Below are 144,179 nucleotides of genomic sequence, written 5' to 3'. Positions count from 1 at the left end.
TGTGCGGGAGAATCCAGTGAAGATGGTAAGCAGGGAGGGGGGGGAGCGGCCCGCCGGTCTGGCAGACCGGTCGGTGGAGGGAGGAAGCAATGAAATGCTGCCGGCTAGCAGCCGAGCTAGGCCGGAGCCACGGAATATCCTGTGCGGCCGGCCGGCTGGCTGAAGGCGGCGTCAGGAGAGGATAAGTGCGGGTAGGGGGGGAGGGGGGTCCCGATGAGTAGTGCAAGGGGGCCTGGCAGCCGGCCGGCTAACTGACAGAGCGAGGGGTCCGAATGGAGGACAGTCAAGAGCGGAGGAGGGGGAGGGGGGTCCCGGAAGCTGCTGCAGGGGGAGCCGGTCGGAGCCGCAGAGAGCCCCGAGCGGCCGGCCTGCTGGCTAATGCGGCGTGAGGATGTGGGTCGGTGGCGGATGGAGGGGAGGGGGTCTGGTGTGCTACTTCAGGGGGAGTCGGGGAAGAGTCAGGATCCCAAGGATGGGTGGCCGGGTGGCCGGAGCTACAGCAGAGGTCTGTTCTCCACAGTGTCAGCACTCAGACTGAATTGTGCAGTGGTTTTACACAGAGCAGCCCACATGCTCCTCTTGTGTGTCCCTCGCCATTGTTCCCGGCCCCTCCCTCCTGCCGAGAGCTATGGGGCACCCAAGCAGGGTCCTTCCCGAGCCGCAGCTCTCTGTGTCAATTCACATACAGAGCCTCTGCTCGGCCCCACCCCTATCTCTCCTCATTGGCTCACTGGATCATTTGAATCCCCAGCTAGTTCACTTAGAAGCATAATACTTTTCAGTATAGGTTTTTCAATGGGAGAATTTCTATTTTTTTATTCCATTCAGACTCAGTGTAGCTTGGCTCTGTCGCCTGCTCTCTCCTCATTGGCTCACTGGCTGTGATTGACATCAGGGGGAGCCAATGAGGAGAGAGAGTCCCCGGAGAGCCGAGGCTCTCGTGCATATTGCTGGATCGAGATAGGGCTCAGGTAAGTATTAGGGGGGCTGGGGGGGGGGAATCTGCACACAGAAGGTTTTTCATCTTCAAGAATAGAATGCACGAAGGTAAAAAACCTTGAGCCTTTAAAACCACTTTAAGGATCAGGCCAATTCTGACACTTCCCTCCTACATGCAAAAATTATTTTTTTTTCTAGAAAATTACGTGGAACCCCCATATATATATATATTTTAGCAGAGGCCCTAGAGATTAAAATGGCGGTTGTTGCAATTTTTATGTCACACTGGATTTGTGCAGCGGTTTTTCCCAGAAAAATGTTGCCACTGTAAATGAACAATTTCCCATCTGACATCTTTTTAATTTATCTGCAATATTTAGAATAAATATTAAGGTAAGTTCAATTAGGTTCAATGCATAAACATAACAAGCCTTGAGCCTTTAAAACCACTTTAAAAACATAATATTTGTTTTTACAGTCAGCTACATTTTAAAGTATATGTGACCCCTCACCTGTGCAAAACCACCACACAGAGCAGGGAAGTATAACATGCTTGTTATTTTTAACAGATTCCCGACCAGCTCAGGTCTATATACTGCATCAGAACGGCACCGCTGGGCAAAACCCCATATTGGTACGTCGTATCCTTTAGGAGTCGATAGAGGGTGCACGCGCAAAGCCTATTAAGTAGGAACAGCGATATGTCTCCTCCCCCAGTCAGTCCTATCCCCATACAGTTAGAAATACTAACGAGGGAACACATTTAGCCCCTTGATCGCCCCCTAGTGTTAACTCCTTCCCTGCTAGTGACATTTACACAATAATCTGTGCATTTTTATAGCACTGATCGCTGTATAAATGTCACTGGTCCCAAAAATGTGCCAAAAGTGTCCGATCTGTCCGCTGCAATGTCGCAGTCCCAATAAAAATTGCAGATCGCTGCCATTACTAGTAAAAAAATAAAAATAATAAAAATGCCATAAATCTATCCCCTATTTTGTAGACGCTATAGCATTTGCGCAAACCAGTAAATATACGCTTATTGCTATTTGTTTTACCAAAAATATGTGGAAGAATACATATTGGCCTAAACTGATGAATACATTTTTTTTTCATTATAGCAAAAAGTACAAAATATTGTGTTTTTTTTCAAAATTGTCGCTCTTTTTTTGGTTTATAGCGCAAAAAATTAAAAACACAGAAGTGATCAAATACCACCAATAGAAAGCTCTATTTGTGGAAAAAAGGACATAAATTTTGTTTGGGTACAACATCGCACGACCGCGCAATTGTCAGTTAAAGGGACGCAGTGCCATATAACAAAAAATGGCCTGGTCAGGAAGGATGTAATTTGACCAGATGTGCTACCGGCACAAAACTAAAAATATACTAGTTTGCTGCAATCATGTAAGCCTACACAAAAATGGTAGAGTATCAATATAATATAAAAGTGGATTGCGCTAACTTCTGTGTGTGATACCACTGCTGAAATATGCAAAAATAGGATATCTATCCCATGTAGCGTGCTTTTCTATATCTATTAATATTGTGTCAAAAATATACTGTCCACATAGTGTTTACTAGTGACAAAATAATATTCCAAAAAACTGTTTAAAGCGCTAGTGCTAAATATAAATTATGACAAATATTACAAAATGTGCAATGTGCCAATATTACTTAGTGACCATCAAATATCACATATCACCATGCATATATACTACCTGCTGCAAAAAATGTCCTCAACATGTGCATAAACATTACAGCCCACTAGATGTCCTCAGTGGGTGATTACTTCTGTGCAATGACGTTAGGTGCTACCAAAAACTATTTTAAAAAATATTAATACCAAACAATGTGCCAATATTACTAACAAAATATCACATATCAACATGCATATGTACTACATAGTGCAATAAAAATAAATAAATGTCCTTGACATTTTCAGAAACACCACAGTACACTGGATGTCTTCAGTGAGTGATCACTTCTGTGCAATGACATTCCTTTTCAGTATATTGTGCTCCTAATTCACCACTTATCGTGACTTCACCACCACCTCATGCAATGGCCACTCTCCAGATGTAATAAGAATAAATGCCTTTGGTTACATAGTAGGTGAGGTTGAAAAAAGACACAAGTCCATCAAGTCCAACCTATGTGTGTGATTATGTGTCAGTATTACATTACATATCCCTGTATATTGCGGTCATTCAGGTGATTATCTAATAGTTTCTTGAAGCTAACAATGCTCCCCGCTGAGACCACCGCCTGTGGAAGGGAATTCCACATCCTTGCTGCTCTTACAGTAAAGAAGTCCGTCCCTTCTATAGTACCGGTTACCGACTGAGAAGTCGGCCCAGTCCTCCAGAAACCCAAACCCCTCCTTACTACACCAGCTCTTCAGCCACTTGTTTACTTCCCTAATCTCCCTCTGCCTCTCTGGTGTGGCTCGATGTACTGGTAGTATTCCTGAGAACACTACCTTGGAGGTCCTTTTCCTCAATTTAGCTCCTAAGTCCCTAAAATCGTTCTTTAGGACACTCCATCTGCCTCTGACTTTGTCATTGGTGCCAACGTGCACCATGACAGCCGGGTCTTCCCCACCCCCTCCCAGTAATCTGTCCACAAGATCCGTAATGTGCCGAACCCGAGCGCCCGGTAGACAACATACTGTTCGGCGCTTCAGGTCTTGGTTACAGATTGCCCTCTCTGTCCTTCTAAGAATTGAGTCCCCTACCACCAGAATCTGACTTTCCTTTCCCTTTGCTGCCCCCCCACTCTCACTGGAGGAGTTCTTCCCCTGGCAGCTAGGAGAGTCCCTCATCTCCAGCAGTGCTGGTCCGTGACTGGTTTCACCAATGTCACTCAATGGAGCGTACTTATTGGGATGCTCCAGTCCTGGATCGGCCTCCCTGGCACTTCCCCCTCTACCCCTCCTGACTGTCACCCATCTACTCTTTGCTAGTGCCTGCACCTCTTTGTCTCCACCCGCCTCTGTGCTGGCCCCTGCCGGCACCTGCCGTGTACGTTCCTGGCTCACCTTTAGTATGGAGGGACTTCTCAGTGCTGACAGTTGCTTCCCCAGATTCAGAACCTGGGCTTCCAGGGAAACAATGTGCTTACATTTTGCACAGCAGTATTCGCCCTCGATCGGATGATCAAGGAACGCATACATGCGGCAAGATGTACAAAGAGTCGCCTCTCCACACCCGCCGGGCATCGTACCTATTTAAATTTAGTGAGGATTTGGGGATTTTACCCTGTCCAAATTACCTAACAGCTAGCTTCCTGGCACTAATACTCAAGACAATACACAGGTACACGACAATACACAGGTACACAATACACAAGTACTAACAATCCACACACAACACTCAGATACTCACACTACACAGGTACTATGACCCCTGTTATAACCTCCTGTTTTAAACTCTTGTTTTTAACTCCCACTTAATCCAGCTCCACTTACACCAAGCTCCACAGCTTCAAACTGAGCACGCTCAGACTGAGTCCTACAACAAGTTAAATAGGCACCTGTGAGCAATTAACCACACCCCTTAATTGATATACTGATGAAACCAAGAAAAAAAAAAAAGCTATTTAAAAAGTGACAGCAAAAGGCAAATTAAAAACTAAAAGGAAAAGTCCCCAAAATGCAACCCAGCAAACACCAACAGACAGCAAACACCAAACAAACACCAAGACTTGTATACTCTAACTCTTGTTTTTAACTCCCACTTAATCCAGCTCCACTTACACCAAGCTCCACAGCTTCAAACTGAGCACGCTCAGACTGAGTCCTACAACAAGTTAAATAGGCACCTGTGAGCAATTAACCACACCCCTTAATTGATATACTGATGAAACCAAGAAAAAAAAAAAAGCTATTTAAAAAGTGACAGCAAAAGGCAAATTAAAAACTAAAAGGAAAAGTCCCCAAAATGCAACCCAGCAAACACCAACAGACAGCAAACACCAAACAAACACCAAGACTTGTATACTCTAACTCTTGTTTTTAACTCCCACTTAATCCAGCTCCACTTACACCAAGCTCCACAGCTTCAAACTGAGCACGCTCAGACTGAGTCCTACAACAAGTTAAATAGGCACCTGTGAGCAATTAACCACACCCCTTAATTGATATACTGATGAAACCAAGAAAAAAAAAAAAAAGCTATTTAAAAAGTGACAGTAAAAGGCAAATTAAAAACTAAAAGGAAAAGTCCCCAAAATGCAACCCAGCAAACACCAACAGACAGCAAACACCAAACAAACACCAAGACTTGTATACTCTAACTCTTGTTTTTAACTCCCACTTAATCCAGCTCCACTTACACCAAGCTCCACAGCTTCAAACTGAGCACGCTCAGACTGAGTCCTACAACAAGTTAAATAGGCACCTGTGAGCAATTAACCACACCCCTTAATTGATATACTGATGAAACCAAGAAAAAAAAAAAAGCTATTTAAAAAGTGACAGCAAAAGGCAAATTAAAAACTAAAAGGAAAAGTCCCCAAAATGCAACCCAGCAAACACCAACAGACAGCAAACACCAAACAAACACCAAGACTTGTATACTCTAACTCTTGTTTTTAACTCCCACTTAATCCAGCTCCACTTACACCAAGCTCCACAGCTTCAAACTGAGCACGCTCAGAATGAGTCCTACAACAAGTTAAATAGGCACCTGTGAGCAATTAACCACACCCCTTAATTGATATACTGATGAAACCAAGAAAAAAAAAAAGCTATTTAAAAAGTGACAGCAAAAGGCAAATTAAAAACTAAAAGGAAAAGTCCCCAAAATGCAACCCAGCAAACACCAACCGACAGCAAACACCAACAGACAGCAAACACCAAACAAACACCAAGACTTGTATACTCTAACTCTTGTTTTTAACTCCCACTTAATCCAGCTCCACTTACACCAAGCTCCACAGCTTCAAACTGAGCACGCTCAGACTGAGTCCTACAACAAGTTAAATAGGCACCTGTGAGCAATTAACCACACCCCTTAATTGATATACTGATGAAACCAAGAAAAAAAAAAAGCTATTTAAAAAGTGACAGCAAAAGGCAAATTAAAAACTAAAAGGAAAAGTCCCCAAAATGCAACCCAGCAAACACCAACAGACAGCAAACACCAAACAAACACCAAGACTTGTATACTCTAACTCTTGTTTTTAACTCCCACTTAATCCAGCTCCACTTACACCAAGCTCCACAGCTTCAAACTGAGCACGCTCAGACTGAGTCCTACAACAAGTTAAATAGGCACCTGTGAGCAATTAACCACACCCCTTAATTGATATACTGATGAAACCAAGAAAAAAAAAAAAGCTATTTAAAAAGTGACAGCAAAAGGCAAATTAAAAACTAAAAGGAAAAGTCCCCAAAATGCAACCCAGCAAACACCAACAGACAGCAAACACCAAACAAACACCAAGACTTGTATACTCTAACTCTTGTTTTTAACTCCCACTTAATCCAGCTCCACTTACACCAAGCTCCACAGCTTCAAACTGAGCACGCTCAGACTGAGTCCTACAACAAGTTAAATAGGCACCTGTGAGCAATTAACCACACCCCTTAATTGATATACTGATGAAACCAAGAAAAAAAAAAAAGCTATTTAAAAAGTGACAGCAAAAGGCAAATTAAAAACTAAAAGGAAAAGTCCCCAAAATGCAACCCAGCAAACACCAACAGACAGCAAACACCAAACAAACACCAAGACTTGTATACTCTAACTCTTGTTTTTAACTCCCACTTAATCCAGCTCCACTTACACCAAGCTCCACAGCTTCAAACTGAGCACGCTCAGACTGAGTCCTACAACAAGTTAAATAGGCACCTGTGAGCAATTAACCACACCCCTTAATTGATATACTGATGAAACCAAGAAAAAAAAAAAAGCTATTTAAAAAGTGACAGCAAAAGGCAAATTAAAAACTAAAAGGAAAAGTCCCCAAAATGCAACCCAGCAAACACCAACCGACAGCAAACACCAACAGACAGCAAACACCAACAGACAGCAAACACCAAACAAACACCAAGACTTGTATACTCTAACTCTTGTTTCTAACTCCCCCTTAATCCAGCTCCACTTACACCAAGCTCCACAGCTTCAAACTGAGCACGCTCAGACTGAGTCCTACAACAAGTTAAATAGGCACCTGTGAGCAATTAACCACACCCCTTAATTGATATACTGATGAAACCAAGAAAAAAAAAAAAGCTATTTAAAAAGTGACAGCAAAAGGCAAATTAAAAACTAAAAGGAAAAGTCCCCAAAATGCAACCCAGCAAACACCAACAGACAGCAAACACCAAACAAACACCAAGACTTGTATACTCTAACTCTTGTTTTTAACTCCCACTTAATCCAGCTCCACTTACACCAAGCTCCACAGCTTCAAACTGAGCACGCTCAGAATGAGTCCTACAACAAGTTAAATAGGCACCTGTGAGCAATTAACCACACCCCTTAATTGATATACTGATGAAACCAAGAAAAAAAAAAAGCTATTTAAAAAGTGACAGCAAAAGGCAAATTAAAAACTAAAAGGAAAAGTCCCCAAAATGCAACCCAGCAAACACCAACCGACAGCAAACACCAACAGACAGCAAACACCAAACAAACACCAAGACTTGTATACTCTAACTCTTGTTTTTAACTCCCACTTAATCCAGCTCCACTTACACCAAGCTCCACAGCTTCAAACTGAGCACGCTCAGACTGAGTCCTACAACAAGTTAAATAGGCACCTGTGAGCAATTAACCACACCCCTTAATTGATATACTGATGAAACCAAGAAAAAAAAAAAGCTATTTAAAAAGTGACAGCAAAAGGCAAATTAAAAACTAAAAGGAAAAGTCCCCAAAATGCAACCCAGCAAACACCAACAGACAGCAAACACCAAACAAACACCAAGACTTGTATACTCTAACTCTTGTTTTTAACTCCCACTTAATCCAGCTCCACTTACACCAAGCTCCACAGCTTCAAACTGAGCACGCTCAGACTGAGTCCTACAACAAGTTAAATAGGCACCTGTGAGCAATTAACCACACCCCTTAATTGATATACTGATGAAACCAAGAAAAAAAAAAAAGCTATTTAAAAAGTGACAGCAAAAGGCAAATTAAAAACTAAAAGGAAAAGTCCCCAAAATGCAACCCAGCAAACACCAACAGACAGCAAACACCAAACAAACACCAAGACTTGTATACTCTAACTCTTGTTTTTAACTCCCACTTAATCCAGCTCCACTTACACCAAGCTCCACAGCTTCAAACTGAGCACGCTCAGACTGAGTCCTACAACAAGTTAAATAGGCACCTGTGAGCAATTAACCACACCCCTTAATTGATATACTGATGAAACCAAGAAAAAAAAAAGCTATTTAAAAAGTGACAGCAAAAGGCAAATTAAAAACTAAAAGGAAAAGTCCCCAAAATGCAACCCAGCAAACACCAACCGACAGCAAACACCAACAGACAGCAAACACCAAACAAACACCAAGACTTGTATACTCTAACTCTTGTTTTTAACTCCCACTTAATCCAGCTCCACTTACACCAAGCTCCACAGCTTCAAACTGAGCAAGCTCAGACTGAGTCCTACAACAAGTTAAATAGGCACCTGTGAGCAATTAACCACACCCCTTCATTGATATACTGATGAAACCAAGAAAAAAAAAAAGCTATTTAAAAAGTGACAGCAAAAGGCAAATTAAAAACTAAAAGGAAAAGTCCCCAAAATGCAACCCAGCAAACACCAACAGACAGCAAACACCAAACAAACACCAAGACTTGTATACTCTAACTCTTGTTTTTAACTCCCACTTAATCCAGCTCCACTTACACCAAGCTCCACAGCTTCAAACTGAGCACGCTCAGACTGAGTCCTACAACAAGTTAAATAGGCACCTGTGAGCAATTAACCACACCCCTTAATTGATATACTGATGAAACCAAGAAAAAAAAAAAGCTATTTAAAAAGTGACAGCAAAAGGCAAATTAAAAACTAAAAGGAAAAGTCCCCAAAATGCAACCCAGCAAACACCAACAGACAGCAAACACCAAACAAACACCAAGACTTGTATACTCTAACTCTTGTTTTTAACTCCCACTTAATCCAGCTCCACTTACACCAAGCTCCACAGCTTCAAACTGAGCACGCTCAGACTGAGTCCTACAACAAGTTAAATAGGCACCTGTGAGCAATTAACCACACCCCTTAATTGATATACTGATGAAACCAAGAAAAAAAAAAAAGCTATTTAAAAAGTGACAGCAAAAGGCAAATTAAAAACTAAAAGGAAAAGTCCCCAAAATGCAACCCAGCAAACACCAACCGACAGCAAACACCAACAGACAGCAAACACCAAACAAACACCAAGACTTGTATACTCTAACTCTTGTTTTTAACTCCCACTTAATCCAGCTCCACTTACACCAAGCTCCACAGCTTCAAACTGAGCACGCTCAGACTGAGTCCTACAACAAGTTAAATAGGCACCTGTGAGCAATTAACCACACCCCTTAATTGATATACTGATGAAACCAAGAAAAAAAAAAAAGCTACTTAAAAAGTGACAGCAAAAGGCAAATTAAAAACTAAAAGGAAAAGTCCCCAAAATGCAACCCAGCAAACACCAACCGACAGCAAACACCAACAGACAGCAAACACCAAACAAACACCAAGACTTGTATACTCTAACTCTTGTTTTTAACTCCCACTTAATCCAGCTCCACTTACACCAAGCTCCACAGCTTCAAACTGAGCACGCTCAGACTGAGTCCTACAACAAGTTAAATAGGCACCTGTGAGCAATTAACCACACCCCTTAATTGATATACTGATGAAACCAAGAAAAAAAAAAAGCTATTTAAAAAGTGACAGCAAAAGACAAATTAAAAACTAAAAGGAAAAGTCCCCAAAATGCTACCCAGCAAACACCAACCGACAGCAAACACCAACAGACAGCAAACACCAAACAAACACCAAGACTTGTATACTCTAACTCTTGTTTTTAACCCCCACTTAATCCAGCTCCACTTACACCAAGCTCCACAGCTTCAAACTGAGCACGCTCAGACTGAGTCCTACAACAAGTTAAATAGGCACCTGTGAGCAATTAACCACACCCCTTAATTGATATACTGATGAAACCAAGAAAAAAAAAAAGCTATTTAAAAAGTGACAGCAAAAGGCAAATTAAAAACTAAAAGGAAAAGTCCCCAAAATGCAACCCAGCAAACACCAACAGACAGCAAACACCAAACAAACACCAAGACTTGTATACTCTAACTCTTGTTTTTAACTCCCACTTAATCCAGCTCCACTTACACCAAGCTCCACAGCTTCAAACTGAGCACGCTCAGACTGAGTCCTACAACAAGTTAAATAGGCACCTGTGAGCAATTAACCACACCCCTTAATTGATATACTGATGAAACCAAGAAAAAAAAAAGCTATTTAAAAAGTGACAGCAAAAGGCAAATTAAAAACTAAAAGGAAAAGTCCCCAAAATGCAACCCAGCAAACACCAACCGACAGCAAACACCAACAGACAGCAAACACCAAACAAACACCAAGACTTGTATACTCTAACTCTTGTTTTTAACTCCCACTTAATCCAGCTCCACTTACACCAAGCTCCACAGCTTCAAACTGAGCACGCTCAGACTGAGTCCTACAACAAGTTAAATAGGCACCTGTGAGCAATTAACCACACCCCTTAATTGATATACTGATGAAACCAAGAAAAAAAAAAAAGCTATTTAAAAAGTGACAGGAAAAGGCAAATTAAAAACTAAAAGGAAAAGTCCCCAAAATGCAACCCAGCAAACACCAACAGACAGCAAACACCAACAGACAGCAAACACCAAACAAACACCAAGACTTGTATACTCTAACTCTCGTTTTTAACTCCCACTTAATCCAGCTCCACTTACACCAAGCTCCACAGCTTCAAACTGAGCACGCTCAGACTGAGTCCTACAACAAATTAAATAGGCACCTGTGAGCAATTAACCACACCCCTTAATTGATATACTGATGAAACCAAGAAAAAAAAAAAAAAAGCTATTTAAAAAGTGACAGCAAAAGGCAAATTAAAAACTAAAAGGAAAAGTCCCCAAAATGCAACCCAGCAAACACCAACAGACAGCAAACACCAACAGACAGCAAACACCAAACAAACACCAAGACTTGTATACTCTAACTCTTGTTTTTAACTCCCACTTAATCCAGCTCCACTTACACCAAGCTCCACAGCTTCAAACTGAGCCAAGGTTCATTAAGGATAACCAATCCGTTTGTGATGGGTCCAATAGCAGCCTTTCCAAGCAATGTGTTAGTATCTCTTGCTCTGTTCAGTGCTCATAAAGATATATGAATAGCCATCATGGTGTAGTATGTAATTTCATTTTATTAAAAAAGTTAAAAACATAGTTAAACTCACATGTTATGGTGCCCTTAAGCCGGCACCAAGCAAATCCAGCAGTGTATATGGAAAACGGTGTCTCAGTTTGTTTCCCCTCTATCACTGTGTCTCCTCACAGCGGCATGCGTTCCAGGCCTCACTCTCGTTCAACCAGAAGTGATGAGAAAGTTCCCAGCAGCCTCTATGCGTTTCGCAATGTAATTTGCGTAATCAGGAAGCTGCTGTGTCTATACCCATGTCCCCATTTATACCCCCTATAATTTTGAGTGTCAATCAGTCAAAAATGGCCGTGACACAAAACCAGAAGTGGTTTGGCCGCCATCTTGGTTTCCTAGTGTGATACCAGAAGTGGTCAAATCGCCATTTTAATTACTGGAACCTATGCCCACTTTCCCTTAGTGTGTGTTTTAATGCTGTTAATTACCGTTCGTATCCCCACTGGTCACAATCTTTACTTTCCTGCTATGTGTCACGCATTTAATATACTATACCCATCACTATCTGTGTGTCAGTCAGTCAAAAACGGCTGTGATATGAAACCAGAAGTGGTTTGGCCGCCATCTTGGTTTCCTAGTGTGATACCGGAAGTGGTCAAATTGCCATTTTAATTACTGGAACCTGGTCAAATCGCCATTTTAAGGGAAAGTGGGCATAGGTTCCACTAATTAAAATGGCGATTTGACCACTTCCGGTATCGCATTAGGAAACCAAGATGCCGGCCAAACCACTTCGGGTTTCGTGTCACGGCCGCTTTTGACTGATTGACACACAAAATCATAGGGGGTATAAATGGGGACATGGGTATAGACATAGCAGCTTCCTGATGATGCAAATGACATTGCGAAATGCGTAGAGGCTGCTGGGAACTTTCTCATTACTTCCAGTTGAACGAGAGTGAGGCCTGGAACGCATGCCGCTGTGAGGCGATACAGTGATAGAGGGGAAACAAACTGAGACACCGCTCTCCATATACACTGCTGAATTTGCTTTGTCCCGGCTTAAGGGCACCATAACATGTGAGTTTAACTATGTTTTTAACTTTTTTAATAAAATGAAATTACATACTATACCATGATGGCTATTCATATGTCTTTATGAGCACTGAACAGAGCAAGAGGTACTAAGGAGCCTACATTGGCTAACCGTAAAGAATCGGATCACATTCAAGACCCTCTGCCTTACCCACAAATGCATACAAGGTAACGCTCCTCAATACCTTCGAGAAAAAATAAAACACTACACACCCAATCACAACACTATGTGGACAGCATATTTTTTACACAATATTAATTGATATAGAAAAGCACGCTACATAGAATAGATATCCTATTTTTGCATATTTCAGCAGTGGTATCATACACAGAAGTTAGCGCAATCCACTTTTATATTATACTGATCAGGAAGGGGGCAAATCCTTCCGGCGCTGAAGTGTTTAACCCCTTCCCGACCAGCGCACGACGATGGACGTCGGCAAAATGGCACGGCTGGGCAAATGGGCGTTTAGGTACGTCCATTTGAATTTCCCGCCATGTCATTGCGTGCACGCTAGCCGGGAGCTCCGTGAGTCGGGTCGCGGGTCCCGCGGACTCGATCACCGCGGGGATACCCGCGATCGTCTCATGGTGAGCATGTACAGGGAGATGCTGATGTAAAAAGCATAGATCAGTGTACTGACACACACAGCCCAACCCCCCTACAGTTAGAAACACCTCCCTAGTACTGACTTAACCCCTCCCCGCCCCCTAGTGGTTAACCCCTTTACTGCCAGTGTCATTTACACAGGAATCAGTGCGTTTTTATAGCACTGATTGCTGTATAAATGACAATGCTCCCAAAAATGTGTCAAAAATGTCTGACGTGTCCGCCATAATGTCACAGTCACAATAAAAATCGCTGATCGCCGCCATTACTAGTAAAAAAAAAAATAATAATAAAATGCCATAAAACTATCCCCTATTTTGTAAACGCTATAACTTTTGCGCAAACCAATTAATAAACGCTTATTGCAATTTTTTTTTTTTACCAAAGATATGTAGAAGAATATGTATCGGCCTAAACTGAGGAAAAAAAATGTTTTTTTATATATTTTTGGGGGATATTTATTAAAGCAAAAAGTAAAAAATAATGCGTTTTTTTCAAAATTGTCGCTCTAATTTTGTTTATAGTGCAAAAAATAAAAATCGCAGAGGTGATCAAATACCACCAAAAGAAAGCTCTATTTGTGGGAAAAAAAGGACGTCAATTTTGTTTGAGAGCCATGTCGTACGACCGCGCAATTGTCAATTAAAGCGACGCAGTGCCGAATCGCAAAAAGTGCTCTGGTCAGGAAGGGGGTGAATTTTTCCGGGGCTAAAGCGGTTAAACAAAAAACAAGACTTTAATCTCACTTTAACTCTGCAAGACTGATGGATGCATATATATTGAAAGCACATTGATAATAATTTTTTCCATCAAATCGGTTGCTTTTTTTGGCTGTAAATAAATAACTTCAACCTGCGATATGTTATCTCCAAAAACAATGATCGAATGAAAATGGAATTTAAAGAAAATCTTAAGATTGACATCTATGTCTCTCTCTATATTATATTGTACCAGCAGAAATAACCTCCCTGTTATCTGCTCTCTACACAGACTACTTTCTATGGGGAAAATCACATTGAGTGTGTAGGAAGGCTGTTGTCTCCATGTGCTGTATATAACAAAATCTTTGCATAGAAATAATTTTACCATGATCTTCACAAATATTTAATCATTTCACTGTTTTACAGTTTCAGATGACAACCTTGTTGCCGCCTTCAACAACCAGCACATCTGAGTCTTCATAATGGCATATTATAGGTGGAACATTACAAAATTACAAGAGGAAAAAGGTGTTCTTTTCCAAGTAGATACCACCTATTCCACCATTCTTATGTAGGATTTTATTTAATATAACTTGTGCATGGCTGGCACCCTAGTGAGGACACTAAGAACCAGTGCTTATTAACTAGTGTTAATTTTCACCTCACATTTCAATTTAGTTTTAGTTATAGTCTTTTGACTAAAATGGCATTTTAGTTTTAGTTGTATTTTAGCCATCTGAGTTGTTTTAATTTTAGTCATATTTTGAAACGTAACAAGTTAATAATAATATATATTAATAATAGTAATAATAATAATAAAACCTTTTTATTATTATTTATTATTATTCATTTGTTACGTTCCATTTGTTTAGAAGCGGCATTCGTTATTTTGGATAATTTGTAACTTCGGATAAATTCATATTAGTTACAATCACAAACAGCAAATTTGTCTGTAAATTCCAATACCTATAATTTAATAGTTATTTATTATTAGTTATTTGGATTTTCAAATTTTCTGATTTTCTTCTTATTTTCGAACTTCCTTATTTCCGAATTTTCGGATTTCAAATTTTTCCGAAGTTACGAATTTATTCGAAATAACAAATTTCGATCATAATGAATCACACGAAAAAAACAAAACGAAAACTAACATATTTTTCGACGTTGCACATGTCCACTTCCAAACATTATATACTCCTGGAGTAAAAATCCAATAACATGTTTATTATTTATGGTATTAAGGTTTGAACATGCATTACAGACACAGATTTAGCCATTGTGATATAAGTTCAGTTTAGGTTTAGTCATAGTCTTTTGACTAAAATGCCGTTTTAGTTATATTTTAGTCATCTGAATTGTTTTAGTTTTAGTCATATTTTAGTCACCTGAATTGATTTAATCGTATTTTAGTTGACTAAAATAGTATTATTTTAGTAGACTAAAATAGTATTAATTTAGTAGACAAAAATATTTTAGTCGATGAAATTAACACCACTAAGAACTACACTTGCTAATTGTCTAAACACTAGCTAGGAGTTTGCGGTCATGCATTAAGGCACAAAAAGCGGGCAACAGCTAACGCAGTTAACCCTTTTGTAACCCATGTCTAACTTGTTGCACTGTTGTAAGCACTCAAGACACTACAGTTGTAAAGCACCACTTCCCAGGTGTGCAGCATATAGGAACTGGTACCACAAAGCCTGTACCGGCATCCACCAGCCCAGCAATTCCTGCTACCTCACTCCCAGTAACATGTCCACTGTTGCTACTGGATACAGGGAATGCACTTCACTCACTACATGCTTGTTCTCTCCCAGGGGACCCTCTACATCTCCCCCTCTCTCCTGTGACTTCCATGCTAGGTCCCTAGGTACCCAGTATATTAGGAACTGGTTGCTAGTGAAAGGGCCAAGCATAACACCCCTTCACTACCAGAGTAACCATCACCCTTTGCCAGTCACCCATTCCCTGGCTGGTTGGGTGCTTTTAGCAATGATACATACATGGTCGTCACTAGCAACGGAAATTTAGCCTTCACTAGACCGCAAACTACATGCTGGACTAAAGTGTTTTGTATCTATTCTAACCTACAGTCCACTGATGTAAGCCCTGTTCTTTAGATACATTGTGTATGCATGTCTTTTGAGAGACTTCAAACCAGGCATTTAAAGGAACAATGAACAGTCTTTACTGAAATTGTGCAAAACATACAGGAACAGTTCTTCCAAAGCAACATAACATAAATTCCTGTACAGAGGTTCTCTAGTGTCCATAGGGTAATCATACCTGAGTTAGCAGCAAGTTCATAAGCAATCCGTTAAGGCAAGAGTCCATTCAGGCAAATAATCCACAAAAGGTAGCAAGTAATCCTTAAAGTTCGTAATTGACTGTAAGTCAAAGGCCTGGCAGCTAAGAGTCCATAAAGTTCTCATGTTCCCAGCCACTCAGGAAACCCCAACAAGCCCCCCCCCCCCCCAATTTCCTGATGGGGCACAGTCCTGCAGAGTAACAGCCTACAACTTGGCAGTGGTTCAGCAAGAGCGGTCTCTGGATATTTCAGTGAGCTCTTTTTATGTGGATCTCTAGAAAATTGGTGGGACAATCTAGCCAATCCATTCCTCAGATCCACTGCAAATCTGTAATAATTCAGTTGAGAAGCAGCACAGAGAACTCAGATAGCTGTAGAACATGAGTCAGCACAGAAAAAAACATTAAGCTTTTGCAAGCACCTGCTTACAAGTGCCCGCTAAGCTTAAGAGATCCTGCTATTAACTTAAATCCATTTGTTAGGAACGGTATAGTCTTGAACTAGAGAAGTCCATAATTGTAAAGATAAGTGCACTTTTAAGCAAAGCACATAACCTTTTTGCATCCCCACTGTGCTAACCTATTCCTTTTCCCATAAGCATAATTATCTTGAAATTGTGCCTAAGGTCTGCAGAATTTATTGATATGCCATTGCTGATCTTGCATGTTCTAGCCCTGCTTGCAGGTTAGTTTCCCGTTGGGCTATATAGGGGCCAACTCCTGAGGCAAGCTGGTGCACCCCAGAGGCCATGGGCATGACTGCATGGTAAGTTTGTCTAATTGCAAGCAGGGCTAGGCTAGTGCTATAGAGGGAAGAAAGGATAAGCGCATTTTGTTTGAAAGTGCACTTATCATTTTTTTCATGTGCTTGGGATCCCCAGGCACAGCTTAAATACTTATAGACATTTAAAGAAAATGTATCTTTTAAACAGGCTGTGAAAATACATATCTGTTTGGGGTTTTGTAGACCATACAGGACTTGCCAAGGTATTTAACCACTTGCCCACTGGGCACTTTTACCTCCTTCCTGCCCATGCCAATTTTCAGCTTTCAGCGCTGTCACACTTCGTTCAAATGACAATTGTGCGGAACCCATATGAAATTTGTACATTTTTCTTTCACACAAATAGAGCTTTCTTTTGGTGGTATTTAATCACCACTGGGTTTTTTTATTTTTGTTAAACACACGAAAAAAGACTGACAATTTTTAAAAGAAAAAAAAAATCATTTTTCATAGTTTGTTATAAAAGTTTGCAAACAGGTAATTTTATGCCTTCACTGATGGCCACTGATGAGGCAACACTGATGGACACTGATAGATAGGACTGATAGGCTGCACTGATGGGCACTGATGAGGCAACACCGATGGCCACTAATAGGTAGCACTGATGATTCGGCACTGGTGGGCACTGATGAGGAGACACTGATGACCGCTTTTAGTTACCTGTTCTAACAGGTAGTTTGGTTTAGAATGTATAAAAGGCTTAAAGGGAATATATAGTGTTTTCCGTATATTTTATTTAATTATGAATTATGTCCAGAAGCATCATTTTGTATTTATTGAGATTGCATGTAAATTTTCATGTTCTTATTATTTTATTTCATTTTTTTCATTTCAGTTACTTATATAGCGCTGTCAATTTACGCAGCGCTTTACATATACATTGTACATTCACATCAGTCTTATCCAACCTAAAACACATATGATGGGGGAGTTGGTCTTAATACATTGTATTAGACCCATCCTGTTAGCGTGACTTTAACCACGGACCGGAAGGATTTGCTCTAATGACCAGGCCATTTTTTGCGATATGGCACTGCGTCGATTTAACTGACAATTGCGCGGTCGTGCGACGTTGCACCCAAACAAAATTGATGTCCTTTTTCTTCCTACAAACAGAACTTTATTTTGGTGGTATTTGATCACCGTTGCGGTCTTTCATTTTTGCACTAAAAACAAAAAGACCAACAATTTTGAAAACATTTAAAAAAATTTTTACTTTCTGCTATAAAACATATAAAAAATATAAAAAAACGAATTTATTCATAGGTTTAGGCCGATATTTATTCTTCTACATATTTTAGGTAAAAACCCCCTGCAATAGGCGTATATTGATTGGTTTGCGCAAAAGTTATCGTGCCTATAAACTATGGGATAGATTTAGGGACTTTTATTTTTTTATTGTTTTTACTGGTAATAGCGGCGATCTGCAATTTTTAGGAGGACTGCGACATTGCGGCGGACAAATCTGACCCCAAATGACACTTTTTGGGGACCAGTGGCATTATTACATTGATCAGTGCTATAAAAATGCATTGATCAATGTATAAATGACACTGGCAGGGAAGGAGTTAACAGTAGGGGCGATCAAGGGGTTAAATGTGTTCCCTCAGCGTGTTCTAACTGTAGGAGGGATGGGTTACCTAGGACATGACAGAGATTGCGATTCCGATCACTGGGAACAGCAGATCTCTGACATGATTCCTGTCAGAACGGGGACTGCCTTGTTTACAAAAGCAGATACCCGTTCTGCCTCTGTGTACAGCGATCGCGGGCAGCCAGTGGACATCGAGTCTGCTGGACCCGCGGGTGTTTTACCGCAGCGCACCCGCAATCTCACATACACAGACTGACGAACAGGAATGTTGGTTCGCGCAGGAGAGCCGACCTGCCGCAGTATAAGTAGGGTGGCTGGTCAGCAAGTGGTTAAATAGAGATCCCGAACAGTTAGGAGAAAAATAATAAGTTTATTGGCCCTGATTCATCATGTTCAAAATTACATTAAAGACAAAACTTTTTTTTTACTTTTGGATAGAAAGGAGAAGGATTAGAAGGCTTGTCAGGGGTTTTTTTTGCTATCTGTGCCCCCATTAATTAGATTCCCCCTCTCTATTTGTCCTGTTTACCATTCTCATTGAAAGTGAAAGCAAAAGAAAATCCCAAAATTTGGGTTGTCCCCAGAAAAGTAATGGAGGGGAAATCTTCCAATGGGGATAATAATTCTGCTGACCTGGGAGTCCCCACAAAATTTTCTTAATTTGCAGGTATTTCCTATGACTTCCTCTTTGGCTATGGGGCAGGAAGTTAAGGGAAATCTCCTCAATGGGACACAGGTAGTGAACAAAAAAACTGACAGGGGTTATAACCCTCTCTCTATCCAAAATAAAAAAAAGTTTTGACTATAGTTCTATTTTGAGGCTGGGTTCACACTTCCGTACAGAGTGTGAACCCAGCCTAAAGCCAGTCCACAAAACAATTTATACTTCTCTACCCTTCATTGTCCCACCACTTCATTCCCTGGAAGGAGAGAAATGAAGTATTCCTGTATAAGTTACAACTCTTTCTTAGTCAGAGCTTACAATGACACTTCCTTTCTGCACCTATGTGGTGGTATTGGTGCCAGCGCTAATCACGTGGGAGGAAAGAAAGTGAGTCACATGCTCCCACGAGAAGTTCTGGAACTTCAATCTCAACAGGGAATAGAACAGGGAGGAATCAAAGGGAAGGCGAGTATATTCAAAAAGTGAGACTGGGCATTAAAGTGGACCTGTTACTTTGCCCTTCTTGGGCATGGCACAGACCCATGTAAAGTGTGCTAAAATTAGCTCTTACTTACTTTTATTTGTAATATCTTAGTGGGCTAAAAGGAATTAAAAAAAAGTAACACAAAAAAAAAAATACAAAAACATGTATGAATTTAAAAAAATGGCCAGACTCGATGGACCATTTGGTCTTTTTTCTGTTATCACTTTTCCGTTTCTAAAAAGCTCTCCACTAAACCTATTTTTGATTTTGTGAAGGATATGAGAAATGCAAATACCTTCTGTTTTAAGAAGGCTCTATGGTGCATAAAGAAAAAGTCTAAATTGCCCTTAGTATGTGTGTATATATATATATATATATAAATATATATATATATATATATATAGGGGCCTTAGATTTTAAGCTCCTAACTGATGTGAATGTACAATATAGATCAATAGCGCTACATAAATTGATGGCGTTATATAAATACCTGTAATAAATAAATTATATATATCATAGGCGTGCGCAAGGGGTGAGCCAGGTGTGCCTGGGCACACCCTAATCCTGGGGCTGGCAACCTGTGCAATGGTGGGCAGGTGACAGGTAAATCACAATCCTTCCTTGCCGACCCTCAGAACCTGGACAGGAGAGGTGGCAGGGTGGAATTTAGTTTTCCAATCTGTATTTTCCTCCTGCAGCACCTGAAAGTAGGCTTCTCCTCCTCTCCCTTTTGTAAACATTCAGCTGCCACAGGAGAAAAATATAAGGGATCGGTACTAAGATATGGCACCCCTTCTTTCCCTGTTCCTCTTCCTTCTGTTGCCTGGGCCCCCCATGTGCTCCCTTGCTCCCCCTTCCTCCCATTGTTTCAGGATGGAGAGCGGGTAAGAGGCCGGTAAATATGTCAAACGCAAATGTGTTGGAGCTTTGGGGTGCACACCCTAATGCAATAGGCTGCGCACACCTATGATATATATATATATATATATATATATATATATATATATATAATTTATTTATGTACATTTTTCAGTAGAAACCTGGTAAATTAATGTTAATGAAGATTCTGGCTAAGGCAGGCCATACAAAAGTACAAAAACGAATGATCTGTCGAACAAAAATCTAAATTGTCATTCGCTTTTCCATAACATTGTGCCATGATTGTTTTGGAAATTAAATTTGATGGAAGTGACGCAATGTAGTTTGACCTTACAGACACTCCCTTACTGTACACTCCCTCTGTACACTCCAACTTTGTCTTTAAAGTGTTTGTAAAGTCTCTTTTTTTCCATAAAAATGACAAACATGTTATACTTACCTGCTCTGTTGCAGTTAGTTTTGCACAGAGCAGCCCTGATCCTCCTCTTCTCGGGTCCCTCTTCGCTGCTCCTGGCCCCTCCCTTCTGTTCAGTGCCCCCACAGCAAGCAGCTTGCTATAGGGGAACCCGAGCTGACTCTGCAGCTCCCTGTGTCCATTCAGACATGGAGCCCCAACCCGGCCCCGCCCCCTGTTTCCCATGATTGGTTAGCTGAGTTTGATTGACAGCAGAGACAGCCAATGGCACGGCTGCTGTGTCTCAACCAATCAGGAGGGAGAATATGGGATGGCTAAGACACTTGTGCACATTGCTGGACAGAGAGGGACCTCAGGCAAGTGTTAGGGGGCTGAGGGGGGCTGCTGCACGCAGAAGGCTTTTTATCTTAATGCATAGATCACATTAAGATAAAAAAACCTTCTGCTTTTACATCCCCTTTAAATCAGATGAGATGGTTAAGACCAAATTAGATGAGGTGACTACATCTGGAAAAAGGAATGCGTTCTTTTTAATGACATTTTAAAGCAAAGCATCATATTCATAAATGTATAATGTATATTGCAATACATTATATATTTTCATTGCAATGAGACTGTATGATGGTGAACTTTCTTGTCATTACAGATCACACACGTTCCTGGCTCATGCACATTTAATTTTCACATTTTTTTCTCAAACAAGCCCCCCATTAACAATTAGAAAATCGTTTGTTCTTAGAAAAAGATTCAAACATGTTTGCCCATTTTTTATAGCTGCGCACAAATCAGCTGTCACTGTGAGCACAATAATTATTCAAAAATAGAACAATCACTCTTTCAACTTGAATTTTTGTTTGTTTTCTGCTCGTGTATGGCCTGCCTAACTTCTTATTGGCCACACAAGGACTTCATTCAGTAAGCTAACAATATTATGAGAAGGAGCAGTAAAGGAGAACTATTGTGTTGCACAGCAAAAAAAGAAACAGAGCTAGAATATGTAACATATGAGTAAATATGGCTTCCCCTGTGTGCCTATATAATTATATTTATAATAATTTATTACAAACTATACAGAGACACAAGGTATTTTAGAAGTTTAAAATAACATTATACTCTGGTTTAAAAATTTTTTTATTCAAGTATGTATTCTTAACTCCAAATCTGTGGATTCTTTTTTTGTTGTTGCTGTGATATGTTTCTTCCTGTTAGAGGGTGGCTACGTCCCGTCTCCGTGGTCCGGCTGTGAACTATGAACTATGGAATTTGTAGTGTGCATAGAGTAGGATGTTACAGAGAGACAGAAAAACACAGAAACAATTTCATGAAAAAGAGATTACATGGCCATTAAGTAATAGATGTTAATGGATTATTTTTGGAGAATAAAGATATTGGGATTATTTATTTAAACTGGAGATTGCAAAATCTGGTGCAGCTCTGCATAGAAACCAATCATCTTCCAGGTTTTATTGCCAAAGCTTAATTGAACAATCTGAAGTTAGAAGCTGTACCAGATTCTTAATGCACAAGTTTTAGTACATCTACCCCATTGTTTAGTATCACTTTAAGGGACACTGATAATGTTATTTATGTCACATTGGTCTCCTGTACATGTATAGCATTAGATGTGCAATATCTTTGCCTGGAGATGGACTTTAAGGAGCATACTGATTTCTAGACTGTAAGCATGTATATGCAGGGCTGTTTCTTGTATCTGTTTATTAATGTGTATTGTTCATTATACAGGTGATGCACTTTTTATTTAAAATATATTTTTACATATTTGTATTATCTATATTTGCTGTGTTTGTACTTAAAAAATAAAGAAGAATTAAAATGTCACTCCACTGTTCAACAGTCCACTACCAGGATCCAATAATGATGTTGATAGATCCACTTTTTCCAACTTTTTTCTTCTTTTTTTTGGATCCCACTACTGATAATAGCTTGGCAAATCAGACACACAAATGGTAACCCTAATGCAAAAGCACTATGAGTGTGGCGATCCCTGCTATTTTAGTATGCCCTTAACCACTTTAGCATCGGAAGGTTTTAAACCTTCATGACCAGGGCATTTTTTTCTATTCAGCACAATTAAGTGATCATGCAACGCTGTACCCAGATTAAATGTATATACTTTTTGTACACAAATAGAGCTTTCTTTTTGTGATATTTGATTACCCTGGGTTTTTTATTACATAAATGAAAAACAACCGAAAATTTGGAAAACACATTTTTTTTACTTTCTGTAAAAACATGTCCAATAAAAAAATCTAATTTCTTCATAAATTTAGGCCAAATCGTATTCTGCTACACTGTAGAATAAAAAAAAGGAATACACTTGCCAATGGGACATTTAACTTATTTAATATTTCATTTAGAATCAAACAAATTTCGACATAGTATATGTTGTCATAAAAACATATCACAGTATTCATATATTGCTTGTAATGGTGTATACACATAATTACAGAAGTGCTAAAATTGTTATGTTCCTAAAGTCTCTATGCATTTCGTGGAGCAACACCCATTTCCTCATGTGACAGCCAAGATTTGGTTTGTGTGTATACATCAATTGGAACAACAAAAATATAGAGGCACTGTGTGCACCATCAATTATGTAGGTGTATCAGGGGTCCCAGCAATGTGGAGATACCTCCACAAAGTAGGTTCTAACCGGGAGCTAATGGTGGCGGGCAAGTCCAGAGCCGGGACATACAACAAGGGCAAAGAGAGGAAAAAACCCTTATAAAAAGCAGTCACAGTGGGAGACCACAGTGAAGACCACACCATCAGTGTGGTCACTGGAGTAGCAGGAAATAGAGTAATTTGCTACATGTCTTTGGTAAAAAAAAAATCCCAATAAGGGCATATAGATTGGTTTACGTGAACATTATTGAGTCTACAAATGATGGTATATATAGTGGAAATTGTATTTATTCATTTTTTTATACTAGTAATAAGCCATTTATAGTGAGACTGTGATAGTGTGGCAAACCATCTGACACTAACTGACATTGGATGGGAACTGACTAACTGACATCCCCAGTGACAATAATGCTGTGATCAATGAAAATACTATACACTGTCACTGTACATGACAATGGCTGGGAAGGGGTTAACATCTAAGGTTATTTGATGGGTTGACTGTGTGTCGAACAATGTGTAATGTGTGCTGCTCCATGTACAGAGCCCCGTGTTGTTAGTAAACATAGGGCTCTGTACTGTGATTTGCTAAGCCAATAGTATGGCCAAAGCTCTTTTGCAGGCTAAAATCCACTGACAGCTGATGTCCCGGAGCTGGTCCAGGCTCCAGATATAGAAAACAATGGTGTTCTTCCTACGGAAATTATGGTTCTTGTCTGTCCTGACACATTTGATTCCCCCACAGCTCCAGTAATACTGTATAGCAGTGCTTTCCAGAAATTTCTTGTAGGAGGTTGGACTGTTTCCTCTGATCAAGTTGATATCTCTCTTAATGATGTCATTGGACTGAGCGGTGGCAGAAGACAAGATGATCTCAGTCAGACAACATTGAATCCACTGGGTGGGTGAGTATTTGAACTTTGCAGAAAATACCAACGGGTAAGCAAAGGTAAAAGGAGAAATGTGAAGTGAAGATTCAATTTTACAGGTTTTCTACAAATCAAGATGCATTGCAAACGTGATTGCTCCAAATAATCTTAATTTTATTTACCTCCCAATCATTTTCTAACATGTGGGTCATTTAAATGTGGCAAGTTTTTGTGTGGAACATGTAAATTTATGGTACGAAAAATGAAAAACTGCATTTAACAATAAAATGGGAAAAAAAATTGAACAGTTTATTGCCTTTTATCCTAATCCTTCCCAACGTAGAAGTGGTTTGGCTTACCTAATTTCTGGCTATATTATCTGGCTGCTGGATTCTCCCAAATTGCCCAGTAGCACATTGAACATTTCAAGGTTCCTTGAATTAAATTTGAAGCCTCACTTATTTCCTCTCTTTTCCATCCTACTGATCTAACAAGTGCATCTCTCCGATTGGCTTCACATTACACTCAGGGCCTAAATTCTCCAATTTAAAGACGCAAAGCATTTCAACACCTTAATTCACAGGGACTTGATGTCCTCCTTTTACAGGAGACTAATTTACCTAAACAGCCCTTTATTCATCATAAGTACCCAAATTTTTTCTTGGCTAACGGTGAGGACAATAACCAGGGGGGGGTGGCTACCCTTTTCTCACCCTACCCAGATAATCAAGGATCAGGAAGGGCGCTACATCCTTGTCAGGGACAGATTGACGGCCATTTATTTACTTTCGCTTCCTACTAGGCCCTGAACCGAGGCCAAGCTGTTTTCTTTTCCTCTATGCTGCACACTTTAGCCCCTCACTTTGAGGGTCGGGTCATACTGTGAGGTGACTCTAATATCGCCTTCAATCAGCTCCTTGACAAATCGGACAATGGCAAACCCCTCCTTAAGAGACCCCCAAACACAGCCTTCGCATCCCCAAACTCCTACACTCGCTGGGGCTTATTGATATCTGGAGGGAACTAAACCTGTCCACTAGAGAATATATACACTTCTCTTCCCCCCCATCAGACTCAAGCAAGTATTGATCATATTTTTATCCCATCCCTGAATTCACCCACTGCTTTACAAGCTTCCATTAGAGACATTTCGTAGTCAGACCACTCTTTACTTTTCCTTAACTACTTAAGAACGAGCCTCTTTTTTAGATGTGGTGTTTACAAGTTAAAAACTTTTTTTGCTAAAAAAATTACTTAGAACTGCCAAACATTATACATTTTTTTCTAACACCCTAGAGAATAAAATGACGGTCATTGTAATACTTTCTGTCACACCGTATTTGCGCAGCGGTCTTACAAGCACATTTTTTTTTTTAAATACACTTTTTTGAATTAAGAAATAAGACAACAGTAAAGTTAGCCCAATTTTTTTATAATGTGAAAGATAATATTACGCTAAGTAAATTGATACCCAACATGTCACGCTTCAAAATTGCGCCCGCTCGTGGAATGGCAACAAACTTTTACACTTAAAAATCTCCATAAGCGACATTTAAAAACTTCTACCGGTTGCATGTTTTGCGTTACATTACATTTGTGGTTTGAACACTGTTTTCATATGCAGGCGCTACTCACATATGCGTTCGCTTCTGTGGGGCGCGTTTAAAATTAAAAAAAAAAATTCTTATTTATTTTACCTTTTGTTTTTTATTTTTACACTGTTTTAAAAAAAAATTGTGTCACTTTTATTCCTAGTAAACAGAATGTAAACATCACTTGTAATAGAAAAAAGCATGACAGGACCTCTTAAATATGAGATCTGGGGTCAAAAAGACCTCAGATCTCAGATTTACACTAAAATGCAATAAAAAAAAATTGTCATTTATAAAAATAAAAAAATAAAATGGCCCTTTAAGAGCTTTGAGGGGAAGTGACATTTTGACGTCGCTTCCGCCCTGCAGTGTCATGGAGATGGGTGGGGGCCATCTTCCCCTAACTCGTCTCCATGTCAGCCCAGGGAACAGACCCGATCACCTCCGCCGCTGCCAAAGGCTCCGGTAAGCGGCGGAGGGCACCGGATCGCGGCGGGAGGGGGGCCTCTCCTGCCACCGATAAAAGTTATCTTGCGGCGAATCTGCCGCAGAGACCACTTTTAACTTGTAGCGGGTCGCCGGCCGAACATGGGAATACCAGGGTTATGGCAGCTAGCTGCTGCCCTAACAACAATATCCTCTTTCAAAATAGGGACGTACATCGGCGTGCGGCGGTCCGGAAGTGGTTAAACTGGCAAGGACTCCATCCCTATCTGGCCCTCACCCATGGCGCCTAAATTAATCACTGCTGAGTGATTCTGTGAGATGTAATATTTTGGAAAAGGACCTGAAGGATTTTTTTCACCTTAACGATGTAGAAGACATTGTGCCAGCGCCGTTATGGGCAGCCCATAGGGCAGTCATAAGGGGGAAATTTATCCAGTTAGCCTCCCAACTCAAAAGAGAATGTCTGGTCAACATAGAGAGGCTGGATAAGGAGTTTCAATCACTTAGCAAACTTCACAAAAACGAAAACCCCACACCAGCTTCCTTAGCCAAACTTGACTCGGCAAGACTAGCACTAAATCTAGCCTTAACTTCAACAGCTCAAAAAATCTTACGATGGACAGGAGCCCGTTATTGCCTCCAGAGGGATAAGATTGGACCTAAGCTTGCAGACAAAGTCCCAAAGTCCCAAATTCCGTGCCATTTCAATGCCCAAAATTTGTTCTCCTTTGGGGTCTATCACTCAAAACCCCAAGCGCATCATGGAGATGATTCATTCCTTTCATCCCAAACTATGCCGGGATGAGAACTCTATTGATCCTCCCTGCTTAGAAGCCTTACTGGAGGAGATTCCCCTCCCTAAATTGATGAATAGTCACCATTCTATCTTTGACTCTCCCATCCTGCCTTCGCAATGGTTCGGCTCTGGGGCCTGATGGCTTCTCGGCCGGCTTTTATAAAATCTTTGTGACCACCCTTTCTTCTTACCTGGTCCACTTCTTCAATTCTATCCGGAGTGGTACATCACTTGACCCAGTTTCCAACCTGGCATATATCTCTCTGATCCTCAAGCCAGCGAAGGACTCCAGCGATGTTGTGGGGATTATAGACCTATCTCATTGATCAATAATGATTTAAAAAATACATCTAAGATATTGGCAAATTGCCTAGCTTCCTTTATTGGAGTATATGTCCAATTTATGCCGGGTAGGCAGGGCCCGGTCCAGATAAGAAGGGCAATTGATGTGATCTCTCTTATGAAATCGGACTGGGATGGGGGTCCCCCCCAGGAAGGCTTTACTATCAATAGATCTCGAAAAAGCATTTAACACGATATCCTGGCCCTACCTTTTTTCTATTCTAGAAAGATGGGGCTTTGGCCCAAACTTCATGAGTGTTCTGGAGGCTTTCTACTCAAACCCCACAACGTGAATTTGGATTCAAGGCTTCTATTCAGACTCCTTCCCTATTGCCAGAGGTACAAGACAGGGGTGTCCCCTATCTCCATTGATTTTTGCGATCGCCATAGAGACTCTCGCTATCGCAATTAGGCAACACTCTGACATTAATGGAGTTTGCTGCGGTCCCCTTACTCACAAGTCTGCTCTCTTTGCAGATGACCTACTCCTCTTCGTAACATCTCTCCTTATCTCGACTCCTAATATCTTTAAATTGCTACAAGACTTTGGCCTCCAAATTAACATGGCCAAGTCCATGGCCCTAAACATATCGACCCCCCTACCCTTAGTGGATCGCCTCCAGGACCATTTCTCCTTTTCATGGAATCATTTGTCTATTCCCTATTTGGATCTATCTCCCTATTTACAAAAACTTAGAGGCTGATCTGTCACAGTGGTCCATCCTTGGGCTCTCTTGGTTGGGGAGGGTTAATGCGGTCAAAATGACCCTCCTTCCACGTATCCTTTACCAATTTCGTTCACTCCCTATCCCCATAATTAAATCTCACCTAAGTTACCATCCTCAATTGATCAGTTTGTCTGGGGAAAAACAGGACACTGCTTCTCCAAATCAATCCTCTACAGAACCTGCCATCAAGGGGGTTTGGGACTTCCAAATTTTTGGTGGTACTATCAAGCGGCACATCTATCTCAGTCAAGCCTGATTGGGTCTTTATGGAAAGACAAGCGGTACCTAATAACAGCTTAGATTACATCCTGTGGTGCACCCCGAAATCCCGCCCCCTCCATATTATCTCCCACCACCCCACCATTTCGCACTCAATAGCTCTGTGTGATGTCTTGCAAAATCTTCTAAAATTAACTCAGAATTATGCCCCCTGATGCATATGCTTCACAATCCCCTCTTTCCTCCGGGATTAGATATTAGAGCCTTCCAATGGTGACTAAATAAAGGCCTTTTCAGAATCGGGCATTTCTACAATTCCAACGGCCCTTTTACTTATAGCTTTTGTGTTAGCAAATTGGAGATGCCTCTTTCAGAGAGATTCTGGTTCTCCCAAATTTCACACTTCTTGCACTCAATTTGGGCCAACAAACCAAATTCTCCCAAGTTCACTATTTATGAACAGTGGTGTTCTAGGATCACGGACCAGAGAGGAGGTATTTCCATGATCTATTCTGCTCCAGCTGACTCCAAGAATAAAGCTTCCTATATGCTAAACTGGGAAAATGACCTGGAGATGGACTGGGACCTAGATACCTGGCATCATTGCTTCTTTCTCTCATTAAAGAGGATCAATAATGCTACCTTGATCAAAGCCAACTTGAAAGTTATCTCCCGCTGGTATCTGGTACCAATCCGCCTTACTAGACTATATCCCCTGATACCTCCCCTTTATGCTTCTGAGACTGTGGACATACGGGCTCCCTGCTCCATACCCTATGGTCATGTCCCAGGCTTAGGGGTTTGTGGAACAAGACATTTCATTTGATTCGCAATATAATGGGGATTGCGCTCTCTCAATCCCCTCAGGTAGTTCTCCTCAACCAACGGGTAGATAAAATTCCTAAATATTCTCAAGCACTGATCTTTTTTATCCTATTGGGAGCCAAAATTACAGTTGCTCATGTATGGAATTGCCCTTCGGTCTCCATCGCCCTGGCGAAACAAAAAAATTCCTGGATAATGATGCAAGAAAAAACTGCTAGTACTCTCCTTAATACCAGCAAAAAATTTGACTCGATTTGGGCACCTTAGATTCGCTATATGAAAGTCCACCTCATTCCCTAATGATCTTTCCTAACTAAGTACTTTCCAACATGTTTGCCTTCTGCACTGGTATTCTCTCTCTTCTCTCTCTACTCTCCCTCTCTTCTCCTTACTCTCACTCTGGATTCTTCTGCTGCTTCCCCAGTGATCTCTCTCTGTTCCTTCTTTCATTCAGATGAGATCTAGGTTGAGCGATAGATAGTTGCACACAATAAAAAATATCGATTTGGGGAATAGAAACTATAAAACAAGAGGGGGGAGATGGATATGCCTCCTCCCGATCTCAGCTTGTTCCCAATAGGGGAGGTCGGGTATTCAGGAGGCATGTCCAGCATCTCTCTCAGTCGGTTACAGAACCCCCGACCAACATTGTTGTTCCTATTGTTCGGCCTTATTTGTTCTTTAATGATCTCAATATATATGTTTAACCGTGCACCTTTGTTCTTTCTATTGCTGTAAAAGACAAAAGATTTTGCCTCATCTCAATGTTTGTACATTTTTTTTTAATTCTAAAAAACCTTAATAAAAAACACTGAAACATAAATTTGAAGCCTGTTCAATATTCCCATTTAATCTGAAAGGTATTTTATGGTCTTCCTCTATCTCTTACAAGGTTATGGCCCCTTTTACCGCTCTGGTCTCAATCAAGTCTGCTTATGGTCCACTTATAAATTTAAATTTGGCTTGGCCTCCCCAGTTTCTCCTCTGACCTCATTTCTTGGAGACCCACCATTCACTGCAGCCTTTCCTGTTGATCATCATTTTTCTTGGTGGAAGTCTAATAACATTGTCCAGTTATCTGCATCTATAGATGGTACCTCTTTGATCACTTTTGAAAAGCTTTGCTGATCCAAAGATATTCTGCAATAGGAATGTATGCATTATCTTCAAATTACACATTATTATGCTAGTTGCCCTAAAGCCTGGTACACACTAATGCCGCGTACACACGATTAACACCTACCTTATCTAAATCTTTTATGAACAAATCTCCAGTGCCTCTCCGAGAGGGAGTAGTTTGATTTCTGTGATTTATAGCACCCTTGTTGGCTGTTTTTGTCCTGAATCTTTCCTTTATATGCATAAATGGGAAGCGAATTGTGACCTTCAATGCATCCCACAGGATTGGGATGAAATGATAGGTTATCTCTTGTTTTGCATTAGGTCCATTATTGTTAGGGAGACCGCTCTCAAACTTTTAACAAAGTGGTAATATATCTCTGTTAGAATTCATGCTATTTTTACAAATTTCTCAGCCCTCTGCTTTTTGGGTTGTCCCTCCTGGGTCCACTATATCATATGTTTTGGTCTTGTGAGGTGTCAACCAATGTGGCGCAAGGTTAATGAGGTCGCTTCTAGAATCTCTAGTCAAACACTTTAACTTCTTCTATGTGTTTGCTATTCATCTCTGTTCTGGGTGTTTCTTGTCAGCAGGAAAGATTTATGCTTACACTTGCAGCAATTGGGGCCATTACCCTTCAGTGGAAGTCTACTGTGGTTCCATTTTCCCTCATCATTGATAGTCGATTCTGTAATGCTGATGGAAAGAATACATCATTTGCTGTTTGATACTATGCACCTCTTTAATGTCAAATGGAGTGCTTGGAATGAGACAAGTGTTTGGCCTAAACATAAGTCTGTACATAACACTTGCTGTTCAGCAATGCAATGCACGGGGTTAAAGCAGGTGGTGAGGAGGTGATACAACACTTTCTTACCGCCTGTCAAATACTCTCTGAAGAGCAATCTGTATGCTGATTGCTCTTCAGAGGCCAAAGTGTGAGCAACCCTTAATTATTATTTTTTTATTTTTATTTATTTACATTTAAACAGCCCTGTTGGGGTTTTTCAGTGAAATATCAGGGGTCTGAACAGTTAGCAGAAAACCACATCAATCACCATGCCCAAAGCCCTCTAATCCGTTGAGAGAAAAAGAAAATGCTGCCCATTGAGACACATTTATTTCTTTAGCTTACTTCCAGCTGAATGACAGGGTGAGCAGATGACAGCTGTTATATACAAGGAGTAGGGTCCCCCGGGTGTCACCATTGTCCATACATGCGCACAACCATATATGGTTAATGATGTCACTGGGACCACTTTAAGAAATTGCCTTTAAATCTGCAACCCCAATTCCAAAACAATTGGGATGCTGTGTAAAATCTACATGAAAACGGAATGCAAATCTCATAAACCCATATCTCATTTACACTAGAACATATAAAATGTTTTAACTGAGAAAATGCACAATTTTAAGAAGAAATAAGGTTATTTTGAAATTGATGGCAGTAACATGTCTCAAAAAAGTTGGGATGGAGCCATGTTTACCACAGTGTAGCATCCCTTCTTCTTTTAACAACACTGGGAACTGAGGGGAACAGTTGCTAGACTTTTGGGAGAGGAATGTTGTGCCATTCTTGCCTGCTCAACTGTTCTGGGTCTTCTTTGTCATATTATCAATTCAAGATGCGCCAAATATTTTCAATTCGTGAAAGGTCTGGACTGCAGACAGGCCCGTTAAGCACCCGGATTCTTCTACTATGAAGCCATGCTGTTGTCATAGATGGTGGCCACAAATTATGGTGGATTGATAATATTATTCCTAAAATGTTTTTATTGTAATGTTAGCATTCTGACTGTGTAATCATAGTGGGCAATCTGACAATAACAAGTCAAACTTCTATAAATATTTTCTGTTTATCATTTAAATAAAATTATCAGGATTAGTATATACTAGGGTATTAATGTGAAGAGGTGCAGTTTGTGCATCTAGCTTGCTTTGCAAAGAGTTGTTTCTTATGAATTGAGCTTGATATAAATACACTTCACAAAACAAAAACTGTAACTGACAAAATACCCAAGTATCACATGATAAAATACGAAGGTTCTTTAAAAGGTTTCCACACTTTTTAAAAGTGCGAAAACATTTTAAAGACCCCTCATAATTGCTGTTCAAGTAGGAGAAAGCAGAACATAACATGATATGAGTTAGCTGAATAAATTAAAGGCCAACTCTAACCAAAATGTTTCTGTAGTTTTGTGTAGAGTAGAAAAAAGTTTGAAGAGTTTGAACTGTCAAGTTTTTTTTTTTACTTTAACATGACCTCATACAAAATTATACTGGACTTTAAAGGTGCCAGAAATGACTACTTCATATTTATAAAGAGTTAATATAATATCAATTTATTACATATACAATAGTTAAAATATCATTGAAAATATAAAAAACCACCACAAACAATTATGCTGCTTTCGAACAGCAGTGCAGCAGGTTCCGCTGTACAGGTTTCACCGTATAGGCTTCCTTAGGAGTCTTATGAATGCTGCATATTGCTGGTACAGAATGCTCATGGCATAAAATGTATTGGCTCAATCGTGCGTCAGGTTCCCAAAGGAGGAGGGTCAAACCCATTAGATATTGGTGACCATACTGATGCACTTCATGAGAAAGCCTTTGAGATACTTGATCTTATTAATTGCTCAACATCATGAGTGATCTACTTAATAACCTTTCCCTGCCCCAAGATATATATAGGCAAAACAAAAAGACCATTGAAAATACATATTGGCGAGCATCTACGTGAAATTAACTCCAAAGGAAAGATACCAGAGAAACCCCTGGCCAAACATTTTTCTTTATGCCATGGTAGCTCCTCTGAGGGATTAACTGTAAAGGAATCTATGCCCTGAAGCTACCCACCAGACGAGGTGACTTTGAACGCATACTTCTCTAAAAGGAGAAGTGGTGGGTCTACAAGTTAAAGTCCTTCGTGCCGGTGGGGTTGAACACAGAGTTGAACCTACAAGTGTTTCTGGAGACTTAAATACGATGCACTGATCATTCAGTTATAATCTTTACATCCTTACCATCTAAGTACTAATGCTATTCTTATTACTTGCTACAAAACTTTTAGCAACATTTATCCTTAGACAAATCTACTTCCTTGATAGGTATGTAACAGTTTGCACATGCTGATATATATGTCTAGGATAGACACCAACAATGACATGTTGATGCCTCTTGGAGAAAGATCCCATAACAAAGGGTTGACAAATGAAAATAATATTAATGCAATTCGTGACTTTTTCTTTTCCTTCCTAAAATGTTCAACTTAGGTTATGGGTGAATTGGCCCCCGCATATACTTTATCCAATTATATGTCTATTTGCCTATTTGTATACATGTCACCGATGTGCATATCACACTGCCCGCTTGGCGTTTCACTCCTCTTTACTAGTCTTACTTGGTGAAGTCTCTATATCCTCTTCTCTTGCTTTTTTCACTCACTCCCAACTGCCATCTTCTCCCCGTATACATATACCTACAATACAAAAGCCTATACTATAAGCTTGTGAATAATCTATTCACTAATGCTTTTGGCTTTTTATGAATCAATATAACAACAAACGGTTATACTTTACGATTGGCCGTACGGACAAACTGGCCATAACCGATTGGACTATGTCCCTTCAACTTTCAACAAAACATCTCATTGGTGGCTACCACCAGTAAACACACTATAAGAAGGGTGTGTGGGAGCCTGACCAATGAATGTCCGAGATGAAGCTACGCCACTAGCCATGGCAAAACGCGTTGACGTCACAACGCTGCTCAGTTCGCGGACGTTACGGGCATGGTGGAGAGTGTCAGGCGCTCAAACACACGCCGGGAGTTCATGATCAGTATGCACGATGTGACGTCACATCGGTTCTCACCGATTGGTGACTACAGGCGGGGCGTGTGTACAAGAGACGCTCCCTGCGTCTCCCGTCTCACGCTCTACACGGCCAGTCGCTCCACACCCGAGCGGTGGTGTGGTTGTTACCTGCTGCTTACAGTGTCTGCCTTCAATCCTGAATCACCAAGGTATATGACAGCCTGATTTCAGATACTCAGTACACAGTGGGTAGATTACCTGCACCACTGTGTTACATTGACAAAATCCTCACTTATTTATGTTCATATCTTTTTTCTTTTCTGTGGGTCTGATTGTCTGACTTAGTCACATGACCTGGCTACGGATCAACCCCTTTAAGCTTTATCAGAGGCTTGATACAAATATATCTCTATCTCCTGCCATCAACTGAGACATCACCCGTTCTTGTCATTTGTCTACTGTGATCTATCCTTACACCATTGGGCTGAAGGTCTAGAACCCAGTGGAGACACTTTTTACTTCTATGTACATATATGTCACTCAACCCATCAAATTCTCTCATGGTAAGTGCAATTTTTACTGTATAATACCATGTATACTCAGTGGCCGCAGCATGGAAAAAATAACTAAAAAAAGTATAAAATAAATACTATTACTTACAATTAAATTTCCCTTTGATTAGGATGCATATCTCTTACTAGATAAATAAACCAGGAACTTATAAATACTATTATTAGCCAATTCAATACCCCTTATCACTGGTAGAAATATTTATATATGGTTACTGGCAATGTGTTGCCTTACTACACTAGGTTACTGGTGGGTTATTGGCAACACACTGCCTTAGTGTACCAGGCTACCAATAGGTTTCTCTAACTGGCATATGTTAATATACCTTAATGGGCATCACCCCCATTCCCCATACTTACTAAGAACCAAGTGTTCCCCTTTAAGGGACAACTGTGAGACACATATATATGTACAATTAGTTATTCACATCTATATATAGTCAGAGTCATCAGCCCCTCAGACTGAGCTTTCAAGTCTTTTTCTTACTTTCCTACTCGCCTCCCTCCCCCTTCTCCCATCCTTCCCTCTTTTTAAACTCTACGTTTCCTCCCCTCCTGTGTTCCCTCTTCCTCCTGCCCATCCCTTTCCCTTTTCCTCCCTTCCCTTTGCTCTATCTTCACTTTTTCCTCTTTAACTTTCTCCCCTCCCCTGGCAGTCGTATTCGCCATGATTCAAAATAGACTAAATTAGACATATATGCTATGTACCAATATCACTATCATGTTACATATGTCCCCATGGTATTTGAATATTACCCTGATTATGTTCTAGCGCCATCCTTTGGGCTTTAGTGACGGTGATACCAAACCTGCAATATTTTGACTATTTTGTTTCTTTTTTATTATGAATTTTTATCTTCATTGTATTCATGGGATGTTTTGTTATATTCCAGTAATTTGTTCTGTGCTTCTGAAGAAGCGCTTTGGCGTGCAACATGTTGAGCGAGTTCTCACCATCGATTACTATCTCTGCATAGCTCTTCTTTAATCTCTATACTATGGTATGTATATTGGTAACCTTGAATACTGCATAAATGATTTCTATACTATAGAGCTTTGTATGGAGTGTATAAATTGTAAATGTATGGGTATGAACTTATTTCTGTCTTTGTCCCTTTTATATTTTTAAATAATCTTCAATAAATTGGATTTTTAATCATATTACTATAGTTTTTATTGTGCCAAGAAAGTCCAAAGCCCAATTTTTTCTTCCTCTTTTCCATTATTAACACGAGCCTTGGTTACTTTATAATACCATCCAAGCAGTACACTTAGTTAATGATATCCTGCTTCTTTATCAGCACACGCGCCTCTGCTCTCTCCCTCTCTCCACCCCTTCATTGCTTTGGACCACAGCTGACCGTTTAACCACTACTAACTGAGAACTAATATTTTATGGTTCATTCATTTAGATTATTACTATTTGGCTAATTGGCAGCCCCCTAGGGTCTCTGAGGCACAAAGCAATACGCTCTGACTGGGCTAGCTCCACTTCTTTTATAATTGTTTGTCCTGTCTGTCTAGTTGTTGTCCGTGGTCAAGAATAGGACCAGTATCTGCTGCAGCTGCGGGGGTCTCTGTCCCAAACCATGCGGGCGTAGCAATAGACACTGAGCCAGGGAGTGGATACTGGTCCTATTTTGGAGGGTTCCCTGGGGAGTTCCAACGGACCTGGATAAGATACGGACATTCCCCAGTTGCCCCTAAATCTTTCCCAGTATCCACTTTGGAAAAGAACACACTCTCCCTCAGTGAACTACAAGTGACAGATGTTGCTTTAAGCCCATAAAAGGTAATGAATATATGTCACCCTTATGGTCACCAATATCTCATAGGTTTGTCCCTCATCCTTTGGGAACCTAACGCACAATTGATCTAGTACATTTTATTCCATGAGAATTCTGTACCAGCAATATGCAGCTTATACAAGACTCCTGAGGAAGCCTATACGGTGAAACCTGTAGAGCGGAACCTGTTGCACTGTTGTTTGAATACCGCATAACTGTTTGTGGTGGTTTTTATATTTTCAATCTGTGGGGTCGCTGAGGTCGCCATGGTGACTGGGCCCCATGCTGCAGGGGGCCCTTGAGGGCCTCCCTGTTTATCTTGATAGGAGGAGCGGCTGAGATCGATCTCCCTGATCATCGGCCGAACTGTAATCGGCACTGTGCAGGGAGCTGTCACACTGTTCTAAAGTGAAAGCAGTGTGTGCTGTGCTCTTTGTCTCCCCCTACAGTGCAGTACCCGGCAGGAAGAGGTAAGGTAAAGCACTGCCGTTTTTGAAAAGGCTTTCTGTAAGTGTGTTCATGTATGTTTATATGTGTGTTCATGTATGTGTATGTGTTTGCATGTGTTTATGTGTGTATTTATATATGTATATGTGTTTGTGTGTGTATATACAGTATATGTGTGTGTGTATATTATGTGTGTGTTTATCTATGTGTATGTGTGTGTGTGTGTGTTTAGATGCAGTGGTGGCCCATGCATTAAGGGCGCATGGGCGCCGCCCCCTCTCTCCAGTTACCCCTCTATCACCAATAGATAGATTCTTGCATTGCATGAATCTATCTATGGCCACCGCTGCCACCCCCTATTCAGGCGCCCAGCCCCTTTTTGGGTGCAGGGAACCTGAATTACAGCGGCGGGGGGTGTTTTTGAAGCACCGGATTAGAGCCATAGGCTCTAATAGGCATCAAAAAAGGTGACCTCACAGGCCACTCAGCTGTGTTAGAAAAGCAAATGACTATTCGCTTTCCTAACACTAAACTGCCTCTCCACCAATCAGGTGCTCGGGTCTGTTACCCGTCACCTGATTGGCTGAAACGACAGGCTCTGCTATTGGACGCCTCTCAGGAGGAGAGGACGTAAGATGTGGACAGCAGGAGATGCATGGAGGACCCCACTCGTCGCAGTCACCCGCTGCCCCACCAAGACAGGGTAAGTGCCGATGAGCAGTAGGGGGTCACACAGGGGGCATTCAAGGGCACACTGGCAGCATTTAATGGGCACACGGGCAGCATTTGATGGGCACACTGGCTGCGTTTGATGGGCACAGTGGCAGCGTTTGGCACAGTGGCTGCGTTTGATGGAACACTGGCAGCATTTAATGGGCACAGTGGCAGCGTTTGATGGGCACACTGGCAGCGTTTGATGGGCATAGTGGCAGCATTTGATGGGCATAGTGGCAGAGTTTGGCACAGTGGCTGCAATTGATGGCACAGTGGCTGCGTTTGATGGCACACTGGCAGCATTTAAGTGTCACAGTGGCAGCGTTTGATGGGCACAGTGGCAGCGTTTGATGGGCACACTGGCTGCGTTTGATGGGCACAGTGGCTGCGTTTGATGGGCACAGTGGCAGTGTTTGGCACAGTGGCTGCGTTTGATGGCACACTGGCAGCATTTAAGTGGCACAGTGGCTGCAATTGATGGCACAGTGGCTGCAATTGATGGCACAGTGGCTGCAATTGATGGGCACAGTGGCTGCATTTGATGGGCACAGTGGCTGCATTTGATGATTTTTTTTCAAAAAATGTTTGCGCCCCCCAAAAAATTTTGAGCACCAGCCGCCACTGTTTAGATGTATGTATGCACATTTTATGTATGCACGTTTAATCCTGACACCCTATATGTGTACAATCAGAACTGATTTTTTTTTTCTTGCTCGTTCAAAGTACCAGCAACTAAATGCTGTTCCTCTGAAAAGCGATCCATGCTCAGATCACTTTTCAGAGGCATTTCACAGCTGGTAAAGAGGCAATATGTTGCCTCCTGACCACCTGTTTTAACCCCTTAAAGTGATTGTAAAGGTTTTTTTTTTAAATAACAAACATGTCATACCTTCATTGTGCAGTTAGTTTTGCACAGAGTGGCCCCGAATACCGACTTCTGGGGTCCCTCGGCGGCTCTTGCGGCTCCTCCTCTTATCAGACATCCCCCTAGGAAAAGCGCTGTCCAGGGGTCAGGGGGGCCCTTCATGATTTCTTGCATCGGGACCCTGAAGGTTTTAGTTACGCCACTGTTTTCAATGATATTTAACTATTGTAAATGTAATAAATTGTTGATGTATTAAATCTATATAATTGTAAAGTAGTAGTTTATGGCACCTTTAAAGTCCCATTGTGTTTGAATTATTGATTTCAATAATATTTGGGATGTGGTGCCTTTTGGCTCTAGAGGAAGGGAACTACATGTAATAAGTTGACTTTGATTTTGACATTTTTCCAGAGATTTTAGGAATATGATGGAGCCCAGAAGTTACATGGAGATTTGGTCCATTTTCCTGCAAGTTTGGTAGGAGAAGGGAAGACAGACAGAACCAAAGGCATGGTTTAGGATAAATGAGGATCAAATTCTGTTTCTACAAGAAAGCACAGTCTGGGCATAGGATCCATGAATAACATTTCCATTTCCACATTTCTTCTAACTCCACTTTCTTTGACAAATTGTTCCTTTCCACAGTTCACCAAGCGATGGATGTGTACATCCTAAGGAAAAAAACAGATTTAGCAGCCTTTATAGTAGCTGTCATTATGTATCTAGTCTTGAATCTGGCAGGAGGTCTGTGCAGAGCTGTCAGTGCTCAGGACCAGGGATTTAAATGTTATATTCCGAGCTTCATCATAAAATCATGAACAAGGTCCACACAGTATTCATAACAACCACCAGACCTACAAATATTACCCCAGAAAACACTTGTCATTGTAAAACATTTTCTTCTAGCCAATAAGCCCACCATACTCAGTGGTACCTTAAGAAATACATATAGATATAGAAATCAAAGCTCCTATGTGCACATTGCAGTAAGCAGAACAACATCAAAATCGAGGATGCACTTTTACACCAAAAAAACATATTCCTTATTAAGCCTGGCTGACTTGTTGAACATTTCTTGGCTTTGCCCCCCAACTAACGCTATTCACCCCAGTTGGGCTTAGTCAAAGAGGTAGACCTCCATGAATACAGCTACAACTAAGCCCAATTGGGGTGACTTGGCCACAGACCAGAACTGTTCAGAAAGCCAGCTCAGATGAAAACTTGATGTATTCATAAATCAGGGCCCAGCCTCAATTGCCATGGGGCAATTGGATGTTGTTGCCTATATCACTCTACCTGTGTTGCTACAGCATTGCTGAAAATGAATGTCACCTTACTTTACCATCTTTCTGCCAAAATTGAAGCAAGAAATTGTACAGACCAGTAGATAATGTATCTAAACTATATACAGAGTAAATCTGAGACTTTTTTCAATCAAACCTGTGCTTTGCCCATGCATAGCAAAGTAAAAGAAAGTTCCATTTAAAGGAGGAGTATGAGATTTAAAAAAATAAACATATATACTAATCTCCATGTTAAAGCATGTTTTTTTTTATTTTTAATAAAAACTTATCATACATCCCTCCACTGTGCAGCTAGTTTTGCACAGAGTGGCCAGGAACATCCTCTTCTGTGGTCCCCCGGCAGCTCTCGCGGCTCCTCCCCGCATCAGATAACCCCCTAGGAGAAGTGCTCTCCCCGGGGAATACCTTGCGGGCGAGCTCCCGAACCAATAATTCGGTGTCCATAGCCGCCGAATGTATGACTTGGCCCCGTCCCCGGTGCCCGCGTCATTGCATTTGATTAACAGCAGCGGGAGCCAATGGCTGCACTGCTATCAATCTATCCAATCAGGACACGAGACACTGGCCGGAGCTGGTGTGCTCATTCCCATCATGCAAATTTCAGGGCTCAGGTAAGTATAAGGGGGGCTCGGGGGCGCTGCTGCATTAAAAAATATTTTTTACCTTAATGCATAGAATGCATTAAGGTGAAAAACGGCAAGGGTTTACAACCCCTTTATGTCACTGCTTCGAAGATTTTGGCACGCATTTGCACATGGGTAGTGTAGGGATAGGTCTCCCGTCTGTCAGGTACAGTATAAGCGGCAAGGAAAGGTTCCAGATGAGAAGGGAAAGCTTAGTGCTTGCAAATTCCTTGGACATCTTCCTGTTTGAGTACAAGACGGCCAGGCTGCATTCTGCCCCTCCGGACAGGCACTGTCAGTTCGGCTGATATCTGCTCCACTACACGCTGTTGGCATTTGTGAGTGCTTCGAGTTGGGTTCTCTCCCACCAGGTTTGTTGTCAACTGTTCTGGCATTACTGCAATACAAGTTCTGCCTTTGCCACAATACAAGTTCTACTGATTGCACCTGAACAGTGTGTGAGTTATTACAGCCACACCACTGTTCACCCACCCAAAAGCTGTCAATTAGGCAGTGGGGTGGATCCCAGCAATATTGTCGGGATGCTTCCTGAGCCTAAAGCGGCTTGATTTGGGGGCATGTTGCTCACTCCCACTGGTGCTTGGTGATTGACTCAATGCTGTCATGGGGGTAGACACAATCCTCAGCCTTGTGTAAGCTCCATCTTGAGTGACATGAAAATATTAGTGAATCTGGAATGGGTTAGTAGAAGACTTGGAGTGGAGCTGGGAACAGACTTCAGAGCCAAATAAGTGTAAGTGCACTAAAAAAGTAGTTACGCTTTAAAGAAAAACTTCATGGAAAAAATATAGTAAACAAAAAATTGTATACCATATGCAATTACTTGGAAAACTATATTGTAATTTAATGTAATTAAAAATGATCTTTACTTTTCTGCATCCAGTGTAATTTTCTGTAAAATTCAAAGCAATATGGCAACCTGTAGGTGTTCTGTACAGAACAGAACAGAACAGAACACTGCTAGAAATGTAATTTCCTGCTCATATGATTGGCTCACTGATTTGCTCGGAAGTCCTCACTAAGATAAAATCAAATTTTAGGCACCCCAGCAATAGAAATTTCAGTTTTGGTGAGATATTCCTTCGAGATTAAATACTTTGAAAGGGATGCAGATCCTGAAACTTTCCTCACCAGAGCACTGAAACTGTATTAGGTGATTATTCTGAGCCACATCCTCCCATTCAGAATAAGTCTGCAAAGAACCTGGAGACGCAAACAGCTAGTTCTTCCGAGCTGAAAAAGGTACAAATCTGCTTTAAAGTTTGTTAAAATCCTTTCAATCTGCATAGATGACCCAGAGGGGATTGTTTTTTTTTTCCTCAACAAAAGTGGAGTTACACTTTAAAAAAACATTTGCAGAAATGAATCACACAGCCTAACCCACAAACCTGCACTTGTACTTTTTGTTTGCTCTGTGATCTTACCTGTGCCTCTTACATCGGATCACCAACCAAGACAAGCCAGCAGTGAGGAGAAAGAGTCCAATTAAGATACCTATGATCGCACCTGTTGGAGTTTTTGTTTCCCCTGTGCACAAGAAAACAAAAGAACATGATCTTTAACTGGATTAATTCAGCAGAAGAAATACACAATAAATAATAAAAATAAATACATAGAAAAATATATTTACATTCCTGTATTAGAGATGGGCCAAACACCCCCTGGTTTGTGCCAGAGCTCTCAATAATCGCAAAAGGAGATGAATATTGAGCCCTAGTGAAGTCTATGGGACCCAAACTGGAAAAATCAAAAGTGCGTAGGGCTTAGATGCAAGTTATTGGGCATACAAAGGGTATAGGGGTCCGGGTATGGCCCTGGGAGACATGTACCAATGAAAAAATTTTTGTAAAAAACATTATTTTTAAACGAGCAGTGATTTATTGATGCTTAAAATTAAAGATTAAAAATGAAAAAATCCTTTAAATATAGTGCCTGGGTTGTCCCCTTAGTCTGCCTGTAAAGTGGTACATCTGTGCTGTGTATATAACCTGCTGCAGCAACTTTGACATTTATAAAGGCAAAAAAATGACAAGCTTTCTTTATTTTATAAACAATGCCTTTGGGAGCCAGTCTGTATGATGAAGCCACAATTTTTTGCATTCGGATCAAGATTAGAGATTTTTTTGGTTAAATTCTGGTGTCTGTTTTGCAGACTTTAGAAGTAACATGTGCGGAAAAATTGGGCTTTGGGTGTTGGTGGTGCCTTCACACCCTATAGAGGAACTGTTGATGAATCAAGTAATGCCTGTGCATTGTCAAGGAGCAAGTGGCTGACGCTGTGTTCAAATAACTCAGCTGGCTCCTCCATGTATGATGCTGGGGCTTTGGCAGGAATAGCTGTGGTCAAGGAGGCAGGTTTTGCCACCCTGGCAGCTGCGATGGACTGCGCAGTAGTCTCTGCTTGGGTGACAGAGGATGAGGAGGATGAGGATGGTTTAGTAAGCCAGTCCATTCCCTCCTCTGCATGCTGTGGCTGGATAGCACGAGGAACATCACTAAAGAGAGAAAATTATGCCCTGCCCGAGGACAGACCATGTCCACCCTTGCCTTTGGACACATACTCATACAGTGCCATGGGAATATATGCCTCTCCTTAATGGCCTCCCAGACATGATGGGGGGCTTATTATCAAAATGTAATAGAGACAGGGAAATGTGTACTTGGATTGACTTTATTCAATGGAAAGTGGTGTTTGGTGCACTTTAACTTGAGTACTCACTACACAGACACACTCCACTGACACACTTTAATATACTGCAGTAAAAGTGCACTAACGCACTTCAATTTACTGCAGTAAACATGCACTAAAGCACTTCATTTTACTGCAGTAAACGTGCACTAACGCACTTCAATATACTGGAGTAAACGTGCACCAACGCACTTTAATATACTGCAGTAACAGTGCAATAATGCACCTCAATATACTGCAGTAAATGTGCACTAACGCACTTCAATATACTGCAGTAAACGTGCACTAATGCACTTCAATATACTGTAGCAACAGTGTAATAATGCAGGGCGTGGCCAAGACAGGCATGTGAGAAGATGTGTGTCTCACAGCTCCTCCACAGCACAGTAAATTGATCCTCTCCCAGCAGTAATTTGAAGCTGAGAAACGGCTTTCCAGCTGGCTACCGATCGGGGCAACACTCCGGACCACCCGCCGGCCCTTTGTACCCGGGGTAAAACAAAGAAAAAAGAGGATTTCATGCAGTCGGAAATCCAAGATGGCACCGCCGCGGCCCAGGCACAGTGCACGCCGAGAGGAGCGGAGACTTTTAAGGGGGATCACAACAAAAAGCTGCAGAAGACACAGGGTAAGGAGCAACAATGGGACATGCTTTATTATGCCCAAAAACTGGGGGGCCCCCATGATCAGGAGGCTAGAGGAAGCCCTGCTCAGCACCGCATGATAGCACAGGGCTCAGCTATACAGGGCCCACAGTGCCATGAGGCAGGAGAGAAGGAGGGACATGGAGAGCAGAATCATGCAGCTATGCACTCTCTTACACAGTTTACAGACACTGACGCTGAGGAAGCTGAGATTTTAAGAACGGTGCATGTCTGCACAGCCTCTGTAAACACTCTCAAGGAGCAGTTTGGGGGATTGAGAGAAGATGTCTCCTTGCTGCGACAGGATTTGCAAAAAATCCGGGAACGTACAACCGCAGTTGAAAGCAGGGTGAGCGAGGTTGAAGAAAACTACCCCCAGTTGCTCGGGAGGCCCACGCAGCACATCAGCTCGCTGAGGATACTAACAATAGAGCAGATGACATCGAAAACCGTCTGAGATGGAATAATGTCCGCATTGTTGGATTACCGGAGAAAACAGAGGGGAGAGACCCCACCACCTTTATTGAGGGATGGCTGCAAGAGATATTTGGGAAGGAGGCCTTTTCCCCGTTCTTTACTGTTGAGAGGGCTCATCGCACACCGGGTCGTCCGCCACAACCAGGCGCCCCCCCAGACCAATCCTGGCCCGTCTCCTACACTACTGAGACAGGGAGGCGGTGCTGAGACAAGCCAGGCAGAAAGCTAATGTGCAGGTGAATGGAGTTCGTGTATCCTTCTACCCGGACTTTTCTGCGGAGGTACAGCGACGCCGGGCCAAGTTCTCTGATGTGAAAAGGCGTTTACGATCATTGCAGCTCCCTTATGCCATGCTGTACCCTGCTAAGCTGAGGGTTACTGCCAATCGTCAAACCCACTTTTTTTAATCTGCTCAGGATGCTGCTCTTTGGCTGGATCGCAATGAGCAGGCTCTACGCCACAGAGGTGGAGAGGAAGATGGAGATTAGTTTGGTCGTAGCTGCAGCAAGTCGCTATGTTGATCAATGGATATATTAGATGTGCCGGCTGGTTCTATTTGGAAGGCTCACATTATGTTCACTTTTTGCCCCCTTTTGTTACCCCCCCCCCTTCCTTTCCCCTTTTTTTTGTTGCCTTTTTATCTGCCAATTGTTCAGTTTTTTGGCATACAGTGCTAACGTCTGTTTTGATCCTGGCAGATAAACATTAGGACTGAAGGGGTAACATGCGCTTTGTTCTGCTGGGAGGCGTAATATTACCATGTGAACTTTGAGATATCTTGTAAAGCTGCAAAAATGCGATTTTTTTCATGAGAAATGTGGAAACAAAATGCTTGATCAGTTTTTGATCCACGTTGGATCATCGGGGCTTGTCCTGTTGACAGCCTGGACAAATGTTTGGTTTATATGTTTAACCCTTTACACCCACAGGCTTCAATTGAAGGACATTAGACTCTGGACTTGGTACTCAGCTAATTATGACATGTTTGGTGCGCCTAAATTATGGCTTACAGTCAACATTTGGAGTGGCAGGGAAACCCGGCTGATATTAGATGGGCTCAATATCCCTATAGGGGAAGATTTCAATGTGGTATATTTAATGTATGGTTCGATTTCGCTATATTGTTTTATAGGCACCCTACTCTTCCTGGATATCATGTTCCCTAATGGCTAGGGTCCACGTGATGTCTTGGAACATCAGGAGGCTAGGTTCCCCGCTTAAACGCATGATGATCTCCACTTGCCTGAAATAGTTTCACCCAGCCATATTGTGTTTCCAGGAGGAAAAAATTTGACTTTCGGAAACAAAAAACTGCTTAAGGTATTCCTGGGTGGGGAAGATATATCATTCCACACACACCTCCTTTTCCAGGGGGGTGAGTGTGTTGGTAAACAATGCCATAGATTTCCAGGAATTTGACACATGCATAGACTCAGAAGGGAGATATATTTTCTTGCACTGTCGCATAGGATCGCTACACTGTATTTTGGCATGTATATACATTCCTCCTCCCTTTTCGGCGGAGGTATTGCGGAAGCTGCTGACATATGGTGAACAGGCCGGACTTGCCGTTATTGATTGTTGGAGATTTCAACTGCTGGTTGAGTCCCTCCATGGACAGGCACCCCAGTGTTAGGGGGTCTGCCTCATTGAGGGAATCACCATTGCTTAGACTACTAAATGAGGTGGGCTGGGTGGATATATGGAGACACAGGAATCCTTCGGAGAAACAGTTTTCCTGTTTCTCCAAAACTCGTGGGACGCTTTCCAGAATTGACCTAGCAATTTGTGACTCTGCCATGCTCCCATCCGTTTCGGAGGTGATATACAAACCACGCAGTGTGTCTGACCGCTCCCATTTGGTGATTAGTTTGATAGTGGCTCCACTGTCAGGGTTGCCTAGGGCACCCTGGAAATTCAATGCCTTCTGGCTAAAGTTATTTACATCCCCGGTGGAGATGGAGAGGAGCATGCGAGAATTTCTGGCTGGGCAGGAGTTTCAGGACTCCCCTTTAATTCAATGGGAGGCGTTTAAAGTTCATCTGAGGGGTTTACTAATTACAGAAATCACTAAAGTTAAGAGAAACTCTTCAGAGCACAGAGAGGAACTTTAAAAGATGGTGCAGGATTTGGAGGAAAAATTTATTCAGGATCCCACTGACTCTGCCAGGGAGTCGTGGAAGTCGGCTCAATCAGCTTATGAGCGACTTCTGTCGTCCACGGCAGAGAAGAAAAGATTTTTTTCCAAGGCAGCTTTCTTTGAGGAAGGGGAAACCACGGGTCGTCTTTTAGCTAAAATAGCAAACTCACAACAGCGGTCCCCGGTGATAGGGGCAATTAGAACAAAGGAGGGGAAGATAGTGAGTTCCCCTGATCTGATACTACAGAAAGTGGCAGGATTATCGCTCGCAGTTCCTCTGAGATTGTGATGCTACATACGGTAAAGCGAGATTCGGTGCCGTCGGCACTTGAGTCTCTAGCCTTTGGAAAACCAAATAAGGTATACCCGACCTACAATCTTATCCAGAAAATCTGGAACAAAATTAGATACTTGCAGGGGGTGAGAGGATACACTGACTTTAGCCCGATATGGTCAAACGGGACTTACCCTGAAATAGCGCAATAACAGCATGGAGCACTATGGAAGAAATATGGGGTTGTATATATTAGAGATATTTTTCAGAACGGTATTTTGCTATCTTTTGAGGCTCTCCAGGAAAGACACGGCTTGCCATCCAATATGAGGTTGTACTATATGCAACTAAAACATGCGGTGAAGGCTCAGAGCATTGCTTCAGAGTGGTCCCTTTCACCTACACCGCTATTTAACTTAGTCCTGAGAGCTACTAATACAAAAGGTTTTATCTCACAATGCTATAATATGCTCCTGCAGGGCCCCGTGAAAATGATGGAGAAGTGGGAGAGAGATGTGGGACAGATAGATGAGGACCAATGGGAGGAGATCTTACAAGCAGTGCCCACGAGTTCACTTAATGTATCGCAAAGGTTAACACAACTGTATCTTATTTTTAGAGTGTACTATACCCCACACAGACTGCACCAAATGGGTCTTAGAGACACCCTGACGTGCACTAGATGCAAAAGAGACCATGGAGATCTGATTCATCTTCTGTGGCGGTGTCCGAAGCTTCATCCCTATTGGGGTGAGGTGTGGATACCATTAATAGGGTGTTCCAGATCTCTTTGCCTACCAACCCAAAACACTGTTTACTAAATGTGCTTGAAGTATTTGAATGGGAAGAAAGTGTTAGACTAGCAGTTACTAGGCTTCTATTGATAGCACGTAAGATGATAATGGTACATTGGATATCAGAGGACCCTCCCACAGTCAAGGAGTGGATAGCGGCAGTAGGGAACATGATCAGAATGGAGAAAATTGTATACCAGCACAGGGGGTGCACCCGAAAGTTTGAGAAGCTCTGGGGACCGTGGCTAGATGTACCGGGACTAGTCCCGGTGGACCTGGTGATGGAGAGATTATTGGGTATTAATGCTGGCTAAATGTTTTTGAATATACTATTGATTAGACTGATGAGCCGCACTTTGAATATTGATTCTGCTATAATGTATTGAGAATTCCTAAACTATGCAATGTAACTGAGTACTGTTGAAGCCTGGACTTGTATAATTGTTTATGTTGAACAAAATAAAGTTGTTTTTGGATATAAAAAAAAGTGTAATAATGCACCTCAATATACTATAGTAAAAGTGCGCTAAGGCACTTAAATATGAGCTATGATTAAGCACCAGATTTAGGTGTGAAACATGTCAGTGATCCTTGTAGTTCACCACCATTGCTGTATGGTCTATGTTTTTATCTACCAATAAAAGAGATTGCGTTGAAGTGCGACCATCCAGACACTTTTTTTCTTCCTATGCTCCTGTTTGCAGCAGGGCCTGCACCCATCTACGTGTAGAGGTAGCGGAGAAGCAGGGCAGGTGATGTAGTCCTTGAGCTGTGCTATATATGTTTAACGCACTTTAATATACTGCAGTAAAACTGTCATGACATTCTACACTGATACACTTCAATTCACTGCAGGTAACCTGCCCTGAAACACTAAACTGACACTACAGTAAAAATGAATGGTCGCACTACACTCATGCTGCACTATCACTATATTCACCCTACACTAACACTCTACACTCACAATAGCACACTATAGCACACTAACTCACTCCAATATCACACTGCAAATGGCTGATCTGGGAAGGAACCTTTTATAGTGTGGGGTGGGTCTATGTGCCATGAGCCATAATGGGTACAGTCATCATTACTTTCTCCAAGCATGGCTCTGACAGTGCTCTCTGCCCTGATTGGGCAAATTATTCATTGCTTCAGCCAACCAGGGCTTCCAATGCAGTGTGCAGTGCACACTGCATTGTGGGATGCTTGGCGGGCCAAACAAACGGTCGAACACCCCGACAATTTGGGTGTTCGCTGAACGGGCAAACAGCCAATGTTAGGCCCAAACTCATGCTCGGGTCGAACCATTCGCCCAAAACTATTCTGTATCAGGGCCTAGACTTTGTGTGATTAGGCCTCATAGCCAAATCATGAAGTGGTACCTCCGTCTCTCCAATCATTAGCTAAACCAATTCCTAATTGCTCTCATTGCAATCATATAGAGGTCCCCAAATTTGATATCAATTCAACTCATTTAAATATATTTGCCAAATGTTGTTTCCTGCATAAATCACTATGTAGCCAGGTAGCTATGGGTCCCCTGTGATCATGGATAACCATCCATATTCCCTTCACATACGTTCCTGGAAAAAGCTCTAGCATACTGAGTACTGCAGCAAGCACCAGCTGGAGAATGGTGCAATGTTTTGGAGTCACGCAGGACCCATTCATCAGGCATGTGAAAGAGTGAAGCAATTGTGCAAAATGTTTAAATAAAACATTCACCAATCAGAGACAAGCAAGGTAGTGAATAAATATATAATCAGAGCAGATATGTGAAAAATAAAGTAAACTATTATATAAATAATCAATGGCCAATAATATTCGGCCTAATGTGATTGCTGCCAACACTAGTTAGAGCATGTCCACCAGTGACTCTATAATTTACAAATAAATGACACAATATAAGTGTAGCGCAACCATAAAATAATCGTGATGACTCAAAACATTAATGATAATAGTTCAAAACATAAGTCCATGTGCATCCGTGTCATAAAAAATCTGCACAATAAATTTCTATTCCTCCTATGTGTTAACTCCACATGATAGTTCAAATTGATCCAGTGCATTCAGTGACCACTACCAATAGACAAATTGCCTGCTAACCTACCAGCAATGACCCTATTACAGAGTCAAATTCGCCTAATAAGATGTATTTTGGGATGATTGTGGGATACTTCTGTAGAGAAAACCTGTAATTCCTCTTTCACACACTCAATCATCCGTGTATCACCATAAAAACAAAATGGAAAACCATAGTGCTCTCTGCTACAAATAATTTATTAAAACTGAACAATGGGATTAAAAACACTCACATAGCTACATGAATAACAAGCATATCATCAGCTCACCAGGTTGATACAAAAGTGCAAAATGTCCTGGGTAACGGTTCCTCCCACCTGTACACGTTACGCCCTCTATAGGGCTTCTTCAGCAAGTCGCAAGGAGCCACCCACCCCTAGACATGGTATGCCATTATAAGTACCGCCAAAAGGCCAGTAAACCAAAACATAGCTCATAGGGATATGCGTTGACATGTGTAAATGAACCTTATAAAACATATGTGCTTAAAGGATATGTAAAGGTTCATTTAAAAAAACAAACATGTCATACTTACCTCCTCTGTGCAGTTGGTTTTGCACAGAGCAGCCCCGATCCTCCTCTTCTGGGGTTCCTCAGAAGCGCTCCTGGCTCCTCCTCTTCTCAAGTGCCCCATTGGAGAGCCGCTCTCCCTCTGGGCACTCATACGGGCGCGCCCCTGTATCCTGCTGCTGCGTCCATTGACACAGACAGCAGGACTTGGCCCCGCCCCCAGCTCCTGCATCATTGGATTTGGTTGACAGCAGCAGGAGCCAATGGCTGTGCTGCTATCAATCTATCCAATCAGGACCCAAGACACTGGCTGGAGATGGTGTTCTCATCCCTGTCACTGGAAAGACCGGGTTCAGGTAAGTAAAAGGGGGGCTCTGGGGTCTGCTGCATCACAGGAGGTTTTTCACCTGAATGCATTAAGATGAACAACCTTGAGGGTTTACAACCCCTTTAAGTCTGTGCCCAACTTAGCATCACTGTAGAAAATTAAACCAAGCAGTGCCAGGCCTGTTCATATTGTTAGAATCCATCAGGAAGATCAGATGGCTGATTACTGTGGATCTGGAGGTAGTCTTGTTCGCATCCTTTTACATGCCGAGGCTTGCCATGCATTTCTAAGTAGAATACCTTTTATATTTCAAAATTAAATTGTTATGTTGGTAATGCACTAGGTTGTTACAAACCTTTCTCTTGTTGTTTCATGTGATCATCACATTCTGTGATCATTCAGTACAGTGTTTGACCCTTGCATGGAGTACCCTAGTGTGATCTTGCCAACATAGGATTCAGTCATATGGTGTACACTCAAAATGTTACAGGTTATCGGTTTGGGAAAAAAGGGGCACCCATAGTAAATTCACGCCACAGAATTTATTTTCTCAACACTGGAAAAGTGAAGTAATACAAAATGATATAAAAAATTATATTATAGGGAGGTGCTCACCTAAATAGACCATCAAAGGTTCTTTGAGGCTGTCATGTTCCACTCTACAATATAGATCTGGTCCCTCTTCTTCATCTAAGACCGCCAGTGTTATTATCTGGTAAGTATCATCTCCATTGGGAAGGGTCCCTGTAGTTATGGTGCCATCCATTCTGTGCTTTCTGTTTCTCCACAAGCTCACATTGATGGATTCTGGGTAGAAACCAGTCACCATACATACCAGCTCATCCTCTGAGTCTATGTGATGACGGAAAAAGAAAACCTCCGGCTGGACTGGGAAATGATTAGAAAATAGCCAACAATGGTCCAAAACTTTTTTCTTTTTCTTAATGTTATTTTTTTTTTCATTTTTACAAGACATAGATAAAATGAAAGTATGCCTATCCATAGTACATCAACATATATAAAAACCTACATAGATACAGTCTTATCAAGAAAGTCTGACACATGGAGACAAGGTAGAGTTTCTCTGAATGGTAATAGGTAAAGTGTGAATTGGGACTGGGCAGGGTGCCAACATACCAATGATGATAAATGCTAAATACGGAATATACTGTGGAAATTTAGGACTTTTGAGGCGTCACTACCTTAAAAAATGATGATTTGTTTCATATAAAAATACAAGTTTTTAATATAATCAAGTTAAAATGTATAAAAACACAGGCTGATGATGTAATAACACATATACTATATTGTAGAAAGTATTGGGATGCCTGCCTTTACACACACATGAACATTAATGTCATCCCAGTCTTTGTCTGTAGGGTTCAATATTGAGTTGGCCCACCCTTTAAGGCTATAACAGCTTTAACTCTTCTGGAAAGGCTGTCCACAAGGTTTAGGAGTGTGTCTGTGGCAATGTTTTACCATTCTTCCAGAAGCACATTTGTAAGGTCAGGCACTGATGTTGGATAAGAAGGCCTGGCTTGCAGTCTCCACTCTAATTCATCCCACAGGTGTTCTATCGGGTTGAGGTCAGGACTCTGTGTAGGCCAGTCAATTTCCTCCACCCCAACCTCGCTCATCCATGTCTTTATGGACCTTACTTTGTCCACTGGTCCAAGTCATTTGGTGGAGGGGGAATTATGGTGTGGGGTTGTTTTTCAGGGGTTGGGCTTGGCCCCTTAGTTCAAGTGAAGGAGTCAGCATACCAAGACATTGAGGACAATTTCATGCTCCCAACTTTGTGGGAACAGTTTGGGGATAGCCTTTTCCTGTTCCAACATGACTGTGCACCAGTGCACAAAGGAAGGTCCATAAAGACATGGATGAGCGAGTTTGGGGTGGAGGAACTTGACTTGCCTGCAGTCTAGGAGACCCAATACTTTTGACAATATACAGGCGATACTAGAAAAATTAACATATCGTGCAAAAGTTCATTTATTTCACTAATGCAACTTAAAAGGTGAAACTAATATATGAGATAGACTCATTACATGCAAAGCAAGATAGTTCAAGCCGTGATTGGTCATACTTGTGATGATTATAACTTACAGCTCATGAAAACCCCAAATCCAAATTAGAATATTGTGAAAAGGTGCAATATTCTAGGCTCAATGTGTCCCACTCTGATCAGCTAATTAAGCCATAACGCCTGCAAAGGGTTCCTGAGCCTTTAAATGGTCTCTCAGTCTGGTTCAGTAGGAATCACAATCATGGGAAAGACTGCTGACCTGACAGTTGTGCAGAAAACCATCATTGACACCCTCCATAAGGAGGGAAAGCCTCAAAAGGTAATTGCAAAAGAAGCTGGATGTTCCCAAAGTGCTGTATCAAAGCACATTAATAGAAAGTTTTGTGGAAGGGAAAAGTGTGGAAGAAAAAGGTGCACAAGCAGCAGGGATGACCGCAGCCTGGAGAGGATTGTCAGGAAAAGGCCATACAAAAGAGTTGGGGACTTTCACAAGGAGTGGACTGAGGCTGGAGTCAGTGCATCAAGAGCCACCCACACACAGATGGATCCTGGACATGGGCTTCAAATGTCGTATTCCTCTTGTAAAGCCACTTCTGAACAACAAACAACGTCAGAAGCGTCTTAGCTAGGCTAAAGAAAAACAGACCTGGTCTGTTGCTCAGTGGTCCAAAGTCCTCTTTTCTGATGAGAGCAAATTTTGCATCTCATTTGGAAACCAAGGACCCAGAGTATGGAGGAAGAATGGAGAGACACACACTGCAAAATGCTTGAAGTCTAGTGTGAAGTTTCCACAGTCTGTGTTGATTTGGGGAGCCATGTCATCTGCTGGTGTTGGTCCACTGTGCTTCATTAAGTCCAGGGTCAACGCAGCCGTCTATCAGGAGATTTTGGAGCACTTCATGCGTCCTTCCGCAGACAAGCTCTATGGGGATGTTGACTTCACTTTCCAGCAGGACTTGGCCCCTGCCCACACTGCCAAAAACACCAAAACCTGGTTCAATGACCGTGGGATTACTGTGCTTGATTGGCAGCAAACTCGCCTGACCTGAACCCCATAGAGAATCTATGGGGAATTGCCAAGAGAAAGATGAGAGACATGGGACCGAACAATGCAGAAGAGCAGAAGGCCGCTATTGAAGCATCCTGGTCTTCCATAACACCTCAGCAGTGCCACAGGCTAATAGCTTCCATCCCACGCCACATTGAGGCAGTAATTGCTGCAAAAGGGGCCCAAACCAAGTACTGAGTACATATTCATGCTTATACTTTTCAGAGGTCCGATATTGTTCTATGTACAATCAGGGGCGGACTGACAACACTCAGGGCCCCCGGTCCAAATAAAGCAAGGGCCCCCTGTCAAGCCCCGCCCATGACCCACCCCTGACCCCGCCCATGGCTCACCCCTGACCCCGCCCCTACATTTTGAACAAAGTACAATTTCTGCCTTTTTTTTGGGACCTGGAGGGGGGTCTCTCTAACAGTGTCCGTTAGAGAGAGTCACCCGCAGGTCCCATTAGAGACTAGAAAGGGGTATAATGGGACCTGGAGGCGGGCCTCTTTCTAACAGAGTGTACAGTGAACACCTTCATTCACTCTGGTCCTCATGGGTCTACCTCCTTGTGCCATGACTCTCACCCCTGCCCCAACCTCTCACAAGGTAAAAATAAAATTGGCACTGTGTAGCACTCCTCTTACCTTAACTATTAGTACTGTAGCTGTGGCTGGCTCCTGCATCCTCTGTGACTGGCTCCTGTGGGTGGGTGGCTGGCTGGCACCCTACTGTGGATGGATCCGGGATGCCAGGATGGGAGCGGGGTGGTGGATGGTGATGGGATGGAATCGGGGGGTGGGGGGGAGGGAGGATGGAGCTGGGATGAGATCTGTGATTTGGGAGGGGGGGTCAAAGGATGATATGTGCCACGGGATGCTTTTCAAGAGGGGGTAAGAAGGGCCTGGGCAGTTAACATGTGCCACGGGATGCTTTTCAAGGGGGGGTGAGAAGGGCCTGGGCAGGTAACAATTGTGCTGCCAGGAGTAATTCTAGGGAAGGGAAGGGAAGGGGGGGGTGGGGGATAGGATATGTGCTAGGTGGTGTTTTGAGAGGGGAGAGGAATTGTGCTGGGGGGGTCAAACTTCAAATCTGCCCCTCTCCTTCTAATACAAGTCCTCGCTAACCCAAAACACCCCCCCTTCCCCTCCCTAGAATCACTCCTGGCAGCACAATTGTTACCTGCCCAGGCCCTTTTCGCCCCCTTCCAAGACTCTTATTACAGACCTCTTATGGCAGGTGCCCTTCCTCCCCCTCTCTTGCTCCCGGCCTGTGTGCATGAATGTAAGACCCGAGGAGGAGGAGGCTGTTTGTCAGTGTCTCTACTCTCTGCCTCACTCCCTCGTCCCTCCTCCCCCATGCTCCCGCACATCACGTGCAGCTGAGAGATAGCGGAAGGGAAAAAGGGAGCCGCGGCGCCCAGTGTCAATCCAACTCAGAGCCTGGTGTCACCCGTGGTCGCCCCCCCCCTTCAATAGCGACGCCAGCAGTGCTGGGGCCCAGGTGATCCCGAAACGATGGTCGCAGGGGCCCACGGGAGCACTGAGAGTTCCAGCAGGTGGCGCTGGCGGTCCCCTTTCAGGGGCCAGGCCCTCGGTCCACGGCCGAACTGACCGACTGGTCAGTCCGCTCCTGTGTACAATCCTTGTTTTATTGATTGCATGTAATATTCTAATTTTCTGAGATTGTGGATTTGGGGTTTTCATGAGCTGTAAGCCATAATCATTACAATTATGACAAATCAGGGCTTGAACTATCTTGCTTTGCATGTAATGAGTCTATCTCATATATTAGTTTCACCTTGTAAGTTGCATTAGTGAAATAAATGAACTTTTGCACGATATTCAAATTTTTTGAGTATCACCTGTACCTGTAGTGTATATCCTCTCACAGACATGTACATTATAATACAAATATACATCATAACTCAAGTCTCCAATTGGTGGACCTCAGCATTGATGCATTATCCATGTTAAATGTAAATCTCTTGATGCATTTCGAGTCTCTCTTGTTCAGGGAAAAATTTGACCAGAGTCAAAGAGAGATGTATACTTACCAGCCTTGCATTATTTAAAAACATTCCAGCCTGTGGACCCAGGGAGCAATCAGACCAAATGGTGTGCATAGGAATGTACATAAGGACCCAAAGGCAGATATGAACATAGTGTAAAGGTATACAAGGGTTGACCCAGGGTCTGGCTGACCACAGACAATAACAAGGGACACACATCTCTGCTTCAATCTACTCAGAATTGATTCTTCTTATCACTTACGTTTCTTTTCCAGCTTTGCTTTTCCTGACCGTAGGAGGGCGCTGGCCAGGTGTTTGCACATGGTATTTAGAAAACGTTGGATGCTGGTGGTGGAATTGGGATCTTCATTTAGGGTATGCTCTATTTGGGTGGCATTAGGCTGTTCAGCCACCCAAATACCCAGACTGACATCTAGATACAATAAATCGTGACCATTCAAAGCCAGCTTGTAAAACAAGCCCCGTGATTCTCCAGAGTTTGCAGGACATCCAGCAAGAGCCTGCACTATGAACGGACCTGAGAGGAAAGATTGCCATTAATGAATGTTACTTTGGAAAGTAGATAGAAACCTACCTTTTTGAAGGTAGCAACAAATAAAATCATTCCAACACGTTTCAAGGGAACAAAGACTCCTCCTTCTTCAGGGAATCAGAGATTAATGAACGTTAAGAACACACTACAATGCTATGTATTTCTATTTTAGATAGCAAAAAATGTATATATTGATATTGTCTCTGGTGGGAATTGTACATAGAAACCCCAACACAGCAATGTCCTAGTGCTACTTAAAGCTCATTTCTGTCCGGGTCTCACCCTTGTTAACTTTACACCCCTCAGCTAATTCACTAAGAGATTTAAAAAAAAATCTAAATGCCATAAATACATACCTAAACCAAGGGTGATGTTACCTCAAAGGTAATTTTAGCAAAAGGAAAAAACTATTTGGTTTTAGAAAGCTTAAGAAGACAAGTGGCCACTCAATGAAATTGGAGTAAAAGTGGTTCAACTGTAAAAGGCATAGGGGGTTCTTTACTGTCAGAGCAGTAAGGATGTAGAGCTCCCTTCTATAATCAGTGTTGTCAGTGGGAAGTTTTGATAGTTTCAAAAAATTCTTAGATGGGCATCTTATCAAACTCAATATACAGGCATATGGGAAATAGCATTGACATAAACACACACCCACACAGGTTGAACATGATGGACTGGCGTCTTTACTCAACCTTACCAACTATGTAAAACCATGGTCATGTAATGTGTCCCACGACATGGATCCCACAACTTCTTCCCTTCTGGACAGAAGAGTGGGAGGATCTGCTGCCTGGTGATGTGGACAGTTGGAATTGGCTGTCAATAAATGGGACCCACAGAGGTCCTGAAGGCCCTAATGGTGACGTAATTATGCCTTGACAAAGGGCAGCAATAAGACACTTTTTCTTTGATCAAAGTAATATTTATTGTGCCAATGGTCAACATACATAAAGTACAATGAACAATGTGGGAAAAACAGCCCAAGGGCATAAAATACAGAATTCTACAATTTTAGCATCATATGAACCATCAAATATGCCCTGGGTTATATAACACCCCAAAATAAACAAGTAGATAAGGAGTATTGTACCAATGAAATGTGGAAAGAGTATTAGGGCACAGTAGTATAAAGCAAAATTCAAAACAAAACAGTTGAACCGAAAATATGCATTTCCCCTTTTCCAGAGGGTAAAACCATCAGCCAATGGGCCATATACAATCTACATTTCTGCCATCTCAGGGAAGAACAACAAGAGCAGCCTCATAGTTTTGCTTTATTCACAAACTGCAGCAGTGTATCACCAGTCTTCACTGCCCAAAAAGGCAGCATGGATAATCAGGTGAAGTTGGAGTAAGGTGAGTAAAAAAGGGCTGTAGAAGTGCTTTGGGTGGATGATTGTGGGTTGGGGATAACATCTGCCCAGAGTTAGTCTTTACTAGGGATGAGCTTCGAGTTCGAATCGAACCCATGTTCGACTCAAACATCGTGTGTTCGGCCATTCGCCGAATTGCGAAAGTTATGGCCCGTTCGCGCCAAATTCGAGTGGCGCGTCATGGCCCATAATTCACTGAGGCATCGCAGTGCATTGCTGGCTGATGATTGGCCAAGCATGCACATGACCCGCATGCTTGGCCAATCACAGCGCAGTCTGAACAGAGAGCCATAATTGACCTGAAGACAAGTGCTGTTGTTCTTCTTCTGATCCTATTAATACCACAGGCAGGCAGCTTGAAGTATTTACAGTTAATGTACTGTGTACCCTGAACAGTTGCACCTATAACTACTTGAAGACAAGTGCTGGTGTGCTTCTTCTGATCCTATTAATACCACAGGCAGGCATTCTGCTAGCTGGAGTATAGTCAGTATATATATACATCCCAGTTTTGTGCAGCTACATCTCACTGCAGGCCATTAGTATGTCTGGAAGGCCAACAAGGAGAGGCAGACAGTCACAAGCCAAAAGAGGGCAAGCAGGCTCTGTGTCTAGAGGCAACAGTGCTGGTCGTAGACACGGTGCATCCTCATCAGCATGTGGCCGTGGGACACACTTGTCCTTTTTTTCAGCAGCTGGCCGTGTTGAGCCACAACATGCGGAAGACTTGGTAGAGTAGATGACCAAGCCATCCTTATCCCCCTCATCCGATCTCACCCAGGCTCAGGGTACTTTGTCTGGCAAAGCAGCTGCCAACGCGGCCTCTTCCCTCGGCTCAGTGGTACAGTCACTCCTTCCCTAGCCCCACCATGTCCTCCTGAGGAGTCCTCTGAACTGTTTGACCACAGTGTTAGGTACATGCTCCAGGAGCATGCTCAGCATTTTGAAGGCTCCGATGATGGTACTCAGCTAGAGGAAGGCAGTAACGTGAGCCCAGACAGAGGGGGTGCCCAAGAAGGACAGCAATCTGGCAGTCATGTTCCCCCAGCTGCAGCATACTGCCAGGTTTGCTCCAGTGATGCCCTCCAGGGGCCAGCTTAAGGGCAGCACACCGACTGCATCATAACACAGAACTCTGCGTGTGTAGGGCGCTGCTGTCTCTGCGCGTTATTCCAAAAGTTCTTTGGTGTGGGCCTTTTTTGAGACGAGTGCATCAGTGCACCGCTGCTATTTGCAACATATGTCTTAAGCGTATCTCGCGTGGCCAAAACATCACCTGCTTGGGCACCACATGCTTGACCAGACATATGTTGACCTGCCATGCAGTTAGTTGGCAAGCGTATCTAAAAGACCCACACCAAAGAACAAAGAGGACCTCTCCTTGCTCCTCATCAGCTGTGATCTCCAACCCCACTATACCTTCAGTCCTCTCTGAGACCTGCACTGAGAGGAATGAAGGTGTAGAATTAGGTGTGTCACAGCCAAGTACTTGTGGGCAATCTGCTATCGGCACACCAACGTCAGATTGTACCAGGCAAATTTCCCTGCCCCAGCTGCTGCACCGCTGAAAGAAGTTCGCTCCCAGCCATCCACATGCCCAGCGGTTGAATGCTAGCTTGGCTAAATTGCTAGCACTTCAACTGCTGCCTTTTCAGTTGGTAGACTCTGCCCCCTTCCGTGAGTTTGTGGAATGTGCGGTTCCTCAGTGGCAGGTTCCCAAACGCCACTTTTTCTCACGGAAGGCAATTCCGGCTCTCTACCGGCATGTGGAAGGTAATGTCTTGGCCACGCTGGACAGGGCGGTCAGCGGTAAGGTGCATATTACCACTGACTCATGGTCCAGCAGGCATGGACAGGGACGTTACCTATCTTTCACGGCGCATTGGGTGAGTCTGCTGGCAGCTGGGAAGGATGCAGGACAAGGCGCAGTAGTGTTGGAGGTTGTTCTGCCACCATGCCTCCACTACTGGTGATTCTGACACACCTCTCTCCTCCACCCCCACCTCTTCTTCTTCCTCCATGGCCTCTTCCTGTGCTTTGTCCTCGGAACCAGCGGTGCTCCGTAGGCGTTCAAGGGGCTAAGCAAGTACGCAGGCCAAAATATGCCATGCGGTGCTTGAGCTGGTGTGCTTGGGGGACAGGAGCCACACTGCGGCAGAGATTCTGTCAGCTCTGCAGGGGCAGGCTCAGAGGTAGTTGATGCCACACCAGCTTAAGGCAGGAATGGTGGTTTGCGACAATGGCACCAACCTCCTCTCTGCCCTCCGACAGGGACAACTGACCCATGTGCCCTGTTTGGCTCACGTCCTTAACTTGGTGGTGCAGCGGTTCTTGGGCAGGTACCCGGGCTTACAGGATGTCCTGAGACAGGCCAGGAAAGTCTGTGTGCATTTCCGCCGGTCATATAATGCCAGTGCTCGGCTGGCTGACCTCCAAAAGGAATTTAACCTGCCCAAGAACCACCTAATCTGTGACATGCCCACCAGGTGGAACTCAATGTTGGCCATGCTGCAGCGGCTGCACATGCAGCAGAGGGCCATCAACGAGTACCTGTGTGACTATGGCACCAGGACAGGGTCAGGGGAGCTTGTTTTTTTTCCCCCTACGCCAGTGGGCCATGATCAGGGATGCGTGCACTGTCCTGTCACCATTTGAGGAGGAGGAGGCCACGAGGATGGTGAGCAGTGACAGTGCATGTATCAGTGACACTGTCCCCCCTGTCCACCTGTTGGAGCACACACTGCGTGGAATAATTGACAGGGCACTTGAGGCAGAACAGAGGCAGGAAGAGGAGGACTTCCTTAGCTCTCAAGGCCCCCTTTATCCAGACAGTGTTCTTGTGTGTCCCCGCCGATCACACAGGAAGAGGAGGAGGAGGAGGAGGATTGTATCAGCATGGAGGTGGAGCCTGGCACCCAGCATCAGCAGCAGTCTTTAAGGGATCATTTACAGTCCCAAGAAACCCATGGACTTGTACGTGGCTGGGAGGAGGTGGCTGCGGATCATGTCGTCCTTAGTGACCCAGAGGACTCCAGGAAAGAATGCCTCAGCAAACCTGACGCTGCATGGCTTCCCTGATCCTGCAAAGCCTGCGGAAGGATCCTCGTATTCGTGGTATCAAGGAGGGGGATCTTTACTGGCTGGCAACCCTCCTTAAGCCACGTTACAAGGGTAAGGTTGCGGACCTTATCTTGCCATTGCAGAGGGAGCAGAGGATGAAGCAACTTCGGGAGGCCTTGCAGAAAGGTCTGTGCAACGTGTTCCCAGAGACTGGGAGGTTACTAACTCTTGTTCCTGGACAACGTGTTGCTGAGGCTTCGGTCAGTCAAAGAAGGAGCGGTGGAGAAGGTGGCCGTCTGACCGATGCGTACAGACAATTTTTTAGTCTGCACCCCCAAGTTATGATCGGTTCCAGCAACCATCGCCAGCGTCTGTTTTACATGGTGCATGAATACCTAGGAGCAAGATCTGACTTGAACACCTTTCCCACCAAAAATCCTCTGGGTTACTGGTTCTTGAGGATGGATCACTGGCCAGAGCTTGCACAGTATGCAATTGAGCTACTGGCCTGTCCTGCATCCAGCAACAGCGTTCTTTCGGAACACACATTCAGTGCTGCTGGAGGCTTTGTAACCGATCGCAGGGTGCGCCTGTCCACCGACTCTGTCGATCAACTGACCTTCATAAAAATGAATCAGTCTTGGATCACCACCAGATACCAGGCACCTGATGCTGATGTAACCGAATATTTTTTTTTGAAATGTCAGATCCCTTCAAGACTGCCTATGCTGATGCTGAGTGACTATCCTGTTATGCTGAGTGACTATCCTCTTCAGGGCCGATCCTGGCCGGGGTGCACGGGTGCAGTGCACCTGGGCGCCACAGAGGTGGGGGCGTTGAAGTGCCAGAGTGCTCCCCTCCCTCCCTCCTCCTCCTCCTCTCCTTGTCTGTAGGCGGCTCTTTCCACCGGTCACCGCCACCGCTGCCACTCCTGTGTTTCTTACCGAAGCCCACCTCCTCCTCCCTGTCAGAGGAGGAAAGCGAAAACAGCCGGAGATCGGAGCGGCTGTGTCTCTGTGTGCAGAGAGACCAGCCGCGCAGTGACATCACTGGGGGGGGCGGTCCATGCCCCACGTGTTCCAGTTCTCCTTCTCCTGTGTGTAACTCCCGCTTGATGCCCAAGCCTGACACTTTGTTCTCCACCCGGGCAGCGCGGCTGCACACTGTCCTCTCCTCTCCAGCTGCCGCCCGGGTGTTTTTTAATTAGCTTAATGGAGGGGTGGGGGTGGTTTGATGGGGGTCTATACTAATGGAGTGGGGGTTTGTCCTGGGGGGTCTATACTAATGGAGGGGGGTTTGTCCTGTGGGGTCTGTACTAATGGAGGGGGGATTTGTCCTGGGGGGGTCTGTACTAATGGAGAGGGGGTGGTTTGTTCTGGGGGTCTGTACTAATGGAGGGGGGTGGTTTGTCCTGGGGGGGGGTCTGTACTAATGGAGGGGGTGGTTTGTTCTGGGGGGGTCTGTACTAATGGAGGGGAGTGGGTTGTCCTGGGGGGTCTGTACTAATGGAGGGGGGTGGTTTGTCCTGGGGGTCTGTACTAATGAAGGGGGTGATTTGTCCTGGGGGGTCTGTACTAATGGAGGGAGAGTGGTTTGTCCTGGGGAGGCTGTACTAATTGAGGGGGGTGGTTTGTCCAGGGAGGTCTATACTAATGGAGAGGGGGTGGTTTGTCCTGGGGGGGTCTGTACTAATTGAGGGGGGTGGGTTGTCCTGGGGGGTCTGTACTAATGGAGGGGGGTGGTTTGTCCTGGGGGTCTGTACTAATGGAGGGGGTGATTTGTCCTGGGGGGTCTGTACTAATGGAGGGAGAGTGGTTTGTCCTGGGGAGGCTGTACTAATTGAGGGGGGTGGTTTGTCCAGGGGGGTCTATACTAATGAAGAGGGGGTGGTTTGTCCTGGGGGGTCTGTACAAATTGAGGGGGGTGGTTTGTGCTGGGGGGTCTGTACTAATGGAGGGGGGTGGTTTGTCCTGGGGGGTCTGTACTAATGGAGGGGGGTGGTTTGTCCTGGGGGTCTGTACTAATGGAGGGGGGGGTTTGTCCTGGGGGGTCTGTACTAATGGAGGGGGGTGGTTTGTCCAGGGGGGGTCTATACTAATGGAGGGGGGTGGTTTGTTCTGGGGGTCTATACTAATGGAGGGGGGTGGTTTGTTCTGGGGGGTCTGTACTAATGGAGGGAGGGTGGTTTGTCCTGGGGAGGTTGTACTAATGGAGGGGGGGTGGTTTGTCCAGGGGGGGTCTATACTAATGGAGAGAGGGTGGTTTGTCCTGGGGGTCTGTACTAATTGAGAGGGGTGGTTTGTGCTGGGGGTCTGTACAAATGGAGGGGGTGGTTTGTTCTGGGGGGTCTGTACTAATGGAGGGGGGTGGTTTGTCCTGGGGGTCTGTACTAATGAAGGGGGGGTGGTTTAACCAGGAGGGGTCTGTACTAATGGAGGAGGGTGGTTTATTCTGGGGGGTCTGTACTAATGGAGGGGGTGGTTTGTCCGGGGGGTCTGTACTAACGGAGGGGGGTGGTTTGTTCTGGGGGTCTGTACTAATGGAGGGGGGTGGTTTGTTTTGGGGGGTCTGTACTAATGGAGGGGGGGTTTGTCCTGGGGGGTCTGCACTAATGGAGGGGGGTTTGTCCTGGGGGGTCTATACTAATGGAGGGGGGTTTGTCCTGGGGGGTCTATACAAATGGAGGGGGGAGGGTTTGTCCTGGGGGTCTGTACTAATGAAGGGGGGTTTGTCCTGGGGGTCTGTACTAATGGAGGGGGGGTGGTTTGTTCTGGGGGTCTGTACTAATGGAGGGGGGGTGGTTTGTCCTGGGGGGGTCTGTACTAATGGAGGGGGGTGGTTTGTTCTGGAGGGGTCTGTACTAATGGAGGGGGGTGGGTTGTCCTGGGGGGTCTGTACTAATGGAGGGGGGGTGGTTTGTCCTGGGGGGGTCTGTACTAATGGAGGGGGTGATTTGTCCTGGGGGGTCTGTACTAATGGAGGGAGAGTGGTTTGTCCTGGGGAGGCTGTACTAATGGAGGGGGGTGGTTTGTCCAGGGGGGTCTATACTAATGGAGAGGGGGTGGTTTGTCCTGGGGGGTGTGTACTAATTGAGGGGGGTGGTTTGTGCTGGGGGTCTGTACTAATGGAGGGGGGTGTTTTGTCCTGGGGGGTCTGTACTAATGGAGGGGGGTGGTTTGTCCTGGGGGTCTGTACTAATGGAGGGGGGGTAGTTTGTCCTGGGGGGTCTGTACTAATGGAGGGGGTGGTTTGTCCAGGGGGGTCTATACTAATGGAGGGGGTGGTTTGTTCTGGGGGGTCTGTACTAATGGAGGGGGTGGTTTGTTCTGGGGGGTCTGTACTAATGGAGGGAGGGTGGTTTGTCCTGGGGAGGCTGTACTAATGGAGGGGGGGTGGTTTGTCCAGGGGGGGTCTATACTAATGGAGAGAGGGTGGTTTGTCCTGGGGGGTCTGTACTAATTGAGGGGGGTGGTTTTGCTGGGGGGTCTGTACAAATGGAGGGGGGTGGTTTGTTCTGGGGGGTCTGTACTAATGGAGGGGGGTGGTTTGTCCTGGGGGGGTCTGTACTAATGAAGGGGGGGTTTAACCAGGAGGAGTCTGTACTAATGGAGGGGGGTGGTTTGTTCTGGGGGGTCTGTACTAATGGAGGGGGGTGGGTTGTCCAGGGGGGTCTGTACTAATGGAGGGGGGGTGGTTTGTCCTGGGGGGTCTGTACTAATGGAGGGGGGTGAATTGTCCTGGAATGGTCTGTACTAATGGACGGGGGGTGGTTTGTCCTGGGCAGGTCTGTACTAATGGAGGGGGGTGATTTGTCCTGGGGGGTCTGTACTAATGGAGGGAGAGTGGTTTGTCCTGGGGAGGCTGTACTAATGGAGGGGGATGGTTTGTCCAGGGCGGTCTATACTAATGGAGAGGGGGTGGTTTGTCTTGGGGGGTCTGTACTAATGGAGGGGGGTGAATTGTCCTGGAATGGTCTGTACTAATGGACGGGGGGTGGTTTGTCCTGGGCAGGTCTGTACTAATGGAGGGGGGTGATTTGTCCTGGGGGGTCTGTACTAATGGAGGGAGAGTGGTTTGTCCTGGGGAGGCTGTACTAATGGAGGGGGATGGTTTGTCCAGGTGCGGTCTATACTAATGGAGAGGGGGTGGTTTGTCCTGGGGGGGTCTGTACTAATTGAGGGGGGTGGTTTGTGCTGGGGGGTCTGTACTAATGGAGGGGGGTGGTTTGTCCTGGGGGGTCTGTACTAATGGAGGGGGGTGGTTTGTCCTGGGGGGTCTGTACTAATGGAGGGGGGGGTGGTTTGTCCTGGGGGGTCTGTACTAATGGAGGGGGGTGGTTTGTCCAGGGGGGGTCTGTACTAATTGAGGGGGGTGGTTTGTTCTGGGGGTCTGTACTAATGGAGGGGAGTGGTTTGTTCTGGGGGGTCTGTACTAATGGAGGGAGGGTTGTTTGTCCTGGGGAGGCTGTACTAATGGACGGGGGGTGGTTTGCCCAGAGGGGTCTATACTAATGGAGAGAGGGTGGTTTGTCCTGGGGGGTCTGTACTAATTGAGGGGGGTGGTTTGTGCTGGGGGGTCTGTACAAATGGAGGGGGGAGGGTTTGTCCTGGGGGTCTGTACTAATGAAGGGGGGGTTTGTCCTGGGGGGTCTGTACTAATGGAGGGGGGGTGGTTTGTTCTGGGGGTCTGTACTAATGGAGGGGGGGTGGTTTGTCCTGGGGGGGTCTGTACTAATGGAGGGGGGTGGTTTGTTCTGGAGGGGTCTGTACTAATGGAGGGGGGTGGGTTGTCCTGGGGGGTCTGTACTAATGGAGGGGGGGTGGATTGTCCTGGGGGGGTCTGTACTAATGGAGGGGGTGATTTGTCCTGGGGGGTCTGTACTAATGGAGGGAGAGTGGTTTGTCCTGGGGAGGCTGTACTAATGGAGGGGGGTGGTTTGTCCAGGGGGGTCTATACTAATGGAGAGGGGGTGGTTTGTCCTGGGGGGTGTGTACTAATTGAGGGGGGTGGTTTGTGCTGGGGGTCTGTACTAATGGAGGGGGGTGTTTTGTCCTGGGGGGTCTGTACTAATGGAGGGGGGTGGTTTGTCCTGGGGGTCTGTACTAATGGAGGGGGGGTAGTTTGTCCTGGGGGGTCTGTACTAATGGAGGGGGTGGTTTGTCCAGGGGGGTCTATACTAATGGAGGGGGTGGTTTGTTCTGGGGGGTCTGTACTAATGGAGGGGGTGGTTTGTTCTGGGGGGTCTGTACTAATGGAGGGAGGGTGGTTTGTCCTGGGGAGGCTGTACTAATGGAGGGGGGGTGGTTTGTCCAGGGGGGGGTCTATACTAATGGAGAGAGGGTGGTTTGTCCTGGGGGGTCTGTACTAATTGAGGGGGGTGGTTTTGCTGGGGGGTCTGTACAAATGGAGGGGGGTGGTTTGTTCTGGGGGGTCTGTACTAATGGAGGGGGGTGGTTTGTCCTGGGGGGGTCTGTACTAATGAAGGGGGGGTTTAACCAGGAGGGGTCTGTACTAATGGAGGGGGGGTGGTTTGTTCTGGGGGGGTCTGTACTAATGGAGGGGGGTGGGTTGTCCAGGGGGGTCTGTACTAATGGAGGGGGGGTGGTTTGTCCTGGGGGGTCTGTACTAATGGAGGGGGGTGAATTGTCCTGGAATGGTCTGTACTAATGGACGGGGGGTGGTTTGTCCTGGGCAGGTCTGTACTAATGGAGGGGGGTGATTTGTCCTGGGGGGTCTGTACTAATGGAGGGAGAGTGGTTTGTCCTGGGGAGGCTGTACTAATGGAGGGGGATGGTTTGTCCAGGGCGGTCTATACTAATGGAGAGGGGGTGGTTTGTCCTGGGGGGGTCTGTACTAATGGAGGGGGGTGAATTGTCCTGGAATGGTCTGTACTAATGGACGGGGGGTGGTTTGTCCTGGGCAGGTCTGTACTAATGGAGGGGGGTGATTTGTCCTGGGGGGTCTGTACTAATGGAGGGAGAGTGGTTTGTCCTGGGGAGGCTGTACTAATGGAGGGGGATGGTTTGTCCAGGGCGGTCTATACTAATGGAGAGGGGGTGGTTTGTCCTGGGGGGGTCTGTACTAATTGAGGGGGGTGGTTTGTGCTGGGGGGTCTGTACTAATGGAGGGGGGTGGTTTGTTCTGGGGGTCTGTACTAATGGAGGGGGGTGGTTTGTCCTGAGGGGGGTCTGTACTAATGGAGGGGGTGGTTTATTCAGGGGGGTCTGTACTAATGGAGGGGGTGGTTCTGTACTAATGTAGGGGGGTGGTTTGTTCTGGGGGTCTGTACTAATTGAGGGGGGTGGTTTGTGCTGGGGGGTCTGTACAAATGGAGGGGGGTGGTTTGTTCTGGGGGTCTGTACTAATGGAGGGGGGTGGTTTGTCCTGGGGGGTCTGTACTAATGAAGGGGGATGGTTTAACCAGGAGGGGTCTATACTAATAGAGGAGGGTGGTTTATTCTGGGGGTCTGTACTAATGGAGGGGGTGGTTTGTCCGGGGGGTCTGTACTAACAGAGGGGGGTGGTTTGTTCTGGGGGTCTGTACTAATGGAGGGGGGTGGTTTGATTTGGGGGGGTCTGTACTAATGGAGGGGGGTGGTTTGTTTTGGGGGTCTGTACTAATAGAGGGGGGTGGTTCTGTACTAATGGAGGGGGGTGGTTTGTCCTGTGGGGGGTCTGTACTAATGGAGGGGGTGGTTTGTTCAGGGGGTCTGTACTAATGGAGGGGGGTGGTTCTGTACTAATGGAGAGGGGGTGGTTTGTCCTGAGGGGGGTCTGTACTAATGGAGGGGGTGGTTTATTCAGGGGGGTCTGTACTAATGGAGGGGGTGGTTCTGTACTAATGTAGGGGGGTGGTTTGTTCTGGGGGTCTGTACTAATGGAGGGGAGTGGTTCTGTACTAATGGAGGGGGGGTGGTTTGTCCTGAGGGGGGTATGTACTAATGGAAGGGGGGTTGGTTTGTCCTAAGGGGGGTCTATACTGATAGAGGGGGGTGTTTTGTCCTGTGGGGGTCTATACTGATGGGGGGTCTGTACTGAGGGAGGGGTTTATACTTAGTGGGGGGTCTGTACTGAGGGGCGACTATAGTTAGTGGAGGTGGTGATACCCCTCTCCCTCACCTCTTCGCGCGTGCTGCTGTACTAGTGAGCGGCGCACTATGTTTCTTCCCCCGCCTTCATATCGGCCAGGGAAGAAAAAAAAGGAGCAAAGAAGAGGATTGTGGGACATGTAGTCCCGAGGACTGGCAGCCCCACTGTAACATGGAAACTGCAGTCCACACAGCATGCTCAGCTGAATGGGAGAAAGAGAGAGCCAGGAGCCTGGGAAAGCTTTCAGAGAAGTACACCCAGGACTCCAGAGGGAGAGGACAGTGCTGAGGGAACACCATCAGAGAGAGAACCCCACTGCCCTACGCCACCAGAGGGAAAGCCACACATCCTAGTGCCATCCCTGGAGGAGAAAGGAATGGAGTCACTGCCAGAATACAGATCTGGGTGCTATCCAGCGGAGTCGCCACGGGCAATTCAGAGTGAGCAGACTCCTGATCAGAGGAACTGTTGTTGCTGTATCGCTGGGTCAGGTGAGAGGGCCGATCGGCCATTATCTACTAACGTCCATAGGAACTGCAGTTTCTGACCATCTCTTGTAACATGTCTGCAGTCTCTGACCATCTCTTGTATCATGTCTGCAGTTTCTGACCATCTCTTGTATCATGTCTGCAGTCTCTGACCATCTCTTGTATCATGTCTGCCGTCTCTGACCATCTCCTGTACTATGTCTGCAGTCTTTGACCATCTCCTGTACTAAGTCTGCACTCTCTGACCATCTCCTGTACTATATCTCCAGTCTCTGACCGTCTCCTGTAATAGTTACATAGTTAGTCAGGTTGAAAAAAAGACACAAGTCCATCCAGTTCAACCTTAAAAACAATAAATAAATGAAATAAAAAATATTGTACAATCCAATATACCCAATTTTATACCCTTAGTTGATCCAGAGGAAGGCAAAAAACCCCAGCAGAGCATGCTTCAATTTGCTACAGCAGGGAAAAAAATTCCTTCCTGATCCCCCAAGAGGCAATCGGATTTTCCCTGGATCAACTTTACCTATAAATGTTAGTACCCAGTTATATTATGTACATTAAGGAAAGTATCCAGGCCTTTCTTAAAGCGGGGTTCCACCCAAATTTTGAACAATATCTGTATGTATTCTCTTCCTTGCCTAGATGCTGACATGCCGTTTAAAAAATTTTAAATCGCCGTAATTACCTTTTATTTTTCTATTCTTCTTTGCACTTCCTGGTTCTCCTCCCGTGGGAGTAGGCGTGTTTCTAGCCTCTCCCAGACTCCTGGGAGTTAGTCCCAGGCTTCCCAGGATACCACTGAGCATGTGCGGGAATGTGCGGTGAATGCTGGGAGCACAGCATTCACCACATCCAGGAAATAAATGCTTGTGGGCTTCAAATGCCCACAATGAAGATGGAAACCGCCTGCAGTGAATAATATAAGTTATTCTTTCCGACGAAATCTGACACAGGCGGACATATTACACACAATATGTGAGTATGTAATGCTGAGTAGAAAAGTTTGTGAATGAACTCAAAAAAAACAAAACGATAGATAGGTGGACCCCACCTTTAAAGCAATCTACTGGGCTGGCCAGAACCACCTGTGGCAGGAGTCTATTCCACATTTTCACAGCTCTTACTGTGAAGAAACCTTTGCGTATTTGGAGATGAAATCTCTTTTCGTCTAGACGTAAAGAGTGCCCCCGTGTCCTCTGGGTTGACCGTAAAGAGAATAACTCAACACCAAGTTCACTATATGGACCCCTTATATATTTGAACATGTTGATCATATCCCCCCTTATTCCCCTCTTCTCAAGAGTGAATAAATTCAGTTCCTCTAATCTTTCCTCATAGCTGAGCTCCTCCATGCCTCTTATCAGTTTGGTTGCCCTTCTCTGCACTTTCTCCAGTTCCCTGATATCCTTTTTGAGAACTGGTGCCCAAAACTAAACTGCATATTCCAGATGAGGTCTTACTAATGATTTGAACAGGGGCAAAATTATATCTCTCTCTCTAGAGTCCATACCTCTCCTAATACAAGAAAGGACTTTGCTCGCTTTGGAAACCGCAGCTTGGCATTGCATGATATTATTGAGCTTATGATCTACCAAAACCCCCAGATCCTTCTCCACCACGGATTCCCCCAGTTGTACTCCCCCCTAGCATGTATGATGCATGCATATTCTTAGCCCCCAAGTGCATAACTTAACATTTCTCAACATTAAACCTCATCTGCCACATAGTTGCCCAAGTAGACAGTGCATTGAGGTCAGCTTGTAAATTGTTATTCCACTGCATAGCTTGGTGTCATCTGCAAAGACAGAAATGTTACTTTCGATCCCAGACCCAATATCATTTATAAAGGTATTAAAAAGTAAGGGTCCCAGCACTGAACCTTGGGGTACACCACTGATAACCTTAGACCATTCAGAGTAAGAATCATTAACCACTACTCTCTGAATTCTGTCTTTTAGCCAGTTTTCTATCCATTTACAAACTGATATTTCCAAGCCTGTAGACTTTACCTTACACATGAACCGCATGTGGGGAACTGTGTCGAACGCTTTTGCAAAATCCAAGTATACCACGTCCACAGTCACCCCTCTGTCCAAGGTTTTACTTACCTCTTCATAAAAAGAAATCAGGTTTGTCTGACAACTTCTGTCTTTTATGAATCCATGCTGTCTGTTCTTTAAAATGTTTTTTTTCCAGCAAGAACTCGTCTATGTGGTCTTTTATTAAACGCTCCAGTATCTTCCCGACTATATAAGTTAAACTAAGAGGTCTATAGTTACTTGGTAAAGACTTTGATCCCTTTTTAAATATAGGCACCACGTTCGCCCTGCGCCAATCCAGTGGTACTATTCCCGTGATTAATGAGTCCCTAAAAATTAGATACAATGGCTTTGAAACTACAGAGCTCAATTCTTTTAGGATCCGTGGGTGGATGCCATCAGGTCCAGGTGCTTTATCCACCTTTATTCTGTCTAAATAATTCTGGACCATATCACATTTGAGCCATTGTGGACCATTCGTGGCTGTGTCACTACCACCCCCATTATGGACATGAGCTCCCCCATGCTCCTTTGTATACACAGAGCTGAAGAAAGTATTTAATAAATTTGCCTTCTCTTTGTCCCCAGTCACCCACTCTAGATTATTTTGTAAAGGGCCTACATGCTCAGACCTGACCTTTTTACTATTAATATATTTGAAGAATTTTTTGGGGTTTGTCCTACTATCTTTTGCAATTTGTCATTCGTTTGGAATTTTTGCATCCATGATTTCATTTTTACATGTTCTGTTAAATTCTTTGTAACATTTAAACAACATTAGTGTTCCTTCAGCTTTATATTTTTTAAAAGCTCTTTTCTTATTGTTTATAGCTTCTTTAACTTTGGCCGTGAGCCACATAGGTTTTGTTTTTAGCCTTTTAAACTTATTGCCCATGAGAATATACTTTGCAGTGAGGTCCCAAACAGTCTTTTTGAAGAATTCCCATTTCTGCAAATATTCCCTCCCAGTCTAAATCCTGGAGAGCAGCCCTCATCCTTGGAAAATTTGCTCTCTTGAAGTTAAGTGTTTTTATCTTTCCCGTATGTATTTCTTGTTTACAGCTAACATAAAATGAAATCATGTTATGATCACTGCTACCCAGGTGTTCCTTTATCTGGACATTAGTAATAAGCTCTGCATGGTTTGAGATTACCAGGTTCAACAGAGCTTCATTCCTAGTTGGGGCCTCAATAAACTGGACCATAAAATTGTGCTGTAATAGGTTTATAAATTTATGCCCTTTAACTGTCCCAGCAGTGCCATTACTCCAGTCAATTTCTGGGTAGTTAAAATCCCCCATTATTATCACTGTCCCAGCCCTTGCAGCTCTTTCCATCTGTGTAAGGAGCTGAGTCTCCACCTCCTCGTTAACATTGGGTGGTCTATAACAAACTCCAATGATTAACTTTGAACTACGCCCATCTATATGCAGAAATATGTCTGCAATCTCTGACCATCTCCTGTAATATGTCCGCATTCTCTGACCATCTCCTGTACTATGTCTGCAGTTTTTGACCATCTATTGTAACATGTCTGCAGTCTCTGACCATCTCTTGTATTATGTCTGCAGTCTCTGACCATCTCTTGTAACATGTCTGCAGTCTCTGACGATCTCTTGTATTATGTCTGCAGTCTCTGACCATCTTCTGTATTATGTCTGCAGTCTCTGGCCATCTCTTGTATTATGTCTGCCGTCTCTGATCATCTCCTGTATTATGTCTGCAGTCTCTTACCATCTCCTGTAGTATGTCTGCAGTCTCTGACCATCTCCTGTATTATATCTCCAGTCTCTGACCGTCTCCTGTAGTATGTCTGCAGTCTCTGACCATCTCCTGTAATATGTCCGCATTCTCTGACCATCTCCTGTACTATGTCTGCCGTCTCTGACCATCTCTTGTAACATGTCTGCAGTCTCTGACCATCTCTTGTAACATGTCTGCAGTCTCTGACCATCTCTTGTATTATGTCTGCAGTCTCTGACCATCTCCTGTAGTATGTCTGCAGTCTCTGACCATTTCCTGTACCATGTCTGCAGTCTCTGACCATCTCCTGTACTATGATTGCAGTCTCTGACTGTCTCTTGTATCATGTCTACAGTCTCTGACCATCTCCTGTACTATGTCTGGGGGCTCTTTCTAACAGACTCTCTAACAGAAGCCCTCTCTGTGTGCATCAGAGAGACTCCCCTCCAGGTCTCATTAGTGTACACTCTTCCTGTATTTTCTTTATTATTAAAAGATCATGGGAGGATCCTAGGGTAACAAAGACTTCTTAGGGGAGCATCTCTGTGTTTGAGTCGTTGCCATAGTAACATTTGTAAAGGGGAGGAGTTGGTAAGATGACCACGCCCATGTGGGGGCGCCAGAAATATTTCTGCACCCAGGCGTCTGTGACCATAGGATCGGCCCTGATCCTCTTCCTCCTCAATGATCATGCTGATAGCTTGGAAGAATATTTTTGGTTCTGGGTGCCGCCACCAGTGGCTAAGGCCCAATTTTTCAGCCCCTGTTTAACAGGGGCATGTAATTACAATTTTTGACGCAATATTTTGCAGGAGGGTTCGTTTCTGCGCGCCAACTAGAGTATCTGTGAGAGGTTGCAGTGTTGTGGCACCAGCACCAGTGCCTGAGGCCCAATTGTTCAGCCCCTGTTTAACAGGGGCGTGTAATAACAATTTTTGATGCAATATTTTGCAGGAGGGTTTGTTGCTGCGCTCAACTAGAGTATTTGTGCGGGGTTGCAGTGTTGTGGCACCAGTGCCTAAGGCCCAATTTTTCTGCCCCTGTTCAACAGGTGCATGTAATTACAATTCTTGATCTAATATTTCTTAGCAGGGCCCGTTCCTGCGCCCACCAAGAGTAACTGTGAGGGCTTACAGTGTTGTGGCAACACCAACATCTAAGGCAGAGTATATAGGGCAGGACACCAACATCTTTCTGCAGAGTATATAGGGCATGACCCTACTTTCAAACATCCAACTTACAAACGACTCCTATTTGCAAACGGAAGGAGACAACAGGAAGTGAGATGAAATCTACCCCTAGGAAGGGAAATTCTCTCCTGTAAGAGTTAATGTGGGAAAAAAATGTCTCCTCTCCACTGATGCTTTATCACCAATCCTTGTTTCACTAAAACCCCCAAATTTTCAAAAAGCATTTGTCATTGGGACAGAAAGTGAGGGGAAATCTTCTGAAGAGATGCACAGACAGCAAAACAAATGTTACAGGGGTGATAACCCTTCCCTATGTTTTCCAAAAAGCTTAAAAAAAAGATTTTTTTCCTGGAGCTACACTTTAAAAATGTACCAGTTCAAAATTACAAACAGATTCTACTTAAGAACAAACCTACAGTCCCTGTCTTGTTTGCACCGCCTGTATACTGCTGTTCAGAGTATATAGGGCCTGGGGGCCCCACGCCTTTCCTTTTTTTTTAATTTGGGTGCTGGGTTCCCCTTACTATCCATACAAGACCCAAAGGGCCTGGTAATGGACTGGGGGGTACCCATGCCGATTGTCCCACTGATTTTCATCCATATTGCCAGGACCTGACATTACATTAAAGCCGCAAGCAGTTTTAAATGACTTTTATTCCTTTAAAAATGTCATTTTGTGCAGGGTCTGTTCTAAACACGAGAAACACGCGCCACTTTACAAGCATACTATAGACACCCCCCAGGTATGATATTTAAAGGAATATTTCACTTTTTTTTTCACTTTAAGCATCATTAAAATCCCTGCTCCCGAAAAAACGGCTGTTTTTTAAAAAAATGTTTGCATTGATACATGTCCCCTGGGGCAGGACCCGGGTCCCCAAACCCTTTTTAGGACAATACCATGCAAATTAGCCTTTAAAATTAGCACTTTTGATTTTGAATGTTCAAATCCCATAGACTTAAATGAGGTTCTAAAGTTTGCGTAAATTTTTGGTCCGTTCGCAGGTTCTGGTGCGAACCGAACCTGGGGGGTGTTCGGCTCATCCCTAGCCTTTACCTAAGCTACCTTGGATAGATCAAATGAATAGAAAATAAAAATACACATTTATCATGCTATCTGCCATTCTCAGATCTAAATGACCTAAGTAGGCGAAAAACACAAAAAAACAAATATTTTTTGTAAATCCATCTCAAAACCTTTTATTGTCTACAAAATGTTTTTGGGATCCACTTCTTAGTTGGTAAGGTTGAATAAAGACACATGTCCATTCAGTTCAGTGTGTGTATGTGTGCTTCCATATCTCTGTACATTGTGTACTGAAAAACACATCTAAAAGTTTTTTTAATTTATCAGCACTTTCTGTTGACACCACCTACTGTGGAAGGGAGTTCCACATCCTCACTGCTCTAACAGTAAAGAACCCCCTACGCGGTTAAACCACTTCAGCCACGGAAGATTTGGCTGCTGAATGACCGGGCCATTTTTTGCGATTCGGCACTGCGTTGCTTTAACTGACAATTGCGTGGTCATGCGACGCTGCACCCAAAGAAAATTGACGTCCTTTTTTCCCCACAAATGAAGCTTTCTTTTGGTGGTATTTGATCGTAATGGCGGTAATCTGCGTTTTTTATCATGAATGTGACATTATGGCGGACACATTGGACAATTTTGACACATTTTTGGGACCATTGGCATTTATACAGCGATCAGTGCTATAAAAATGCATTGATTACTGTAGAAATGTCACTGGCAGTGAAGGGGTTAACACTAGGGGCAATCAAGGGGTTAATTGTGTTCCCTGGGAGGTGATTCTAACTGAAGGGGGAGGGGACTGACTAGAGGAAGTGACAGATCGTGGTTCCTAGCTAATAGAAACACACGATCTGTCACTCCTCTCAGAACAGAACATGGATTTGTGTGTTTACACATACACTTCCATGTTCTGTCCCTCGTGCTCGCGGTTGCTCATGGCCAGCAGTCATCGCGACCGCCGGCCACGAGCATCAGCACCCCAGCAGTGCAGCGGGCGTGGGCATGCACGCGCCTGCCATCCCAATCCCGCGAGCCGGCGTATAGCTACAACGGTTCGCGGGATCATGCCGACCTGCCGCAGTAAAATGACGGTGGTTGGTCGGCAAGCGGTTAAGACTTAAAAGCTTATTGTCCTTTATTAGGTGACCACATGTCTTCTTTGGAAATCTAATGCCGCGTACAAGGGGGCCCCCAGATCCCGGCCCCCCACCCTATGTGAATGAGTAAGGGGTACATGGTACCCCTACCCATTCACCTAGGGAAAAAGTGTAAGTAATTAAACACACTACACAGGTTTTTAAAATATTTTATTAAACAGCTCCGGGGGGGGATCTTCCTCCGGCTTCGGGGGTCTTCTTCCGGCTTCGGGGGTCCCTCCGCTTCATCTTCTCCCGGCGTCTGGTTGGTTCTTCTCCGCTCTCTTCTCCCGGTGTTCCAGTTCTTCGGCCGGCTCCTCTGCTGTCTTCAGGTAGCTCTCTTGCCAGCAGAGGTCCGGACTTCTGGGCTTCTGGGCTTCTTGTCTTGTCTTCTCTTCCCCAGATGTTGACACGATGCTCTCTCCGGCTGGACTGCTCTCCGAGGGCTGCGTTGTGATTTATATAGGTGGAGACCCCGCCCCCTTTTGATGTCACAGTCCCTGGGCATGCTGGGACTGTGACGTTTTAGGGGGCGTGGTCACTGGGTGATGTTGACCATGCCCCCTAAAACGTCACAGTCCCAGCATGCCCAGGGACTGTGACATCAAAAGGGGGCGGGGTCTCCACCTATATAAGTCACAACGCAGCCCTCGGAGAGCAGTCCAGCCGTAGAGAGCGTCGTGTCAACATCTGGGGAAGAGAAGACAAGACAAGAAGCCCAGAAGCCCAGAAGCCCAGAAGTCCGGACCTCTGCTGGCAAGAGAGCTACCTGAAGACAGCAGAGGAGCCGGCCGAAGAACTGGAACACCGGGAGAAGAGAGCGGAGAAGAACCAACCAGACACCTGGAGAAGATGAAGCGGAGGGACCCCCGAAGACGGAAGAAGACCCCCGAAGCCGGAGGAAGATCCCCCCCGGAGCTGTTTAATAAAATATTTTAAAAACCTATGTAGTGTGTTTAATTACTTACACTTTTTCCCTAGGTGAATGGGTAGGGGTACCATGTACCCCATACTCATTCACATAGGGTGGGGGGCCCCCTTATTAAAGGGGGCTCCCAGATTCCGATAAGCCCCCCGCCCGCAGACCCCGACAACCAACGGCCAGGGTTGTCGGGAAGAGGCCCTTGTCCTCATCAACATGGGGACAAGGTGCTTTGGGGTGGGGGGGCCCCGCAGGGCGCCCCCCTCCCCCAAAGCACCCACCCCCCCATGTTGAGGGCATGCGGCCTAGTACGGTTCAGGAGGGGGGAACTCGCTCGTCCCCACCCCCTTTCCTGACCGGCCAGGCTGCGTGCTCAGATCGGGGTCCGGTATGGATTTTAGGGGGGACCCCACGCCGTTTTTTCAGCGTATGGGGTGCCCCTTATAATCCATACCAGACCTAAGGGCCTGGTATGCCTGCGACGGGGCTCGCAAGGTGTCAATCTCGCCGATAAAAGCCGTCAAAATGAACGGACTTGTCCGTGTGTGGTCAAGTCCATTCATTCTGAAAGTCCGCCGGAACTCCGGCGAAAGTCCGTCGGAAAGACGGGCAGACTTAGCCCGCCGCAAAGTCCGGGCGTGTGTGGGCAAGTCCGTCCGTTTTAAAGTCCGGCGCACCTGGCGGACAAAGTCCGTCAGAAAGTGTGCCGGACCAAGTAGGATAGAAAGTCCGACCGTGTGTACGCGGCATTAGATTAAATAGTTTGATACAGTCAATGTTCAAAGTATATTTGTATATTGCAATCATATTCCCTCTTAAGTGCCCCTTCTTTTGGGAGAATACATTTAATTTGTGTGGTTGTTCCTCATAACTGAGGTCCACCCCCTTTTATTAGTTTTGTTGCCCTTCTCTGGACTTTCTCTAGTTCAAGGACATCCTTCCCGAGGAATGGTAACCAAAACTGGATCACATACTCACTCAAGATGTGGCCAAACCAGAATTTTGTTAAAGCGGAGTTCCACCCTATTTTACATCTTTTGCTCAATCACATGCCAGGAATGTATTCAGTTATAAACTGAGGTTTTGTTTTTTTTTTTTTCTTTTGTACCTGCGTTTTTTCCATGTCCTTCTCTGCTTCCTGTATGAGTCCACTGCAGATATGGGCGGGTATTCTGCTGGTATTACGTAATTTCCTGTGTGCTGCACTGTCTCCTGGGAGCTCGTGTCATTGTTCCCAGGAGTCATTGCGGAGGCCTTCTGCGAGTTCTCACAGGATTTCGAAAGAAGAACGCCGCCCGTTGTGATGGCAACCCTAACGTTTACGGCGCTGCACGCCGTAAACACTGAGCATGCGTGGGAAATAGCGGTGAATGCTGGGAGCTCAGCATTTACCGGATCCCGGAAATCAATGCTTGTGGGCTTCACATGCCCACAAGCAAGATGGGAACGGCCAGGATCAATTTTTATAAATACTTATTGAAAACGAAAATGGACAGCAGCAGATTTAAAAAACCAAAACAGTGAGCATCACTTTATGATTGTATAAGTGTCTGAATGACTACAAAAAAAAAATAGGAATGGTCGCGGGAACCCCGCTTTAAGTGGTAGGTAGAATTATAGTTTTATCTCTTGAGTAGATACCCTTTTTAATGCACGATAATAGTCTGCTAGACTTGCTTGCTGCAGCTTGGGATTGTATGTTAGTGTTAAATCTCCGATCAACTAGGATCTTAAAATCTTTGATTCCTTAAGAGGTTCTCCCCCTAGCATCCAAGTATTTTGCATGCAATTCCAAAGTGCATTTTTCAATGCAGAACCTCATCTGCCACATTGCTGCACACCCTTCTATTTTATCTAGGTCTTCTTTTAAAGTCTCTATACCCTGTTGCAAACGTATTACCCTGCTTAAAGAGGAACTAGGGTCATTGAAAAAAAAATGATTCTACATGCAGAGCAGCGGCTGAGGAGCACGCCTGCTTGGGTGCCCACATTGCAAACTGCTTGCTCTGGGAGCATTCAGCAGGACGGAGGGGCCAGGAGAGCCATCGGGGGACCCAAGAAGAGAAGGATCAGGGCTGCTCTGTGCAAAAGTATGACATGTTTGTTATTTTTAATCTATTTTTGCCTTTAACCACTTCAGCCCCGGAAGGATTTACCCCCCTTCCTGACCAGAGCACTTTTTGCGATTCTATACTGCGTCACTTTAACTGACAATTGCGCGGTCGTGCGACATTGTACCCAAACAAAATTGATGTCTGTTTTTCCCCACAAATAGAGCTTTCTTTTGGTGGTATTTGATTGCCTCTGCGGATTTTATTTTTTGTGCCATAAACAAAAGAATAGCGACAATTTTGAAAAAAACACATTATTTTTTACTTTTTGCTATAATAAATATCCCCCAAAAATATATATAAAAAAAAAGATTTATAGCATTTTTATTATTATTTTTTTTACTAGTAATGGCAGCGATCTGTGATTTTTATCGTGACTACGACATTATGGCGGACACATCGGACAATTTTGACACATTTTTAGGACCATTGCTATTAATACAGAGATCAATGCTATACAAATGCATTGATTACTGTAAAAATGTTACTGGCAGTGAAGGGGTTAACACTAGGGGGCGATCAAGGGGTTAACTGTGTTCCCTGGGAGGTGATTTTAACTGAAGGGGGAGGGGACTGACTGGAGGAAGTACATCTTCGCCAGCACACCATGGATCAGCAAACAAGATTGTACAAAAAAGGTTTTTAATCGAAAATGGTCACATCACAAGAGAGGTGCAACGTTTCGGGGCCACGCAGGACCCCTACGACGAAGGGGTCCTGCGCGGCCCCAAAACGTTGCACCTCTCTTGTGATGTGACCGTTTTCGATTAAAAACCTTTTTTGGACAATCTTGTTTGCTGATCCATGGTGTGCTGGCGAAGATGTACTTCTGTTTGATGCTTCCAGAACCCAACTGGTAATCGTTACAGCACCCGATAATGTTCTATTGCCATTTGTCCGGGAACGTGTGCGACTGGAATATCGAATTGACTAGAGGAAGTGACGGATCGTGGTTCCTAGCTAATAGGAATACACGATCCATCACTCCCCTTCAGAACAGAACAGGGAAGTGTGTGTTTACATCCACTCGTCCCTGTTCTGTGTCTCCTGCTCACGATCGCTCGTGGCCGGCGGTCATCGTGACCGTCAGCCACGAGCATCGGCACCCCCGCTGTGCAGCCGGCGCGCGCCTGCTATCCCGACCCCGAGAGACAACGTATAGCTATGACGGCTTGAGCAGGGGAGCCAACCTGCCACAGTATAACTGCGGCGGGTGGTTGGGAAGCAGTTAATATCACTTTAAAATACTGTGTAAAGTTACAAAAAGATATCAATAAGAGCAAATCCAGAGATGGGCAACAAAAATGATAAAAGGTCTGAGGGATAAAACATATCAGGAGTACTTAATATGTACACTCTTGAGGAAACAAGGAAAAGGGAGACATCAATGAAACATTTAAATACATTAAAGTGGGGTTCCACCCAAAAAACAAAACTACCTGGAAAAATTCTAAAAAACAAAAAACAAAAAAACATTTGGATATTTTTTTTTTCACTTACCTCTAAATGCCTGTTGCTAGGTGGTCCCTTGTAGTCTGCCTGTTCCTTAGCCTGGGCTGGTGACATCACTTCCCCCTCGGCACAGGAAGGGCTCCGCTCTGCTCCCTCCCTCCTGTCAATCATCTGGGACCCAGGTGATTGAGCGGCCAATCACGGCGCGCGGCGCCGCTCGCGCATGCGCAGTGGGTGCCAGGCTGTGAAGCCACAGCCCGGCGCCCACAGTTGAAATGCCAGCGCCGATGAGGGGAGGGGGGGGGACGAGTGGGGCTTCAATCCCCCGCATCGCTGGACCCAGGGACAGGTAAGTGTCCAATTAAAAGTCAGCAGCTGCAGTATTTGTAGCTGCTGACTTTTAATTTTTTTTTTTTTTTTGACGCCCCCCCTGGGTGGAACTCCTCTTTAAGGTGGTGAATACAGTTCATGATATGACCTCAGACTAGCAGGAGGTAATGTAAGTGTAAAATTATATTAGAAATGATTGTTTTCCAAAAGAATAGCTGATGTTTGCAAAGGAGTTCCAGCAGAGGTAGTGAGTCAGCCAATAGTTATTTTAACAATATTCAGGACACACATACACTTTATTGTCAAAAGTATTGGGACGTCTGCCTTTACACGCACATGAACTTTAGTGGCATCCCAGTCTTCAGCCCCATACACACTAGTAGATTTTCTGCAGATTTTTGTCCTGAGATTTACCAAAACCATATATTATGAGGTCAAGCCTTAAGAGTTTCAATCAGGCAGGCCCTTGCCCTACATGGTTTTGGTAAATCTGAAGACAAAAATCTGCAGAAAATCTAATAGTGTGTATGGGGCCTTAGTCCGTAGGGCTCAATATTGTGTTGGCCCACCCGTTGCAGCTATAACAGCTTCAACTCTTCTGGGAAGGCTGTCCACAAGGTTTAGGAGTGTGTCTAAGGGAATGTTTTACCATTCTTCCAGAAGCACATTTGTGTGGTCAGGCACTGATGTGGACGAGAAGGCCTGGCTCACAGTCTCCGCTCTAATTCATCCCAAAGGTGGTCTACCAGGTTGAGGTCAGGACTTTGTGCAGGCCAGTCAAGTTCCTCCACCCCAAACTCATCCATGTCTTTATGGACCTTGCTTTGTGCACTGGTCCAAATCATTTGGTGGAGGGGGGATTATGGTGTGGGGTTGTTTTTCAGGGGTTGGGCTTGGCCCCTTAGTTCCAGTAAAGGGAACTCTTAAGGCGTCAGCATCCCAAGACATTTTAGACAATTTCATGCTCCAAACTTTGTGGGAACAGTTTGGGGATGGCCTCTTCCTGTTCCAACATGCAGAGGTGGGGGACTCAAGTCACCTGTTTGAGGATTTGCGACTTGCTTGACAAAATTAAATAAATGACTCGACTTGACTTTGACTTGTCACTAATGACTTGCAACTTGACTTTGACTTGGGCTATTTGACTTGCAATGACTTGGCACCACCAGTGCTGTGTCTTGGCCTAGGCAAAAGCCGCCCCCCCACAAAAAAAAAGCTCCCCCCAAGTCCCGGCTTTGGGGTGGATCAGTATTTTGACTTCATTTGTGACTTGACCAAAATAAATGACTTGACTTGACTTGCTTGACTTCTAGCAGGGACTCGACTTGACTTGCTTGCTTTTCGCCACAGTAACTTGGGACTTGCTTGTGACTTGAAGGTTAAGACTTAAGACTTGCTTGTGACTTGCACATGTGTGAATTACTCCCATCACTGCCAACATGATTGCATACCAGTGCACAAAGCAAGGTCCATAAAGACATGGATGAGTGAGGTTGGGGTGAGGAACTTGACTGGACTGCACAGAGTCCTGACCTCAACCGATAGAATACCTTTGGGATGAATTAGATTGGAGACTGCGAGCCAGGCCTTCTCGTCCAACATCAGTGCCTGACCTCACAAATGCGTTTCTGGAAGAATGGTCAAACATTTCCATAGACACACTCCTAAACCTTGTGGAAGGCCTCCCCAGAAGAGTTGAAGCTGTTATAGCTGCAAGGGGTGGGCAGTATATTCAATATTGAACCCTACGGACTAAGACTGGGAAGCCATTAAAGGTCACGTGCACGTAAAGGCAGGTGTCCCAATACTTTTGACAATGTAGTGTACATCTATACTAAAAACAGTTGAAAAGACAGAAAAAGATTGAAAAGGGAGCCGGTATAACGGACCACTTGGTATTTTTTTGTAGTCACACTTCTATAGTTCTTTATTAAATAAACAATCTGTGTCGAAAGGAAAGATGGGTCATCAGAAAGGGTGGGGATTAGTTCATTGGATCTGACGGTGAGGTTTACCTTTTAATCTAGCAGTCTGTGACTTCGTTATGATGTGTTTTTTGACGTAATTGGCATAGTTGATAAGAACCATTTGGAAGAAGTTCCACTCAAACTCTGACAGGTTCCCTTTAGACCAGCTCTGGGTGAAGGTTATCTCTTTGGAGTTATTGTGAAAAGCAAGAGTTATAATGCCACCAATCTGTGCAGTGCCCCAGGGGTACATGGTCATGTTCTCTGTAACTTCTGTTGTCTGAGTAAATGTGAGCTCAAAGCACCCTACACAAAAGAATAAAATGCATTACTGAAAATGATAGATAGATAGGAGCAGTGGCAGCTGGTGGTTTTTTCTTTTGGGGGAGTGGCAAACAACCACGGTCGGCCGGGAGGATGGTCCCCATCGGTCCCCATCTACTCAGCTTTATTTCATCCTCCTCCTGTGGATCACAGCAGCTTCTGCCATGCATCTCCCTCCTCTTCCTCCTCCTAGGTGTCCAATAGGATCACCTGTCCTTTCAGCCAACCTGGAAACTGGTAGACCCACACTTCCTGATTGGCAGAGAGGCGATTCAGTGTTTAGAAAAGCGAATATTCGTTTGCTTTTCTAACACACCTGCGTGGGCTCCAAGCACAAGGCTCTGCGTCCAGAGCCCACCGTATTTTGAAGCCTATTAGAGTCTCTGGCTCTAATCAGGTGCTTCAAAAAAACACCCCCGCCGCTGTAATTCATGCGCCCGGCATCCTGAAAGGGACAAGACGCTTGAATAGGGGGTGGCCGCGGTGATGGAAATGGGAGGCGGAACCTGTGCGCCTTTAATGGACGGGACGCCCCTGGGTAGGGGGATCTTTTATATGTGTATAAAACAACCATACAGATTATAAATTGAGTTAACCACTTCAACCCCGGAAGGATTTACCCCCTTCCTGACCAGAGCACTTTTTACAATTTGGCACTGCGTCGCTTTAACTGCTAATTGCGCGGTCATGCAATGCTGTACCCAAACGAAATTTGCGTCCTTTTCTTCCCACAAATAGAGCTTTCTTTTGATGGTATTTGATCACCTTTACCGTTTTTATTTTTTGCGCTATACACGGAAAAAGACCGAAAATTTTGAAAAAAAATGATATTTTCTACATTTTGTTCTAAAAAAATCCAATAAACTCAATTTTAGTCATACATTTAGGCCAAAATGTATTCAGCCACATGTCTTTGGTAAAAAAAATGTCAATAAGTGTATATTTATTGGTTTGCGCAAAAGTTATAGCGCCTACAAACTTGGGTACATTTTCTGGAACACAGCCTTTAATTTATGACTGCCTATGTCGTTTCTTGAGGTGCTAAAATGGCAGGGCAGTACAAAACCCCCACAAATGACCCCATTTTGGAAAGTAGACACCCCAAGGAAATTGCTGAGAGGCATGCTGAGCCCATTGAATATTCATTTTTTTTGTCCCAAGTGATTGAATAATGACAAAAAAAATTTTACAAAAAGTTGTCACTAAATGATATATAGCTCACACAGGCCATGGGCCTATGTGGAATTGCACCCCAAAATACATTTAGCTGCTTCTCCTGAGTATGGGGATACCACATGTGTGGGACTTTTTGGGAGCCTATCCGCGTACGGGGCCCCGAAAACCAATCACTGCCTTCAGGATTTCTAAGGGCGTACATTTTTGATTTTACTCCTCACTACCTATCACAGTTTTGAAGGCCATAAAATGCCCAGATGGCACAACCCCCCCCCCCCCAAATGACCCCATTTTGGAAAGTAGACACCCCAAGCTATTTGCTGAGAGGCATGTTGAGTCCATGGAATGTTTTATATTTTGACACAAGTTGCGGGAAAGTGACAATTTTTTTTTTTTTTTGCACAAAGTTGTCACTAAATGATATATTGCTCACACAGGTCATGGGCATATGTGGAATTGCACCCCAAAATACATTTAGCTGCTTCTCCTGAGTATGGGGATACCACATGTGTGGGACTTTTTAGGAGCCTAGCCGTATACGGGGCCCCGAAAACCAATCACTGCCTTCAGGATTTCTAAGGGTGTAAATTTTTGATTTCACTCTTCACTGCCTATCACAGTTTCGGAGGCCATGGAATGCCCAGGTGGCACAAACCCCCCCCAAATGACCCCATTTTGGAAAGTAGACACCCCAAGCTATTTGCTGAGAGGCATTGTGAGTATTTTGCAGCTCTCATTTGTTTTTGAAAATGAAGAAAGACAAGAAAAAAATTTTTTTTTTCTTTTTTTCATTTTCAAAACTTTGTGACAAAAAGTGAGGTCTGCAAAATACTCACTATACCTCTCAGCAAATAGCTTGGGGTGTCTACTTTCCAAAATGGGGTCATTTGGGGGGGTTTGTGCCACCTGGGCATTCCATGGCCTCCGAAACTGTGATAAGCAGTGAAGAGTGAAATCAAAAATTTACGCCCTTAGAATGCCTGAAGGCGGTGCTTGGTTTTCGGGGTCCCGTGCGCAGCTAGGCTCCCAAAAAGTCCCACACATGTGGTATCCCCGTACTCAGGAGAAGCAACAGAATGTATTTTGGGGTGTAATTTCACATATTCCCATGGCATGTTTGAGCAATATATCATTTAGTGACAACTTTGTGCAAAAAAAAAAAAAAATTTGTCTCTTTCCCACAACTTGTGTCACAATATAAAATATTCCAAGGGCTCGATATGCCTCTCAGCAAATAGCTTGGGGTGTCTACTTTCCAAAATGGGGTAATTTGGGGGGGGTTTGAACTGTCCTGGCATTTTATGCACAACATTTAGAAGCTTATGTCACACATCACCCACTCTTCTAACCGCTTGAAGACAAAGCCCTTTCTGACACTTTTTGATTACATGAAAAAAAAAAATTTTTTTTTGCAAGAAAATTACTTTGAACCCCCAAACATTATATATTTTTTTAAAGCAAATGCCCTACAGATTAAAATGGTGGGTGTTTCATTTTTTTTTTCAAACAGTATTTGCGCAGCGATTTTTCAAATGCATTTTTTGGGGAAAAAACACACTTTTTAAAATTTTAATGCACTAAAACACACTATATTGCCCAAATGTTTGATGAAATAAAAAAGATGATCTTAGGCCGAGTACATGGATACCAAACATGACATGCTTTAAAATTGCGCACAAACGTGCAGTGGCAACAAAATAAATACATTTTTAAAAGCCTTTACAAGCTTTTACAGGTTACCACTTTAGATTTACAGAGGAGGTCTACTGCTAAAATTACTGCCCTCGGTCTGACCTTCGCGGTGATACCTCACATGCATGGTGCAATTGCTTTTTACATTTGACGCCAGACCGATGCTTGCGTTCGCTTTAGCGCGAGAGCAGGGGGGACAGGGGTGCTTTTTTTTTTTTTTTTTTTCTTTATTATTTTTTGCTTTTTTAACTTATTTTTAAACTGTTCCTTTCATTTTTTTTTTTTAAATCATTTTTATTGTTATCTCAGGGAATGTAAATATCCCCTATGATAGCAATAGGTAGTGACAGGTACTCTTTTTTGAAAAAATTGGGGTCTATTAGACCCTAGATTTCTCCTCTGCCCTCAAAGCATCTGACCACACCAAGATCGGTGTGATAAAATGCTTCCCCAATTTCCCAATGGTGCTATTTACATCCGGCGAAATCTAAGTCATAAAATGCTCGTAGCTTCCGGTTTCTTAGGCCATAGAGATGTTTGGAGCCACTCTGGTCTCTGATCAGCTCTATGGTCAGCTGGCTGAATCACCGGCTGCATTCTCAGGTTCCCTGTTGAGACAGGAGAGCCAGAGAAAAACACGGAAGACGGTGGGGGGGGCATTCTCTCCCACTGCTTGTAAAAGCAGTCTAGAGGCTAATTAGCCACTAGGATTGCTTTTACGTGAAAGCCGACCGCTGGCTGAAAAGAATGATACCAAGATGATACCTAAACCTGCAGGCATCATTCTGGTATAACCACTCAAAGTCGTGAATGGTGTACCTTAAGACAAAAAAATGGTTAACAATAAAGCACAGTAAACTGTAAAGTATAAAAAATTGCATACCTGAAAAGCAAACATGATAAAACATAATAACAATAAAACATTGCAGAATAGAATACAGTAAAAAAGAGCAGAACAATAGAGAGAGAATAGAGAGAGAACAATAAAACGACAACTATTTTTTTTTATTTTATATTTTTGTTTGTGTGCTTTTTTTTTTTTTACACTTTTTTTGTAACTGTAACTTTTATAACTGTAACCGGTTCCAGGTTCGGGTCTCTCAAAATGCGATGGCATCTTGGGAGACCCTGTGAAAGTGTGCCTAGTCTGTGGAATGCTGTACCCTACGCTAATACTCAACTAGTGAATGGTAGCGTTCAAAACATTCACCAATGCAAAGACCAGGATTGTCAGGACAGAAGGGACAATAATAGCGGGTGTCACGCCTATATCCGTGGTTGTTGCAGACACATCTTTTTTCGGGGGGTTCGTTGGGTAGGGGTACTCGGGAGGACATAAAAATGCCTCTCATGCAGCTGACTGCATTTGGTTGGGGATGTGAATGGGGGAAGTACGGGCGCTGCAGAAGCGGTGGGTTCCCAATTAGGATTGGTGAATGCAGCAGGAAGGGCACTATGGGCACGACGGGCCTGTGTTTGTCTTTTTGGTGGCAGCGGGACACTACTTGTGCTTGCCACCTCACCAGCTTGAACTGCACTTATGGGACTCGCCACGTCACCAAGTGTTACTGCAGTGCTGGTTTGACTACGACCGGGGTGTACTAGGCCGCTGGTGCTTGCCAGTTCAATAAAAAGCTACCAAAAAAACTGTTAGCGATCGCAGGGATCAGGCCTGACTCTGCGAACGCTGCAGTTATGTGTTTAGTGTTTTGTAAGTGACAGTGATCGATCGATACTGCACTTGAGTGGGCTGGGCTGGGCCGGGGCGGAGGGGAAAAACGCAGGTGCTAGCAGGTATCTGGGCTGATCCCGCTAACACTGCGTTTTTGGGAACCCTAAACTGCTGGGGACGCTAGTATAGATCTGATCGGATCAGATATTGATCCGTTCAGATACTATACCACTAAGGAAGGCGTACGTTGCGTGCGTGGGTGTTAGCGGTACTGGCGCTAACCTGACGCTGCCTGGGGCTAGTGCTTGCCAGTTCACCAAAATGCTACCAAAAAAACTGTTAGGGATCACCGGGATCAGGCCTGACTCTGCGAACGCTGCAGTTATGCGTTTAGTGTTTTGTAAGTGACAGTGATCGATCGATACTGCGCTTGGGTGGGCTGGGCTGGGACGGGCGGAGGGGCAAAACGCAGGTGCTAGCAGGTATCTGGGCTGATCCCGCTAACACTGCGTTTTTGGGAACCCTAAACTGCTGGGGATGCTAGTATAGATCTGATCGGATCAGATATTGATCCGTACAGATACTATACCACTAAGGGAGGCGCATGCTGCGTGCGTGGGTGTTAGCGATACTGGTGCTAATCTGACGCTGCCTGGGGCGACGCATATAACCGCCAGGCAATTAGGGGGCTAAACCTTTATTCGGTAATAAACGGCGGGTGCCCTGACACTATAAAAAATAAACGAACTAACCAGCGTCACTGTAACGGTTATACGGTGATCAGTGGTGAAAGGGTTAACTAGGGGGCAATCAAGGGGTTAAAACATTCATTAGGTAGTATATGGGGGTCAGTGTCCCTACAAAACGCTGACGGCGAACCTAAATATTTACCTCCCTAACTAGCGTCACCAGCGACACTAATGCCGCGTACACACGGTCGGACTTTTCAGCTACAAAAGTCCGACAGCCTGTCCGACATACTTCCGGCGGACTTTCGGCAGACTTGCGGCGGACTTGTGGCAGACTTTCTAACGAACGGACTTGCCTACACACGACCACACAAAAGTCCGACGGATTCGTACATGATGACGTACACCAGACTAAAATAAGGAAGTTCACAGCCAGTAGCCAATAGCTGCCCTAGCGTGGGTTTTTGTCCGTCGGACTAGCACACAGACGAGCGGATTTCGGGGTCCGTCGTAGTTACGACGTAAAGATTTGAAGCATGTTTCAAATCTAAAGTACGTCGGATTTGAGGCTAAAAAAGTACGTTGAAAGTCCGGAGAAGCCCACACACGATCGGATTACCAGCCAGCTTTAGTCCGTCAGCGTCCGTTGGACTTTTGTAGACGAAAAGTCCGACCGTGTGTACGCGGCATAATACAGTGATCAGAAAAATGATCGCTTAGTGACACTGGCGACAGGGGGTGATCAAGGGGTTAAAACTTTTTTAGGGGGGTTAGGGGGGTATCCTAGACCTAAAGGGGGCTAACCCTAACTGCCCTAACACAGTAACTGTCACAAACTGACACCAATACAGTAATCAGAAAAAAAAAAAAAAAAAACCTGCTTGGTGTCAGTGTGACAGGGAGGGGGGAGGGGTGATTGGGGGGGGATCGGGGGGGTAATTGGGGGGATCGGGGGTGTAATGTGTGCCTGGCATGTTCTACTGTGTGTGTGTTGTGCACTCACATTACAGTCTTCTCTCCTCGGCGCCGGAACGGAAAATACCGAGCCGAGGAGAGACATCATTTCCTCTGCCTCTGTGTACAATACAGAGGCAGGAAAATGATCCCATTGGCTGGGAACGATCGCGAGGGGGGGGCCACGAATGGATGGCCTCCTCCTCACCACCGATCGCCGGGGAGGATTTGCCGACCGCCGCAGGCACGGGGGGGTCCGATCGGACCCCCCACCCGCGGGCAGGCAAGGACGTACCTGTAAGTCCTTTTGCCTGTCTGTGCCGCTCTGAGGATGTATATGTTCGTGCGGCGGTCGGGCAACTGGTTAAAGTAGAAACTAAACCCATCATTAAAAAAAAACCTTATATTCCAGGCATGCTGGGAATGTTAACCTGCCACATTTGTTTGTGCTCTCTACTAAACTCTCAAACCATCCAATGGCTGGTGTCATAACTGATCACATGTGCAGCATCATGGCAGTTGCAGATCAAACAGAGACTAAGATGGCAGCTTCCCTGACTGAAAAGGATAGGAGGGTTTAGTTCAGCTTTAAAGTGAAACTTTATTTAGAAAATGAAGTCCTGCTAGATCATTTCATGCTGGCCCTTTTGCAGGTATAGCTTCAATGTAAAACATTAAAAATAAGTGCCTATTCTGTTTAAAATCCAGTAATACACTGTTTCACCCTGCTCTACACATGCTCAGTTTCTCTCTATTATAAGGCACTGCCGAGTTTGTAGAGGCCGGTCTGCTGACATCCTTAAAGTGGAATTAAACCCTTCTATCCTTTACAACCTGCTTCTGTTTGATCTGCAACTGCCATAGTGCTGCACATGTGATCAGTTATGACACCGGCCATTTGATGGTTTGACAGATTAGTGGAGGACACAAGCGAGGACACAAGTGGAGGACACAAGTGGAGGACACAAGCAAATTAGTTAGCAATCCAGGAATGCAACTGGTTTTTGAAGCCGTTAAATCTATGGGTTTAGTTCTGCTTTATGATTTACTGCTGTTCAGGGGCTCTGGGCTTCAGAAAAATGGCAGCCTCCAGCAAGAAGAAACAGGAGGATTGCTGGAGGCAATTTACAGCACACACTAATTTTGACAGCATAATTATTAATGTGCAATGTATGTTTCTTGCTAAAGAACATTTTTTTTATCAAGTTGTTATGGGTAAAGTTCTGCTTTAAGGTGATATTTATACAGTTATCTTCTCAATGTAGAATAAAAAGGGAAAAGAAGAGAAAAAACTGTATAGCGATAGAGACCAATTTATTTCTATACAATAGTTAATCTACCATATTTACAGCATCTGGATAGGAGACACAAGGCAGAAAAGTAAAGAGGTACACAGTCACACAAAGTTTTAATAAATGCCATGAAGTCACTGCAACTAGTAGACTCTTTAACTGCTTCAGCCCTGGAAGATTTTACCCCCTTCCTGACCAGAGCACTTTTTGCGATTCGGCATTGCGTCGCTTTAACTGACAATTGCGCAGTCGTGCGACATTGCACCCAAACAAAATTGTTGTCCTTTTTTTGCCACAAATAGAGCTTTATTTTGGTGGTATTTGATCACCTCTGCGATTTTTATTTTTTGCGCTATAAACAAAAAAAGAGTGACAATTTTGGGAAAAAAAGCTATATTTTTTACTTTTTGCTATAATAAATATCCCCCAAAAATATATATATAAAAATGTTTTTTCCTCAGTTTAGGCCGATATGTATTCTACATATTTTTGGTAAAAAAAAATCGCAATAAATGTATATTGATTGGTTTGTGCAAATGTTATAGCCTCTACAAAATAGGGGATAGTTTTAAGCCATTTTTATTCTAATTTTTTTTTATTAGTAATGGCGGCGATCTGCAATTTTTATCATGACTGCGACATTATGGTGGACCCATCAGACACTTTTGACACTATTTTGGGACCATTGGCATTTATACAGCGATCAGTGCTATAAAAGAAAGCATTGATTACTGTGTAAATGACACTGGCAATGAAGGGGTTAAACACTAGGGGGCGATCAAGGGGTTAAGTGTGTCCTAGGGAGTGATCCTAACTGTGGGGGGCTTCCAGTCACATGACAGCGATCACTGATGACAGGGAGCAGTGATCTCTGTCATGTCACAAGGCAGAACAGGGAAATGCCTTGTTTACATAGGCATTTCCCCGTTCTGTGGCTCCGTGACACGATCACCAGGACACCGGTGGACATCGAGTCAGTGAGTCCCGTGGGCACGGTCGTGCTGTACATAGCGGCACGCGTGCGTCCGCTAGCCCCTCCAATTAAAGGGTACGTACAGATACGCCCATTTGCCCACCGCTGCCGTTGAGCCGACGTATATCAGCGTGCAGCGGTCGACAAGTGGTTAAACAGGAACTGAATGCACTCAGGTGGAAAATGCAGCTGAACACTCTTTTATTTGTTACCCTTAAAGAGGAACTGCAGTCTGCTCACATAATTTGTAATAAAAACATCTTTGCCATTCTGAAGCTTCCCTCCAACCACTTTGCATATTATTTTATATATACTGTGATTCTGTATTTGCCAAATATGCTGCAGAAATCTCCCTCCACTGAGTCTGGCTGCATCCATTTTAACTGTGGGCAGCTGAAGCTGCTGCCTGTTAACTTCCTGGATTTACACAGAGGCACACCTCCAGCTCTGCAGCTCTCATTGGCCCTCTTATGACTCACCCCTCCCTTTCTTGGAAACTCTCACGAATGATAGAGCTGTGCATGATGTCATAAGCCTAGGCTAATGACCAGACAAGAAACAGGAATTGGGCTGTATAAGGTATTTACTGGCAGAAAAAAAATGTTTTACTATCCAAAGTTAAAACAACAACAAGGGCAGAAGATTTAATAGATGGAAAGTTAAAAAAAAATACTGAAGGTCCGCTTTAAGAACTTTGGAGAAAGAAAAAATAATCCAGACATTTTTGGGGGCAATGCACCCCTTCTTCGGGGTCCTTAAAAAGCATACTGAGAATAAATCAGGAGACAGAGACATCTTCAAAATGTGGCTCCTTCTTTTCTTCGTATAGTCCTGTACTTCCATAATTAATATTTTTTTCATTTGTTTAGAAATACTTTGATATACTTTTTTATTCTTGTCACGGAACATCCCACACTCCGCTTGAGTGTTTCCGTCAGTATACCACTTCCTCCCAGTCTGAATACAGATATCAGATATTCCAACCGCTCCCAAGCATAAAACAAGGCGACACTTGCTTAGATGCTAACATGGACTATCTTTTTATTAGAACCAGAATACAGTCTTATATACAGGAGAAGATGAGGTTCCCCCCTCCTGCTCATATTACTCTAACAATACAAATGTAACCTAATTCACCTAATTAACATGAGCTAGTTTACTAAATAATTTACCCAGACCAGATGACTCAGAGACATGACCTGTAGGACACAGACTTGTGGGCACCGAGCTTCACACAGTAAAAGAGTTAATTATCATAGTACAACCACAGGACATTTTCTCACAATAGCAGAAGCTCCAATAGGTGTCGGCCAGTCTCCTACATTGTATAGAGGACAATGTGATCAGCTCACTCAATTAACATGTTGAGTTCAGAATCAATCAAACCAAGAATAGTCTCTACATACATCCTGGGAGATATTGTGGACAAATATTACTGTCCCATTTTAAGTAGTCCAAGATATATTTTCTCACTCACATAAGAGGTGTATGGGGAGCTGAAACAAGGGAATCCCCTACTTAACAAGAGATTCTGAGTTCCACGGGCCCTCCCGTCACAATTCTCTTGGGTCTCATTTACATCAATGGCTGGGGCAGTAAAAATTGGCAGTTGAGCTGCGGGTTTACTGGCCCTGGTCATCTACCTTAACCTAACATGGCAGCCAAAAAAGGGTGGCACACATGCCATGGCAGTGAGGCTTTACTTTGCAGGTGTAGCAAAAATTATACCAGTCCTATGTATAAACCTGCTCCAAAGAAACACTAGAAAGGAAAGAAATATTAGAGAATAAATATTAAAAACTATATATTTTTGGTATGCTGTGTGAATGGGAACAAATAACAAACATATAAGGCCTGGAAAGGTGGAAATGCACTTTAAGCCATATGAACAAAAGCTGACCATTGTAAGTACCATTGTTATGGTTTGTTCCAACCCCTGTAAGTGAAACTTTTGTTGGGCAGTTTAACTTGGTAAAGTGGAAAATAATGGCAGGATCAACAGGTAAAACTATGTTACAGAGGGGACACAAAAACTGTTGTCTCAATGCTATTGTACCCTTTATGTCATTAACATATAGTATGCACATATACTTTAATACCAGGCAGCTGTAAGTGATAAGCTCCCAGCTTGCCTGGCAGTGCTGAAATCTTTACATTATTAGTATCTTACCTGTGACTGTGACACAACTCATCAGAAGACAGAGAAGGCAGCTTGGCATGATGATGGTGCTGTAGACAGCCTCAGTCTCATACAGTAAATGTGGTCAGGATAGATGTGGCTGCAGACTACACACCAGACTGTACGTGTGACCGTCTCGCTTCCCTGCAAAGCCTTATATAAAAAACATTTTCTTATCCATTGTGTACTTTGCATTGTGTTCCACTTCAACTTTTTACCCACTGACACAGTCAGCTCCAGTCTTGATCAAACTCACACCTTACCCTTTAAACAAAGACTGCAGAGAATAAGATAACTTATTCACCTCTCACACCTGTACACCCCCCGATGGACTAGAGACATTTTTAAATTTCTGCTATGGACCTGTTTATTCGGAAAAAACATTGTCAAAACATTGAAAAGTGCTGCGCAAACTGTTGGAGCTACACAAATTCATAATAATAATAATAATAGTAATTACTTAAAGTGTTACTAAACCCTAGACTCTGCATTCACTATATCTGGTCATCCACAGTACACAGAACAAGGAAATGCAATCATTTTAGTAAATAAAAGCTCCTAAATAAATTTTCTCATCAGCAGTATATAGCAGTCTTGTGACTTCCATCAGTGTCAGGCTGAGCACTAGTTAAAGTGTTTGTAACCCAAAAAAAAAAAAAAAAGATCCTGTTCCCGTAAAGCATGTTACACAGCACAGTGCTTGTGCTGTGTAATTGGGCCCCCTGTCTCACCTAAAAAACTTGGCTGATCCTGCCTGGTTCTGCCCTCCCCCCAGTAAACTGACCACGGTTTATCATGGCGGCTAAACCCTGACACCGTGTTCAGTTTACGCGCCTCCGTCATCCACAATCTCCTCTGTCCTCTCCCCCCTCCCCTCCTTGCCTGTCAACTCCGTCCACTCCCCAGCCCTCCCATCCTGCTGCTATCATAACGCAATGATATTGCTACAATCCTCTCTGCTATATTAAATAATGTCCCAAGTGCATGTGTTTTTTAAAAAAAAATGCTGCTGTGTACCTCATATCATAGCGCTGATCGGCGCTCATGTGACCGGCCGTCTCTCTCCCCCTCTCCTCTCCTCCTCCTGCCTGACATGAGCAGGGGTTTCTCAGCCTCACCTGCTGGAGCTGTCAGATCAAGAGAACTTCAGAAAAGCGCTTCGGAAGCGCCGCAACACGGGCGGTTTTACCCTTTTTTCGGCCGCTAGCAGGGGTTAAAAGCGCCCCATTAGTGGACAAAAAGCACTGCTAAAACTATGGTAAAGCGATGCTAAGACTAGCGGCGCTTTACAACTAATGGCCCCAGTGTGAAAATGCCCTATGTGCAGTGACCTGCGTTTTTCCGTACTGGATAAATGTAGGTTACCGCTAGGACACATTGAAAACAATCGTTTTCTATGTGCCCTGTTTACACCATAACACCGATGTGATGAGCAGTGCAGAAACACTGGATCTGGATTGAGGGGCCCATCTTTTCATGTTAACAAGCGAGAGATTGGTTGTTAGGACACAGAAAGGACAATTAAAAGGATGGCATGGGCTGTATTGTGAATGGGGCTGAGGACACTGATGTAAAAAGGGGACTGTGAAGTGAAGGGGGCTGTGATGTAAAGGTGGAGCGGAATTGTGATATTAAGGGGGAAATGTGATTTAATGCAATGTAAAGGGAGGCTGTGATGTAAAGATGGAGGGGAACTGTGATGTGAAGGGGTATATGATGTAAAAGGGAGCTGTTATGTAAGGTGGAAAGGAATTGTGAAGTGAAGGGGGACTGTGATGTGAAGGGGAATGGGGATATAAAGGGAGGGGGGCCTATGATGAAAAATAAAGGGGAACTGTAATATGAATGGAGGATTGAGATGTGAAGGGAGGACTAGGATGTGAAAAGACTAGGCCTGTGCATCCAACACGTCATATCACAAAGAATTTCGTTAAGGTGCTACTTAATGCTTTTTTCTAGGTGCACAGTGTATGTGCACATCTTTTTTAAGTATATTTTCTCTTTTCTTTTAATAATTATTATTATTATTATTATTATACAGGATTTATATAATGCCAACAGTTTGCGCAGCACTTTACAATGTAGGGAGACACTATACCAACACTACAATTCAAAACAAGAGGGTTAGAGGAGCCCTGCTCCTGTAAGCTTACAATCTAAGAGGGAGGGGCTGGTGAAACAAAAAGTAGGGACTGTGAGGGATGAACCGATGAGGGGAGTAGAAGATTCGGTTCTTAGCTGGAGGCAGAATAGGCCACCCTGAAGAGATGAATTTTCAGGGATCCCCTAAAAGTGGACAGAGAAGGAGCTAGCTGGACAGATTGGGGTAGTGAGTTCCAGAGGATGGGAGAGGCTCTGAAGAAGTCCTGGAGATGAGCATGGGAGGAGGAGACAAAGGAGCTAGAGAGCAGAGGTCTTGGGTGGAGCGGAGAGGACGGTTTGGGTGATATTTGGAGAAAAGATTGGTGATGTAGCTCGGGGCAGAATTGTGACTGGCTTTGTATGGTATTGTTAGTGTTTTGAATTTTTTTGTTGGGCAATGGGAAGCCAGTGGAGGGATTGGAATAGAGGAGTGGTGGACACTGAATGGTTGGTAAGGTGGATGAGTCTGGCAGCGTCAATCATGATAGACTGAAGAGGGGATAGCTTGCGGAGAGGTAGGCCAATGAGGGGGGAGTTACAATAGTCAGGGCGGAAGATAACAAGGGAGTGAATAAGTTGCTTAGTGGTCTCAACGGTTAAAAAGGGGCATATTTTGGAGATGTTTCGGAGGTGAAGTCTGGACGATTTGGACACTGATTGGATTTGGGGAAGAAAGGACAGGTCAGAGTCTAGGATTACACCTAGTACCCTGGCATGAGGGGAGGAACTGATGGTTGTATTATTGATCTTGATGGAAAAGTCAGGGGGAGGGGCACGGGCTGGAGGAAAAAGTATGAGCTCAGTTTTAGAAAGATTGAGTTTGATTCTTCTCTTAAATACTGGAACAGCAAAAAGGTTTTGGTCTAATGTTGTCTGTGCCTGAAAGTGGATTTGGAGTCCAATTGAGCGTGGAGGGGATTTACAAGAATGCACAATATAATGTATATACACTTAAGGACACTTTCGGATCCGGACTGAAAGACATTGCTGTTTTTAGATAAATATAATTGGAGAACAAGACACAAAGGGTGTATGTAGGAATAGAGATATTCCTTAGTGGGCTATTTGCATTTAGCCTGTTCTTAACAACGCAATGCATGTGCAGCGACAAAGAGGATGGGGTTTAACATCTGCATCCGTGGGCAGCAGAGGTTTCTGTGCTGAGAGCATCCTCCCTGCACACTCCCAGTACAGTGGCTGAGCTGTCGTTGACTCCCGATCATGTGACCAGTGTGGCAGCCAATCACACATTCCCCCCAAGGTGTGATAAACCAATAAAGGGATGCCGTAAATGGATGGGAAGAAGTTAATATTCATATGTTTGTATGCTCTGTATTATGCATATATTTCCATAGCCCTGCATTGATTTAGGTTTATTTTGTTTGGGTGACATTTTCATTTCAGGGGCTGGCAGTTTAGCTTTTAAATGGTTTATTAGGAGCGCAGAAGGTTCTCATTACAGAAATATTTTTTAAGTTCTTTAATTGTGCTGTCAATATGAGGAAGCCACAGTTGCCTATTCTGTGCTTTGCACGTCACATTCTCCATGTACATCATCACGGTCATGTGGTGTAAACTATCTACACACAGGCCGTCTGTTCAGAAAAGGTCATGGCCCAAAATCAGCAGAAGTGAAAGTGGTTAAAAGGAAAAAAAAAACTTAGGAGGTACTACTGTATCTAAACACAAGAATACCCAAATGTCTACAGGAAAAACAGTTCCTGTTATTCTAAATCAGATCCAGAACCAGATTTTTCTTTCATTCTACAACTGCAGTCCAGATAATTGGAAAGGAAATCTATGGGAGCAAGAATTTTGAAATGGCTAGAACTGTATAGGAGCTATCCTGTCTTCTTTACCCTTCCCTTATGCCCTAATACATTGTCAGCTCTTCCACTTTCTGTATCCTTAATTTTTAACAGTAATAGTGTCAATTCAAAAAGGTAACACATGAAGATTAGGGATGGGCCGAACACCCCACGGTTCGGTTCGCACCAGAACATAACGAACAGGAAAAAAACTCGGCAGAACACACGATCACCATTAAAATCTATGGGACACAAACATGAATAATCAAAAGTGCTCATTTTAAAGGCTTATATGCAAGTTATTGTCATAAAAAGTGTTTGGGGACCTGGGTTCTGCCCCAGGGGACATGGATCAATGATTTCAGGACCCGGGTCCCCAAACCCTTTTTATGACAACTTGCATATAAGCCTTTAAAATGAACACTTTTGATTTTTCATGTTAATGTCCCATAGACTTTTACGGTGTTCTGGTGGACTTCAAATTTGCCCAGAACACCGCATACTGTTCGGTGTTTGCAGAACATCCGAACAACCAAGGTTCGCCCCAAACCGTTTGCCCATCCCTAATGAAGATAAGGAGACCTATTTCCAAAAACAAGCTTCATGGCTAAAATAATGATCCTTATACTTGTGTTAAAGCCTTTGAATTGAGCCTAGTGTAAGCTCTTCCACCTTACAGTAGGTATCCCTACCTATAGATTGTAAGCTCTTACATGGCCTTGAAAAAGTACTCATACCCCTTGAAATGTTCAAGATTTTGTCATGTTACAACCAAAAACGTAAATGTATTTCATTTGGATTTTTTGTGATAGACCAACACAAAGTGACACATAATTGTGAAGTGGAAGTAAAATGATAAATGGTTTTCAATTTTTTTTACAAATGAATATGTGAAAAGTGTGGGGTGCATTTGTATTCAGCTCCCTGAGTCAATACTTTGTAGAACCTCCTTTCACTGCAATTACAGCTGCAAGTCTTTTTGGGGATGTCTCTACCAGCTTTGCACATCTAGAGAGTGAGATTTTTGCCCATTCTGCTTTGCAAAATAGCTGAAGCTCTGTCAGAGTGGATGGAGAGTGTCTGTGAACAGCAATTTTCAAGTCTTGTCACAGATTCTCAATTGGATTTAGGTCTGGACTTTGACTGGGCCATTCTAACACATGAATATGCTTTGATCTAAAACATTCCATTGTAGCTCTGGCTGTATGTTTAGGGTCGTTGTCCTGCTGGAAGGTAAACCTCCACCCCAGTCTTAATACTTTTGCAGACTCTAACAGGTTTTCTTCTAAGATTGCCCTGTATTTGGCTCCATCCATCTTCCCATCACCTCTGACCAGTTTTCCTATCCCTGCTAAAGAAAAGCATCCCCACAACATGATGCTGCCACCACCATGTTTCACGGTGGTGGCAGCATCAGGGTGATGTGCAGTTTTAGTTTTCCGCCACACATAGCATTTTTCTTTTAGGCCAAGAAGTTCATTTTTGGTCTCATTTGAACAGAGCACCTTCTCCCACGTTTGCTGTGTCCCCCACATGGCTTCTCGCAAACTGCAAACAAGACTTCTCATGGCTTTCTTTCAACAATGGCTTTCTTCTTGCCACTCTTCCATAAAGGCCAGATTTGTGGAGTGCACGACCAATAGTTGTCCTGTGGACAGATTCTCCCACCTGAGCTGTGGATCTCTGCAGCTCCTCCAGAGCTACCATGGGCCTCTTGGCTGCTTCTCTGATTAATTCTCTCTTTGCCTTGCCTGTCAGTTTAGGTGGACGGCCATGTCTTGGTAGGTTTTCAGTTGTGCTATACTCTTTCCATTTTCGGATGATGGATTGAACAGTGCTCTGTGAGATGTTCAAAGCTTGGGATATTTTTTTATAACCTAACCCTGCTTTAAACTTCTCCAAAACGTTATCCCTGACCTGTCTGGTGTGTTTCTTGGCCTTCATGATGCTGTTTGTTCACTAAGGTTCTCTAACAAGCCTCTGAGGGCTTCACAGAACATCTGTATTTATACTGAGATTAAATTACACACAAGTGGACTCTATTTACTAATTAGGTGACTTCTAGGCCATTGGTTCCACTAGATTTTAGTTAGGGGTATCAGAGTACATCAGAGACTTAGTTACATAGTAGGCGAGGTTGAAAAAAGACACAAGTCCATGAAGTCCAACCTATGTGTGTGATTATATGTCAGTATTACATTGTATATCCCTGTATGTTGTGGTCATTCAGGTGCTTATCTAATAGTTTTTTGAAACTATCAATGTTTCCCGCTGAAACCACTGCTTGTGGAAGGGAACTCCACACCCTAACCACTCTTACAGTAAAGAACCCTCTACGCATTTTAAGGATAAACCGCTTTTCTTCTAACTTTAGTGAATGGCCGTGTGTCTTATTAAATTCCCTTACATGTAAAAGTTTTATCCCTATTGTGGGGTCACCAGTACGGTATTTGTACATTGAAATCATATCCCCTCTCAAGCGTCTCTTCTCTAGAGAGAACAAGTTCAGTGCTCGTAACCTTTCCTCATAACTAAGATCCTCGAGACCCTTTATTAGCTTTGCTGGTCTTCTCTGGACTCTCTCCAGTTCCTGAGGACTGGTGCCCAGAACTGGACAGCATACTCGAGGTGTGGCCAGATTAGAGTCTTGTAGAGTGGGAGAGTAAAGGGGGCTGAATACAAAATGCACACCACATTTTTCAGATATTTATTTGTAAAACAATTTGGAAACCATTTATCCTTCCACTTCACAATTATGTGCCATTTTGTGTTGGTCTATTACATAAAATCTCAATAAAATACATTTACATTTTTGGTTATAACTTGACAAAATGTGAAAAATGTCAAGGGGTATGAATACTTTTTCAAGGCACTGTATATGTTCTGTTTTTCCTAATTGCATCCTAATAGACTACAGCCTTTTTCACCTTGTGTATCCCTCCTCTATACCCTATTAGATATTAAGCTCTTGTACCTTTTTGTATCTCTTTCCTGTAACCTAACCATGTACCCACTCCCCCCTCCTGTTTGCGTTGCCTATTGCAGTATAAGCTCTTTTGCATAATTTCTTTTACTCTAACAGCCTGTAAAGAATTGTGATCGGGACACCTTTCAATTTATTATGTATTCCAATACGTTTATTTTTTTTTAATTTAAACAATACAATCCTAATGTATGGTTTACCGAAAGCCTGTCTGCTGCATGCTTGACTGCCAGCAAAACAGAAACAGTAGATACAAAAGCAAAAGGGCAATCATAGATTCTACCATTAGGCCCCTCTGGGGGTCAGAACATGGCAAAAGAAGACAAGCTTGTGGAGTGCTTCTGTTTACATGGTTTCAATAAAGTTGTTACTACACAATTGATGGAGGGCAGCTTGGTTTTCCTTTTTTTTGTTGGCCTATGATGGGATCCAATGGGGCCTGGAACGAGCATCGCACCCTTGACAAGCTGTAGGATGGTAGAGTAGTTTCAGGAGGGGATTTCTGCATTGCTCAAGTACCCCAGCAGTGCTAGACAAGAAAGACAGTAAATGGGAAGAGAACTACATTTAATGAGACAACTTTGATTTGACGTTAATTCCTTAAATTTCAGGTGGCCAGCAATGGTGGAGCCCAGAAGCTACATGGTCATAGATGTGGCCCATTTTTCCTGCAGGTCTAGTAGGAGAGGGGAAGACAGATGTAATCAAAGGTATGCTGTAGCATAAATAAGGATCAAAGTCTATTAGCTGTCAGCTTGATTCTGCAAGAAAGCACAGTCTTGACATAAGATCCATTTAGAAAATTTCCATTACGACAGTTCTCCAGACTGCACTTTCCTTCACAGGCTGTTCCTGTCTACAGTTGACCCAGCGATGGCTGTGTATATCCTAAGAAAGAAAAATAATATTTGCAGGCTTTATATTAACTGTCATTGTGTATCTAGTCTTGAACCTGGCAGGAGCTCTGTGGAGACCTGTCAGTGCTCAGGACCAGAAGTATAGATTATATATTCTTGGCTTCATCACAAACCATGAACCAGGTCCACACAATTTCTCAGTATTATCAATCACCAGACCCACAAATATTACTCCAGCTGCCATGGGCCAATTGAAGGCTGATGGTTCTATTGCTCTAATATATGTAACCTTTCCCAGAGTGTTCTACCAAAATTTTAGAGCTCAATAAATACTTTATATAAAATCAGTATATGCAACTGTCAGACTTTCATAAAGCAAAACTGTGCTTTGTCCAAGCATAGTTTCCAACATATTTGTCGCAGTTCCCATGACACTGTCACCCCCACACGAGCCCACCCAGATCAAGTCCCCTTTCAGGGTGCTTCTGCTTAGATCATGCCCACTTTCTAGGTGATTCCCACGCTAATTTTGCAGAAACCACTTACTTACAGCTGAAACCCCCCATTAATACCTTTTTTTGATTTACTGTGCAGGCTAAGTAACTTGAATAAGGAAGATGTTGTGATTTCGGGATGCAGCCAAAGACACAGCATCGTCAGGAAAGAACATTCACATGTGGTGGGACTGTCCTTAAAAATAAAGGACAGTTGGCATCTACAGTATGTCCATGCACAACTATGCAACAGGAGGTTCCATTTAAGGTTCATCTTCCTGGCAGCACACACTCCCTTTTCCACCCAACAGGGGTGAAAAAAAACTACATAGAACATCTGGATTTGGGGAGCATGTTGCTCACCCCCCTTCCCCCCGGTGCCTGGCTCAACACTGTTATATGGGGGATGTAGACAGTCCCCAGCCCTGTATAAGCTCTAAAGTGAATACCCTGAAAATCTTAGTGGAGCAGGGTAGGGTTAGTAGAAGATATGTAGAAAAAGTAAAATTGCGCAACCAAATACAATAATATGTATGAAAAATATTATGTTGACTAGTTCTGTATTTTGTGCATACACCTCAATCATTGTAGTAGTATGGACATATACATATCTAGATCTGAGAGATCTTACAACAAAGAGGTAGTTCGTTCAGCAATACACATTTATTAATAAGGTTACATAATCTATACAAAGTACACACCCAACAGTATTTACAACACAATGTACAGTGTAGGTCTCCTGGCTTACATGGTATTTACAAATTACCCACAACACCCATATTTACAGTACAGTATAAAATACAAGTATATTAGATTACCTGTTAACTTCAGGTCAGCCCATGGTGACTGCTGTCTGTTCCCACACCAAAAAGTGAGTTAGCTTGGTCAAAAAGCATTATATCCCCCCCTCCTTTCTGTAGTGTGGCTAATATAATTCTCCCTAATTGGTCACTGTACCTAGTAAATGTATATTGGGCACAGCCTGATTAGATGAGTCAAAGAAGGCTGTTGTTTACGACCCCGGGAAGATGTTCTCAGGGAGAACAAAAGGCCAACCTTTGAAGTTGAACTAATTACAATAACACCAACACAACACTCAGTATTTTAAATATATTTCCCTCTAACTGAAATATATTTCTAATTGCAATATTTTACAGCGATTAATGGAGATTTCACATAATCCCGTAAGGCAACAGATGGCCCCTTGTGGCCAGTTGAAAATATGAGACTCGGCCACACCTAGAATAATGGTTTATGTGCAATCTCCTTCAATATCTGGCACGTTTGACTTTGTCCTCTTAAATGAAATAAAACTCTTTGAGAAGAAAAAAAAAACTTTTAAACTCTCCATCTCTACAGTTCACACTTCTGGATCCCAGTATTGGTAGTCATCACTTGTTCTGGATGTCATAAGTCCAAAATAGAAATCATGAGAAACAGCACCAAAACAAAACAATAAGGGAAAAAAAAAAAACATGAGGATCCTTGTTCTCAACAGTCCAATAATAACAATAGTCCAATAATAACAGTACGAAAGTCCATAAGGCGAATCTGGTCATGTTGCCCTTGCTTCTGGGACGGCCTTCACTGGTGATTCCAAGTGGATACAGCATACAATAATAGCCTGGGGACCAGCTTTTCCTGGCTTTCTAAGATTATACTTTATTAATGTGGACAAAGGTAGAGAAATAAAAACACAAGTACATTTAAAACATATGCATTCAACTGAATGCTTGTCTGGTAAGTCTGAGCCGTAAGGACCTTTGATTAGAATTGTCATAGATATACTGCGACATACTAATGAGACCCCTTTCCCAGTGACATGTGTAACAATTTGAATGGTTACGCCCTTCAGCCAGGTGTCTGATTTTCATCCCCCCATCTTTCTTCCTCCATTGTCATATGCCTGCAAGTACCTCTGCCCCACCTTCTGTGGAATACCACGTTGTGTGTGCGTGTATGACCCTTCACGTGTTCCGGGGAGTTTTGTTGCCATCGAAACTCACCACTAACTCCTTTTACTGAAACTGGGTACAGTTCAACCTTGGCTGGTGCCAAACCTTTGGGCATATAGCTCCGTTATTGGCTACCATGTGTAGCTGCTGTATGAATCCTGCCTTTAGCAGGCTACGGAAGAGGTCATCACTTTAAGAGTTCTCAGTGCAGATTAGGCAGTGTCGCCTATGCAGACAAAAATAACTTGATTTCAGAATACGGATAAGTGTGATGTCATCAGTCACTAGTGGCTTCAGGAACAATTAAACTAAATTACTCTTAAGTACAATTGTACTATACTCCCTGCTATTTGCCAATCACTATGAGTCTCACCAGTCCCAGTATATCTATATGATATTCACGCAATGCTCTTTGAACTTAGTTATGGCACGAAAAAGAAAACTGACCAACAAACAAAAAAAATTGATCAATGACCACATATGATGACTGCCCAATATTAGAACTGTAGAGAGGATTGTATGTCACATATACAACGAAAATAGTCACATGACCAGGTGTAACCAGGAGTTACTGTCATAGTTGGTAATAACTACCATGACATACATTTATATAAAACAATTATCCAATGTCGAAAGAGAGAAGAAAAACTGTTGGAACTTGGTTTATCCCCAAAATGCTATAGGGAAGCTTTAATATTCTATATCAACATTTCTAACTATTTTAAATGTTCTCCATATAATGTTCCCCCCTACTCCCCTCTTTTTTTTTTTTTAATTTATTTATTTATTTATTTCACCCTAGTGACACCAAACTCAAGAATCACCATACAAAAAATAAATAAAAAATAAATAAAGGTACTATAGGAAAGAAAGAAAAATAGTAAACATTAAAAAAAAATTAAAAAAAAAATTAAAAATCGTTCTTCCCCCCTTTGTTTTTTCTTTCTTTTGTAAAGAAAAAAAAATTACCGTTAAGAAAAAGAAGAATAAAAATAAGAGAAAAAAATGTAACAAATTAAAAAAAAATTAATCTGTATTCTGTCAAAAAAAAAAAACCAAAAACATTGAAACTGCCTTCAAACATTGTAGCTATTCAAAAGGCAACACCCTCTGTCGGTGGTGATTAACATATTAATTGACTCTCAGTGCAAATCTATTTGCAATTCAATCAGGCCACAAGAACTTGTATTACAGAGAGCAGGATCTCTGTTTTAAAAAAAAAAGTTTAAATGTTTTTCTTTTTAGAATTTAGTTGGGCCTGACTGCAATTAATTGGATTCAAGGCTTCTCCTTAAAAACAAAAAAAAAATAAAATAAAAATTATGTTTCAAGGTCCTCTGTGTTTCAAAGTACTTTGTCCAGTCTGGGTCCAATCATTTGTCATTGTCTGTGTATGTCTCCTAAAATACAAAACTCAAAAATTAATAACACCTCACTGTACCTCTCTGAGAGGTTCATAATGGACTAAACTAGTAGTGGATGATTGGAAAAGACTTCCAGCTGAGATAATGCGTCCATCCACAGTAAGTACCATCAAAAATGTACAGACACACCCACATATCTGTACTCTGACAAACAAAAGTTATAGAAAAACCTGGTGTGTTTGTAAGTACTTAAAGTTTAAGACGACAACCTGTAGACATAAAACCTTTACACATATTAACAGCACATACGTCAATTTGGAAGGACAACCAACACCAGATCTACTGAATCCATAAGATGCCACAAGGTGCAAAGCAATGCATTGTTATGTATTTTCCATGTATCAGAGTGAATGAAACTTCACTCTAAGCCACAGGAAAGGAAAAATTATCAAAACAAAATCCCTACAGTTTCTCAGAGTTATAGGGATCGAGATCTCTTAGCTGTGCACAGGTTATTTATTCGCGAATACATATAAACTTGTAAAAAGGTATTAATTTAAACTGGTACCAGTATTGAGCTCATTACAAACGAGAAAAATTAATAAAATAATCATAAACAGTACCAAGCATGCGCATTAGTGTGATCACACTTATTGATGGCCATAAAAACAATGTACGCCCCTACAAAAAAAAAAAAAAAATCTTTCTTTACACATGGACAGTTCATACCCATGCATTCCATCACTCAGACACACACATTCATTTAGATTGAACCCATACCTTGTGGATAGAGCTTTGTTAATTACAAATGAATTGTTATGTGTTTACGCAAACAGGAGAAAGGAAACAAAAAAAAAAAACAAACAAAAACCAAGAACCCCAACCAAAAACAAATACATAAATAAAAAAAATATATAAAATGAAGCAAGAGTAGGCTTCTGTACTAAACACTACTTGTACCCTATACCTTTGAATATTTATGGCAGTCTTCTGATCCTTTGGGGAAGATAAACACCTGTATTACTAATAACCATGTTTGAATACCTAGCCTAATATACATTACCTTATGTGTATGTATTTATGTATAAATACATCTATATTGATACACCTGATTAATATGTAAATACTTCTTAATGAGCTCCCTGCACCTGAAAAATATAACTTAGACAAAAGTTATTACCCTTTTCCCTTTCTTTCACACAAAGAAAACAAACACTGCCACATTGTTACATTTACATATTTACATTGGTATATGTTCACTGACATTCACCCTTGGATCTGGTGAAAACAAATGACTCAGATCATAGACATCTGAATGACACATTAGATCTGGTATTTCTTTTGCTTTTTCTACATTGCTTATATTTAAGGTTTGTTCCCAGTAAGGTAAAGTCCTAGCAGATAGCATAGATAGGTTGCCCCCCCTCCAGTATTTTCTGCTTGAATGGAACAGATGGTTTTCTGTGGGACCTTAACAATTTGATCAAAAGATTGTTTTATTTCTTTCAGTTCTTTCCTACACTGTACCACATCTGCATGGCATGCTTCATATTTTACCTTAAGAACATGTTGTGATGTTTCCATTATTTTATTGGTATTTTCCCAATTATGAATATGTGACTTCAGTAGTTCAATCTCATTTTCAAGAGAAGTAATTGTGCTAATTAACATAACCTCTTTCAGAACTGATTTCCTGTGCTGTAATCTGAGATCACTTTCCATGGAATTTACATTCAAAGGGGAGCATGAGGCTATTTGCCTTTGGCTAGTACCTGGGGGGCCATGCCTATAGATCTTATCTTTGGAGGCATTGTAATTGTAATGGTGCCTCTTTCTGTTTGAAAAGGTGGCAAATTCTCCTGTAGTGTGACTTGCTAAACAGGTTTTGTTGTTTGCACTCTGGTGATAAATCTTTGATTTCACAGAATTAGACCTTCTGGCTACATGAAAAAAATTGTGCATACAGTCCAAGATGCATTGATATGAATCTTTAAGGGGATTTATAAAAAATCCACATTTAATTTTAAATTTTGGATGGGCATTAGCTATTAGGAGGGTTTTGTACTCTGGGTCCCCTCTGTGTACGTTTCTCCGTTTGCCTACATAGTAAGCTGACCATAGCCTGTTTGCATAAAGAAGTGGAATCTCATTATTTTCCTGTTTTGTTCTATACGCTGCTTTTAAGCCTAGGTCAAAGGGACATATTATTTTTAGCAATTCATCTACAGTTTCATTGTAATCTGCTCTTCCTTCTTTAACATGGTCTGGTAGGGAAGACCATGTGTCTAAGTTAACGGTTACTAGTAAAACTTTAACCTGATCTCTGGAGTTGGCCACTCCCAGCAATTTACATCGTTGCAAGACATTATCTGCATGAAATGTTATGTGCACTCCTGGCAACAGTTTGCCAATATTGTTAGCTACAAGTAGCACATTTTCTAAAGACTGTCTGTCCTCCCTATCCATCTTTTGTGCTGTGCTCTCAATTCCTGTTGATATGCATACATACAGGAAACAGCTCTCTTTTTTTTTTTAAATAGACTGAATCTTCATGCATAGAAACATTGGGCAACAGCTCTTTTCATCTCCTTCTAATGCATCTGGACTCTTCATGTACCAATTCTATATTATATTTAGCTTTTAACAAAAGTTATGTGTTCCTCGTAGGCTCCCTATTAATTACACACTGTAGAACACCGCTATTTCTTATAGCCCATTTCTATATCGAGCACATAGAGCACCCAATGTTCATTTTTTTTAGCATTCAAATGAAAAACCCTTTCAAAGTGTGCCTTTTGTAGATATTGCAACCCCTTGAGATATTGCTGAAAGAGACCACCAAATTTTTCTGTCCATTCGCCGGTCGCCATTTTGTTGACTAGTTCTGTATTTTGTGCATACACCTCAATCATTGTAGTAGTATGGACATATACATATCTAGATCTGAGAGATCTTACAACAAAGAGGTAGTTCGTTCAGCAATACACATTTATTAATAAGGTTACATAATCTATACAAAGTACACACCCAACAGTATTTACAACACAATGTACAGTGTAGGTCTCCTGGCTTACATAGTATTTACAAATTACCCACAACACCCATATTTACAGTACAGTATAAAATACAAGTATATTAGATTACCTGTTAACTTCAGGTCAGCCCATGGTGACTGCTGTCTGTTCCCACACCAAAAAGTGAGTTAGCTTGGTCAAAAAGCATTATATCCCCCCCCTCCTTTCTGTAGTGTGGCTAATATAATTCTCCCTAATTGGTCACTGTACCTAGTAAATGTATATTGGGCACAGCCTGATTAGATGAGTCAAAGAAGGCTGTTGTTTACGACCCCGGGAAGATGTTCTCAGGGAGAACAAAAGGCCAACCTTTGAAGTTGAACTAATTACAATAACACCAACACAACACTCAGTATTTTAAATATATTTCCCTCTAACTGAAATATATTTCTAATTGCAATATTTTACAGCGATTAATGGAGATTTCACATAATCCCGTAAGGCAACAATTATTTTAAATACAATTTAACTGGTGTATATATTCAAGTCCATACTATCCTCCAATGAATAAACTGTGATGTTGAACACTCAAATAAGGCTTGGTACTTCTGTTTGGATAATGTAATAAAAACTGCTGCTTACCAGATAGGGTGGATCTGAGATTATAGAGATTAAATTCGCTCATCCAGGGATCACTCAGCTTGGGAATACTCCTCCAGGGACTCCTCCAATACAGGTATCCTTTCGGTACAACAAGCTCATAAATTCATGTAATATTCCTCACATATGCGGTGGCAACTCTTTCCCAGTAATCTCCAACAGTGGGATATATCACAAGATAAAAAGAAGAGGCTTCATGGTGCAGTACTTCCGTTTTAAAAAAATGTATTAAAAACTTCACAGGCACTGACATCCAAAAGCAATGAAACAATATTTTTCAAACAGCCACGGCTCAAGCCAGCCAGCTGGTGCGTGGTTACGTCAAGAACTGGTGCTCCACCCAACGCGTTTCCGCATACAAGGCATCGACTGGGAACGAAGCCTACAGACTCTAGCCTCTATTCCCAGTCGATGCCTTGTATGGGGAAACGCGTTGGGTGGAGCACCAGTTCTTGACGTCACCACGCACCAGCTAGTTGGATTGAGCCACGGCTGTTTGAAAATTATTTTTTCATTGCTTTTTGATGTCAGTGCCTGTGAAGTTTTTAATAAATCTTTTAAACGGAAGTACTGCACCATGAAGCCTCTTCTTTTTATCTTGTGATATATCCCACTGTTGGAGACTACTGGGAAAGAGTTGCCACTGCAAATGTGAGGAATATTACATGAATTTATGAGCCCGCTGTACCCAAAGTATACCTGCATTGGAGGAGTCCCTGGAGGAGTATTCCCAAGCTGAGTGATCCCTGGATAAGCAAATTTAATCTCTAGAATTTGAGATCCACCCTATCTGGTAAGCGGTGCTTTTTATTACATTATCCGAACAGAAGTACAAAGCCTTATTTGAGTGTTCAACATCACGGTTTATTCATTGGAGCACAGTATGGACTTGAATATATAGACCAGTTAAATTGTATTTAAAATAATACTTTTCATATAAATTATTGTATTTGGTTGCACAATTTTACTTTATCTACAATCTTATGAGCTGAATATTCAGGCTATTTGAGTTGCAGACGGTTACACTTGATTTTGTTATTTCTCATGTAGATCCCTTTTTTCACTATTTTTATATATATATTTTTAAATGTTAGAGGCAGCGCAGATATTTCACCATACACTCTTAAGCCTCGTACACACGATTGGATTTTCCGACGGGAATTGTGTGATGACAGGCTGTTGGCGGAAAATCTGACCACGTGTATGCTCCATCGGACAATTGTTGTCGGATTTTCGGCGGACAAATGTTGGATAGCAGGCTTTAAAATTGTCCGCGGATAAATGTCTGTTTTCGGATTTTCCGAACGTGTGTACACAAGTCCGTCAGACAAAAGTCCAAAGTACAAACACGCATGCTCGGAAGCAAGGACGAGCCAGAAGCAGTCGGTCTTGTAAACTAGCGTTCGTAATGGAGAATTAACATTCATGACGTGGCAAATTATGAAATGTCGAAATGCAGCGTACATTCCTTTTCTTCTTTAATGGAATAATAATGAAGCTACTTTGCTGGTGATACTGATGGAATTCTGCCAAACGTATTTAAAAAGGCTTTTTTTTTCTAGTGATATCAAGAATAATAATATTATGTTTTTTTATTTTTTTGGTCAAGTTACCACAACACCATTATCCCGTAGTTTTTTATATCAAAGATACAACTATGTTGGTGTCCCTTAATAATTTGACATTGCATTTTTAAAATGTAACTGCCTACTCCCAAAATGTCATTTGAAGTAAAACACATAGCCAAGTATTATTCTACACAATTTTTTTATTGTGCATTAAAAAAAGAAAAACAAATCAAATCATTATTCAACCAAAAATTTAAATAAAAGCCTCATGCATGTGTCCTGCTTCTTAAATATAGGGGGTCAACAATGTCAAAAATTGGTGAAAGCAGGGGTCCGTCATCCGGGGATAATTCCGAAAATCATCCGGATTATTCTCCTGGAGCTCCAGCAGCAAAGGCACAAATGACATAAATGGTCATGATTAATAAAGCAACCAATTTTTGGTCCAAGAAATCCTCCTCCTTCTGTTCCTGGACTGGACTTGGGTCAAAGCAATAACTCCAAGGCCAATAATAAATAACACGTTATCTCCTCTGATTCCGCAACATGGTTGGTTGACGAACGGCCGTTCAGAAACTAACTGAAAAGCGCAAAATGAAAAGCGTGAAATGAAAAGCGCGAATCAACACTCACCAAACTTCAACTAACATGAAATTAGCAGAAGGAGCCCAAAGGGTGGAGCTAAAGAGCTTAAAAAACACGTAGTACGTCACTACATTCGTGTTTGTTGGCCAACAATTCCTAGCCGTTTGTAAGCAAGACAAAATCCAGGCACATGCCTTCGGGCAAAAGTCCGAGGTTTTGTCTGCGGAAAATCCGATCGTGTGTACGAGGCTTTAGTAGAATGGAGTGGGACTAGGAATGGGCTTTAAAAGCTAAATAAGTGTGTCTACTCTGCAATAAAAAAAGTGGTTATGCTTTAAAGAATACTTTCGTGAAAAAATATAGCAAATAGAAAAATAATAATATAGCATAAAAAATGGCTACACAAACCATATTGTAGTTTAATATTATTAAAAATGACCTTTTTTCAATCTGTACCCACTGTAATATTCTGTAAAATTCAATACAAAATGTATTAAATGGAAACAGTCTGTACACCAGTGGTATACAGAGCTCCCCCAGAAATGTAATTTCCTGTTTGTATGATTGGCTCACTGATATTCTGTACTAAGTAAGATACAAGTATATTTTTAGACACCGCCTGCAATAGGCATTTCAGTTTTGGTGAGGGTTAAAGTGTTACTAAACCCAGGACCCTGCATTCACTATATCTGGTCTCCCACAGTACACAGAACATGGAGATGCAATAGTTTTAGTAATTATAAACTGCTAAAAACCTTTTCTCATCAGTAGTAAATACCAGTCTTGTGGCTTCTATCAATGTCTGGTTAAAGCTTATAGAAGCAGTTTTCATTCTCCCTTGATTGTCCTGTAAGGCTGCAGGACCCCTGACCCTCTGTCTGGACAGTGCTGATTGGCCCTGTGCTGATCACATGCACCCTCCCAAGAAAAAAAAACTCTAGCAATACACACCAAACTGAGCATGTGCAGCCTGTCCCCTAGCCCCTGTTTCAGCAGCAGATGGATTGGGGACTGTGGAAGAAGGGGAGGATCAGAGAAGACAGGACCAAACAGCCTTTTTACGCAATGCAGATGATTAACCCCTTAGGTTCCACAGGGAGTATAACAAGCATGTTTTACTGCATATATAGACTGATTTTACTGTTGTGGTTTTAGTAACACTTTAAATATTGCTAAAGAAATGCAGACCCTTCAACTTTCCTCATCAGAACACTGAAAGTGCATTAGGTGATTAATTGATTGATTAGATGATGAACCAAACCCTCACATTCAGTATCACTCTGAAAAGAACCTGGTGAAACAAACAGCAATTCATTCAGAGCAGAAAAAGGTAGAAATCTGCAACAAAGTTTGTTAAAATCCTTGCACTCAACATAGATCACCCAGAGGGGATTGTTTTGTTTTTTTTTGTTTTTTTATTATAATTTTTTTAATTTTATTTATTTATTTAATAAAATGTTATTTATTTTATTACAATTTCATATTTATTATTTTTTATCAAGTTACACTTTAAAAAAAAAATGTGTAAAAATAAATCACGCAATCTGACCTGAAAACCTGCACTTGTGTTTCTTGTTTGCTCTGTGATCTTACCTGTGCCGCTTACATCGGATCACCAACCAAGACAAGCCAGCAGTTAAGAGAATGAATCCAATTAGGATACCTGTAATCATGCCTGCTGGAGGTTTAGTATTTTCTGTACACAAGAAACAAATTAATAGGGTCAGTAACTGGATTTATTCAGCAGGAGAAATACACAATAAACAACAGCAAAAAAAAAGAAAGAAAAATATTTTTACATTCCTGTACCAGGACATAGAATATGTGTGATTAGGTCCCACAGCCAATTCATTGGACCCCATGCAAATAGACTGTGGCTTTGAAATCGTGTAACTATACCCGGAATCGCACAATTTCAAATCCGCATCTCAGTGCAACTTTAGGTGCAACTTTGAAGACATCTGTGCAGCTTCATGCACAGATGTCTATTGAAGTCGCACCCGAAATCGGCAAAAGTAGTGCATGTACTACTTTTTTAAATCGATGCGGCACCACAAAACCGGCGTCATATCGATTGGAACAGTGCCATTGGTGGCAAAAGGATGTGATCGGGCAGATGTGTGGGGTTGATCCTGAGCCATGCTGCCATAGACACAGATAGCGCGGCTCAGACCCGCCTCCTGATCCCTTGTCACTGGCTTTGATTAACAGCAGCAGGTGCCAATGGCTCCCACTGCTGCCTCCATGTCCTATGAGGAGGGAGAGAGCTACTGTTCTCAGGCACAGCACTAGATCGAGATTGGGCTAAAGTAAGTATTTAGGGGGCTGGGTGTTGATGCTGAACACAGAAGGTTTTTTTTACCTTAATTCAGAGAATGCAATAAGGTAAAAAAAGTAACCTTTTAGAACCACTTTAAATGGTCCCTCCATCTCTCTAAATTTTACCTTAAAAGCAATGCCCGATTGCTCTCATTGCAATCCTTTAGAGGTTCTCAAATGATATATCATTCAATGTATTCAATTGTATTTGTCAAATGCTGTTGTTTCCTGCAAAAAACACTATATAGCCAGGTAGCTACGGGCCCCCTGTGTTTGGGGGTCAAATTGCAGACACTACGGGGTTGATTTACTAAAGGCAAATACACTGTGCACTACAAGTGCACTTGGAAGTGCAGTTGCTCTAGATTTGAGGGGAAGATCTGAAATAAGGGGAATCTGCTGATTTCTATACTCCAATCATGTACAAACAAAAATGCTGTCTTTTTATTTTTCTTGCATGTCTCCCTCAGATCTACAGTGACTGCACTTCCAAGTGTACTTGCAGTGCACAGTGGATTTGCCTTTAGTAAATAAACCGCATTGTCCGCTATGGCTATAGTTACGTGTATTCATACTGTGCCTATATAATAAAGTATCACAGAGAACTTTTCATCAGTCTTAATTCCTTATCCCAAATTAAAGTGTAACTCCACTTTTGTGAGAAAACATAGCAGCTAAAAGAATAATATAGCATATACAATTGCTACACAAGCCATTGAATGTTATTAAAATTACCTTTCATTTTCAGTCTGCAGCCGCTGTAATTTTTTGTGAAATTCAGTGCAATATAACAACCTGAAGACGTTCCGTATACCACCGGTGTACGGAACACCCCAGACACGACTGACAATCACCGGCTGTCTGCAAGGTGAAGACTGAGAGCTGAGTATGTTTAATCGCTCAGTTCTCTGTCTTTGAGTCAGCGGGGGACAACTGCAGCTGGGATCAGTGGTGCAACCATCTAGTCAAGTAGCTTATTTTTCCCATACTTCTCTTATAAAGCACACTTTGATATGATGCAGAATGTATAGTTGACTTGATGACTGATTTACCCAGGCCCTGATGCTCCAAAGCAACTCCAAACCATAACATTTCTACCACCATGCTTCACAGATGTCATTAGATCCTTCTGAAATACTGTCCTTGGTTTACGGCAAACATGGCTACTGTTGCAATGACCAAACAACTCTATCTTTCATTAAGCAGTCTTCAGCAGATTGTTCTAGAAGGCATTTGGGGAGATGTACTAAAACTGGTACACAGAGAATCTGGTGCAGCGGTGCATGGTAGCCAATCAGATTTTAACTTCAGCTTGTTCAATTAAGCTTTGGTAATAAAACCTGGAAGCTGATTGGTTTCTATGCAGAGTTGCACCAGATTTTGCACTCTCTGGATTTAGTAAATGACTGATTGTCTTTGCCTATATGTTCAATGGCAAACTGGTTTAGCCTCAAAGTTCTTTTTGGACAGTAGAAGCTTGTTCTTAATGCATCTCACAAGCAGACTGATATGATTCAACCTCTTTCTGATTGTAGATGCATGCATTTTGACCCTAACTATTGCAAAAGTTCCCTGAACACCATGATAAAATGTTGGGGTTCTTGGGAAATTAATTTAGCCTCAAACGTTCAGCTCTTGGGCTGAATTTGCTGGGTCCGCCAGTCCTGGACAAATTAGCAGTTGTTTGAAATCTAAGCCACTAGCAGATTATTTTCCTTACAGTGGAATGATTGATGTCAAATTGTTTGGTGATCTTTTTAAAATCCTTGCCAGACTTATAGGCATCCACAACCTTTTGTCTGTAGGCCTTATCTATTGACCTTGGCATGGTGACACCACACATGTCAATAGCAAAAAAGAACACCAGACCCTAGATATCTGAAGTTTAAATAAAAGAAGTCCCCCCTGCGTACTCCCTAAGGAGTTTCTAATCTACATTTTGGCACTTAATATTGAACACTGGATTCAAATTTCATGGATTTAAAGTAATGGTAATTGTAGGGGTGTATTTAACAAAATGACAAATATAAATTTTTGTTTATTTGGATCATGAAAATGAATAGACCATGTCAATTTTGTGTGCCATTTGTTCAGATCTATCACCTTTATCTGTAAGCATGGTTTGAATAAAGATCCAGTTTGCCTGTTAAAATATGTTGAAAATGTCATCAACTTCCATGGAGGAACTTATTTTTCCACATGACTGTGAATAATAAACAATCATTTATCAAATTAAATGTTATTAAGTTGGGGTAAATAATATTCAAATGTAGATATTTACTGTAAATGTCAAAAAGTTGGACTCCACATTGCTGCTGGTAAGCTGGATCACACACTTGCTTCTAATGTATTTTGGGGATTGCAGCAGTCTTCATTTCCAGTGTCACACAACTGTCCCAATAATTACATAGTCAAATCACTGTGTCTGTAAGCATGGTTTGAATAAAGATCCAGTTTGCCTGTTAAAATATGTTGAAAATGTCATCAACTTCCATGGAGGAACTTATTTTTCCACATGACTGTGAATAATAAACAATCATTTATCAAATTAAATGTTATTAAGTTGGGGTAAATAATATTCAAATGTAGATATTTACTGTAAATGTCAAAAAGTTGGACTCCACATTGCTGCTGGTAAGCTGGATCACACACTTGCTTCTAATGTATTTTGGGGATTGCAGCAGTCTTCATTTCCAGTGTCACACAACTGCCCCAATAATTACATAGTCAAATCACTGTGTCACAGACATTTACTGAGGGGTCCAGCTCATAGTGACATCTCTAGGATGCCTTTGGGGATAGTACAAACCAGGCTTTTTTTCTCAGAGAATAGGTGCAGGAACTCCCCCTTTCCAAGTCACCCCTTTTTCTTCCCCCTACCTACCTCTGAGCACCGTTCCTTGGTTCCACTCCAGACTCACCTTCTAGGACCACCCCTTTTAGAGAATACAGAACCATGTAACATTTGTGGTGCTAAGTAAATCATATGGAATTTGTTCTAACAAGAAAGGCAGTAAAGTAAATCCCCTGCAGTCAGTAATAATAAATCCTCCCAGCAACAATGGACCACCCACAACAAAATACACCCCCAGAAACAATAGACCCATGGCATCAATAAACCCTCCAGCACACCCTAGCACCCCTTGCCTTTACATACATTCAGTGCTGGAGGTGGCAGAACTGAATTCCCCCACGTTCCCGCTGAAAAAAAGCCCTAGGTACAAAGGTACAAATTCACTGTGAGAAAATCAAATTATTGACCTATCTGAGCAAAATAAGAGGCCAGCACAGGATTCAGCCTCAATTCAAAAAAATATTGGCCCATTTAGTAAATCAACCAAATATTTTTTTTTCACAATGCTGGAAAAGTAGAATACAACAAACTGACATAAAAATATTATTATAGAGAGGTGCTCACCTAATTGGATCATCAGAGGTTCTGTGAGGCTGTCATGTTCCACTCTACAATATAGATCTGGCCCTTCTTCCTCATCTAAAACCACCAGTGTCACTATCTGGTAAGTGTCATCTCCATTCGGAAGGGTTCCTGTAGTTACTGTGCCATCCATTCTGTGCTTTCTGTTTCTCAACAAGCTCTTATTGATGGATTCTGGGTAGAAACCAGTCACCATACATACCAGCTCATCCACCGAGTCTCTATGATGGCGGAAAAAGGAGACCTCGGGCTGGACTGAGAGAGTAATGAATAGAATAAAGCTAAAGTTGGTCTTTTTTTTAATCTTTATTTTCATTTTATTTTCATTTTTTCACAGAAGGACATGTATAAGATGAAAGTATGCATATTCATAGTACATCAACATATCAAAACGTACTGTACATGTAAAAAGAGGCTTATCAAGAAATACGACAGCCAGAGACCATTCTGAGTCAAATAATTGAACGGAAAACAATTTGATTTTCCAGTCCTTCATATAAACTAGAGGTCAAGGATAAAGTGAGGACTACCAACCAATCCAACCAGGTTGCCAGAAGTAAAAGAGATGAAAACAGAAGAGGAATCTGAAACGGGGGAGGATGAGGCAAGGGACGGGGATGGAGAGAAAAAAAAGTGGAGGGATGGGGCTAACTGAGGGTAGGCAACATGAGGGATGTGTCTATGTCAAAGTGTTAAAGGGCCCAAAACTTTTTTGGATAGTGTCCCGAAGGGTTAAATCCTCTGCCAAGTTTTCTTCTGCCAAGTTTTTAAACAAAACATAGGCTATCGACAAGTGAATGACGAAAACATTTGTTTACTTCTGTTAAGATTCGTTAATCTAGTTATTTAGTTTCGTTAAATTTGGTTGATTCGTTCAATTCAAATTTGGAATTTGTAATCGCAATTCGTTTTGTCTTTTTTTGAATTTTCTTTGAATTTACAGATTTTTTTGAGTTCAAATCAATAAATTTCAAATCGGTCGCAATTAAAAATGTTATATTTTTTTGGATTCAAATACGACAAAGTGAACAAACTAAAGTTAATCTTCATCAAATGATTACAATGACTCTTTAAATCACCTTTCCTGGTGCCTCCATGGCAGCATACCAATGGTTGGTTGCTCCGCCCCCGACCAACCCACAGGACCACTTTAACTCTATAAATAAAAGAGTTGTTCCTCTCCGCCGGCATTCTTTTCTCTGTCCTCATTCCTACAGGATCAAGCGCTCAGCCCTACCTCACCGCTTTATGGTGTGACCAAAAAAATTACTATATAGTTGGGCGGCCCTCAATGTGATACAGCACCTCATCCCAGAAATTAACAATCAAACCAGGAAGAAGGGAATATAGGGATTATGCTAGGGATCTATCGGTGTCCTGTTATTCATTTTAAAGAGTGTTTCCTTGTAAGTAAATTAATCAGAGACTATGTTAGTCCTATATAATCTCCTTATTTATTAACTAATGGGAGCCATATGACCCCCTTAAAAAATTAAAAAATTATGATAATGAACTTATTCGCAAATAATTATACCTTTTTAGATATATATTCGGCCAGGTCCTTCCCATTGCCCCTGCAGCTACCTACTGTGATCTTTGCTGGAGGCTTAGCCCTGGAAGTGTGTGGCACCCCCTTGGCGACTTGCAGGTACCTTATTTCCATCTGTAGAATGTCTGGTTGGGCGGTTGGTTTGATGTGGGGGGGATTTTTGGCTATTCGGTGTTGTATGTATGAGGAGGTCCCCTTGGTGCTCTTTGATTGGTGGTGGGGTTTAATCCACACTGACGGCTCGCAAACATGTGTATATGTACATATTTGGATCTTTGATATTCTTTTTGTATTCGATGCATCATTTGTCCCAGTACATATACTGACTGTTATATTTCTTTCATAGAATTACTGTAGCTCTTTAGGTATTAATAATCTATCCCTGAAGAAGCCAATACTGGCGAAACATGTCGGATACTTAAAATACCTACCTACTGCATTGGCCATTACATCCATGAGGCCAAGTGACGTGAAGTTCGCTACAGATATGTTTTTAGTATTTATGCACACCATGTCCTTGTGATTCTACTGTTTACTTTTTACAACTTCTGTGTATTAATAAAAATTATTTATTTTAATATTTAAACACTTTGTGTTTTTCCTGGCACCGCCATAATCCCTATATTCCCTTCTTCCTGGTTTGTTTATGGTGTGACCATTGCAGGTTCATGCTCTCCTGCAGTATGGAGTCCCATTGCTTGGGCTGCTAAAGGCGCCAGATAAGTATGGGAGCCCGTTTTTCTGTGGATCTTTTTGGGGTTTTTTGGGTTAACAGGAGCCAGATTTTCTCCTCTATGTTCCCTTTTCCGGCATACTGGCCTAAATGCTTAAATACTTGTGCCTTTTTTACAAATGCCTTGAGGCTTTCCTGCTTACCTCCACAGCGTACCTCATGTGCCTGTGTATCTCTCCTCTCAGCCAGGAGTGTGCAGCGCTTCGCGCGCGCCGTTCGGCTCTGCTTTCCCGGCGGGGGGCGGGGCCTCGGTGTGACGTCACGGCGCATGCGCAGTAGCGCTGTGAAGCCGACGGAGGCCATCTTGGGACTCCCAGACCGCTCTCTGGTATATAAGAGAGCTTACTTTCAGTAGAAGAGCAGCTGCTTTAGGGAAAACATCTATGAGGTGTTCTCTCCAGCTCTTCCATCTTTTTCCCCTGTGCTATGGAGCCCAGCCAAGGTACCAGGGAGGAGTGGGAATGTGTTTTGGTGTGTACATGCGTGTATATATGTATGTGTATATATGCGTATGTATGTATACCTATGTGTAAGAGAAAAAAAAAATGTTTTTTCCCTCCTATTTTAAATCCTTTTTACCTACTTTTAAAGTATATATTAAATACCAATTGTTCATTTTTTTCAGCTGTCCCTAGTACTATAATGCCGCATCAAAAAGATCTTCAACATACCACTAGGTAAGGGCTGCAACATTCAGGTAAGTTATTTCTTAAGGAAAAAGAGCACCCCGGGCTGATTGAAGCATCCTTTCCTTGTTTCTATTTTTTATTTTAGCCCGCATCACGGATCATCCCGCAGATCATCCAACAGAGATTCTACGAATAGAAGATCAAAGGGTCATAGGAGCTCGGGTCATTCGCACTCATCCTCGGCCCATACTTCTCGCAGTGGTCACAGATCACCCCGACATACCTCTAGTAAACAGGACTCCCAGCACAGATCTGTGTATCCAGGAGAGAAAGCATGCTGGGTGTGTGGCAAGCAAGCCCTCCCTGATAAATTAGTATGTGGTCAGTGCCTCCTGGAAGCTACAGGAGACAAAGAGAGAGATAAACTAGAGTCCATGGAATCAATCAAAAAATGATCAAAGACTCTATCCAGGAGTTGGCCTTATCCCAAGATCAAGTAACCCCACCCTCAGACGAGGCAGCGGTAAATACACCCAATCCACACCTGGATACAGAGGTTATTTCTGAGGACGAGTCGGAAGTGGGAGAGGAAAATGCTTCAGCCTTTGATTTTGCTCTAGTGGAACCTTTTATCAGTGCGGTAAAGGACGGAATCCAATGGGAGGAAGATCCAGAGCCTCATCTAAAGCAAAGAAATATTTTCCACACCTAAAGAAAAAAATATCAACCTTGCCCTTAATGGAAGAAATAAAGGAAGTCATAACAGATGAATGGCAGAAGGTGGACAAAAGACCCTTAGCTTACAATCGTTTTCTCAAATTATACCCACTTGCTGAAGCAGGTGCCCAGCTTTTTGATTCGCTTCCGACGGTAGATGCTTCAATTATGAGATTAGCCAGGAATACAACACTGCCTCTAGAGGATGCGGTCTCTTTCAGGGATGTACTTGACCGAAGGATCGATTCAGATCTAAAAAATCTTATCAAGCAGCAGGAGGGGCATGCAAGCCAGCAGTAGCCCTGACTTCGATCTCACGAGCTACCAGAGTATGGTCAGACAATATTGAGACAGCCCTCAGACTGGGGGGGGGCTCTAACGAAATCATCAAGGCACTAGATGAGCTGAAGCTGGCCTCAGATTTCATGGCAGAGGCCGCCATTGATGTCCTAAAGTGTTCCTCCAGAGCTATGCTGTATTCCATCACTGCCAGGAGGGCATTGTGGCTAAAACCATGGTCAGCCGACCCAACTTCAAAGCAATCATGGTGTTGCATACCATACAATGGTAAGGCTCTGTTCAGCGACAAAATGGATGCAGCAATTACCAGAGTCACAGGAGGGAAAAGTGGTCTAATTCCCCAGGACAGAAGCAGGAGGAAAAGGTTTGCGTCACGTCCAGCTAGTCAGCAGAGAGCAAGAGATTCCAGAACGTACCGCCCAGGCTGGTAGTACAGAAGAGGCTGGAAAGGCTTGCAGGCCACTTTCTTGAAGGCAGGGAAGCCTAAAGCCTCAACATCCACGGTTGAGGGCCAGAAGTCTTTTTGACTCCCTATCTACCCAAACCGCTCCAGTAGGAGCTCGGCTCAGGGCGTTCGCCCAGGTTTGGGTGGAGAATTGTACAGATCAATGGGCAGTCTCCACTGTCATCCAGGGGCATTTCTGGAAATTCATAAAACGGCCCCCACCTTTTTCATTCCAGCCAACGAAAATTCCAACCTCCAAAGAAAAGAGAGAGGTCCTTCTTCAGTATGTGCAAATTCTTATCCGGCAGCAAGCAGTAGTTCCGGTTCCGGACTTGGAAAAACGCTCAGGGTTTTATTCCCCAGTCTTTTTAGTCCCCAAAAAATTGGGCGGCTGGAGGCCCGTGTTGGACCTGAAGAGGTTGAACAGATACATCCGTATAGAGCATTTCAAAATGGAATCCTTAAATACAGTAATCCTATCAGTACAACCAGGGGATTGTATGGTCTCTATAGACCTCCAGGATGCATATCTCCATATACCTATCCTGCAGCAGTTTCAGCCTTTCCTACTATTCAAAGTAGGCGACTTACATCTACAGTTTCAATGCCTTCCGTTTGGGATCTCAACAGCTCCCAGAACCTTTACCAAGGTACTAGTAGCAATCCTGGCTCCTCTTCGAGAAAAAGGGATTCGAGTGCTTCACTACTTAGACGACATCCTCATTCTATCCCAGCACAAAGAGAGCCTAGAAATACATGTACGGCTGATCCTAGACACGCTGAGCAGGTTCGGGTGGTTAATCAATTACTCAAAAAGCCAGCTCACACCTACACAAAAGACGACATATCTAGGAGCACTTTTCAACACTCCAGAGAGAGCAGTTTCACTTCCTCTAGAAAAGATTCCTGCCCTGATAAGGAAAGTAAAGAAAGTATTGGCAAGCCATTCAATGTTGACATCAGTCTGAGTCTCCTGGGGTCCCTTTCCTCTTGTATACCCATGGTGAAGTGGGCCAGGTAGCATCTACGGGGATTCCAACTGGGTTTTCTGTTACAGCGGAGGAGGAATCGCCTGGATCAGAGGATATTAGTCACATCCATAATGAAATCCAGTCTCTGGTGGTGGACGAGACCATCCAACCTGCAGGTTCACTGTTCCCTAGGGCCCATCTCGTGGACCATTCTTACATCAGACGCGAGTCAGCTGGGCTGAGGTACACACTTCCAAGGTCAACTAGTCCAAGGGAGATGGCAGTTCAATTCGGAGGCGGTAGTATCGAACATACTGGAACTAAGGGCGGCATGGATGACAATCCTACATTTAGCCACCTACCTCAGAGGACAATCCATACTTCTACAGATGGACAACAAAGCGGCAGTGGCCTATGTCCAGAACCGGGGGGAACACACAGCAGGTCTCTACTCAGCAAAGTGACGCCCATTCTGACCTGGGCCGAGAGGAACTTAATCAACCTGCGAGCCTCATATATCACAGGGTCCAAAAACCAATTAGCCGACCATCTGTCAACATCATTCATCAACAACGAGTGGTCCCTGAATTTCAGGGTTTTCGGTTGGATATGCCAGCAATGGGGCACCCCCCAAATAGACCTATTTGCCGCTCCACTCAACGTGAAGACGCCTCTATTCTTCTCAAGATTCCCGTCCCCAGGGTCAGCAGGAGTAGATGCTCTAGCCCAGCCTTGGAAATTTCAGAAAGGATATGCGTTTCCTCTGACTCCTCTGATATTGAGGTTTCTCCAGCGCCTGACGACGGAGAAAGTCACAGTCTTGGCAGTAATCCCTTACTGGTTCACACTCCTAGTCAACTTGGCCCTGTGCAAACCGCTTCCTCTTCCACACCTGAATGACCTTCTGTCTCAAAACGGTTTCTCTCACCTGCATCCGGAAATCCTACACTTGAGGGCCTGGAAATTGAGCGGAAGAGGTTGGATGATTTAGGATGCTTACATAATGTTATTCAAACACTTCTACAGGCAAGAAAGTCTTCCACTAATTCCACCTATTACAGAATATGGAGAAAATTTACAGAACTGGCAGAGGTTAATCATTTCGATCCCCTGGATGCTGGGGTCCAGAATGTGCTTCTCTTCCTACAGAATGGCTTAGATCTAGGTTTAGGCCTAAACACACTTAAGGTCCAGGTCTCGGCCCTTTCAGCCCTGACAGATACACGATGGGCTTTGAACCCTCTGGTCGAACGCTTTTTGAAGGCAGTCCTGAGATTGCGACCTCCCAGGAAAACACTATACCCCAAATGGCACTTGACAATTGTTCTTGATGTCCTATCAAATCCTCCCTTTGCTCCCACAGAAGATTGCACCCTAGAGGACATTTCCTTGAAAGCAGTGTTCTTGATTGCCATCACCTCGGCTCGCAGAGTATCAGAAATCCAAGCTCTAGGATCACGGGAACCTTACATCACCTTCTTCCCGGACAGGGTGGCTTTGCAACCCATCCATCAATTCCTAAAGTGCCTTCTCTCTACCATCTTAACCAGGAATGGGTTCTCCCAGCATTTGGAGAAGATCCAGAGTCCTCAAGATTACACGAGTTAGATGTAGCCAGATCCCTGAGACACTATCTAAATTCAACACAACAATTTCGCAAAGATCAAAGACTGTTTGTCATCCCAAAAGGCGCCAGAAAGGGAATGGCAGCATCCAAGACGACCTTGGCAAGCTGGATCGTAAAATTAATCCAAAGGGCCTATCAGGCTAGTGGTCTAACAGTTTCAGATGCGGTCAACGCGCATTCCACTCGGGGAACGGCTCCTCTTGGGCAGCATTGGCGCGGGTCTCCCCTGAGACAATTTGCCAAGCAGCTAGTTGATCGTCATTCAACACTTTCATGTCTCACTATAGTGTAGACCCAGCGGTTCTTACTTCCCGGGAATTTGGGGAAAGAACCTTGCAGATATCAAGGCTGTAGTTTTTCATTAAATTTCTTATTGCAGTACCCTCCCTGTAAGCGAGTTATTTACCATTGGTATGCTGCCATGGAGGCACCAGGAAAATGGAAAATTGAATTCTTACCTTTCCGTAATTTTCCTTTCCTGGTGCCTACCCATGGCAGCATACACCCTCCCTTCAATAATCCTTAGTATTCTGAGATCTAGTTACAAGAATGCCGGCGGGGAGGAACAACTCTTTTATTTATAGAGCTAAAGTGGACCTGTGGGTTGGTCGGGGGCGGAGCAACCAACCATTGGTATGCTGCCATGGGTAGGCACTAGGAAAGGAAAATTACGGAAAGGTAAGTATTCAATTTTCCGTTTTGGCTTAACAAAAACAGCATTATTTTGAAATGGTACTCTAAAAACACACACAGTTTTTGATTTCAGAAATATGTTTACAGTTCGAATTTAAATGGAATTCAATGTAAAATTTGATTTAATTTCAATTTGAATTTCGGAAATTCGGACAATTTAATTTAGTTATTCGGAGCATTCGTTTGTTAATACTGTAATTTGGGTATTCAGATATATCCAAATATCAGAATAACGGAAAATTTGTTAGAATACTAATTCGGAATGAAATGAACTGCACATGTCTAAAAGCCTGTTTTCCATTAAAAGACCTGGAACAAGGATTGATTATTAGCATACCCCCTCCTGGCAGTAAAAAATGTGCATCTGCCAAGGGCACATATTGCTCCTGTAAGCCAATCAATTAAATTAACTAGTTAGGTTTGCACTTGCACCACATTTTTCCTGGTAAATCTAAAAGGAATTCTAATGCAGGGGACAGACTTAAAACCCAACTGTGGGCTCAGTCCCCCAATATCCTCCCCTTCATTCGAGCCCCCCTCAGTGTATGATTTGCCTTTTTTAATATAGTCACTTTTTATCCAAGTTTTTCAGGCCAAGCACATGATGCACTGGGTCTTTTTCCTATTTGCCTTCTCTCAGGCCCTGGGCAGTTCCATGCTGATGCAGACAGTGGCACTGACATGATGACATCAACACTGCTCTCTGCTTCAATGCACTTTGAATAAAGGGGGTTTTGGTTATGCACCCGTAGGGTGGGGCCATGTCATTCAGCTTGGAAGACTGTAGGCATCTGGTGGTGGAATAGAGGTACTTGAGTGCAGCTCTGGATTAGGGTGAGTACTGCATCCTGAGCTGCTGTTTATATTTTTTTCATCCTGCCCAGTGGTCCATGGCTTTCTATGGGCCACTATGCTCTCTTTTTCTTTTAGCATGCTCTCTGTGAACACATGAACATACAGCAGAGCCTGATAAGTGACTCTCCTAGTCTTTAATGACCAGAAGCTGACACATAAGTCTGGTACTTATCAGTTGCATGTAAAAAATAATAATAATAAACAAAAAAATATATATATATCTATATATATCTATATAGATATATCTATATATCTATATAGATATATCTATATAGATATATATAGATATATAGATATATATATATAGATATATATATATACACATACAGTATATACTGTATATCCACAGATACAGTATATGCACACACATCAATCTATTCAGAATTGTATTCTTGTTATCACTTAAGTTTCCTCTTCAGAATTGCTTTCCCTGACCACAGGAGGGAGCTGGCCAAGGGTTGGCACACAACATTTAGGAAAAATTGGATGCTCTTGGTGGAATCATGATCTTCATTTAGGGCATACTCTAACTGTGTGGCATTAGGATGTTCAGCCACCCAAATACCCAGATTGACATCTAGATACACCATATTATAGCCATTAAAAGCCAGCTTGTAAAACATGCCCAGTGACTCTCCAGAGTTTGCAGGACATCCAGTGAGACATTGCACTGAACGGACCTGAGGGGAAAGGCTGTCATTAATGCATGCTAAGAACACACACCAATGCCATACATTTCTACTTTATATAGCAAACATTTTTAGACTGATATGGTCTCTGGTGGAAATTGAACATACAGTATAACCCCCAACACAGCAATCGCATAGTGCTAAGCACTTAAAACTAATTTCTGGCCAGGGATTAACCCCAATAACTACCCCTTTCAGCTAATTCCCCAAGAGATCAAAAAACTCTAAACATCATAAAAAATTACCTAAATCCATGGTCATGCAATGTGTTGGATCTCAAAACTTCTCTTTTCTGAACTGCAGAGTGAGAGGCTCTTCCTTTGAGTACCCATGTCGCTGTCTAGTGACGTGGACAATTACAATTGGCTGTCAATGAGTTAGGCCCCCACACAGGTCCTGAGGACCTCAGTGGTGATGTAATGATGTCTCAACGAAATGCAGCAACAAAACAGTTTGGCTTTAGGCCTGAACTGCAGCAGTGTATCACCAGGCTTCAATGCCCAAATTAGGCACTGAAGCCAAAAACAGCAACTGTAAAAACATCCAGTGTGCATGAGGCCTAAGGGTCACATTATAACAAACTAAGATGAGTAAAACAGCGATTTACATGTGTTTTTTGGGTGGGTGGGAGTGGGTTGGAGATAACAATTGCCTAGAGATAGTTTTTAGCTAAGCTACAATTGAAAGGTGAACTTAGTAGAGAATAAAAACATTTAGCATGCTATCTAAAAAAAAGTGTGAAAAATCTGTTGGCTGCTGCTATCACATTATGTGTTCCCACATACAATAAAGATGTGACAATTAAGAATTCAGTCAATGTAAAACAAATACCATCTATCATGTTGAATAAGTACATTTTAATGCTAGACCTTTCCAAAATTCAAAAAGAAAATCAAAAAACTAAAAAAAAGACAAAATCCCAAAAGTCCAGATACAACGGTCCTGTATAATTTTCTTCACAGAACAGCAATAATAATAAGAAAATCCTAGATCCCCTTTGTGCTCCAACAAGGCATGCAGTGGTGCTCCGCTACCAGGTGGAATGGACGCTCACCTTATTACAAGACCCATAACTGGGCCAACACAGCTTTTGAGAGGATAATGTTTCACATACTGAATGCTTATCCTCCTCTTTAGTCCTCCTTAATTAGCATACCAGCTCCAACAAGGATAACTCTGCAAAGTGCTCAAAGGAAAGATAGGGGGGGAGAGAACTCCAATATTGTAGTATCCCATTAATAACACAGACTACACTAGCCCAAACTTAGGAATCAAACTCGCATTTTATTTATTAAAAACAAGCATATCTGTAAAGTGCATTACAGCAACATCGCACTTGCTCCAGTGGTAATCACACACCACCTGTCCCTGCCTCCACGCGTATCGGCACCCTCCCACATGGCTTCATCAGGAGAAAGCCGAGCAGCTGTGGCGGGCATAATTTATAGTCTACGGTGGTTAGCACCATAAACTCTGTTCCAGTCCACCCCTGCGCAATAATGCGCAAACTGTCAAAAGGGCCCACACATGCGCACTAGAGACATTTACCTATTGCCAACATCTGAAAAAGATTCAGCGGGGCTCCAAGAAAATGTCTGCTTTCGGAGACCACGGGGGCCAATAGTACTAAACAGGTTTACTAATTATAATATGCATTAACAGCCTGAGCCTCTTAAGAATACACACTCAGAAGCACCAGAAAATAAGCATAATAATCACAAAAATAAAAATATCCAATTCATAGTAAAATAAAAGGTTATAAAAATGTATAAGGATATATACTGTAAATGTAAACTGATTAGCATAAATTGACAGAGGTGCAACCTAAAAATAATTCCCCCCAATAGCCCAACTTCACCATTAAAATATAAATAAATAAAAATAAATAAAAATAAATAATAATAAAAATAAAAAATAAAAATAAATAAATATAAAAATAAAAATGAAAATAAATATAAAAGTAAACAAGCAAGCAATGTGGATGCAGGGATCTCTCCTCATCCCCATCAGAATACAAAGATCAGCGCTACGGCCATTGGCTGCATGTGCTGATCGAATGCTGATTTTCCAGCAGGACCATTCAACAGAAGCTGGTGAACAGACTGATTCTGCTGAACAGAGAAGGATGCACACAGATCGAAATTCATCCAGTTCCTGCTAAACCAGCTGAATTTTGATTTGTGTATACCCAGCTTAAGTGATATTACTGAAGGTTTAGCAGGCAAAGTATATAGTTCTGCTGATAAAACTAAGGTGAACAATAGGACTGATATCCCTGGAGGTGTTTGGAATACTGAACATGATTTGGTATTGTTGGAACATTGGTCAGAGCAGTGGAAATTGCTTTAACCAATGTTGCAGCAAACCAAATCATGTTCTTGCTAGAGGGATCACCAGCAGGATGAAGGTGGTCATGATTTCTCTATATACTGTATATCTTTAGTTACCACTAGAGGGATCACCAGCAGGAGGAAGGAAGTCCTGATCCCTCTCTATAGATCATTAGTTATCACTAGATGGATTTTTTCATTGAGTGCGGCTGTCCAGGATTGTTTTTTCTCTTCCACACAACTGTGCAAAGCCAGCACCTAAGCTAAGTAGGGCAGGAATATTCATCCAGGTGTGGCAGTCCTGGGAGCGGCATTTCCTTTCATAGATGGATTACCAGCAGGAGGAAGGAGCTCCTGATTCCTCTATATAGATCTTTAGTTATCACTAGAGGGATCACCAGCAGGCAAAAGGAGGTCCTAAAATCCTCTTTATAGATATTTAGTTATCGCTAGATGGATCACCAGCAGGAGAAAGGCAGTCATGATTCCTTTATATAGATCTTTAGTTATCACTAAAGGAGGAAGGAGCTCCTGATTCCATTATATGGATTTTTAATTATCACTAGAGGAATCAACAGCAGGAGGAAGGGGCTCCTGATTTCTCTATTAAGATCTTTAGCTTTCACTAGGGGGACCGGCAGCAGAAGGAAGGAGGTCCTGATTCCACAATATAGATCTTTAGTTATCACTAGAGGAATCACCAACAGGAGGAAGGCAGTCATGATTCCTCTCTATAGATCTTTATATCACTAGAGGGATCAACAGCAGGAGGAAGGAGGTCCCGATTCCATAATATAGATCTTTAGTTAGTTCATGTTACATAAAGATACTGAGAAGACAAAACAAGTCCAGAGATGAATGACAGAAATACTAAAAGGCCTGAGAGAGGAAACATTTCAGGAGAGACTGCAGGGACTTAAGCCTGGTACACACCACTAGTTTTTTTTTGTTCAACCCAGCGGGTTGAACGAAAAAAAAAAACCAGAGGGCTCCGGTCTGACGGCTCTGTTGTGTTCTGATAGGGGGATGGCCCCTCCGCCAGAACACTCTGGTCAGCGCTCTCAGTCACTGGGCGCTTCTGTCGGACTGGGTGGAATGCTGCCCGTTTTTTTATTGTTTTTTTTTCAACCGCCCGATGTCGCTCGACATGTATGGGGCTTAAAGTGATACTAAAAATCTTGTTTTTTTTTTTCTTAAAAATAACAAACATGTTATACTTACCTGCTCTGTGCAGTGGTTCTGTGCAGTGCAGTGTGCAACCAAGTCTCTCGTGCAACATCGTTGGATCAAGATGGGGCTCAGGTAAGAATGAGGGGGGCTGCTGCACACAGGTTTTTTATCTTAAAGCATAGAATGAAGGGTCCATGCAATATGCAGGACCCACATGGGAGAGCCAAAGGGGAATGCATGTTTCCCTGTTTCTGTGTTTCAGGATGACCATTGGTTAACAGCAGCCTCCGCAGGGTAGCAACAAGCAACTGACTGGTGTAATTTGGCGGGCCCATAAGCCCGCGAATTTCAGAGGAGATAAAAGAGGGCTGTCCGGCCGCTACCATCAGACTGTGTGGAGCAGGACCGGGACTCACACCGCAGACCGTCGGAAGGATGGAGAACCGTTCGCCTGTAGGAATAGAGAGCCTGCTTCGTCGCCTCATTGAGAAGGCGGAGAGTGCCGGAGGGGAGGAGTGGCTCCTTCACTGCCTGGAGGCTGGCCATTCCGAAGCTCCGCCCGAGCCGTCTGTTAGCACAGCCCCGGAGAAAATGGAGGAGTCTACAGCAGACATGCGCAGTCCACGCCGACAGCCGAGGAGGGCAAAGAAGAAAACCAGAGAAGAGGCTTCACCATGCCCTGCTGGCAAGGGGTGAGCCCGCAGTGTTCCCTATATGAAGACCCCCCACGCCAGGATAGTGCTACTCAGCCAGCTGTTGAGGCCAGCAGTGAGCATACCAGGAGTTCACCTATGGGTGAGACGCGCGCTCTTAGTAATGTCACTGATTTAAATATTTTGGTTGACACTTTATCTAGTATTGTGAGAGAAATTAAAGGGGCACACACAGTTGGTGCTAATGTTAATACAGCCTTAGGTGCACAGTGCTCTGGTACTTTCCATGTCACTGATAATAATCCTGTTTTACAAGGGGCACAGCTATCTGGTGCTATTAATCAGACCAATGTTGGTATGTCACAGCATAGTCTGGATGATGTCAGCCCTATATGGCGCAATTTGTCAGAGGTGCCATTTGTCACCAATGTGACGGGCAATGCTAGTGCACCAGCACAGAAACATTTTCCAATGCCCCATTCTCTTAACCCCTCTCCGCACACCATTCATCCTGTAGTGGCGGAGTCCTCCTTTAAGATTCCTATGCCGTGTGAAATTTCACCGTTAGGTTTCCATTAGCCTGACGCTGTTAAAGGGAAAATTTGGAGGGGGGAATTTGTAGATTTATTGTCACTATTGCCTGCTCCCAAAGATTTCCTACCTAAATTTGAAAGGAAGACCGAGGACCGTTTTGAGGAAGATAGGAGACGATCTGTCCCCAAAACTTTTCAGAATTGGTTGCAAGCTTTCTGCATTTATGCAGCGGTGCTGAGTGAGCAATCCCCGGATAAATGTTCAGGCTTATTTCAACATGTGGACATAATTGCGGAAGCTTTTCGTCATTTCGGTGGTACCTCATGGTTCACCTATGATGAAAATTTCAGACAGAAATTGGCGGTTCATCCATCTTTAAAATGGGGTTGTAAAGATGTGGGTTTATGGTTGAATCTCATGCTGCCACAGAAATCCCCTTTTGCACCTCGAACGGTTGCCCCACAGAATGCCTTTCACAAAGGGTTCTGTTTTGCATTTAATGAGGGGCAGTGTAAATTCCTGTCAAACTGTAGGTATAAACATGAATGCTCCTACTGCAATGGGGCCCATCCAGCGAGTAGGTGTTTTCGGAAGTCATCAGCAACTTCCTTCCCATCCTTATCCAGGGACACTGGTGGCAAAAGCCATGACTCCAGTGAGTTTGTCAAAAATGCAACCGTGGTTAGATCTCTACCCAGATCGCACGATGGCACGGCTCCTAATTGACGGTTTCCAGGATGGTTTCTTGGTTCCCTTGTTTTCTGGGTGTTTTTGTAAAAAACTTACTGTCCGCTAGGAGACATCCTGATATTGTTCGGGAAAAAATATCTAAAGAGGTTAATGATGGCCGTGTAGCTGGCCCTTTCCGCAGTCCACCTTTTTTCTAATTTCCGTCTTTCTCCTTCGGGCATTGTCCCTAAGAAGAAACATGGTAGTTTCAGACTTATCCATCATTTGTCCTTCCCAGCTGACAATTCACTTAATGATGAGGTTTCAGAAATCTTTGCCCCTGTCTCTTACTCCTCTTTTGATGAAGCTCTAGTGCTTCTAAGGCGTTTTGGGCAGGGGGCGTTGTTAGCGAAGGCAGACATCAAATTTGCCTTCCGTCTGCTACCCGTGCACCCGCAGGGTTTCAATTCCCTGGGTTTCCATTTCCAAGACAAATTTTATTTTGATAGATGTTTGCCCATGGGCTTCTCCTTATCATGTTATTATTTTGAGGCTTTCGCTACATTTTTGCATTGGGTTTTGTCGGAATGTTCCCCTACTGGGGGTTTACTACATTACTTGGATGATTTCCTGTTTATTGGCCCAAAGGACTCACAATTATGTTTTGAATCACTGAATTCATTCTTGCATATTTGTGATTCCTTTGGAATTCCCATTGCACATGAGAAAACTTTATTTCCATCACCAACTTTTGAATTCTTGGGGATTATTATTGACTCCTCATTGATGGAGTTTAGGCTGCCCAAAGAGAAGTTGATCCGTATGAGGTCCATGATCTTATTGTTCTTATCTAAACGCAAGGTTTTGTTGAAAGAGGCTCAGTCCCTATTAGGTCTTTTTGCGTTCGCAGCTCGGGTCATCCCTATTGCCAGAATTTTTTCTAGGCGCTTTGCTTTGGCTATGAGAGGTTTGAAGAATCCTTACTCTCATGTTTGCATCTCTGCAAACGTCAAAGAAGACTTGAAAATATGGGATTTTTTCCTTTGTAATTTTAATGGGTCCACGGCCCGGCAACATCCTTTTACGGATAATTTTAAGCTGAACTTCTTTACAGATGCCGCTGGTTCATCAGGTTTTGGTGCCTTCCTGGATGGTTTTTGGTGTGCCTCTGAATGACATTCCAGTTGGCGGCATCCGGATATTTTACATAATATAGTCCTCCTCAAATTATTTCCTGTGGTAGTTTCTGTGGTAATCTGGAAAGATATGTTCATGAATCGCAGGGTGCTGGTGCATACTGATAACAAAGGCGTGCTTTTTGCTATACACACACAGTCATCCAGGTCAGAGCTAGTTATTAAACTTTTACGTTTTTTCGTTTTGCACTGCACGCGTTTCAATATCTGGTTGAAAGCTCGTCACATTTCAGGGATCGATAATACAATAGCTGACGCTCTATCTCATTTGCAGTTTCACAGATTCCAGGAATTGTTTCCATCAGCGGATCGGCACGGCACCCCTTGCCCAGATTGCCTCTGGGGCTTGATTTGGGACTAATAACTGCTCATCTCCAGAATTCGGTAGCACAGAAGACTTGGCGAGACTACAACCTAGCCTGGTCCAAATGGTGTTCTTTTTGCGCTAACATGTTGGTGGATGTATTAGATGTGAATGATTATATCGCATTGGCTTTTGTGTCCTCCCTGATGAAGGCCCAGCTCAGCCCTGCCTCAGTTAGTAAGATTTTGGCCGGGTTTCCTTTTTTCTTAAATTCTCTGGCAGGCCTGCTTTGATCTCTTTTTTCTCGGTCAGTCAAATTCTTAAAGGATTTCGGAAGTCCTCTCCTACAAAGGATGCTAGGCGCCCTATTTTAGTCTCTTTACTGATCAAACTAATGTCGGTTTTAGAAGATGTTTGTTTTTCTAGTTTGGAACTCCTGCTCTTCAGGGCAGCATTTTCGGTTACCCTTTTCGGCGCCCTGCGAGTGGGTAAGTTTACAGTTTAAAACAAATCATCTTCTTCTTTTCTGTTGTTCTCTCATGTGTCGATGGAGCCGGATGGTTTACGTCTTTTTCTTTGCAGGTCTAAAACTTTTGGGTTGGGTAACTGTAAGTGGATATCTTTGGCCTCCTCTCCCAACCTGTTGTTATGCCCCGTATCCCACACGGCCAATTATATTGCGGTTAGACCGTCCTTTGACGGTTCTTTCTTTATCCATCGGGACTTGTCTCCTCTGACCAGATACCAGTTTTCTGCTGTGCTTTCTTCATGCCTTAAGCGCCTTAACCTCTCAGGTTTGAAATTCTCACACTCCTTTATAATTGGGGCTGCCACCATGGCTAACCTATTGGGTTTCCCCCCTGAAGTTCAAAAGAGGGTTGGCAGATGGGTTAGTAGTAGGGATGAGCCGAACACCCCCCTGTTCGGTTTGCACCAGAACATGCGAACAGGAAAAAAGTTCATTCGAACACGCGAACACCGTTAAAGTCTATGGGACACGAACATGAATAATCAAAAGTGCTAATTTAAAAAGGCTTATATGCAAGTTATTGTCATAAAAAGTGTTTGGGGACCTGGGTCCTGCCCCAGGGGACATGGATCAATGCAAAAAAAGTTTTAAAAACGGACGTTTTTTCAGGAGCAGTGATTTTAATAATGCTTAAAGTCAAACAATAAAAGTGTAATATTCCTTTAAATTTCGTAGCTGGGGGGTGTCTATAGTATGCCTGTAAAGGGGCACATGTTTCCCGTGTTTAGAACAGTCTGACAGCAAAATGACATTTCGAAGGAAAAAACCCATTTAAAACTACTCGCGGCTATTGCATTGCCGACAATACACATAGAAGTTCATTGATAAAAACGGCATGGGAATTCCCCACAGGGGAACCCCGAACCAAAATTTAAAAAAAAAATGACGTGGGGGTCCCCCTAAATTCCATACCAGGCCCTTCAGGTCTGGTATGGATATTAAGGGGAACCCCGGCCAAAATTTTTTTTAAAAATGACGTGGGGGTCCCCCTAAATTCCATACCAGATCCTTATCCGAGCACGCAACCTGGCAGGCCGCAGGAAAAGAGGGGGGACTTGAGTGCGGCCCCCCCCTCCTGAACCGTACCAGGCCACATGCCCTCAACATTGGGAGGGTGCTTTGGGGTAGCCTGTCCAAGAGTCCCCCCCCTATAATGTTAGAAATGGCCCAGGAGAGGGGGAGGAGGGGGAATGTGATAGGTGTACCTTATACTTTGGTGTTGTAAAATTCCCATTAATAAATGTTATCTTGATGTTGGCCAAGAATGTTTGTGTCTAATCTGCTTTCCATGTTTTAATGTGCAAAAAGACAAATTTTTTTTTTCCGCCACAGTTTCCTTCCACCCCACAGGAATGGCAGACTGTGGCTTCCCACTTTGCCCAGCGGTGGGACTTTCCTAACTGCGGAGGGGCAATTGGAGGGGCAATTGATGGGAAACACGTCCACATCATCCCACCACCCATACTATTATAATTATAAAGGGTTCAATAGTATTGTGTGGCGGTGGTGTCGGCTAATTATGAGTTCCTGTATGAGGACGTGGGGAAGAATGGCCGGATGTCCGATGGTGGAGTCATCGCCCAGACGGAGTTTTACAGGCGTCTACAGAATGGCAGCTTGGACTTGCCACCTCCAGAAGACAATGTGGAAGGACTCCCATTCGTCTTCGTTGCAGATGAAACCTTTGCGCTGGGGGACCACCTTATGCGGCCATTCCCAATGAGGACCATCACCCCGGACCAGAGGCTTTTTAATTACCGGCTGGCCAGAGCCAGAAGAGTGGTGGAGAACACATTTGGAATCATGGCTAGCCGGTTCCGCCTGTTTCTTACACCCATCCATATGGCGGAGTATAAACTGAATCATATAATCCTGGCGTGCTGTGTTCTACATAACTTTTTACGGCAACATTCTGCCAACTATGCTGGCTCAGTTGGGCCTGAGGCCGGAATTATAAATGAAACAACCCTGACAGCGCTTGAAAGTGGCCGTCCTGGCTTGCCCTCCCTGAGTGCCCGTGATGTCCGGCTAAGATACCTTGAGTTCTTTGCGGGTAGGGGGGCCATCAATATGCCAGACAATTTGTGAAACCTTGATCAAATAAAAAAAAAAAATAAGCAAATCTTTGGTGACATTTACTGCTTGTGTTTGTTTTAGCTGACCCTGACCGAAATGTGGTGAGTCCTGAAAATGGCGTGATTAAGTAACCTTACAAAGCACTGTTGGATGTTATTTACTAAAGGCAAAGACACTTTGCACTACAAGTGCACTTGAAAATGCACTGAAACTGCACTTGTAGTGCAAAGTGGATTTGCCCTTAGGAAATAACCCCCATTGTCACAGAAAGCAGCAATTAGAGCACCACAAAAGTGTTGTAGCATTGACACAATAATCCACACATTCTTGATTAACAATCTTTTTAATACCTGCACAATCACATGTGCATTTAGAAAAGGTTTTTAAAACAAACCAACATGTTTGTTGTATAACAATTTTTGGGGTGGCATTGTTAGGTACCTGGTAGTTGAGCCCGACTGGTAGAAGGAGACTTCTCTTAAGCACTGGTTCAGGAGCCACTGGAGTGGGAACAGTGGTCTCCTGAGCACAGTGGGTAGGAGTGCCTGATGCAGGTCCTTGCGATGGCCAACACAGGAGCTGAGGAGACTTCCTCTGGAGTAGCTGTACTGCGGATGCAGGTAAGCTGAAGCGGATCCGTAAGCAGGCAGGTGGAGGATATTGCAGCAGCAGAACCTGGAGCTGGAAGAGCAGGTGGTGAGCAGCGTCACAGGACACAAGCAAAGCAGAGTCAAACAGTCCGTATTGGCAGGAGATCAGGCAGGTATATGACAGAAGGGATGATCACAGAATAGTCAGGCAGGCAGGTGTTCGGCAACAGGTCACAAGATATCAGCAAGGTCAGGCAGGCCGGGTAGGACAGGAGACAGTGGAATGGTCAGATATAGCTGGGTCAATAGCAAATAGTAACAACAGGCAGGATACAGGAACTCAGGTGCAGAGCTGCAGACAAACAGCACCTGATGGAAGTATCTGACACCCTTTTAAAGGGTGTTTGGCGCCAAACAGCGCTAGCGCGAACGAGCGCTAGCGCACCTGTGACCGGGCGCGCGCAGGAGCGCGCCAGCGCCCCCCAGTGGGAAATTCAGCCGAACTGCTCTGGAAAAGCCTCTCGTGCACCTACATGCACACATGTTAGCCCGACGACCACCGACATGTCCCTGACAGGCATTATCAAAAATATAAATGTCCACACAAATCTTGAACTTACAAAGTTCACATTTGGTAGAACTTGAAGGCAATATCAGACATGAGTATTTAGAAACTGTGTTTAATATTGCGTTCAGATGGGGTGAAGTCACCCCAGGAAAAGCCAAATTTTGAAGATGCACACCAATTTACGAATGTGCTAGCTGCCATCATGGGGGATCAAGGGATGTGTTTTGGGGGAGCAACCCCTTCCTCACAGCTACTTTATTATTGAGGAAGGGGTTGCACCCCCAAAACGCGTCCATTGATCTCCCGTTATGGCAGATAGCACATATTGACACACTGTGTACATCTTCAAAATTTGGCTTTTCTAAAAATTGCTAAAACATTTTTAACATTGTAGCACACAAAAAAAAACAAAAGGTATTTGGAGGGGTTTTAAACTCTCCCCAAAACATCAATGATGTTCTTATTTTTTTGAATAACATCATTGATGTTCTTCTTGAGGTTTTCCAATGCAACATTACACCCCATGATCTCCCCGATCAGGATCTGGGCACTTTCCGAGGTGAAAGGATCAGGTTCCACAACATCACGATCACCTAAAAAGAGAGAAACCAAAAAAAAAACAGGTATTATAAATATGCCGGCATACATCTCTTACCTGAGCCTGTGGTCGCAGACACTCACCTGTTGTGGTGACTAGTTCCACCACGTCTTCTTCCTCCTGCTCTTCTTGTGTTTGTGGGATTTCCCCTTGTTCCAGAGGTGGGGGGGTCTCTGGTCTCCTCGGATGAGGGGTGTCCTCCGAGTCTTTTCTCCCCTATGTAAAACAAAAATGGTATACTTAGCACACAGATATTTGATGGCAGAACTATAAATATGAAACATTGCTTGGAAGTGGGGTACAATTGTCTATTTTGGCAGAGTTCCAAGATGTAGAATTTTGAGTGTCCTTTTTCAAGCTTCAATACTTTACCTGTTTGGTACAAGCTTCACAGATGGAGACCCCCCTATAGTATACACTGGAGCACCTGTGTGGCCCACCTAATAAAAATGGTGTTCTTGTGTCCCACACTAGTGCTCCAGCATCCAGATGTGTAAACAGCTGCTGAGTGTCCTCTCCTTACACAGAATCTAGTTTGCATTTCATTCTAGTAACAAACCCATCTACACAACCAAATTATTTTCATACAAGTAGGCCCTAAAAAATGTGGGCAAATGCATATGGCCAAAACAATGGTGTTTTATAGGCCGAAAGAAAAATGTTTGATACGAACGAATAATGTGCCCATGAACATGAAAGTTGCCATTTTAAACTGTACAACACTTAAGAAAAGCACATGGAGCAGCACGCACGTAATAAAGACAAAAAGAATAGGAACACAGCACAACTACTTACTTTTTTGCAGCACTCTCCGGATCTTTCTGTACTGCTCATGTTCTCATAATTTCAGGTCCGACCAACGCTTCCTGAGCTGATCCTTCGATCGTCGTACCCCGAAATTCCGGTGCAGACTTTTGACCACTTTCGCCATGATCTTGGCCTTTCAGACATTGGGGTTGGGGTAAGGTCCATACTTCCCATCATAGTCGGCCTTCTTCAGGATGTCGACCGTCTCCAACATCTCCCCAAAGGACATATTTGAGGCCTTAAATCGTCTCCTTCTGGATCGGGATGTTTCCGGATCCGAGCTTTCCTCCTCCTCCTCCTCGTTGCTATAATTAGCACGCACCTGCTGTGTCTCCGCCATGTGCTCTTCCCCCACTGCGCCGAACAAAAGGGGACAGGGAATAGACTAGAAAGAACATAAGGGGCGGGCGGAGTTACACGCATGCGCAGTGTGTATAAAGCGTAACACGCGTGCGTAGTACGTATGATCTGTGAGTGGAGGAAGGAGTATCGGAGGCGCCGATCGTGATAACGAAGGTAAGAGACAAACTTGGGCCTATACTGCTTCTAGATTGAGGCCTATATTGTAACAAGATTAGGAGAGTTTGGCCTGACATTAGGGTTTGTCTTGTGTTGTGTCTTGCAGTGAAAATGGATATCTTGAAAGTTACCGACTTTATGGCAATCTTCATTGACATGTTCAGGGAGCTGCCTTGTCTATGGGAGATAAACCACCCACATTATAAGAACCAAACAAAGAGGAAGGCAGCACTGGATCAATTGCTGGAATTTGTGAAGACGGTGATCCACACGGACATCACCTATTTGAAGATCCTAATTGGTGGCCTGAGGAGCACTTATCTAAGGGAGCACAAGAAGGTCCAGGATTCCCAGAGATCCGGAGCAGCAGATGACATCTATGTCCCCAGGCTGTGGTACTATGACAGGCTGCATTTTCTGACAGGTCAGACTGAACCCAGGTCATCACTCTCCAGTCTTCCTTCCACGCTTCCTTCCCCCTCAGCTGAGGCTTCTGGGCCTTCCAGGCAGCAACATGTGGAGGAGCCCACCTTGAGCCAGGTATAACATTTCTCTAAATATTTCTGCTTGTCCAATCAATGATGTTAACTAGATGTTAGTTTGGAGTACTAATTTCTGATTGTGATTGATGATGCAAAAACTAAAACCATGTCCCTTTTTCATACACAGGGAAGTCTCAGCCAGGAGGTGGCCGGGCCGAGCAGGCTGCCAGATATCCAGGTCCCTCCCCTACATCCGCAAAGACAGAGTGGCAGGAAGAGGAGTACCCTGGAGGAGGCTGCCATAGGCCTCTTTTGGAAGGCTACAGAGGCCCTGAGAGCTCCCCCTACTGTGGAGGAGGACTTTGCTGGCATAATTGCCTGCAAAATGCAGCGGATGGAGGAGGACCAACAACTCATGTGTGAGTCCTTAATGTTGGAAGCTCTCAATAAGGGGTTGAGGGGCCAAATAACATCTGCTACCCACATTTGCGACCTCATACATGGTCCTCCTCCTCCTCCAGGTCCTACTACTCCTTCTCCTCCTCCTCCAGGTCCTACTAGTCCTCCTCCTCCTCCAGGTCCTACTCCTCCTCCTGCCACATCTCCAACAGTAGAGCCACAGCCAGGAAGGAAGCGTGGAAAGAAGACCAGAAAGTGATGACCCTGGGTTCAGTCTGGTCTGGCAAAAGATGCAGCCTGTTGTAGTACCACAGCCTGGGGACACAGATGTCATCTGCTGCTTTCAGGATCTCTGGGACTTCTGAACCAGACTGCACTCCCCTAGATAAGGACTCCTCAGGCCACCAATTTTGATGTTAAAGAATTGATGTGTGCCCTGGGGGTCAAAGGCTTCGCTAATTTCTGCTGTTTCTCCAGTGTTGACTCCCTCTTTGTTTGGTTCTGAGCCCTTAATAAAGGAATTTTTGTTTCAATTATACTTGCCTATGTGTGTTTTCCTTCAAAAAGGACAGTTTGTTTGTGAGGATTCAGGTACATTTCTAAAGTACAATGTGAAATTAACAAGGGACACCAACACCAAACAATCTCCTTGAGATTAAATAATACAAGATATCAATGGTGTTGTGGTAACTTGACACACAAAACACACACAAAAATATTCTGGAGTAAAACTAAAACTAAAATAAAACAAAGATCATCCTTGAAAAAAATACAAACCTAAAAAAAAAAAAAAAAATCTGCCTTAAAAAATAAATACCAGTAAATAAATAAAACAACCCAAAAAAAATTTTGTCAGATGTGACAAATTAAAATATATTGAGGGAATCCCGATAAATAATAAAGAAAGAAGTTTGTGAGAAGTCTGTGTGAATATGAGCAGCAAAACTACTTCATTCTTCTCACATTATAAAGAAGAAGAGAGTGCGCTGTATTAAACCATTTTTTACATGGCACCGTGATGAAAGTGCTGTATCCATTGCGAACGCTAATTTTACCAGACCGAGCTGTTCCGTCTCAGAATTTCTTCTGAGCATGCGTGGCACTTTGTGCGTCGGAACTGGCCACACACGGTCGGAATTGACGCGATCGGATTTTGTTGTCGGGAAATTTTATAGCCTGCTCTCAAACTTTGTGTGTCGGAAAATGCGATGGAAAATGTCCGATGGAGCCCACACACGGTCGGAATTTCCGACAACACGCTCCGATCGGACATTTTCCATCGGAAAATCCGACCGCGTGTACGGGGCATTAGTATCTTATCTGCAACTGTGACACAACTCAGCAGAAGACAGAGAAGGCAACCTGGCATGATGATAGTGATGTATCTCATATGGTAAATGATCCTGATGTCATGAGTGTGGACTATTTGCCAGCCTATACATGTGACTGCCTCACTTCCCTGAAATGCTGCAGTGCATATAGAAACCATTGTCCCATCCATTGTGTACTTTGAGGTGTGTTTCACTTCAACTTTTACCCAATGACACACAACTTGCTCCAGCCTCGATAAAGCTCACAAACTGATGTATAGGCTTACTCTGATAGGAACCCTGATGTAAAGGGGAGTTTTGATATGTAAGGTGATGGGGGCTTCTGATGTGAAAGGGGAAGGGGGGGCAGTGGTGTCACTAGGGTTGGTGTTACCTGGTGCAGTAAAACATGGCATCACCGCCCCTCTATTGTCGGGCCGGCAGCCCAGCGTAGGAGCTCCTTGGAGTGCATTGCGGCAGTCAATTAGGCCTAGAGGATAGCAGGTTAGGCACTTCCAAATGGCTCAGTCCCTAGGAGCAATAATAGATAATGGCTGACAGGCCCTCTTACCAAACCCAGTGAAACTGCAGCAGTGATCCCTCCAGCTGGATATTCATTCACTCTGGGTTGCCCAGGTCCACTCTGGTCAGTAGTGTAGCATGTCTATAGTGGCTCTATCTGTCTCTCTGGTGGTGTGGGTGCAGCATGGCTCTCTCTCTGGTGGTGCGGGTACAGCATGGTTCTTTCTCTAATGGTGTGGGTACAGCGTAGCTCTCTCTCTCTGATAGTGTGGGTACAGCATGGCTCTCTCTCTGTTGGAGTGGGTACAGCGTGGCTCTCTCTCTGGTTGTGAGGGTACAGTGTGGCTCTCTCTCTAGTGGTGTGGGTACAGCATGGCTCTCTCTCTGTTGGTGTGGGTACAGCATGGCTCTCTCTCTGGTTGTGAGGGTACAGTGTGGCTCTCTCTCTGGTGGTGTGGGTACAGCATGGCTCTCTCTCTGGTTGTGAGGGTACAGTGTGGCTCTCTCTCTGTTGGTGAGGGTACAGCGTATCTCTCTCTCTGGTGGTGCTGGTACAGCGTGTCTCTCATTCTCTGGTGGTGTGGGTACAGCGTATCTCTCTCTCTGGTGGTGTGGGTAGAGCGTGGCTCTCTCTCTGGTAGTGCGGGTACATCGTGGCTCTCTTTCTGGTGGTGCGGGTACAGCGTGGTTCTCTCCCTGGTGGTGTGGGTACAGCATGGCTCTCTCTCTGGTGGTGTGGGTACAGCATGGCTCTCTCTCTGGTGGTGTGGGTACAGCGTGGCTCTCTCTCTGGTTGTGAGGGTACAGTGTGGCTCTCTCTCTGGTGGTGCGGGTACAGCGTGGCTCTCTCTCTTTGGTGGTGGGGGTACAGCGTAGCTCTCTCTCTCTGGTGGTGTGGGTACAGGGTGGCTCTCTCTCTGGTGGTGCGGGTACAGCATGGCTCTCCCTCTGGTGGTGTGGGTACAGCGTGGCTCTCTTTTTGGTGGTGAGGGTACATCGTGACTCTCTCTGGTGGTGCGGGTACAGCGAGGCTCCCTCTCTGGTGGTGTGGGTACAGCGTGCCTCTCTCTCTGGTAGTGTGGGTACAGCGAGGCTCTCCCTCTCTGGTGGTGTGGGTACAGTGTGGCTCTCTCTCTGGTAGTGTGGGTACAGCGTGGCTCTCCCTCTCTGGTGGTGCGGGTACAGCGTGGCTTTCTCTCTGGTGGTGCGGGTACATCGTAGCTCTCTCTCTGGTGGTGCAGGTACAGCGTAGCTCTCTCTGATGGCACGGGTACAGCATGGCTCTCTCTGGTGGTGTGGGTGCAGCGTGGCTCTCTCTCTGGTGTTGCAGGTACAGCGTAGCTCTCTCTCTTTCTGATGGTGTGGTACAGCATGGCTGTCTCTCTGTTGGTGTGGGTACAGCATGGCTCTCTCTCTGGTTGTGAGGGTACAGTGTGGCTCTCTCTCTGGTGGTGTGGGTACAGCATGGCTCTCTCTCTCTGGTGGTGCTGGTACAGCATGTCTCTCATTCTCTGGTGGTGTGGGTACAGGGTATCTCCCTCCCCTTGGTGGTGCAGGTACAGCGTGGCTCTCTCTCTGGTGGTGTGGGTACAACGTGGTTCTCTGTCTGGTGGTGTGGGTGCAGCATGGCTCTCTCTCTGGTGGTGTGGGTACAGTGTAGCTCTCTCTCTCTGGTGGTGCGGGTACAGCGTGGCTCTCTCTCTGGTGGTGCGGGTACATCGTAGCTCTCAGGTGGTGTGGGTACAGCATGGCACTCTCTTTGGTGGTGCGAGTACAGCGTGCCTCTCTCTGGTGGTGCGGGTACAGCATGGCTTTCTCTTGTGGTGTGGGTACAGCGTAGCTCTCTCTCTGGTGGTGTGGGTACAAGGTGGCTCTCTCTCTGGTGGTGTGGGTATAGCGTGGCTCTTTCTCTCTCTGGTGGTGTGGGTACAGCGTAGCTCTCTCTCTGGTGGTGTGGGTACAACGTGGCTCTCTCACTGGTGGTGTGGGTACAATGTGGCTCTCTCTCTGGCTTCCCCCAGCACAGTCCTCTCTTTCTTTTTCCTGTCTCCTGTAGCACTCACTGCTGCAGCTTTTTTCTGGGTTCCAGGTTCTTTCTCTCCCCCCAGCAGAGTGCAAGCTGGGGGCTGTAGCATGCTTCCTGTGGGCAACACTGGGGCTGCCAATCTTCCGGGACTACAAGCCCCATGATGCTCCCCTAGTCTCTTCTGATTGGCCCTCCGCTGTGGCCAATGGGGAGGGAAACAGACCGGGCAGCGAGCTGGGCAGTAAACCTTCTCCTGCACTGCTGACAGGACGGGGGGGAGAGTGGGGGAAGCACTCTGACAGCCCACAGCTTGCCTCCCCCTGCCACAGTGCCGCTGCTGAGTTCTGGTGGACAGAGCGGGGAAAAGAACTCGCCATCACCACTTCACTGATGGAAGGGGGGGCTCAACAGCACCTGCTAAACTGCTACCTTGATGGTGTCACCCCTCTTGCGGGTGTCAACCAGGTGCTATTCACACCCCCCACATCCCCATAGCGATGTCACATTCATTTCTAAAGCTGATTTTTTTTTTTTTTACGCCTGCAAATATTTGTCAAATATATGATGTGGCCCCCTTTTTTTACCAAAAATATGTAGAAGAATACATATCGGCCTAAAAAAGAAATTTGTTTTTTTTATATTTTTTTGGGGATATTTAATTGTAGCAAAAAGTAAAAAATATTGTTTTTTTTAATTAAATTGTGGTGATCAAATACCACCAAAAGAAAGCTCTATTTGTGGGAAAAAAAGGATGTCAGTTTTGTTTGGGTGCAACATCGCACCGCGCAATTGTCAGTAAAAGCGACGCAGTGCCGTATCGCAAAAGTGCTCTGGTCAGGAAGGGGGCAAATTCTTCCGGGGCAGAAGTGGTTAAAAAGATTTTTCACATACAAGAATAAATAATGAATATACTGGACATCTAAAATGACAAAGGACTCCATGTGATACCCCTAAAGGATAAAGTCCCAGTTATGTATGTATGTCCATACACTAATGGCTAAATGAGGGGAGTGGTGGGACTTTAATTGAGGCACACATGAAAAATGTGTCTCCATCCCTGATACAAAGAAAATAATGGGAAGTTTGGGACTTTGAGTGAGGCCATAGACATGGTGGAGATGAGATGGATAAAGGTACATATTTGTTGTCATAAAAATCATGAAACATATCAATGACAGAAACCACATAGGTGAAAAAACATTATAGTGAATGTAAATGTCATGTTTATTCACACACACTAGTGTATGTGTGCATGCAATACAGGCAACTAGGGTACATCCAGGTATAGTAGCCAAGCGCCCCATAGTGGTCTGGATTGACCAGTAAATACATTCTAATGAGTTAATTTATGTACAAAAAGCATGTAGACAGCACTTGCAGATAAAACAGTGAGACCATAAAAAAATTACACAAACAAGTTCAAAGATAAATGATAAATTCGAAATA

General features: G+C 43.5%; 2 protein-coding genes across 2 annotated transcripts; both read right to left on the bottom strand.

Moving 5' to 3' along the window:
* Positions 1 to 41,156: 41,156 nt before the first annotated feature.
* Positions 41,157 to 93,185, bottom strand: LOC141108901 (antigen-presenting glycoprotein CD1d-like). Its single transcript, XM_073600870.1, has 6 exons — positions 93,050 to 93,185; positions 82,156 to 82,413; positions 55,881 to 56,156; positions 51,146 to 51,418; positions 42,017 to 42,119; positions 41,157 to 41,235 (listed from the first exon to the last, which is right to left on the bottom strand). The coding sequence occupies exons 1-6, from the start codon at positions 93,096 to 93,098 to the stop codon at positions 41,157 to 41,159; spliced, it is 1,038 nt and encodes a 345-aa protein (XP_073456971.1). The 5' UTR covers positions 93,099 to 93,185.
* An 18,516-nt stretch (positions 93,186 to 111,701) lies between these two features.
* Positions 111,702 to 131,640, bottom strand: LOC141108900 (class I histocompatibility antigen, F10 alpha chain-like). The gene is made up of 4 exons (XM_073600869.1): positions 131,463 to 131,640; positions 125,169 to 125,471; positions 116,226 to 116,498; positions 111,702 to 112,184 (listed from the first exon to the last, which is right to left on the bottom strand). Exons 1-4 carry the CDS (start codon positions 131,638 to 131,640, stop codon positions 112,078 to 112,080), a joined length of 861 nt encoding a protein of 286 aa, XP_073456970.1. The 3' UTR covers positions 111,702 to 112,077.
* Positions 131,641 to 144,179: the final 12,539 nt, after the last annotated feature.

This window comes from Aquarana catesbeiana, linkage group LG09, assembly GCF_042186555.1.
Source record: "Aquarana catesbeiana isolate 2022-GZ linkage group LG09, ASM4218655v1, whole genome shotgun sequence".
NCBI classification, from domain to species: Eukaryota; Metazoa; Chordata; class Amphibia; order Anura; family Ranidae; genus Aquarana; species Aquarana catesbeiana.
Note: the sequence above shows the minus strand (reverse complement) of the source record. Positions and strands in the feature narration are given on the sequence as shown.

What these genes read in the sequence shown, in the direction of transcription:
- LOC141108901 (XM_073600870.1), bottom strand. Translation starts at nt 93,098, where the DNA reads ATGCCAAGCTGCCTTCTCTGTCTTCTGATGAGTTGTGTCACAGTCACA. An exon ending in ACCTTTGATGGTCTATTTAG is followed by an intron (nt 42,120 to 51,145) that starts GTGAGCACCTCC and finishes TCTTGTGCACAG; the next exon opens with GGGAAACAAAAACTCCAACA. An exon ending in ATCCGATGTAAGAGGCACAG is followed by an intron (nt 41,236 to 42,016) that starts GTAAGATCACAG and finishes ATGTCACTCAAG; the next exon opens with ATGGAGCTTACACAAGGCTG.
- LOC141108900 (XM_073600869.1), bottom strand. Translation starts at nt 131,640, where the DNA reads ATGGACCTCATACGGATCAACTTCTCTTTGGGCAGCCTAAACTCCATC. An exon ending in CAGTGATTCAAAACATAATT is followed by an intron (nt 125,472 to 131,462) that starts GTGAGTCCTTTG and finishes GTGTGTTCTTAG; the next exon opens with CATGCATTAATGACAGCCTT. An exon ending in AGCAATTCTGAAGAGGAAAC is followed by an intron (nt 116,499 to 125,168) that starts TTAAGTGATAAC and finishes TTACTCTCTCAG; the next exon opens with TCCAGCCCGAGGTCTCCTTT.